A 120,273-nucleotide genomic window follows, 5' to 3' on the forward strand; every position below is an offset into this window, starting at 1 on the left:
ATTTGTTATCGGTTGGCTTAATATTACCCCCCCCCCAATGGGTCGTATTTCTGTGAAAGATTGGTATTTTTGTCCTGATTTGTAGGAATCTGAAAAACGCGTTTCCCAACTTCAAGGTGGCGGTCCATATATATCAGCTGACTGTGTCCTTTCTATATAGAGCTGCAAAACGAATGGTCTGACACAACACGAATATTTTTCCCTACTATGAAGTTATATGCAACAATACAAGGTAGACTAAATTCTATGATCTGGGTTTCATTTATATTGCGAACATTTTCGACACTGGGGGGGGGGAGTAAACAGTGGGAATACTTTTTAGTAATAGGTTTTAATACACTTAAATTGGCAGACTCCACCTAGGGATTGGAAAAAACGTGGAAAGGCATATACAAGTCGAGAAAACACCTTTTCTATTGACGCACAAAACCACATTTGTCGCAAACATACAAAAGCAAATTTGAAACCTCGTCTGAAGTTATAATTATGTCATCCCGAAGAGTCAGCAATTATATAACTTGTTATGAAATGAATATGTAGATTGTAACTTGAATTATTATATATGAAATTAATACGTAACTCGTAACGATTACACTATGAAATAAATACGTATCTAGTTAGGATTACACCATTATAATGCATCCGAACGTTGTAATGATTGCACTATCATGTTAGTAATGAATACGTATATTTCATTATGAAATTAATACGTACCTTGTAAGGATTACACTATTATGAAATAAATAGTATTTTGAAACGATTGCACTATGAAATAAAAACGTACTATGACAGAATAATTATTACATACGGAATGGGTATGCACATTGTAACGATTGCATTATTATGAAATGAATGCTATTTTTACTTACTTCACTTACTTTACTTACTTGAATATATATTTAGTATTGATTACATTATTAAATAAATAATCACTTCACATATGAATGAAGGGGGTTCAATTTATTTTAGTTTTATTTTAGTCCTATTTTTATCTTATTTCTGTTCTTACTTGTATAGTCAGTCAACTAGCTTTTATTATATTTATTTGAGTCCATTACTGTATTGCATTGTTTTGTATTAGATTCGTCTTTTGTTTACTATACACTTTATTACACTTATTTAAGCTAGTTTTATCTATCTTATTTGTATTTATTATAGTCTTTTAGCTATTTTATTATCTTTATTTTAGCTTATTACTGTAATGCATTGTTTTACTTTTTGTATTTGTCTTTTATTTACCACACTGAACCCAAGGATGATTCGGTAGTGTAATAAAGTTACTATTATTATTATTATGAAAACAAATACTGTGAAATCCACAAACGTAGATCGTAACAATAACGATTCGACATACGGGTTGTTTAATATAAGTGATATTGCATAAATGGACTTAGTTTGTATATTATTGATATTATTTATTTTATTATAATCGCAATTTGTAGTTGTATGTACACTCATTCTAATAATGTGGATGAAATAATAGGCATAAAGTGCATGTTTACGATGTTTACGCTTGAGGGCGCACTTCACGTCTTGGGTCGATGTGTTACACCTGTGACGTCCCTGTTGCTTCCAGATATTTTTAATTTCACGTTCCGGTTCTCGTTCCGGTTCCGCGTTTTTTGGATAACCAACTATTCTCAATTCTTAGCAATTATCTTTTCATGTTTAAAATAATACGTGGTCGTTCGTGAGGTGTTCGTGAGGTGTTCGTGGAATCATCAATAAGGAACTAGAAAAAACAACTTTTCACATTTATTCTAGTAAAACAATAGAATAGTTGAATTACAAAAAAAAATGCGACACGTATTATGTACAACGCCAGGCAAAATAATGTCATTCATTTATAATCATTATGTTATTATAAGAAACTAGTAGCTTCGCGGTAAGTGGGTTTCGTATTGGGTGGGTCTCGCGGGGAGTAGAGCTTTGTCACAGTAACTGGTCTTTTCATCGTTGTTTAGAATTAAAGTTTTACGTTTCTTTAAAAACTTGCGCTATTCTGGGAATACCATTCTTAGAAGTTATTAATTTGCCCTTTTGATTTGTGATGTTGCTCTGGCAGGAGTTCCAAAATAAGACCCATGCTCTGATAATGCCCATAGTTTCAAAAATCAAGAAACATTATCATTATGATCTTATTGCAAAGGGTAGTTGAATATTGTTTATTAAAATTAATAATCCCCATAACTGTTTTCCAATATAGATAAATTATAGTACGTAACAGATATATAACTCAGTCTTGTCAAAGAAATGTACATTTATATATTAACATTATTACTAATGCATTTCAATACAACTAATTAAATTGGAAGAAATTGCAATATAAAATATTCCGCCAGTAACACTTCTAAAGGGCGTATTTCACGGTCAGTATTATTTACGAAAATATTTGTTTATAATTTTATAAATTGGCTTGGCAATTTCCACCCCAATTAGATATAATGTGTACATATTTTAATAAATAAAATTAAAGATACACTAACAAAAATGAAATATCCGCTAGGATTGCCCTTATAATCACTTTTGTCGTTTTGCGTGTGTGTGTGTGTGGGTGTGTGTGTGTGTGTGTGTGTGTGTGTGTGTGTGTGTGTGTGTGTGTGTGTGTGTGTGTGATTTCCAGTGTTTTCACGTATTATTTTTCTTAATTTTTTGGCTTGGCTGATTTTGCTCAAACTTGGCAGGTAGGTCACACCTTCACCCTAGTTATTAGGAAAAATCTGCCATAGATTCGTGCCAAATGTATCTCCTCCTACAAATTTGGGATAAAACACCTTAAACATAGCCCATTCTACTCAGCTTGAGTGTGGGCACAAAGTTACTACTTGAATTTTTGATAACTTTTTTCATTACCGAGAAATTTGACCCCAAAGTTGGGGTAACTTTTCACCAGCAACGGCTTTTAACTCCTCTCTGATTTTTTGTATTGGCTGATTGATTGTGTTCATACTTCACAGGTAGGTCGTACCGTCACTAAATGAAAAAAATCCTGGCCGACCACTGCCATTGCAACAGCCAAAAACCGATTTTTGAATACTTTCGCTCCAAATGTATTACCTTCTACCAGTTTTGAAATAGCAGTGTTCAAATAACCATGCTTTTTATTTTGGCTACTTTGCGCACTGGTTAGAGATCACTGGCGCCGACGTTGTTACACTGTATCAACGTAATCCCAACGCAACTTTGAACTTTGAATGAGCTGTAAATGCTGCCTTCATTCTAGAAAACACTATCGCAAAACGGTTGTAAATGTAACAGCAGAATACGTTCTAGTAATAAACTAAGTGACTTCTAAAGACTGAATGGTTTTTGCGAACTTCGTATAACTGACGTTAGCCTACCGGCTTGTATTGACTATGTCCCCGACTGTTTACTAGCACTTTAATATCTACTTGTTAGTTTCTAACTGTTATAAACAGCCCCCAGCACGTCAGAATAGTAAAAAGGTCAGGAAATGTCAGTTGCCCGTGCCTTGAGAGCGGTTGAACCAAAACAATATGTCACCCTTGGCCGCCCACAGCATCGATATGATTTTACATTTGTATATTGCATAGAAAAGAACACTAAATGCAGCTATTCCGGTCACCAATCGAATCATCAATCTTCATGATTTATGCAACTGGTATTTCCATCTATTTGCTTAATAGTCTGAACTGTAAAATTGTCAAGTTCAAAGTGTGTTTTACGTACAGTGACGCGAACATTCAACAACGTGTTGAACAGGACGTCCATCTTGGGCTAGTGCATATCAAAATCCTTTATTGGGACAGAACATGTTATATATTCACCAAAAACAACGTTGCCATGTTTCTAGGCGTACAATGAATTGGAAACAAAAGAAATCGTCCGATCCAAACCACAGGCGCTCGACTGACTTGCAGCCATACCTGTGCGAGCTGTAACTTGAACTCTTTTGGTCTTCCTCAAATTCCTGATTAGTTCAATCACAGTCCCTCTATCATGATAGAGGGAATGTGGTTCAATCAGAGTTTTAGTTTTGCCAGTTCCAGCTTGTCCAATTAATAAAAAACTGTATCCATGTATGGCCATTATGTCTAAACTGAACTGTTGTAGTTTATCCATTGTTGTTTTTGACACTGTGGTCGGCACTCAAAGCTCTACTCCACAACACTGATGAAAAGTTATTTTGAAAATTGTTGAATGCTAATAGCAAACCGTTTAGTTCACAAATGATTAACTTCAATATGGAACAAAATTCAAAAATATGAAATTTGGAAGAAGAAAAAATAGAATGAATATGTGTTGCAGGTGTCAATCAGGCGTCAAAACACTAAAGCAGCTCAGTCAAAAACGGGTTCCTTCAATAATCCTGGACTTTCCCAAAAAACGTTACAGTGCTGTTACAGGATGTTAGTTCACTCATCTTTTTACCTTCCATGCCGGACCATAAGTGAAAATTTGTTAGTACTCTAATTATCCAAATATATTTCAGTATAAGGTAGTAAATAACACATCTAGTGTTTGCATGTTGAACTTCCACGTACACGCGTACGGTCCGTGGCTAATGACGGCCAAGTAAATTTCTAATATTTTCTGGATTCTAACATTTTGGTTTTTGACGTAATTTCAATTGATGAATTGGCGGTAAGTAAAAACAAATTTAGCCATGATTTCCGAAGTTATTCCTGTGGTGGCGACTTTTAGTTTTTAGCTAGGGGGTCTTTTCTGTTATTTGCATATATTTCCAGTCGACGGCGAGCCCAACAACGCGCAAACTACAGTGTTACCAGTCAGTTTTGTTATGACGCCCACGTTTTAATATTTGTATTCGAAAGCTGAAGCCACGCTAACTGATTTGTGTCCATGCCTGAAATGAAGATCGACAAAAATGTTCGAGTATATCAGTGGTCATGTCATACAGGGGACTTTTGACGGCGAGATCAACTGTCTGTTGGCCACTCAAAATCTGAATTTCTGAAAGAAGTGCGCGACGATTCTGTATTCATCGTAGTATACACCCTCTAATAAATTTGAAGTGCATCGCATTGTAAATGGGGCTGTATGTGTCAAGGGACTAAAACACTGCACAGAAAAAACGCCCCAACCTTATTCTGTCTCTAATTTTACAGACGGAAAACTAAACGTTGTTACAAATAATGTAAAATGTTACTGTTCTATGGTCATCAAGTAGACAAGGCGTGGGAAAACAGCTGACTGGATACATTGTTGATTCTACTTGCCTTATTATTAATTGGACCCGTGGCAGTATCCCCTAGCGCATCAATAAAATTAATAGCCTCAAATTGAAAATAGGATTTTGATTTTCGTTGTTCATTTCAAAATCCTATTTTTGAATTGGCGATGTTGCCACCACAAGCATAACTTTGAAACTACAGCTGAACTTTAAATTGTGATTTCTTGCCGCCAATTCATCAGTTGAAAAAACCAAAAACCAAAGTGTTAGATTCCAGAAAATATTAGAAATTCACTTGGCCCTCATTAGCCTTGGATCGTACACTCGTCAGGATACGCACAGAGGTGCTCGTGATATTGCTAGGTTGTTGTATTTTATGCATTTACATGTTGTTATTTACCAATAACTCACACCTTACAAGTACGGCGTATTTACATTCATCTAATAATAACTCGTTCCGTACGTTGCAAGCATGGTGTATTCTTATTATACGTATGAACAACTGATACGATTACAAAATGAAATGTCGATGTGTTATTCAATTATACATACATAACAAATAAAACTATACACTTGTTAATTTACAAAAAAAGAATCAATATCAAACATACAGACTTCAAATTAAACTAGACCAGGAATGGTATATAATTGCCGAAATACAAGATTCGGAGAGAATAAACATTTCTGAACTGATCATCTCGGCAAATTTAATTCAAATACTCTGTACTTCTGACGTACGAGTTATTGGTAATTAACCATAAATACGCCGTACTTGCAATGTGCAAGTTAGTAGTATAAATAATTTACAATTATATAGAACTGCAAGGATTCAATCAACAAGACAAAAAACATGTGTTTGTTCGAAACTTTCGTGGCCGAAACTCCCTAAATTCGAGATATACGTAACAACTTGATCCTCCGCCGTCGATGCACCAACAGCAGAACTTTTATTTTCATTGAACAATGCACATTATTTACTAAACTGCGAAGAAAGTTCTAAAACTTCACTGCGCATGTGCAGCGACTTCGCCCGGAAGTTTTAGCGCACGGAAGTTGTTTCGCATGACACCGGGATTCAAAAGAACAATTACAAGTTCGTAATATTAGGAATTACGACATTTAATGTGGAAAATGCTTTATACACTTACAAAAAATAAGATCTTTGTACGAATTACGGAAGAATAACATAGTTGATTACGTTTTATACCTTGCCCATGTCTACGAAATTACGATTTTTATTTAATTAAATTACATTATTACGAAAATAAAAATAATTGATTACAGCTTTAGTACGAAAATACTCCTTGCCGACCCTCTCACATTAAAGGGCGGCAATCATCGTACCGCGTCCTGTTCGATGTGGGACTCATAGCGACGTATACAACGTGTAAAATACATTGTTTATTTACTAGTACATGAAATTCGAACACGCGCTTCGCGACGACCACTGCTCCATTTTCGACATTGTGAAATTCTTTCGTTTTTATGTAGAGAAAACATTATTTTCATCAAGTAAACTTATATTTATTAAAGTTATTGTTCATAACTGAGTTGTTGAATCCTGAGCTTTTTCAGTCACAATTCAAGACAAATAAAAGGCAAAATTATAGAGAATACTTTCTGTAATATTCTTGTGTAATCGGTAATTATGGGTAATTATGTAAAAATCGTTTTCACAATGTTGCAAAGTCTGTATCGTAGTGATTATTCTGAATATGAGATTCATCTTAGGAGAGATAGAGAAAGTTTTAGAGGTGGTGTTGTTATTGGCTAACGGTAGCTCCTTGAATTCAAAACGGGGAGTAGATTTCGAATTCTCGGCTACAGTGCACAGTGAAGTAATTGTTTGTGAACTTTTGTCAATTAAAGTAGAACAAATTGTATTGATTATATTTTATAGGCCACCAAATGAGTTTAGCGATTAGTGTAAGAATAATCTTTATACCGTTTTCCGTAATTTTACAAATATTCTTATTGGGGATTCTAATCTACCAAGTATTAACTGAACGCAAAGCTTCCTTTCACAGCGAGTACGTTGAAAAATGAATATTTTAACATAGTTAGATACCATTAAAACATGGATAAAATTTATCACAATAAGTCATTTAACATTGTTGTGTGATGGTTCACATATATCCACATCATTTATATTAAGTTTCTCGGAGATAGAAGGATCTGTTTCCAAGAAGACATATGCAAAATAATCTAAAAAGCTGCCACTTTGGAACATTTTCCATAGGAATGCTTGTAAACACATTATTCCATGGATAACTTGTCCTAGTAATAAAAATTCTCCAATTTATCGTCACAGCCATAAGTAGCCCTTTAGCATAGGTCATCGGACAAATTTTTGAGATTTGATGGAATGTTTCTGCCTTAGAAACCAATTGTAAACTACTCAAAACATGCATGTTCGAGGTTTAGTGGAAAACTTAGTTTAGTGACCCTCCATTTTAATTCCAGAGTTTTGAATATTACAGTAAACCAACTCCACTTGCTGGATGTCAAAGATTTCTGAATATGTGTTTAATAGTAGCAGACTACCTGAACAAGTTCTTGGATTTTGGCTTAATGAGTCAAATTAGTGCGTGGAGCCATCTTGGATCCAGTTTTAACAAATTACCCAAAACGTTTCTCAAACATGGATATAAAATATATCGGACAGGTAAATAATCTTCGGTTTGTATACAGTTTCAAGCAGGCAGACCTGGACCGACGGTCTATGAAATGCAATTATTAGTCCCCGTTCGGACGAAGTCCGAAAACGGGGACTTATAATTCCGTCTCCGTCCGCGCGTCTGTGCGTCCGTGCGTCCGTCCGGAGTCATATCTCAGAATCCCTTGGATCAATTCCGTTCATTCTTTGCATGTGCCTAGTACTTTATGTGGGACATATGCACATGCAGTGGTTTAGCGATTTGATTCAAAATGGCCGACTGGCAGCCATCTTGTTTTTTGAAAATGTTGTATTTTGGACATGCTTTGTCAGTTTTCATTCAAACTTGGTACATAAATTATACCTGTCAGGATACATGTCCATGACGATTTATTTCACAATTATATCAAAGAAGGCCGACCGGCAGCCATCTTGTTTTTTGAAAATGTTGTATTTTGAACATGCTTTGTCAGTTTTCATTCAACTTTAGTACATAGATCATACATATTAGGATACATCTCCCCGACCGTCCGTGAGTTCCTGAGTCTGTCCGTCCGACCGTCCGTGTGTCCGTCCGTCCGTCAGTCTGTCCAGAGTCATATTTCAGAATCCTGTGGACCGATTCCGTTCATTCTTTGCATGTGCCTAGTACCTTATGTGGGACATATGCACATGCAGTGGTTCAGTGATTCGATTCAAAATCGCCGACTGGCAGCCATCTTGTTTTTTGAAAATGTTGTATTTTGGACATGCTTTGTCAGTTGTCATTCAAACTTGGTACATAGATTATACATGTTAGGATGCATGTCCATAACGATTTATTTCGCAATTGGATCAAAGATGGTCGACTGACAGGCGTCTTGTTTTTTATGCTGTATCTTGGACGTACTATCAGGGGATAAATCTCTTCTCTCTGGGGGGTTCTCCACACTTGTCAGGTGGGGAACTCGTCTCGTCTCTCTATCTCGTCCCCTTGAGGTACGGGATCGGGAAAGTCACTTATACTTTACAGTCAAATAAGGCACACACAACGAAATACGTTTCAACTCTCGTCTTAGTCGATCTTTTGGAGCACTCTATAAGACACAGCGCCCTGGGGAAAAGTCCCCAAGACTCTCCCAAGGCTGAACCAAGACTCGCCCAAGACTGGACTGCGTCAAGGCTCGCCCCAAGACTCTCTCGGACTGCCCTCTCTCTCTTCTCTACTGCGTCTGTCGTGGAGTATTCTTCAAGACCAACTCTAACTCTCTTTATTCATTTTCAAAACTCTGACCAATTACAATGCATTAAAAGGCTCTAGGGCGTAACCTTCAATCATAAAGCCAATCACACTAAGTACTGAATACGTCATATCTTTTGATTAATCGTTCACTACATTATTAACTATGGATATAAACTGTCAGAATCGCGACGGATATCTGGAAATTAGTTCCAAATCACTGAGCCAAGTTCCGTCCAAAACATCAAATAGGCCTACACGATGACAGACATAACACAGCAATTCGCTAATAATCAGCTAATTAAGTCGGTCAACAGATACGCGAAAACAAATTCATGACAGTACTCTGCCAGTTTTCATTCAAATTTAGCACATACATGTACTTTATACATGTTAGGATGCATGTCCATGACAATTTATTTCAAAATCTGGTCAGGGATGGCTGATTGACAGCCATCTGACTTTTTGGCCTTACTACTATATTTCCACAATTTATGTACCATTTTCATTCGTATTTGGCACATACATCATACATATCAGTGTGTTTAATAATCAGATCAAAGATGGCCGAATAACGGCTGTTTTTATTTTTGGCCATATTACTACTACATGAAACACGTGTTTTGATGTAAATAAACAATCTGTTGTATACGCCACTTGGAACTCGAGTTTCAAGGACACGCTCGCGACAACCCCCCCGCTTTAATATGACGAGCACAAAGAGAACTTTCAAAAATTTAACGGGGAGTGTGTCATTTTCAATGACTTGTTGATATGGATTTATTGGGCAGTATCAGCCATATAGGAACAGACGTTGATAACGTTTTCGATCGTTGAATGCCATATATCTCAACAAATACGTTGGGAAAGTATGATTCAACGCATACTTTCAGTGCTGTAGCAACAATCTGGGACAGATTGTTGACACTGAAGTTGTGCTGCAAGTGCCTCTTCCACCTATACAACTCGTCACACGATCGAACAACTCTGCTGATTGTAAATATCCGGTATATGTTTCAATGATATTTTCGAAAAAAAGTGGCTGTACACTATTATCCAACAACTAATCAATTCCTAAATTTAGGGGTTCGACTAACCACCCAAAAGAAAAAGAAAAAAACCAACACAAACCTGTACAGTGGAGAGGTTTTGTTCATGCTGAAAAAATAAATACCCTATAATAATACCTGAGAAAATTTGAGGGCAGGTGTTCACACTAAAAAAGTGCCCTAGAAAATACCCAGTTAGATGGGGGGGGGGTCATACTAACACAAGTGTCACTCACTTGTTACGTTTCAAATAAAAACTTTACTAATATTTCTTATTTAAATATCTATAGCACGAAATTCTTTGTTTTCAGTGTCCCTTAAACGTTAAACGAACAATTTGGTGTTTCACGCTGTATATGAGTAGCCCGAGGCAATGAAACGAGGATATATCCATCATCGAATAACGCAAACATCGTCTGTAAGAAGGCGACAACTGAAATAATGCGTACTTAGCACTGTTCTGCCCTCCAGGTTGTTAAATGGTCCATCCCTTACCAATTAGATTTGACAAACCATAACTCCTTGTTTAATTCTATACTATTAATCTGCGAAGCGTTTTTTTTTTTAGTGCAGTGGGTTGGACCTAGGCCTCAAAGAATAATAATAACAACGTGGAGAACACCAAAGAAATTTAAAGTAAAAAAAATATATGGGCCAGGAGAAATGACCGCCCCTTGTACTTTTCTATAATAGTATTCATATGTAAATCAGGGAGTTCCCGGGATGCTCACTGCGGATGGCCCCACGTCACGTGACATGCACAGTTTTCTACATTATATCCTTCCGCTTTAAAACAGCGCGAGGTAATGTAATTTGGTTTTGTCGGTTTTGACTAAGACGTATTGTATGCTTCACTCAACTTAAATTTCAACTACTTCGCCTGTCCGGATTTTCAAAAGATAATTTCAGTTAATGCGAAAACTCAAAGTTGGTACGGGACTTGTTGCGGATGAATTTTTGCTCAAAGGTCAACGGTGCTCCAGAAAGACGCCATTAGAGTTTAGAATCGCGGAAAAGGTAGCCGAGGTATAGCCGAGATTTTACCAACATATGATAATGAACGGGTGAATCCGACCAGCGATCGCTATTCACAGAGGACCCACAGTAATTTTTTCCAACATTATATCATCCCTGTTAGTAAGACATTTTGTTGACGTTTACAAAAGGCAAGTATTGAAAACCATTTCCGCTTCTGTTCTACAGTCCGAAAATGGCTTCCAAGATCAAGAATCTCGTCAGCAAGAAGAAGCGACGATATCAAGAAGGTGGCTTTGACCTGGATCTTAGCTGTATCCTTTTATAGTGTATATGACAGTGGTTTCAATCGTTCGTGATGTACATGTGTGCATCATTCCATGCACATGATTCGATCACTGGACCCGCAAACTGGTCGCCGCGCTGAATGGCTTGCAAGTCAGCTGTTGAGTCTCACAGCTCCAAGTTTCAATTGCATTTACCGCCGTTATCACAAATGGTCGGCGACGGTGTGTACCTACACGAATGCGATTATTTTCCGATTCAATATTGATACAATTTGCACGCTGTCTTCAAGAGTCATTATGCAATGTAAATGATTCCACTCCGGAGCACGTTATCGATTCTTAAAATAACACTTTCCTCCCGTGCTTCTGATGACGTGCCGTGTCAAGCTCTGACCAGACATTTATTAACATTTAAATTACGTTTAGGCGATATTGTCAAAGATCTTTGCCAGTTTGTCTCCTTGGTGGATGAACATAATTTTTTTCACTGGCATTGTGTAATAGTGAATGAGAGTTGGTGTATCGGCTCCTGCGCTTGTACTAGCTACACACAACAACGCCGTATTTGTGTTTTGATCTGCTTTGAGGGTTCGCCCACTCACAACGGAAGTTGGCGTGCGTGTGTCCAGCATATTTCCCCTGTTTTCGAGACTGAAATTAACATCGTTGGGATAAGGAATATTTGTTTACATTTTGATTTGTCATTTGCCGACATTGCATTCTTCCTTGCCCTTTTCTATTATGTCAAAATATCCCTTGGTTTGTGTGTTCATAATTGGGAGTCAAGGCTGTGGTGCTTTTTGGGTCATGATCCTATTTGGAGTTGTGCCAATATAATACTAGAAATGGTCACAGTTTTCCACAATGATAGCACTTGCAATTTCAGCTTCTACTGTCATTAATTAAATTACAAATCCGACTAACAGTTTGACAATGATGTTATAATCTGATGTTTAATACTAGACCTTGAAAGGGTATCACTATGGAGGATCTTTTGGCAGTTTCTGGTGTCCAGATTATAGAAGATAAGTTTGTTTATAAACACTAAAGTACAACTGTTCGCAACAACCAAACTATTTCACATTATCTGGTCAATGACTTTTTTTTAATAATCTTGTATTTATTTGGTTTTAGATCCTTATGTCATGTTACTACAGTTTCCATGGGAGCTATTTATGTTTTGTTAGCTGACTTATGCTGTAGTTTAAAGTGCCTGTGAAATGGCTGCTATTTTCACGCCTAAAATTATCCATTGATACATAAATATTTTTATTTTTTCACGTTTCTAAGCATGGATTATTTTTTTAAGTGAAAAAATGTGTTTTAAACTCAATCTACGGCAACTTTATTTTTGTGTTATTTTAAAAGGAGGCTCCTCATTAGCTTCTTATTTGCATACAGAAATTCCCCTTGTGACGTCAGAAGGGGAAGTCGCATGGCAGCTTGCATTGCCGATACGTGTAAATAAGACAAATTTCTTCTGCAGTTTTCTCGTCTTTGACTAAATTTTCACTTATGTACTTGTTCGTCGAGGAGGAATGGACCATAATGAACTCATAGTATCAATTTTTGTTGCATGGGTTTGAGTTAGATGCAAAATATGTTCGTTCTGGTGTAGCTGGTCACCGTGATCGTCAGCGGCGCACGTTTGTACACTGTCGCTGGACAAAATAGAATTTGACGTCGAGATTATCTCGTTATTTAGCAGGTTACTAGGCACGTCACTACACTGTTTTATTTCATCGATCGTCTGAGTAAAACTTTCAAAATTAAAATAAAGGAGAACATAATCTGTATGAAGAAATTAATAAATCAATAATGACATTTTTTTTCTATAACGGCATTTCAAAACTAAAGTCAGCGATTTTTCATTGATCTATCTATTATTTGTGTAACGCTACGATCACCGTAACATTGTCAGCTGACGGCATTGCGTTGAATGGGTATTCACTGCTGCTGTTGCGATCATCCGTCCCTGACTTTTTTGTTTAAAAATACACAAACTTAGAATGTTTGCTTAATTAAAACGATTCATTGATGATTAACTTAGAAATTACATCAAAATCGCCAACGAAATGTTGTTTTTAAACATCGCGGAAAAACATGCACTCTGCGCCGCCATCTTTGCTACCTCAATCAAAATCTCCATTGTAACCCAGCATGCATCGGTTGTGATGTCACTACATGAGTTACGTCGCCTTAGGGTGGCGTTCCTCGGTAATGACGCACTATGAATGAGGTATTTCTAGAGGTCAGGGTTCGTTTTTTCCTCGTCCTTCTCGTCTGCAGTTGAATAATTTTTACTTACTTTTTTTTTCCGATGTGACTTAATTTCACTTGTTTTTTTAATTTTTGTTAAATAGTGTCGCTGGTGATGAAGTAGTAAAAACGCAATTAATCGCAGTGCAGCAACTCGGGATAAACCATCCCGACACAATGGGCAAATTATTACTACCCTAGTATTTTGGGTTTGCCAGCTCCGCACCCTTGATAGACTTTTTATCACTGTTTTTGTAAGGCTAACTATGTACAAAGGCGGGATTACCTTTCGATCAATACATGTTATTGTTTTAAAGATGTGCTAGACGAGGCCGACACTTGTAAACAATACAACGTGAATAAGCATCGCGGGCAGGATTTCAAGGATCGCGGGCGAAACAAAAGCGACGGTGCTGTTTGTCTAAGCGACACGGGCCCGCAGTGCTTGAAAGGCCTGGGGAGAACACTGTTCTAAACATTAGGCCATAGTGATCACTATAAAATAATTTAAAAAACGACAAATCACAGTTACTAAATAAATGACAGCCGAGTGGAAATAAATTGAAATTTTGTTGAAATAGGTGAACGCGTCGGGTCACGACGAGGGCAAGTGCGTTAAAAGCGGCGTTTAATTGGATAACAAAAATAATCGAGATCGACACACATACAGATAAATTCAGAGTGGATTCGAGTTAGCATGACCCATGGCGTGTTTGTCATAATTATAACATCACATTAAAACTTTATTTGGTGGAAACACATTGACCAAGCCCGGATTCTTATTTCAGAAATTATTACGCAGATCAAGCTGCAAGCAAGGAGGTAAAAAAAGAACAGGTGTGAATTCGACATTCAACACAAACCACCAAACAATTCAGAAACTTTTAGCCTTCGAAAATGAAAACAATTAGCAGTGTGTAAGGGCTGTGTATATTCCTGTTTGTCCGACGCTTCGTTTTCGTGTCACTGTCAAAATTGTTGCTACCTTTTACTAAATGGTTTCTATAAAACGATAATCAGGATCGCAAAAAAGTCAACTCATTTGAAACACTTGCCGGACGCCTCTCTCTCTTCTGAAATCCGCCTCGGTGATCATGGTCCGGAATCTATTTCTTTCAAAAGTGTTGCGCCAGGTTTATGTTGTCGGCGTTTCTCTTTAAATCTAGTTGTTTTTTTCATGGACGATGACAGTTTTTCCAAAAAATGAATCTGAGGTTAAGTGGCTTTCGTCCACTGATGTCGCACCTTCGGATCGATTAGAAACGTGTGAATACTTACACTATGACTATACGTTTTACTGCAACTGCCCACAACACAACATCTAAAAACTCTCTCTCAATAAAATAAAATAAAATAGACAAAAAACGCCGACTGAAGAATGTATACCGTTTAAAAGTATACTGAATGACCAGTGTTATTGCGGCTCAGGGGTATGACTTCATCTCACATTTTGGCATTTGGTGGCGCACTTTCGGCGAGAGTCGGAAATCCGGAAACAGTCGACCGTTTCAGGATAGGTGGGCGTGGCAACAACAAGAGAAATATCCCAAATTTACTTGGATACGAGTAATCATTTTCAGCAAAAAAATCAATAACTGCCCATTTCAGTGGGATGCAGATCTAAAATGGGAAACGTGATGGTGGGCATTGCACAGGCACTTTAATCTCTACTTGGGCACACCTATAAACTTTTTACTGATACAGTGTAGTTTCATTACAAAAGTTTCATTCAAAATGTCACTAGTAAAAATATCTAAATTAGTAAGAATTGCATCATCATATAGATGGTAGATTGTTATTTTTAGGTTTTGTTTTTCAACTACATGTATTAAGGTAGAATGCTACACATTCACAAAAGTAAAAATGTTTAATGAGTAAAATAAGTAAAAATCACTTTCTTCATTTTTACAAATTTAATATTTCATGTCACAAGGTGTATAGAAAATGGAATAAAAAATAGGGTCATCTACTCGGTTTGTAGAAAATCAATGCACAAAAAGAGTGAAAATAGCATGTTTTGTCTGTTTTAGGACATTTTACCATTGTTTGCTATGGAATATTTCTCAGTGAATAATGATATATAGTGTCTTGTATGGTACTTTTTGATGTCTAGAATATTTTTTGTAGTTTTTTATCGAGGAAATGGTTTTTCATTGTGGTCTATGCAAAACCGCTGCTGAAAGGACATTTTATGCAAATTATTTACGGTTTTTCTCAAAAAACAGATGACAGTAAACCAAAAAGTTAACATATTGTTTACTTATTACTGAAACAAATAACTGTAGACAGATTCTGACATTTGCTTTATGCGCTAAAATATGCACACATGTAAAAAACATGCAAGTAGCATTCTAACTTTCATTCAATAATAACTCAAGAAAAGCAGGAATTGCATGGTAAGACAGGCCTTGAAATTTTCTATTTGAAAGCACCTGATCTCTTAGACTGAATTAAAATTTTGAGGCAAATATTTGAGGGGTATTAAGGTGGGGCATCTTATTACTCCATGGTTTTGATGTATTTAGAATCTTTGTATAAAACAAACATAATGTGACTGTAATGTCAGCAATAAAAATAGCTTGTGCAGTGCCTCACCCAAATCCCAATATTTGTATTCAGAAGGATTCATCACAGTATGTCATTGTCCTGTTTACTACTGAATCTACTACTTATAATTGAACAGTGTCTGCGAATTTGCCAAAAAAACTCTGAGGTATGGTTAGACCATCTAATTTACCTACTAGATATTTTTTTTCTAGCAATTCCGCTACATTAATTTTTTACACCAACTATTACACCATTTAAAAGTAATTCTGTGTTTCCCATGTTTTATACATTTCTTTTTGAAATTGCTTTCTACAATCATGTTACCTTTGACTGACGCTCTAATCTAATTTTCACTTTATTGTCTTGACAAGTCTGTCATTTCAAAAATGATCATTTCGTCATGGTTGTTTATTTAATAAGATTATGGTAACATTGATTGAAAACAAGTCCATTGTTTCATGTCTTATATATTCCTTTCAGTTCCTGTATTTCATGGTCCCCCATAGTAGAGCAATACCACCGTGAAAAGTATTGAAATTTCAACCACATTTAAATAATTAGTTTTGAATAACTGTCTATTTATCACAAAAAACAATAGATACTATACATAGTGCATCATTTCTTGTTAGAAAAGCAACAAAACACTATCACTTGCCATGTTTTGGCATAAAAACACATGAAAGCTATTAAAACTATTTGTAGTACTTGTTTTACTTTTAAAAAGTACTAAATGTGTAGTGCAGCGAATTCAATGCCAACAAATCATAGTGCAAATTTTATTGAAATTTTACTTCTGCAGTACATTTTGTGATCGCAGATATTCAAAAACTATCGGAGTACAGCACAGTATTCTGATTGGTCAATGGCATTTTTGACCAATCACCATGGTACACTACTGTGGGTTAATTTGTGATCCTGAAAATATGGTGGGTGCGTAATCGATTGAATGAGTGAAAAAAATGTACGTAGTGTTTTGAACTTTCCAAGCAAAAATAAAGTATTCTACAGTACTATTAATTACAGACAGTTTTTGTCACTGTAAAATTTAGCATTCTAACCTTAAACAGATTTGTCCACCTTCATCTGTCTGACTTGTATTCCCATATGCATATTGTAATTCAATTGATATTTGGTTGGTGGCAATTTTCTATTGCAATAGGCATGTGCATTTGAACCATGTCTGATTTCAACTCACTGTACGTCACAGTGTATCTTTTTCAAATCTTGTTCCACCAAGAACAAGTTATGATGAATATTATACATGATTAGTTTTTGGTATATTTTTCTACTTATTAATTAGGTAATTTGCATAATACTGTAAATTATGTTAAAAGAGCCACATCAATTTTTGCTTAATACTTGAATGAACAGAATCTTAGTTTAGACAACAATCTCATTTTGAGAATATACTTTATTTTAAATTGATAACATCATATTGCAGATTAGCTTAATTAGCTAAAATTACTTGCAATCATCTTGTTAATTTATTTTGTTTTAGAATGTTTGTTGAATATGCTTTATTAGCTGTCCTTAAAATATGAAGTAGTACTGTAGAACCAGTAAATATTCTTTTGCTTTCAATTTCATCATTTTTGCCAGCATTCTTGATAAATTAAAATATTTTATCTTCAACTTCTCGTTATGTATTTAAAAGTTAAATGATGGTTTATCAAAATGATAAAATTCACCGTTTTTGTTGTTTGGGAGGGAGTGTCTCAACACAAGACCAGGTTTCAAAATTCATGGTGTAGTTAACCTTAGTGCCTATCAAATAGTTGAATATTCCTTCACAATTTCAGCCAGTGTAAGACATTTTTAGACATTTGGGACTCAAAACTGAGTGTCCTCAGTATGCTGTTCTGATTTTAAGTTGTTTTTTAATATTATTTACTTTGATGGATTATCCTATCTCTTGGCCCACAATGTAGGTCAAACTGTTCTGCATGCCCCAGTTCATCACCATATTGAAATGAATTGCACAATGCATAAAGTGACAGGACTCCTATACATAAAGGTATGCTTTTCTGTTGCCCAGACATGCTTTATTAAAATGCAAGAATAATGCGCTCCCACCTGGAGATCGTCTCTTTCGTACACAAAATAACACATTAGTTAATTTACAAGACAAAGAGTCTGCTCTCTGTTCAACTTTTGACCAGTCAAGAGGACGCTGAATGTCAAATCAAGGTTCATAGAAAAAGTTTAAGCATCGCTAACTGAGTGGAGTTGGACTTTGCTGCTTGTCATATTCAAATTGAACATCCAACTCTATTGTCAAATCTAAAATTACATGTACAAGTGAATCCCTATGATTTAATAATTTTAATTTAAAAAAAACTGAGAAATAATTTAATATGATCCAGTTAAATCAGTGACTTAACATCTCCATGTGATATACTGTGCATCTCTTCTCTATAATTGCGATTGTCAGTCAAAATTGTCAAAAAAATATTCAAATTACTAGATTTTATTGAATTTTGCTGACTGTAAATTTGTGACTTTTAAAATCTGTGTTTCACATGCTATGAATTAATTAGTCCTCAACTGACTTCTTATTTTTTAGGGTACATGCACATGTTCAATAACATTTTTTGGACCAATGTTGTACAAAGTTGGTACAAATACAACTCATAACGAAGTGTATACACACTGATTTGTTTTTTGATTTATCAAATATCAACATGTTTCTCTAGTCAGCCTTGATCAATTTCATTCCAACATGGTATTTACATCACACATGGTAGGTTACTGAAGCGTGTTATTTTGTTTTGACAAACTGTTTTTAACTTTTCTTTCTGTTTCCTAGCAAGACAAAGTGGGTTGCATGTTTTTGGATTTTGATGTGCATTTACTTGATTGGCAGCCAGGGTTCTCACCAGGACATTATAGAGTATAGGTTCCCAACTGTTAAACTGTGGATAAACAATAGAACCAATTTAGCATAACAATGAATACAGTAGAAGTCATTAACATATTATTTTGTTATGCAAATTGGCTGATATTGTACTCATTTTCTGGGGAGAATACTGACAACCTTTTTCCAAAAAACTAAAATCACATATGTCATCAACTGTTTCTCTGGCATGCTTTGGCTATATTGGTGTTTATATGTACTGTTTCAACATGAAATCAAACATATCCCCTTTTATTTGTTATCCATATCAAAGGTAGCGTAATTTATCTTCAAACATGGGGACTGTGACATTTACGTCTTGTTATTTTATCATTTGATGAATGTATTTTTAACGGTCTTTCGAAAAGAACCATTTTTACATAATCAGAATATATAGGTCAGGTTTGTCTCTTCATTTCAATAATGATAGTTCACATACAGTCCAGTCTAGGTATTGATTGCTCCTGCATCAAAGTAGTTGATGACCTAGTTCTACATTCCTACACTGTAAGGGCAAAAAATAATCCTCCTTAGTCTCATTTTTTTCATTGAAATTTCATTCAGTGCTGTCTTTTCGTATGCTTATTTGCTTTCAAGGCAATTTAGAATTGAATCATTTTATCAATGGATTGCTTACTAAAACATGTGTACTTTCTTAATTTGCATGTTACATTATTGTTACATATTGCAACCCCTGGATGCTCAGAACCATCAGGTGGTATGTCCTATAGTTATGCCATCCCTGGATGCTTAGCTGTGTGCCTTCTAACAGCAATGATTATGTAGGGTTTTGTATTCAAAATGCAAAAATGCAAATTATGTCTGCTTGTTGTCAGCTGGGGAAAAAGGTCTGCTTATGTGCTGCCATGGCAGATTCCCAAACAACAATTTTCATGAGGGATAAATGTATCTTGAGTGTATCGACAACCGGTCAGATTAGTGAAACCACTTTTAAATGGAATTTACAGATTTTAATTTAATAAGAGTAAGATTTTTAGCATAAGAATTGCTTGAAATATGAAATTGGTAAATTATTAAATTCTACAGGCATTCTACACTTCAAATCATTGAATTATTGTAATCTGCTTTCAGTTCGCAGTGACATCACAAAATATTGTATTAGTGTAAATTTTTTCTATGACGCAGAATATTAGTGACTTTTGCAAAATTTTGTTTTCAGAATGACATAAAATCCACAAATGTTGCAAAATATTTGGTAGCGAAAATTAAACTGTTTTAATTGATCACAAACATATTTTTTTTAATACAGTGGGACTTTCGATATGCAAATTAGTGTACTTACTTTGTGGCGTTGAAGTCTAGGTCATAGAAAACACTCCTGGCAATGTTCCTAAGAATATTGCAGTGTTGCAAGCAGCAAGATAGAGAAATAACGGGTTATTTTGGCATGCACTTTCCAAAAGTCAAGGCAAATATAAATTTGTGATGTGATTTGTGATTGTTGAGAACACTGAAACGATGCATTTTATCATTTTTATACACCATCATTAATATTGGAGATACAAGTACTTCCTGTTTTACTGAGCTGGAACCATTTATGCTCATCTTGTTGTTGTTTTCCTTAATGTGTTGACCTAGATATCTATCCCAATATTATAGCTATGGGCTTCCCAGCTGAGAAAATTGAGAGCTATTATAGAAATAGTATTGATGATGTTGTCAGGTCAGTGTATATACAAATTACCATCATTACTGAATGATCCATCTCATCTATGCCGATATGTCATGTACGTTCTTTTAATCCTTTGCAAATATCATGATTTTAGAACTAATTTTTGTTATTCTTTTATTACAGATTCTTGGATTTAAAGCATAAGGACCACTATAAAATATATAATTTGTAAGTGATGAATCAATCCTTTTGAAATCGCAAATATTATTTTAACACTAGTGTAATTCTTTCATTACTTCATGACCAAGAACAAATTATTAAATTAAAATTATATTTGCTTGAATTAGTTGAATTATTAGAGTGGCGTTTTTAGTCAGTGGAAACATGATCATTAGAAGTAATCTCAGACAGATAAATCATAAAACATGGAAACAAGCACAGAAGGATGTAACAAGTTTCATTTCGTGTCTATTTTTTAACTGAAATCATCTATTAGAGAGATTCAAGCAGAATCTAAAACAGGTTAAGTTGGTTATATTATTGCAGATATGATGACTGATTCAGAAAGTACAAAGTAAAATGAAATAAGTCATTTGAATGAATACCGCAGGCTTTTTTGCAGATGGTTTGATGCCTGTTTAGATTTACTTGGTTGCTAGGCAACAATGCATCAGCTCTCATTCTGACATTAACAAAATGTCATAGATTTGCAAAAAAAGGCTTTCAGTTCTGTTTCTGTTCTGTTCAGACTTTTAGTCATAGTAGCACTTCTTTTTGAAATAAAACTTCACTCTCAATTTTTAAGTTGCCATAATTCGCATGTTAAAATTCATTGGTTTATCATCATGTGCTGTCATGGTAACATGTTTGTGCATGTTTGGGGATAGATCAGTTATCCAATTATGATAAACAATAGAGCATAATAAGTCTAATACATTAAATTAAATTTAGCTTTTATCATTCTACCAAAATTTATTTTCATTTTAAATACTATTTTTCTATGTAGTGAATAACTAGCACTAAGTTGTATAAGGGAAAAATCTATCATGAAAACTGGCTTACTTTATTGTATGTATACATGTATGTCTGACTTCAGATGTTGCATTATATGTTGGCCATAAATCATATGACAATGTTCATTGGTTTTATTATGATGTAAAATCATGAAGCTGTTGCACCATGACACAATAAAATATTTATTTGTTTTTTGAGAAACTTGTCCTAATAATTTTCAAAAATCGCTATTTTAGCACAATTCCGTAAAACACTTGTTAAAGAAAAACTGCTTATTTTTGCACTTTTTAAAACCTGGATTTTTTAAATAATTAAGGACAAGAAAGAGTATCCCATCATTCCAGGTTTAAGCCCAGGGCCTTCTATATGTAAAATCAGGGAAAGTAAGGGATGGGCATATACCCGAGGACCACGTCAGGAAAGATTTTTTTATGAGGGGTTAACCATGTTACCACCCTCTCATCCAAATTACATCTTTCGTTCACCATGCAGTCTGTTTGTAGGAAAACAAATTGTAAAATGAGTTTCTTCTTTATTGTTGTCCACATGACTTGTACAATAAAGAAACAAACATGTTCACAAATATATGCATGTTTTACTACAAAACGATTTACATACCGTCTGAATTTATGGGGTAAAAATAATTGGAGTCTGTGGAAAAACAATGAAGGCGAAATCTTTATCATTATCTTTTTAGCTCCGCTGTTGACAAAGTCGACACAGCGGAGCTGTTCATATTACTGATTGTCCGTCGTTGTCGTCCGTCATCATCAACTTTACAATTTCAACTTCTTCGAAACCACAAGTTAGAATTTTTTCAAATTTGATATGCAAGTACCTTGGATGTTTTTTTCTCAGATTTGTTCATTTCATGTCAAAATCTCAAATTCTCTAATTTTGATGAATATTTTTGTTATTTTGATATTTTCAACGGCAAGTCCGATTGCTTTGATATTACATATATAGGTACTACATGTAGACCTCTCTCAGATTTGTTCATTTCGTGATGATATCTTTAATTCTCTAATTTTGGTGAATATTTTTGGTAAAAAGTTATATTTTCGACTTCTTGTTAAAAACAGCAAGTCCAATTGCTTTGATATTACATATATAGGTACTACATGTGGACCTCTCTCAGATTTGTCCCATTGCCCTGATACTATACATATTGTTCATTTTCTAATGATATCTTTTGTTCTTTAATTGAAATGTGCATTGCTAACAGCGGAGCTATTTCAGTTGACTGGCTGCTTGTTTGTGGAATGATTTCGATTGTATGTAAACTCTTGATATAAAGCAATTGAAACAATGTCATCTGAATTCTGTCAATCGATCAAAGTTCTGTATCATACTGACGAAATTTTCTGAATATTGATGATGGTATTTTTTTTAACTCAATGTGCAAGTGTATATATATTAGTTAAAAGTGTATGTTATAAAATACAATCAGTTAGCTCTAATTTGGGTGAAGGAGTTCTTTCTAAGCTTTCTTTGATTATTCATTTCTATGGCAATTCCTTACTAATATGTTGCCTGATTCAGTTTGTATACAAGTACTGTACTCGTAGGTACCGTAGAGTGTGATATTTTGTTCAATTGACAGCCATTTTGTTTAAAATCCTAAAATCGCAATCTGTAAATGTGGCTTTTCTCGCAGATAAACAGGGCTGTTGTGTGAGAATCGTCTATAGTGGGTTTTACAGGTGCACATCATTTTAACTACTGTTCATCTTGACTTGCATGATTTTCATACAATGATTCAATATACTGCACTTTTGTTGCTCATTACATTCTCAGTGATTTTAACCAAATATGCTTGGCCAATTACAGTACATTGCTGTGCAATGACTGATTGTATCACAGCATTATTCAGCAAAATGCAGAACGGGGACTGTGCCTTGTTTGAAATTTGATTTCATCTTCATGATTATTCATTACACATTTTCTTGAAGGGGTAATTCATATTAAAAGCAACTTTCAGGGTAGTGTTGCTAAAGATATGACTATTTACAGACTTGACATATGTGTGCATGTATGTGCATGTATGTATATGCAGTGAGATACACTAGTAATATGAATGGCAGTGTAAATAAGTAAATATATTTGCCACACCAATAATTGTGGCATTGATACAAGTTTCAAATTATGTTAATTGTTATGTTTATCATTTGATAAATTCAGTTTTAATATTAACACAAAATCGTTATAACTTTTTCAATACTTTGTTGTTTGTGATTGATCGAATGTCTGTCTTTCATACAGGCCAATCAACAAAGGGTAGTCCTGACGTTCCAGTCAAGTAAAATTACTATTTATTCAACTGAATAGTATCACCTTGCCCTAACAGACTATAGTAATAAATATATAGGCTACATTTTGGACAAGGGAGTATAACCTTAAAAGCTGTAGAGTTTAATACACAGCTTGACATGTGTCTGCCTTGCTTTACATGACCAGATGTACCCGTAAAATTAAGCAAATCTACGCTGATATGTCATGCTTTGTTAGGATATTTAGCACATGACCTCATTTAAATAATGAGAGTTCACTCAGAGTTCAGTTTAAGTAGCAAGCAGTGGAGCAATAAAGTAGGTTGGGACCTAGTTCTAGATAAATCATGCTTTAGTGCTGTTTTTGTCATTTTACTTATTGTCTCACTTTTTTCGTTTTTAACAATGTAGTTTTTAAGGCAGTTTGACTACAATTTAAATTTTGCATTACTAAGCATGTAGCTGCCAATGAATAAAGGAAAAAAAAAATATGACTATTTCATCACTTGTCAATGAGCAAATTTCCATGACTTTTCAAACTTTTGAAAAATTACTCAGCAACCCCAATTTGTTTTGTTTTCAGTATAATGTCACGAACCCGTGATAATGAGAGTATATTAATCGCGACATGTAATCATCAATTCGGCTCAAACCCTTAACATTTAATACCAAAATTATTGAAAATGAAGTACATGTATGTGTATGTGTGTATTCTGCAATTCATGTGTAACACGAGGAGTCTGATTGAATGAGATTTTCATTAAATATAACAAATTTACAAATTGTGAGGGCTAACCGTATATACATACCGTATTTATCCTGGTAAGTGCCCAGGATTCTGAACATGGAAAATTGCATAAAATATGGTGGGGGGTGGCGTTTGCCCGGACATCCCACTGCAAAGAAAAACGAAACTCTGCGAAAATTTACAATACGTAGATCGAACTGCGGCAGGGAATGGAATGTCAAATGAAGACATGCAACGGAAATAAATGAACCATATGCAGCATTAGCAGTGTAGCAAGAAATAATTTATTATTCAGAAAGTAACAAATAAACCAGAAATAATAAAAATCGACAGTTAAAAATCATTTGAATTAGGATTTCCCCACCGACAAACACGCCCATTACGTGTGAACTCTAAATGAATTAACATATCAGGGGTTAAACTGCGTACAATTATTTCCAGTTTTGACAAATACCGGATCAACAACCATACAAGATCAGTAATAATTTATGCAGTAAAATTTCGAAAGTTCATAGTTTGAAAAAAACACATCTCAGATCTCTATTTGTACGTCCATTGCTATTTTCGTAAAAGTCAAAACCTTCAAAGTCCAAGTCGGCGTCACTGTCGTCATCGAACAAAATCCCTACAGCTTCGTTTTGAAGTTCGTCGATGTCGTCCCACACAATTTAGCACATTTAGTCCAAGGATTTCGATGTCTGTCTGCTTGGCACTTTTAATTCACGTCTAATCAGAATAAAGAGACAAAAAAAAAAATGGGGTTGCGTCAATGTGGCAAACGACTTGCATGATGCTTTTATTTACCGTCTGGCAATCATCTTTGACCTTTAAGCATGGACTTTACCAATTGGCTAAGAATGACATCACTACTACATAGAGGTCAAGTCAACATCGTTTTCTTATCAGACTAAATGCTCATCAGCAGTAGTGAAAGTTACCATTCATCGAGTTCTCGCTATGAATATCGCGATGGGTTGAAATAGGAAGATTTTTTTTTCTACAACGACAGAAGAATAATTTCCATGACAGAAATGCATGTGATGAAAGAAGGCAAAAAAGTTGGCAGTCTTCGGCATGACATTGCAAAATTGCCGGCCCCAGTTATGGATTCGCAAGCTGCTAGCAAATATTTTATTAAGCCAGAACAACACCATTTCAACAACTCTCCCAGGTACGGGTTGCTACAATATTGCACCATTGTTTTCATTGTCGATGATGCTAAGGCTGAACGAGTGCAACACTTGCTTCGTGGCATGAATCGTTTCTAAGGAAACACAAACCAAACAGCCTTTTCAGGGACACGGCATACTTCTAAAAGAGAACTATCTTTTTTGCTTTAATATTCATTTTTCTAGATTTGCTGACTGTTATGATTCTGATGAAAAATCTTGTAAAATAAATGTAAACAGCCATGAACACTCTCTCTACCCTCGAGGCAGAATGCGAACAACTTCTTTATTGTATCAAAATGGGGGGTGGGCATTTGCCCGAGCATGGGCGCCTCCCCGGATAAATACGGTATATTTGGTTGTGAACATTGGTCATCCAACATGCGTGACCGCAGATGTCAGACCCAATGTATCAAAATTTCCAATGTCATCATTACATCAACAGATGTCAGATGCAATGGAACAGCAAACTTGTGTCATCATTAGTCATCATTGCAAAATAACATTGTCTTGAATTTCTTATTTACAATTTTAAAATCTTGTGTTTGATGTTTGTGTCTGTCATTTTACAAAGAAGAAACAATTTACCTTGCGTTTTGATCTCTTGCAGGTGTTCAGAAAGATGTTACGATATATCCAAATTCCGAAATAGAGGTATGAATTATCCTGTATTTTGTCTGTTTATATTATCTGAAGTGATTGCCAAAACGTTGATCCAGAGACTCTACAAGGGCTGGCAAATGACCTGTTTTAGGGAAATGTGCTGCATTAGGGAAACTATAGTATAATAGTGTGTTCATTACCAATTTGATTAATTGCTAACTGTATAAGCAGTTATATGTACAATAATGTCTTAAAATTACTTTACTTTGGCTGCAATAAATTTTTGCTGAGAAGGCTTTTGGGGTGTTTCGTATGGATTTTATTTTTACTGCAGCATCCCTTCAGCGAAAATAGCAAAATAAATTCCAAGCGAAAATAAATTATTCTACAATATAAGATTTGATAATGTGCTGCACTATCAAATCCCCTCACCCTTGTTGTGTTTACCCCATTGCCTTTTGCCAGTAAGTGTGATAGTTGGTGAGTCAAACTGATTGTGCTATAGTTTTTTCCAGTTATGGTTGTCAGTTTGAAGTAACACATACCCACCATTTATCCTGTTATTCAAGTTGACACAACACTGGTTTATTTTCTACTTGTAGTTGTACATTATCCTTTCGATGACCATCATCCTCCCAAGTTAGAACTTATAAAAACATTTTGTGAAGATGTTGATGAGTGGTTACGCAAAAATGAGGCTAATGTAGCTGTAATTCATTGTAAAGCAGGCAAGGTAGGTCACATCCAAATATTCACACACTCCTCTTCAGAATGTTTGCAGAGTTCCCTGCTGTACAATTTTATCTTTTTCAAAATGCTTTGCAATATCTGAAATTGTTTCTATGCTGTCTGTTTCAGGATGCCCTGTAATATCTGAAATGGTTTCTAGTTATCTATTTGAAGTGTGCCTTATAAGGCCTGGCTATGATTTCTAGTCATCTGTTTCCAAGTGTAACCTATAGTGGCTGGCTATGATTTCTAGTTCCTTGTTTCAAGATGCCCTGTAATATCTGAAATGGTTTCTAATTATCTGTTTCAAGTGTACCCTGCAGTGCTTACCTGTGATTTCTAGTTACCTGTTCAAGATGCCCTATAATATCTGAATTGGTTTCTAGTTACCTGTTTCAAGTGTGCCCTATATTGCCTTGCTATTATTTCTAGTTACCTGTTTCAAGATGCCCTGTAATATCTGAAATGGTTTCTAATTATCTGTTTCAAGTGTGCCCTATAGTGGCTGGCTATGATTTCTAGTTATCTGTTTCAAGTGTACCCATGTAGTGGCTGACTTGTGGTTTCTGATGGATGCCATAGTTGGTCTCTGTTCAGATTTGTGGATTCATTTGTCAGATATATGTCTAGGCCATTCACAGCAGTAAATCAAAATCTTTCTGGAACTATGTTTCTTGCATGTATTGATTGATTTACTGATCTACTTTAAAATTGCCAACAACCAACATTATTATTTTGGAACATGTTTCAGACATGCCTGGTTATGTTTACATGTGTGTATCATACAATTCCTGGCATAATTCAAGATGCACCAAGACTATTGAATATATAATTCATACTGCAAGCAAATCCCTGGTATAAAATCAGAGGACTACTTTCTTGCAAACTTGGGATGCATATATAATCTTGCAATGTAAACATACAAGTGTTGTGCTCGTAACTGAACCTGTATAATTCTACAACATTCAATCTAACATGCAGTTGATCTGTTCTGTATTTCAGGGTAGGACAGGGGTGATGATTTGTTCCTATTTAATTCATATAGGAAAGTTTCTCAGTGCTCAAAAGGCGTTAGAATATTACGGAAAAACTAGAACCCTAAATGAAAAGGTGAGGTTACGTAAGATTACATTTTCTTGAATGTTAACTGTAGTGTGGATATAGTCATGGATTTGTACGAATCTATTTCAATGTTCACTTCAAGTCATATCATTCATCTTCCACGTTGTGGTTATATATAACCACAGATATTTGGGACACTATTTTAATTGTTTTAACAATGCCTACTTATGAACTTGCATAAACAAAATGGTGCACATGGGTGAAGTACTCAGACAAAAAATTGTATGATAATCACAGCTGCAAATGGTCTATTCTCTTTTCCTTGTCAACATTTTTAATTAAGCTTTGATCCGCATAGTGCAGTTTTAACTTCATTTGTCATTTTCTTACATAGGGAGTTACGATACCAAGTCAAAGGCGTTATGTGGAATACTATGAATTTTTAAGGCTAAAATGTGTAGGTGATTACAAGCAAACAACGTTGTTACTTAAAACAATTCACTTTGATACAGTTCCTATGTTTTCAGGTGGAGTGTGTAGTAAGTAGCCATTCATTATTTATCAATTCTTTGCATATGAATTTAAATATTTGTGTGAATTTCCTTCTGTCCGGAAGAATCATTAAATTGTGAGATTTTTGCATGGGGTGTAATTCACACCAGGCTTATCAAAATCAAAACAACAAATGATGGATCTCAAGACTTCATTCAAGTTTTATTACACAGACCAGGTGTGTGCAGCTTTCATCATTGGCTGTTAACCAAAACACAACTGTCTTTGCATGTTTTTAATTATGCAAGTTTTGTTTGTTTGCGAAAAATGGAATTGAATTCATTTCCCCCTCTTCATTTTTCATATATGCCCGATCTGTCACTGCACTAAAAAACACAAAACTTGTTTTTAGCTATTAGCTCTTTGAGAACTTTTGGCACCATCTGCAAAATTATTTTGTATTGTCTTCTTCTTCCCACATGAAATGTTGATAAAAAAATTTACAAACCTTTTGATCTGATACTGTCTGTATGGTCCAACATGACTATGAAATTTAAAGACAATTTTACAATTTTCACTGAATTATAGATGGGGAAAAATGTCCAACACTAATTCTTATTGATTGTATTTCAGATCCATATTTTGTCGTTAGTCAACAAAAAGTTAAAATTTATTCTTCACCTTCTTATGAAGTAAGTGTATTTATAATTTCTCGTATTCGTATATATTTTTCTCCTATTCATGACAAATTAATAGCAAATAACACAGAATTCACAGTTGTTAACAGCCGCTACCTGGCATAACCTAACACATAATGTTAATTTCAAAACAATTCATTTGTAATGAAACTTGTAAGTTGCTGTCAAATCAAAGAATGGAATAATTTAATATGGAATATCAAATTTGTTAGTCAGAGATCTTGCATCAAGTCGTGCTCACATGCTGTTTATAGTTTGCCGTCTTGATTTCTGCAAATATTGCCCTAATTCATTTCCAATTTAAATGTCTGATGGATTGAATCATTGGTAATGGCCTTTTTAAAAGTATCATTAAAAATTTACAATTTATTGAGTCTTCCAATTACTCAAAGATTTAGCCGTTATCATCACTCACCTAAAAATACAGAGCTACCAAGTCCAATGTCTGGATGTGATAGATGATTGTTGCATACGACTTATTTACCACTTCCGTGTCACTGAGAATGTTCTAGAACCGTACTGTGTCTGGGTGGAATATTCTATATTTTTTAGGAAATGGTTGAATAGGTAATAGAACACTGTAGGAGGCAATAGAAGGTAATGGAACATTCTAGAAATATGTAGTAAGTTCCAGACTCATTATGTATGCTGATGTAATGGTCTATTTATAGACAGTGGGGGTATATATAGGGGAGTTGTTCAGCACTGAGTTCAGATCGGAGATCTCGTTGAATTGTATTGGAGTTTAAGTATCTAGTTATTGGAGTAGTGGAGTTTTACAGCGTTATTGTACTTGATGTTTGCAGAGTATAATAATACCAGTACCAGTTGAAACCTCATCTGTTGGCTTCATGTTTGTATGTTATCATCGCCGCCAGGGAAGTCTTTCTGTTACTGTTGCCATTTTGGTATTTGAACCATCACACCTGTACTATACCAATTACGGTAATATTACGTTGCGTGTGACATCTGGGGGCTCGTCCGGGAACAGTGAAGACATATAGAAGACAACATGGCCAGCGAGATGAAAGATATGACGAAACAAGAGTTGATGGAATGGGCGGATGAACTGGGAATGACTGGAGAAGACAAAAGGAAATTTATTTTGGAGCAACTGAGTTCTCAGCGGGCTGACAGACAAGCGGCGCGGGAAGAGAGGAAAGCAAAAATGGAAATTGAAGCAGAGGTGAGGAAAATGGAGATTGAGGAAAGAAAGGAAAAGTTACGGCTGGAAGCGGAAGCAGGTGAAAGAGAGAAATTGCGAATGGAAGCAGAACAGCGAGAAAAAGAAAGAAAATTTGAGTTGAGAAGATTAGAGCTGCAAGCAGCAATGCCGGGGCTCCAACAGGCTGATTTTGGCGGTCAACGAAATGTGGTCAGTGATGCACAGTCACCAAAGTTGCCTGCATTTGTTGATGGTAAGGACTAACTTGATAGTTATTTATTGCAGTTTGAGAGGTTTGCAACGAATGCGAGTTGGCATAGAAATGGATGAGCCACAAAATTGAGTGCGCTGTTGACTGGTAGAGCACTGGAAGTATATTCTAGAATGTCCGACACTGATGCAGTTGACTATGATCGTGTGAAGGTGGCGCTGTTGACAAGATACGATTTCACAGAGTTATGGGTACAGGAAGCGATTCCGTGAAATTAAACCTGAAAGTTCCGAGAGTCCTGACCAGTTAATTATGCGGCTTAAGAATTATTTTGCTAAATGGGTTGAGTTGTCAGTCACTGCAGCAACATATGATTGTGTTACCGACTTGATGGTGAAGAAGCAGTTTATTGGTGCCTGTACAAAAGAAATAGCAAAGCAGTACCTAGTGGCACATGGTCGACAGTTATCCACGAAGGACCAGGTGAGGCGTAACGATAATAAGACTGCCATTAGAAATACTGATGTGGGACAGGGTAGTAGTGTCTGGTGTTATGTATGTCAGGGTGTTGGTCAACGAGCAGCACAATGTCCATCCCGCGTTACTGATGTCAACCATGACAAAGGTGAACAGTGCCTTCAGTCTGGTGCCGTAGGACATGTGGCTAAGTTCTGCCGTAGTGGACAACACAGGGGTCAAGAAAGAAAGTGTGTCAAACCCAGCACTACTACTGGTGCAGCTGCAGTGGTTAAAGAGGAGTCTAATATCAGTGCTAGCTGTGCTGTTCAAATTAGCAGTGATGTGCCTAGAATGATTGAGAAGGACCATTTGTTGTTGGCATCGGGGGAGCAGTTAAAGGTTGTGAATGGTGCATGTATGGATCGAAGTGGTGTTGTAGAGGACAGGACTTTGCCTGTGGGTCAAGGGAAGGTTGGTGACACAGTTGTGACTATGTTGAGAGACACTGGGTGTAATGGCATTATAGTCAAGAAGAGCTTGGTTCCAGATAACCAGTATACAAAAAAGATGGGTCATATATTGATGGTTGATCGTACTGTAAGAAGGGTTCCAGTCACCATGGTGGAAATTGATACGCCATATTTGAGAGGCACGGTTGAAGCATTATGTGTGCAAGACCCAATCTATGATTTAATTGTTGGGAATGTGCCCGGAGCAAGACCACCAGATGACCCGGATCCAGTGTGGAATGTGAGTGGAGCAGTAACAACCAGAGTGCAAGCGAAGAAATCTGGTAAGGTGAAGCCGCTCAAATTGTGTGATGTAAAGACTGGAGCACATGTAACAAAAGACAAATTAATCAAGATGCAGCAAGCAGACACATCGTTGAAGAGGTATTATAATAAGAGAGAACCAGAAGTGAGAGGGCACCATACAACCGAGTTCCAGGTATATGGAGGCTTGCTATATCGTGTGTATCGGGATCGTTCAGTTCCAGGAGGCAAGACGGTACGTCAAGTGGTTGTGCCGAAACTGTTGAGGACTCGTGTTATGGAGATTGCCCATGATTCAATATTTGGTGGACACATGGGGATAAAGAAGACAGAAGACCGGATTGTGACTAGCTTTTATTGGCCTGGGCTACGTAAAGATGTTACCAGTTTTTGTAGGTCGTGTGATGTGTGCCAGAAGACTGTTTCAAAGGGATCAGTTGTAAAGGCCCCATTAGGTAAGATGCCTTTAATTGATATGCCATTCAAGCGTGTGGCTATAGATTTGGTTGGACCAATTACACCAGCCAGTGACAGGGGTCATCGATACATCTTAACTATGGTGGACTATGCTACACGGTATCCAGAGGCGGTTCCACTTAAAAATATAGATACAGAGACTGTAGCCGAGGCGTTGATTGACTTTTATAGTCGATTGGGGGTTCCAGAAGAAGTACTAAGTGACATGGGGACTCAGTTTGTGTCAGAATGCATGCAAGAAGTATCAAGATTGCTCAGCATTAAGAGACTGACGTCTACGCCCTATCACCCCATTTGTAATGGACTGGTGGAAAAGTTTAATGGTACTTTGAAGAAGATGTTAAAGCAGTTGTGCCATGAACAACCAAGGCAATGGCATCGGTATATTAGTGCTTTACTTTTCGCATATAGAGAGGTACCGCAGGAGTCAACTGGTTTTTCCCCATTTGAGCTGTTATATGGTCGAACGGTTAGAAGCCCAATGAAGATCCTTAAAGAGTTATGGACCAAAGAAAGCGATAATCCTGAGATAGTTAATAGTTACCAGTATGTGTTTGAGTTGAGAGATGGTTAGAACAGACTTTAGAGATTGCTCGAGAGGAATTACAAAAGGCACAGAACCGATACAAGTGTTACTATGATCGTAAAACGAAGAAACGAGTGCTTAAGGAAGGAGATAAGGTGTTAATTTTGCTACCAACTGACAACAACAAGCTGTTGATGTGGAGGGGTCCTTATGTGGTGGAGCAGGTAATAGGTGAAAACGATTATCGAGTGAGGGTAGGTGACAAAGTGAAGACGTATCATGTAAATTTGTTAGTTATATGTTGAGCGGGAGACGTCACCTACCTGACTACTTGAATTTTTGAACAGTATAGTAGAATGTTATTCGTTTATGACTGTATTTCATATTTTATTATATTCTACTGTATGTGAATTTCGAATTAATGTATTCAGAGCTTTGTTCAGGTCGATTTGATATATTGTATTGTTGTTTTATTTGAAATTGTTATCGTATTCGTATTATTGACGTTGTTGCTAGTCATGTAATATTATATGTTATAATATTCTTGAGAGGGGAGGCATGTCACATACGACTTGTTTACCACTTCCGTGTCACTGAGAATGTTCTAGAACCGTACCTTGTCTGGGTGGAATATTCTATATTTTTTAGGAAATGGTTGAATAGGTAATAGAACACTGTAGGAGGCAATAGAAGGTAATGGAACATTCTAGAAATTTGTAGTAAGTTCCAGACTCATTATGTATGCTGATGGAATGGTCTATTTATAGACAGTGTGGGTATATATAGGGGAGTTGTTCAGCACTGAGTTCAGATCGGAGATCTCGTTGAATTGTATTGGAGTTTAAGTATCTAGTTATTGGAGTAGTGAAGTTTTACCGCGTTATTGTACTTGATGTTTGCAGAGTATAATAATAGCAGTACCAGTTGAAACCTCATCTGTTGGCTTCATGTTCGTATGTTATCATCGCCGCCAGGGAAGTCTTTCTGTTACTGTTGCCATTTTGGTATTTGAACCATCACACCTGTACTATACCAATTACGGTAATATTACGTTGCGTGTGACAATGATAAACGAGTTTGGTAGTTGTGTCATAAAACGAGTTCATTATCTGACCGACTTATTACACAGTGTGATTGGTTAAGCATGAAATATTTGCAAAATTTGGTAAAATTAACATCTGTTGCAACTTACTTCACAGCATGTTTGCATTCATGTAATTCTTTTGTTTAAGCAGTGTCTGTTCATGAACATGTCCGAGCATTACTGTGGAGAAGATTTGATCAAAAATGGTCTTGCATTAATTGATTTTGATGAAATATCACTGAAAGGCCTTCAAACATTTGCAAGAAAAATCAAATGATTGATTTTTGATGCCACTGCCAGACGCCAATGTCAGACTCGAAATTGTCCATCCAGATGTGTGTTTTGAATTATGTTTGCAAAACAAACATTAGGGCATTAATTTAAAGCAGAGATATTACAAATCACAGAACCCAGAATGATGTACTTGAGTTAATGGGTGGCTGGACAAAGCTCAACTCAACCATTGCATAAACCCTAACTTGAACCTTTTCTGCTTAGTGTTCTCTGAACTAGGTCTCAACCACCATTTTTTGAAAAACAAACTGAAAAGTGCTGACAACTGAAGGCATGAAAACCGAATTCTACAGGAAGTTTGAGTCAATTTGTTTTGAACTATCCAGAAAAAATTGTTTTGGTGGGAGTAAACTTTTTAGCTCTGCTGTTGAATTTGTCGAGCTGAGCTTTATCATAAGAGTGTCCGGCATCTACCATCTGTGTAAACCTTGTGTAGACTTCTTTTAGATTTGTTCATTTCGTGAGGATATCTTCAATTCTCTAATTTTGCTAAATATTTTTGTCATTTTTAGTAAAAAGTGATACATGTATTTCTGACTTCTAGTCCGATTTCTTTGATACTATACATATAGGTACTTCAGGTAGACCTCTCAGCTTTGTTAATTTTTTTAATGATGTCTTCAGTTCTTTAATTGAAATGTACATTGCTAACAGCAGAGCTATGTTAGCCGAGAGGCTGTTATTTGCCTCTTCAAGAGTAAATTACTGTTTATAATCCACTGCAAATCCTTGATTCTGCTCAACAGGTCTAGTTGTGTGATAAGAATACAGAGATAACATATATCGATACATATTTCAAGATAATTAACAACAATTTCTTTTTTTCAGAGTAAGCGAGGTGATAAATTTATTAAATGTGATGTTACACCGCCACTGCCAATATGTGGAGATATTAAAATAGAATTTTTTCATAAAACAAACATGCTTACAAAAAGGGTGAGTAAATTAGTCTTTTTCAAAGATGTCCAATTTAATTTTCTTTCACTACCAATATTGTTTTATTAGTTTCGGCCAAACATAAATTATTGGTCATTTTAAACACTGGGATGAATTATTAGGGTTCTTTATGTAGTTGTTGATGGTTTATTGAGTGTTAACTTTTATTGATGGTTGTAGGGGTTTAATAAAATGAGGACGAGGGTGTCACTGGCTGGGTGTGGCACTGACACAATGGGTAGGACAATAACCCTGGCTAAGTGTATCAAATGTTGATTCTGTCATTTCTGTGGCAGACTGCACTATGGTTAGTTATACATAAATACTGAGCTACTCGTATAGAATCAAGATTTCACTACTTTCTTGGCAGGTTTGTATGCTTGATTACGTTGTGAAGTTTGCTTACTGAAATGATATCAGCTGGTCATTGTATCCTCAGTCAGCTTATGTTTTACGAGTGAATAAATTCATTTTCACTTGGTGCCATATATGAACTTATTCAGTTTACGTCAAATGAGTTAACTCACACTTTGTTATTTCTCTTTTAGGAAAAAATGTTTCATTTTTGGTTCAACACATTTGTGATATCAGCTGGTGAAAAAGTCTCAAATGGAGCGACGGGAAGTGAGGGCGACGACTGCGACATCTTAACACTAACACTTAGAAAAGATGAAATTGACAAAGCTAACAAAGATAAAACAAATAAAAATTTCTCACCAAATTTCAAGGTAAGATGTCTGATAGCCATCTATTATAATTTTTTTTCCCAAAAGGAAACAAAATATATTTATTGTGATTTATTCATCAGTTTACGTTCACATTTTTGTTGACTCTGCAGTCAGAGCAAAATTGATGTTGCTTGTTTTAAAGTATTCCTACAATGTTACGATAGCATCATAAAGACATGCTTCTTTCAATCGATCTTAGACACTGACTACTGATGATATCTTGTTGAGAATGAGACAACCACGTGGCTTGTTTTTTTCCACACAAAAAGTGTTCCACTGTTCTAGGTATAATGGGAAGATTTAATATATTAAAAAGTCTTGTGGTTAGCTTGCTAAGATCAATGCAAAATTGTATTTGATGCAAACTAATCTATAGAAACGTTGGTGGTCATTCTATCTTATTAGTCCCCGTTTGGATGAAGTCCGAAAACGGGGACTTATAATTCGGTCTCCATCCATCCATCCGTCCGTCCGTTCGTTCGTCTGTCTGTGTATGTGCATCAATCCATAGTCATATTTCAGAATCCTTTGGACCAATTTCGTTCATTCTTTGCATGTGCCTCGTACTTTATGTGAAACATATGCACATGCAGTGGTTTAGCGATTCGATTCGAAACAGTCGACTGGCAGCCATCTTGTTTTTTGAAAATGTTGTATCTTGGACATGCTTTGTCAGTTTTCATTCAAATTTGGCACATACTTTATACATGCAAGGATGGCCGACTGGCAGGCATCTGACCTTCTGGCTTTTCATTCCTATTTGGCACATGCATCGTACATGTTAGTTTGTTTCATAATCAGATTGACATTGATGCTGCTGTTTGATTCACCAATTACATGTCTCATTGCATTTTGTCACAGCGAGCAAGCACCTTTCGCATATATTGTTTTTTGCCTCTCAGATAGGGATATAGGGATATGAACGTTTTACACTACTGAACTGAAGAACTATCCCCCCCTGCGAGGGGAGTTCTTTTAATTATATGATGTAGATGGGCAAGTGTAATTCACAGATAGATCACCATTGTTTGACACCCCCTGCCATGTGAATTTAAATTAGAGGCATGACAAACGTTAAATTGTATTCAACGCATTATTTTGAACTGATATTTATTAAAACTGCAAATTTTAGGACATTGTCTTCACCATATTATTCAACACAAGAGCGCGCTTGTCTTGTACAAAGGGTCTATTCGCCACTTTAGTCCAGAACTAACAATACAATTACAAAGAGTCGCAATTGCTGTATTCCCAATCCCAGAATCTCAAATTCGGTCATTACACATGTTAACAAATAGTCCCATGTAAAGATTTGATTGTAGGGCACCATGGCAACAAGCATTCATGTTCATGAGATGTATGGTAATGTAATTTTAGTGTCTCATTCCCATCCTCAGACTTGCATTTTCTCAAACATACTTTAAACAATTTTAGCAAGTGCAATAACATAGACATGCACCTCAATTTGTTTAGCGGTTATAAACGGCACGTGAGGGTATTTGATAGCGGATTTAAGACCTCTCGGGGAAAATTAGCATAGTTGGCGGGAAATAATCACCGAAGGCAGGGAGGTGATTATTTAACCCAAATATGCTAATTTTCCTCTGAGAGATCTTATATCCGCTACCAAATACCCAAGCGTACCGTTTATAACCTCATTATAATACGATAACATTGAATATTTAATGGAAATACGGCATCTTTCCGAAACAAAGTGTGGGGAGGGATAAATAACCACATTCTGGGGCCTCTTTCAATAGAAATCACTCTGAGACACGTTTGCACAGGCATGAAAAAACGATAAAACAGATTATTATAAAATTGCAAATGTTATAAGTTTATTACCTAAAATAAATAGAAAAGATTTATACAAATATAAAACAGGAAAAATATACACATGAATCGACATTATAAATATCGCAGATTAATATATTAACATTTGTTAAGAGTGGTAAATTTGAACATGGCGGTTTGAAATTTTTCAAGTTGCGTTTTCGAGGATTTTAGTTTAGTTTTGGAGAAATATAACTGTTAGTATACACATATACAGAGCTACCGAAATTGCAGTTTTTGAACAGGTTTTCTGTGGCGACTGAGCTTAAGCTTGTGGAGATGTTTCTCTGACACTGTACTTGAGCCATGCCTGATGTTGATGGCCGAACGACCCTGGAACTGGGGGCCATCGGAAGGTAATTGTTACCACGCTCATCAACGGTAGGAACACAGACTTTTGACATTAAAATGTCACTACACTGACGTTTTTGTTCACTAGAATTGTCGCGACAGTAACTCCTGATACTCCCTTCATTCCGATGGCCACATAAATTCATGATTATCCGTGTTGGTATTCCAGCGTTGTTCAATGATTTTATAGTGGTTGCTCTCACACAGTGGTTAGTGTACAGCATGCTCAACTCTGTGGCCGCTGATATTTTTTTCATCATTTCCCCCAACGTATTGTGACCCAAAGGAGCATTTGTATACCAAGTTGTTTTCCTACCTGTAAAGTTACTAATATGCCGCTGGAAAAAAAGCATTATTGCTTGGGTGAAGCTTAGTTGTATAATTTAGAATGGCCGTAACAGGACAAAGTGGGAAGTCTGTTTTGTACATCTGTTTATCTGATTCAAAGTCATCCTTCAAATCCCTGGGGTGGTTTTTTTGTTGCTTCCAAAAAGGCTAAAGTGATATAATCCCGTCTCCTGTGATCTTTCTTTAAAACAAAACTCTATTTGTGTAAATCCCGAAGACCCTCTCGTCCCCTTCTGCAAAAGAAAAACTCTACATAAAACCACACCAATCGTAAAAGGGACACCGGGTCACAGTCGGACAGTGTCCCGCTGGTAAACATCTTACTCATGTCTCCCGCATTGATAACCGTTTTGTGTTGGATTTTATCTTTCCCCTCCCGCTTCAAACTTTTTACTTTCCCTATAAATACATTATTGGCAGTTTGAAATTCCCGATCTTTGATAATGTTAATGGGGCGATTGAATGGAACATTGGTTATGTGGCGATGGATTGCTGCTCGAATTCCAGCGTAGCTTCTTATGCTGTATTCTTTCCCGTCTCTAGCCCTGACCTCGGCATAAAAATGCTTCAATATTTTTGCCAGCTATTGCACTTCCACCATTTGGAAGGCCGGGTCGATTTTCCATTCAGAACACCACACTATACAAAAAAACCATAATTTCAGTACGGAAATTGGGTCATCATGGGGTCAAACGTTCAACGCATTGTTTACAAACCATAGTTACGATATGTCTTTTTTTTTTTTTTTTTACTTTTATCACACTTACATTTGCGTAATTTCACACCCGGTTTTGCGGAGACGTTAGTATTCACTTCATTTTTCTTTGCTGCCAAGTTGTCGACCATTTCTTCAGAAAATTCTGGCAATCTTTGCCCTTCGGCAGACACCATCTGTTGATCTGGCTCGTTATTACCGCCGGTGTTCTGTTGCTCCCATTTAATTGTAGCTTGAAGAAGTTCTTCATCAGTAGCGTCAATTTCATCCAGCTGGTTCCATTTGAAATTGAGATCAAAATTGATCTGAGGCTCGTCGTCTGACATAATTACTATGTTCTGAAAATGCTGCTAGTGACTTGCAGACAATATTTATCATATTTCAATCCAGTTTATTCCAGTTTTTGTTTTATTAATTATTCATCAAACAGGGCCCGAGTCATATATTGTCAGATATAAACCCTGGCGTCAGCCAATCAGATGGCTAGATTCACACTGGTCATATTATAATTTACTTTCACTTATGATTTCTTTGCTATGTCTTAAACTGGAGGGGTTGTCATGCAACACATGTTCGAATGTGATGTAAATAAACAATCTGTTGTATTTGCCACTTGGGACTCAAGTTTCAAGGACACGCTCGCAACAACCCCTCCACTTTAATATGACTAGCACAAAGAGAACTTTCAAAAATTTAACTGGGACTGTGTCATTTTCAATGACTTGTTCTTAAGAGAAAAAGGGACCTCATCTTTTGCACCTGTACAGGTACTTTGAAAATTGTCGTATTAAGATGGGATGTTTGCCATTGTTCACTTTACTGCTTGACGTTTCAGTAGTTAATGATATCACTGACTGATCTTCATATCTTCATCAGGTGCGATTAATATTCAGCACTGTGGATGAGCAGTCGGAACAATCAGAAGCAACAAAAGCTGTGGATGGTTGTACTAACACTGGAGGACTAGACGGACAAGAACTAAGCAGTGGCAGTGGAGACGATGTTTTACATACGGATGATGAGAACTTATCAGATACAGATGAGGAGGAAGAATGGACAGGTGTAGATTCTTCCTCTAGTGTTTGCTGTTGACTTGGGTAAAACCATGACATCTGAAGGGTGATCTTGGGTGGCAGGGAGAAGTTGTCTTCAATTTTGTAGTTCAGACCTAAGTTAATTCAAATCTCAAGAGGTTGTTGGAGTTGGTTGATACATGGTTTCTTTTTACCAAGATTGAATTTTATTCAAACTAGAATTTGTTTGTCCGATGTAGTGTTTTGCTCTCCCATGGTGCGACTGGTCATGGTGACACATCTCTCCACCAAAGGTGTGATTGTTCAAGGGCGCATGTCTCCATAATGTGACTGTAAATGGTTATGATGGATATTATCTGAAAGCATTATCTGTCCAGTCTTCATTCTAATGAGAAATGTTCCATTCATCAAGTTCTTTGAAATAATGCTTCCAAACAATTTTGTTTATTTCCAACTGGATGTAAAATTGTTGACTGAAATTGCATTATTGCTGTGTTAGTGTTTCCATCTGATATTTTTCAAAATATTCTGCATTTCATCTTCCAAATGTAATGCCTCTTGGGAAAAATTTAACTTCAATTGTTGCTTAAAAATTGATGGTACAACATGAACTACATAATGTTTGCATTTTCTGACCCAGCTAACTGCTTACCATTGCTGCTATTGCAGTGCAAGTGTCCATATCCCAAAATAAATGACCTAAACTGTGTGTGTTTCTGTGGAAAGACCTTCTACCCCTCCTCACCTCTCAGAAATGAATGGTTAAACCCGGTCAACAAAAGCCACTAGTGACATCATGTTGTTGCTGATGAACTGCTCAGATGTATTCTGTATTTAATACCAGATATGTTCATCACACATCTGTACATTGTTGAATGAACATCACTGGTTGTCCTACAAGTGGGTGGGAAGGTACCAAAGTGGGGATAGCAGAACCAGGAGGTGTTAAGTTGAAGAATGCAAGATTATGGCCATCCACAAACTAGCCCCATTAGAATACTTGAGTAATGCAAGTTAATATATTCTACTGTGCCTCCTGGCCAAACTTTAGACATTCCATATTTTAGAGGTATGTTTTCTGTGTTTTTGTAAATGTCTATTTCTTGACAATCTGCGAAATGTCAGTGCACCAGGGATTTTTTTATTCTTCTGTTTTTACTTACTTCCTTCCCTTCCATGACTTTTCTATTCTTCTTCCAGTTCTGTTTAGGTTGTCATGACAACACCTATACAAGTCCAAAACTATGCCTTTCATCGACATCCCCCACCATTTGCCATCTTTTTACATAATAGATTACCATCTCCTCATTACAACTATAAACCACCTCCCACAATCGCTAATTTTGATCAAGTCCTTCAGAAATATACAAATTATATCTCCTTGATCTGAAAATGAAAGTGTTTGAGCAAATGCTACAGTTGTCCAGTATTCACAGATGGATGTGGATTCTGAATTTATAATAGTTGTTTGAATTGTTCTTGTTGATTTATGATAATTACATACACCCTGATGAATTCCCATTCCACAACTGAATTGTCATCTGTCCATGTATAATTCCCAATATTTACTTCCTGTAAATTCATCCAATTGTTCTTTAGAAAATAGGAAATAATGTCTCTGTTCATCTGTAAATTTCCCACAGTGCATCATTTGTCACTGTTTCATCTGTAAATTCCCAATTCCCAAATTGATAGTGTTTGCGCATTTATCGTTTGTGCATATTGCATGATGTGAGGTCAACAAACAGGAAGGTAGGACAGATTTTGAACGTTCCAAATGCGCAGAGTCACAGTGCACCGAACATCAATGTTGCCAACTTGCAACGTAAAAATTCCCCTCAAATAAAACTGCCATCATCTTCCAACTAACTCACACCAGTCTCTGAAAATTTGCACACTATTCTGCCTAAGCAAGCATAATGAGCATGTAAATTATCTTTTGCTGTAGCGTAATATTTTCATATTTTTTGTGGGTATATTGGGAGTTGAAAAACTTACTCAGCAAAACACAAGTACTAACTCTATTTCAATCCATTTTCTCTGAAAAATGGTCTTTTTCAACTGAAATCCACATTTCTCAGCTGTCTTGAATAGCTTTTCTAGCTGCCCTCGTTTGTACCCACCCACACTCACTCCACTATCTGTTTCAAATATGACGCTGACTTCTTCCGGGTTGCATGTCTACTGGTGTTCTTTTGACGTTCTATATTTTTGTCCTACTCTCGCTTGTTGCTATGTTGATAACGCATGTGCAAATAGATTTACATTGAGTCTGACGGGAATCGGGAATTCCAACACTGCATCATTTGGGACAGGAAATGGTGTCACTGGTTCATCTGTAAATTCGCACAGTGCACCATTTGGAACAGGAAATGATGTCACTAGTTCATCTGTAAATTACCATATAGTGTATCATTTGGGACAGGAAATGTCACTGGTTCATCTGTAAATTACCATATAGTGTATCATTTGGGACAGGAAATGGTGTCACTGGTTTATCTGTAAATTCCCACAGTGCATCATTTGGACCAGGAAATGATGTCACTGGTTCATCTGTAAATTACCATATAGTGTATCATTAGTGAAAGAGTAAATGATGTCATATATTCTCATAACTGTAAATTCCCATTTTTGTCCAAACGCACAAACTGTGACTGCAAGTTGCTACCTATTATGCACTTTCTTTGCTTTATGCTGCTTGTTTAACGTGACATGTTCTTCTGGTATTGGTATTATTCACATTATAATTTGATAAATTTCTTTGAAATTTACAAGCTGTATTTAAACCTCCAAGTTCACTATTACAATAAGGACCTCAAGCAAGGGATATAATATGGGAATGGAAGAGGGGTTTCTCATGCTGGTTTCCAAGGGTGATGGTGATGCATCATAGTTTTATTTAGGATTCTTTCCTTCCAAATATATCATTCCTTGATACTCACACATACCTTCTCTTCTGTGAATACTTTTTGAAGTACGAATGACATACTACATTCAATCCTTAGTGTTCTAATGCTCTCCCCAGAGCTGAGATCAGTTACGTTCCATCATTATGATCCCTGTATATTAACCTTTTCACCACCAGTTCCTCTTTTCATCACAATTTTACAAAATAGTCCTGTTTATAGTCTGCACTTTCGTTCAAATAATTGAGACAAAATTAGCAAAATATTTTTTGAGTGAAAATTGACTCAAATTTGTCTGTTGGCTCCAAAATTGGGTTTCATTTTCTGAAATATTGAAGAATAAAATATAAAAGTGCAGAAAAATTTGGGCGAGAGAGTCTGGTAGTGAAAAGGTAAAATCGTTTCACTAAACTTTTCATAGAGATGAAAGTATTATTTCTCCTCAACAATGTTGACAGCAATATCTTGTACACATGCAAATTAGCAGAGCCTGATCATACGATATGCTTAAAATTTGACAAGAAATATTGCATGTTTTTTGCTTACCCATTCCTCCATTACTAACCCAGAACTTTGGTGTCATCTGTTTTACAATGCCACATATCCATGGTATTTTCACAAATATATGTTAATTAGAAATTACAATTTGGGAGTAACATTATTTATATATTGTAATCAGGTTGGGCTCAACAACGTAAAACACCAATGACAACTTGTGCTGACATTTTAGTGAAACTGGTTATGTATTCTGAGCAGTTCATCCTGTATCTTGTTTTTCCATGTTGGCTTTGTACAAATTGATTGTATTTCTAAAAGAAGTAGTTAAACACAAGCATTTTTTGTAACCAGATTGAATATATATTAAGATACAAAAAGAGTGCCTGTTTGTTTTACTATTATTCAAATAATACCAACATCTAATTACATTTGTTTAGATAACCAGTTTCTAAAACTTCATTGTTTAGTCATTGACAACAGAAAATGTTATTGTTTGTGAAAGTTTTCTTATATTTGAAAAAAAAATCATGTTGAACAGAAATTATATAAAAATCCACATCTTGTGAGCCAGTTATTTATAACAGTTTTGTCTTGGACTTGAACAGCCTTATTTTGCACATAAACCAAACCAACCTATCAGAAGTAAGGAAGCTATTGAGAGGTGACTGATGATTGGCTATTAGTAATGTAGACCTTGTTAACTTGACTGTGATTGGCCAAAACTTGAAATGGTGCTACTCTGAAGAATGTTTTTATGGTTTCTGAAGTTCATACTTGTACATAGCCTCACACTTCAGCCAAAAATAAAAACAGACCTTTATTTTATTTATCTTTTATCTTGTTTCTTTATTCCTTGGCTTTGGAGCGGCTGAGACTGCTGGCAATGCATAAAGGATAACTGCTGCAACTTTGTCAGTAATATTTCCTATGAGGGAAACCATTCCAATGATAGCGACACAGAAATGTATAGTACACACCCAGACAAGCACAGCTCTTTGGATTGTGTTAAGTATAAGTAAAATTGAAAGAAAAGAAAAAATGGCAAATATTTCCCATATACTTATTAGGGTGAATTTTTACTAATTCTTCAGATGTTTGGGGAAAAAAAATCTCAATTCCTAATGCTAGAGAGAGCATAACCAAGTGAGTTAGCATTATGTGCTTGCTGTGATTAAGGTAGTAAAAAATGGCCTCAGGAAACACTGAACTTGTCTGATACCAGCTTAGTTGGAAGTTGTATAGCAGTCGTTCATGAAATTCTGCAGCAACTGGCTGTAAATTATAAACGGACTGTAGTTGCACTACAAGATCATAGTTGTGTTTTGAAATTATAAATTGACATATGATGTTATGACAGACGTTCAAGACTTTCAGCCATGAACAAAAAAAATATCATCACAGGGCTCAGCCAATAAGAGTTAATGTAAATAATGTATTGACAGAAATATGTAGGTATTGCCCATAGTCAGCTGGCGTGCATGTGATAATAAAATAAATGCAATTTATCAATATTTACTATATGTGGGCCGCCATCTTTAATACAGTATATAAAACTAAATAAAGAGACAAATTGAGAAATGAGTTTTTCAGATTCCTACAAATCGAGGGAAAAAAACATTCACAGCCAATCCATTGGGGTAACGTTGAGCTAACTGCTAACAAAATTTGGCCGAATTTGTCATTTTTGTGTGGAAGAATCTTTTGCATACAAACACCTAACAACACGTAGAACAATTTCCCATGGTTTTTGAAACTAAAAGTGTGATCCAACTTTAAAGCTGTCACCGATTGGCTCCTGAGTTGGACCACTATTTTATTATGTGAACGCCTGCTGACTGTGGTATTACCAAAAGGTACTTGGATGGAGATATAAATGGTAAGCAGTGTTTATAACTTAAAAGCAATGTAACTTGATAATCTGCGAAAGAGCAGAACAAGGTTTTTAATTTAACACTTGTGGTTGAATGTAATTTTGCATTCTTCAAGGTGGTATTACATCGAGAAATTATTTTTTTTTTTTATATTCACAGACTACCTCCCACACATGCACTCATTTCACACAATGTAAAAAAACTAAGGAACATGCATGGGCAAAAATACATACATCAAAGCTATGTATCAGATTTTATCCAGAGACTCCCACCCACCCTCTTGCTTGGTATATGTGGCAAAAAATTTGAGTTTGTTTTGTTCTCCAGACTGATAAAATATAATGCACCTACAACACTCTTTGGCTGGCTTACTCTGGTGGTGGTGGTGGTGGTGGTGGTGGTGGTAGTAGTAAACTATTACTTTTTTTTTTTCTTCTCACCCTGCACACAAACCAAAGGTGTAAATAAATGAAATAGACATTGGCAAATCACATTAAGAGTGTGAGCACTGAAATTATTAGGTTTGGAGATAGATGCAATAGATGCCCTGTTACCAAAAGTATTAGATATGGAAATTGATGTAATATATACCTTGGTATCAACAGCATTAGGTATTGGTATGGAAATGGATGTAATATATACCTTAGTATCAATAGTTTTGGGTATTGGTATGGAAGTAGATGTAATATATACCTTGGTACCAATAGTATTAGATATGGAAATAGTTGTAATATATACCTTGGTACCAATAGTGTTGGGTATGGAGATAGATGTAATATATACCTTGGTACCAATAGTGTTAGGTATGGAGGGAGATGTAATATATACCTTAGAACCAATAGTATTAGGTATGAAAATAGATGTAGTATATACCTTGGTACCAATAGTGTTAGGTATGGAAATAGCATAATGTACACCCTGTTACCAAAAGTATTTATATAAGTAGTAATATACACCCTTTAACAATAGTATTAGGTATGGAAATGGATGTAACATATACCTTGGTATCAATAGTATGAGGTATGGAAATAGATGTAATATATACCTTAGAACCAATAGCATTGGATATGAAAATAGATGTAATATATACCTTGGTATCAATAGTATTAAAATATGGAAATAGATGTAATATATACCTTAGTATCAATAGTATTAGGTATGGAAATAGATGTAATATATACCTTAGAACCAATAGCATTGGATATGGAAATAGATGTAATATATACCTTGGTATCAATAGTATTAAGATATGGAAATAGATGTAATATATACCTTGGTACCAATAGTATTAGGTATGGAAATAGATGTGATATATACCTTGGTATCAATAGTATTAGGTATGAAAATAGATGTAATATATACCCTGGTACCAATAGTATTAGGTATGGAAATAGATGTAATATATACCTTTAAATCAATAGTATTAAGTATCGGTATGGAAATAGATGTAATATATACCTTTGTATCAATAGTATTAGGTATCGGTATGGAAATAGATGTAATATATACCGTGGTACCAATAGTATTAGGTATGAAAATAGATGTAATATATACCTTGGTACCAATACTATTAGATATGAAAATAGATGTAATATATATCTTGGTATCAAAAGTTTTAGGTATGAAAATAGATGTAATATATACCTTGGTACCAATAGTATTAGGTATGGAAATAGATGTAATATATACCTTTGTATCAATAGTATTAGGTATCGGTATGGAAATAGATGTAATATATACCTTTGTATCAATAGTATTAGGTATCGGTATGGAAATAGATGTAATATATACCGTGGTACCAATAGTATTAGGTATGGAAATAGATGTAATATATACCTTTGTATCAATAGTATTAGGTATCGGTATGGAAATAGATGTACTATATACTGTGGTACCAATAGTATTAGGTATGGAAATAGATGTAATATATACCTTTGTATCAATAGTATTAGGTATGGAAATAGATGTAATATATATCTTGGTATCAAAAGTTTTAGGTATGAAAATAGTTGTAATATATACCTTGGTACCAATAGTATTAGGTATGGAAATAGATGTAATATATACCTTGGTACCAACAGTATTGGTTATTTAAATAGATGCAATATATACCTTGGTACCAATAGTATTAGATTTGGAAATAGATGCAATATATACCTTGGTTCCAATACTATTAGATATGAAAATAGATGTAATATATACCTTAGAACCAATAGTATTAGGTATGAAAATAGATGTAATATATACCTTGGTACCAATACTATTAGATATGAAAATAGATGTAATATATATCTTGGTATCAAAAGTTTTAGGTATGAAAATAGTTGTAATATATACCTTGGTACCAATAGTGTTAGGTATGGAAATAGATGTTATATGTGTCTTGGTATCAAAAGTATTAGGTATGAATATAGATGTCATATATACCTTGGTACCAATAGTATTGGTTATTTAAATAGATGCAATATATACCTTGGTACCAATACTATTAGATATGAAAATAGATGTAATATATACCTTAGAACCAATGGTATTAGGTATGAAAATAGATGTAATATATACCTTGGTACCAATACTATTAGATATGAAAATAGATGTAATATATACCTTAGAACCAGTAGTATTAGGTATGAAAATAGATGTAATATATACCTTGGTACCAAAAGTATTAGGCATGGAGATAGATGTAATATATACCTTGGTACCAATAGTATTAGGTATGAAAATAGATGTAATATACACCCTTTAACAATAGTATTAGGTATGGAAATAGATGTAATATATACCTTAGAACCAGTAGTACTAGGTATGAAAATAGATGTAATATATACCGTGGTACCAATAGTATTAGATAGGTAAATAGATGTAATATATGTAAATAGATGTAATATATACCTTGGTACCAATATTATTAGATATGGAAATAGATGTAATATATACCTTGGTACCAATATTATTAGGTATGAAAATAGATGTAATATATACCTTGGTACCAATATTATTAGATATGTAAATAGATGTAATATATACCTTGGTACCAATATTATTAGAAATGGAAATAGATGTAATATATACCTTGGTACCAATATTATTAGATATGTAAATAGATATAATATATACCTTGGTACCAATATTAGTTATGTAAATAGATGTAATATATACCTTGGTACCAATATTATTAGATATGTAAATAGATGTAATATATACCTTGGTACCAAAATTATTAGATATGTAAATAGATGTAATATATACCTTGGTACCAATATTATTAGATATGGAAATAGATGTAATATATACCTTGGTATCAATATTATTAGATATGGAAATAGATGTAATATATACCTTGGTATCAATATTATTAGATATGTAAATAGATGTAATATATACCTTGGTACCAATATTATTAGATATGGAAATAGATGTAATATATACCTTGGTATGAAAAGTATTAAGTATGAAAATAGATGTAATATATACCTTGGTACCAATAGTTTTAGGTATGGAAATAGATGTAATATATACCTTTGTATCAATAGTATTGGGTATGGAAATATATGTAATATATACCTTGGTATCAATATTATTAGATATGGAAATAGATGTAATATATACCTTGGTATGAAAAGTATTAAGTATGAAAATAGATGTAATATATACCTTGGTACCAATAGTATTAAGTATGAAAATAGATGTAATATACCTTGGTACCAATAGTATTAGGTATGGAAATAGTTGTAATATATACCTTGGTACCAATAGTATTAGGTATGGAAATAGATGTAATATATACCTTGTTACCAATGGTATTGGTTATTTAAATAGATGTAATATATACCTTGATACCAATATTATTAGATATGTAAATAGATGTAACTTATTACAGAAACCACTATTTGGTGTGAACATAAACATAACACATTACAAAAACCAATCATATATATTCGCTGTGGACTTATCTGTAAATTACTATATATTCATTACTTATATTGTGTAAAACTCATATAATGGTTTCTTATTTTCCAGGTACTAGTGTGATTACGTATTTATGATACTAAGCCAAGAAGAAACACCATATACAAGTTGTCTAGTGTGAGGGTGCAATTCATGTAGAGTTTTGCCGTATGCCATGCAAACTGGGATGAAATTCACTGTTGCTTGGTGATAACAGATTTGATTCTAACAAAAAAATCTGCTATATTCTATTCTTTTTCTGCCACACGTTATTTGAAAAAGTCTAATTTTGTAACATTTCATATTAGTCTTGTATATAGTCTACATGTTTAAATAAATGCTCTAAATTCAACATTTTTGATCAATGTATAAGTATTTTATATTTTATCAGGTTAAAAAGTAGTTTTGTGTTTCAAGAAATATCGCCAGCATTTGCAGCTCAGAAAGTGGGCTAATTAATAGTTTATTTATAATCACTGTACTGTAAAATACTTTATTTTCGCTATTTCCACTGAAGGAATGTTTCAGTGAAAATAAAACCCTGGAAAGATAGTATTTTCCCTATATCTTTTTTTCAGCTCATCAAAAATCAGTGAAAATAAATTCCATACAAAACACCCAAAATGTCTTTTTAGTGAAAATTAGTCCCAGCTAAAATAAAGTACAGTGTTAATTTCTAATGTTAGTTCTCTAACAACTCAAGTTTCTTCAGAGCCTATATTTTGTCAGGGGTGAACCATTTTTTTGGAAAGAACTTTTAATATTATTTATTTTCTCTTAAAATGTTACTCCTCTGTCCATCTGTTGAATTCAGACCACCTACTAATGGAGTGATGGAATTTGTTCAGGTTTTCATGAAACCCCCTGCAGAGAGTTGCAGTGAACCCCCAGTGAGTTTGCAGTGAACCCCCAGAACCAGCAGGGAGTTGCAGTGAACCCCCAGTGAGTTTGCAGTGAACCCCCAGAACCAGCAGGGAGTTGCAGTGAACCCCCAGTGAGTTTGCAGTGAACCCCCAGAACCAGCAGAGAGTTGCAGTGAACCAGCAGTGAGTTTGCAGTGAACCCCCAGAACCAGCAGGGAGTTGCAGTGAACCCCCAGTGAGTTTGCAGTGAACCCCCAGAACCAGCAGGGAGTTGCAGTGAACCCCCAGTGAGTTTGCAGTGAACCCCCAGAACCAGCAGGGAGTTGCAGTGAACCCCCAGTGAGTTTGCAGTGAACCCCCAGAACCAGCAGGGAGTTGCAGTGAACCAGCAGTGAGTTTGCAGTGAACCCCCAGAACCAGCAGAGAGTTGCAGTGAACCCCCCAGTGAGTTTGCAGTGAACCCCCAGAACCAGCAGGGAGTTGCAGTGAACCAGCAGTGAGTTTGCAGTGAACCCCCAGAACCAGCCGGGAGTTGCAGTGAACCAGCAGTGAGTTTGCAGTGAACTCCAAGAACCTGCAGGGAGTTGCAGTGAACCCCCAGTTAGGGGGAGGTAACTACCCCTCTTCTTTAATGGTGTTTATTTGGCTCACAAAATTAAGGCGGCTGACAGCATTTAATATAATTTGGACTGCCCAAACTATTTAAATTTGCTTGGTTGAATTAAGCCATCTTACATTCTAAATGCCATTTAGAACTCTCTTGATATTTGAAGAGATTGTTTTCATGCTTACAATTACCAGGTAAAAACTGTCAATGAATATCAAGTTATTTTCTTAATCAGATACACGATTGGATTCATATCAAGCTACATGTATTACCATTCCAACACAGAAGACTTTCATGATTAAGATCATTTACTGTAACATGTAATAATATCAGATAACCATGGCAACAAGACTGGCAACAATTATAACTGCAAGGGCGACATTTTTATTGTAAAACTGAAAATTTGTTCTTTCAAGTTGGCATCATATTCTGATACAACAGGGATTCTGCTTTGTTTCATATCTTGAACTGAGGTACTCAATATTTTGTATTTGTACTTTTGAATAGACACTTCAAATAAAGTATGTACAGTATGTTCTCTTAATAAAACAAATGAAAAAAACATCTACATCTATATGCAGTCCATTCCTTGATGTTCTCCAAGATGATACACATTTATTAATGCAATCTGATTAAAATATGATGTACTGTATGGAGTGTATTTTATTTCATATATTTTTTATTAGCTCCGCTGTAGACTTTGTTGAGCAGAGCTTACAAGTGATTTTTCGACGCAGTCTGTCAACTTTTTATTTTTTCGACTTCTCGAAAACAATTCTTATTGCTTTGATACTTGGTGTACATGTACATTGGGCAGAACTTAGATTTGTTCATTTCGTGACGATATCTTCAACTCTCTAATTTTGATGAATATTTTGGTAATTTTTGGTAAAAAGTGATATTTTCGAATTCTTGTTGAAAAACGCAAGTCGGATTGCTTTGATATCATATATATATATAGGTACTACAGATAGACTTATCTCAGATTTGTTCATTTCGTGATATCTTCAGTTCTTTAATTGAAATGTGCACTGCTAACAGCGGAGCTATCTCAGCCTAGAGGCTGCTTGTTAAATTAGGTTTGTTTTTTGTTATGTACTCTTAAAAAACTGCCAGCAAATAAATAAATTAAAATAAACTGAAAGAAAAGAAAAGAAAAGAAAAGAAAAGAAAAGAAAAGAAAAGAAAAGAAAATGTATAATAAAAATAACAAATTAAACACAAATTTGAAAAAAAAGAAACCCAAACTTGGATTTTATTTTAATTAAACTGTTTTAATGTAGCCTAGGAAATATTGAAGAACTGACCCAAACATTTTTTTTTAAATAAATGCATTTTTGATAACCTTTTATGCATTTTTTTAAAAATGTTTGATAATTTTAGACCAACTTGACACAATTTCCTATTGACAAGTTTCAACCAAAATTTTGAAAAAATACAAAAAATTATATGGGTTTAAATTGTGAATGATGGCAAAAGTTGTTCATGCTACAGACTAGTAATAATAGAGTAGTTCCATGCTACACACTAGTATTAATAGAGTAGTTCCATGCTACACACTAGTATTAATAGAGTAGTTCCATGCTACACACTAGTATTAATAGAGTAGTTCCATGCTACACACTAGTATTAATAGAGTAGTTCCATGCTACACACTAGTATTAATAGAGTAGTTCCATGCTACACACTAGTATTAATAGAGTAGTTCCATGCTACACACTAGTATTAATAGAGTAGTTCCATGCTACAGACTAGTATTAATAGAGTAGTTCCATGCTACACACTAGTATTAATAGAGCAGTTCCATGCTACACACTAGTATTAATAGAGTAGTTCCATGCTACACACTAGTATTAATAGAGTAGTTCCATGCTACAGACTAGTATTAATAGAGTAGTTCCATGCTACACACTAGTATTAATAGAGTAGTTCCATGCTACAGACTAGTATTAATAGAGTAGTTCCATGCTACACACTAGTATTAATAGAGCAGTTCCATGCTACACACTAGTATTAATAGAGTAGTTCCATGCTACACACTAGTATTAATAGAGTAGTTCATGCTACACACTAGTATTAATAGAGTAGTGCATGCTACACACTAGTATTAATAGAGTAGTTCCATGCTACACACTAGTATTAATAGAGTAGTTCCATGCTACACACTAGTATTAATAGAGTAGTTCCATGCTACACACTAGTATTAATAGAGTAGTTCCATGCTACACACTAGTATTAATAGAGTAGTTCCATGCTACACACTAGTATTAATAGAGTAGTTCCATGCTACACACTAGTATTAATAGAGTAGTTCCATGCTACAGACTAGTATTAATAGAGTAGTTCCATGCTACACACTAGTATTAATAGAGCAGTTCCATGCTACACACTAGTATTAATAGAGTAGTTCCATGCTACACACTAGTATTAATAGAGTAGTTCCATGCTACAGACTAGTATTAATAGAGTAGTTCCATGCTACACACTAGTATTAATAGAGTAGTTCCATGCTACAGACTAGTATTAATAGAGTAGTTCCATGCTACACACTAGTATTAATAGAGCAGTTCCATGCTACACACTAGTATTAATAGAGTAGTTCCATGCTACACACTAGTATTAATAGAGTAGTTCATGCTACACACTAGTATTAATAGAGTAGTGCATGCTACACACTAGTATTAATAGAGTAGTTCCATGCTACACACTAGTATTAATAGAGTAGTTCCATGCTACACACTAGTATTAATAGAGTAGTTCCATGCTACACACTAGTATTAATAGAGTAGTTCCATGCTACACACTAGTATTAATAGAGCAGTTCCATGCTACACACTAGTATTAATAGAGTAGTTCCATGCTACACACTAGTATTAATAGAGTAGTTCCATGCTACAGACTAGTAGTAATAGAGTAGTTCCATGCTACACACTAGTATTAATAGAGTAGTTCCATGCTACACACTAGTATTAAGAGTAGTTCCATGCTACACACTAGTATTAATAGAGTAGTTCATGCTACACACTAGTATTAATAGAGCAGTTCCATGCTACACACTAGTATTAATAGAGTAGTTCTATTCTACACACTAGTATTAATAGAATAGTTCCATGCTACACACTAGTATTAATAGAGTAGTTCCATGCTACACACTAGTATTAATAGAGTAGTTCCATGCTACACACTAGTATTAATAGAGTAGTTCCATGCTACACACTAGTATTAATAGAGTAGTTCCATGCTACAGACTAGTATTAATAGAGCAGTTCCATGCTACACACTAGTATTAATAGAGTAGTTCCATGCTACACACTAGTATTAATAGAGTAGTTCCATGCTACACACTAGTATTAATAGAGTAGTTCCATGCTACACACTAGTATTAATAGAGTAGTTCCATGCTACACACTAGTATTAATGGAGTAGTTCATGCTACACACTAGTATTAATAGAGTAGTTCCATGCTACAGACTAGTATTAATAGAGTAGTTCATGCTACACACTAGTATTAATAGAGTAGTTCCATGCTACACACTTGTATTAATAGAGTAGTTCCATGCTACACACTAGTATTAATAGAATAGTTCCATGCTACACACTAGTATTAATAGAGTAGTTCCATGCTACACACTAGTATTATTAGAGTAGTTCCATGCTACAGACTAGTATTAATAGAGTAGTTCCATGCTACACACTAGTATTAATAGAGTAGTTCCATGCTACACACTAGTATTAATAGAGTAGTTCCATGCTACACACTAGTATTAATAGAGTAGTTCCATGCGACACACTAGTATTAATAGAGCAGTTCCATGCTACACACTAGTATTAATAGAGTAGTTCCATGCTACAGACTAGTATTAATAGAGTAGTTCCATGCTACAGACTAGTAGTAATAGAGTAGTTCCATGCTACACACTAGTATTAATAGAGTAGTTCCATGCTACACACTAGTATTAAGAGTAGTTCCATGCTACACACTAGTATTAATAGAGCAGTTCCATGCTACACACTAGTATTAATAGAGTAGTTCCATGCTACACACTAGTATTAATAGAGTAGTTCATGCTACACACTAGTATTAATAGAGTAGTTCATGCTACACACTAGTATTAATAGAATAGTTCCATGCTACACACTAGTATTAATAGAGTAGTTCCATGCTACACACTAGTATTAATAGAGTAGTTCCATGCTACACACTAGTATTAATAGAGTAGTTCCATGCTACACACTAGTATTAATAGAGTAGTTCCATGCTACACACTAGTATTAATAGAGCAGTTCCATGCTACACACTAGTATTAATAGAGTAGTTCCATGCTACACACTAGTATTAATAGAGTAGTTCCATGCTACACACTAGTATTAATAGAGTAGTTCCATGCTACACACTAGTATTAATAGAGTAGTTCCATGCTACACACTAGTATTAATAGAGTAGTTCATGCTACACACTAGTATTAATAGAGTAGTTCCATGCTACAGACTAGTATTAATAGAGTAGTTCATGCTACACACTAGTATTAATAGAGTAGTTCCATGCTACACACTTGTATTAATAGAGTAGTTCCATGCTACACACTAGTATTAATAGAATAGTTCCATGCTACACACTAGTATTAATAGAGTAGTTCCATGCTCCACACTAGTATTAATAGAATAGTTCCATGCTACACATTAGTATTAATAGAGTAGTTCCATGCTACACACTAGTATTAATAGAGTAGTTCCATGCTACACACTAGTATTAATAGAGTAGTTCCATGCTACACACTAGTATTAATAGAGTAGTTCCATGCTACACACTAGTATTAATATAGTAGTTCCATGCTACATACTAGTATTAATAGAGTAGTTCATGCTACACACTAGTATTAATAGAGTAGTTCCATGCTACAGACTAGTATTAATAGAGTAGTTCATGCTACACACTAGTATTAATAGAGTAGTTCCATGCTACACACTAGTATTAATAGAGTAGTTCCATGCTACACACGAGTATTAATAGAGTAGTTCCATGCTACACACTAGTATTAATAGAGTAGTTCCATGCTACACACTAGTATTAATAGAGTAGTTCCATGCTACACACTAGTATTAATGGAGTAGTTCATGCTACACACTAGTATTAATAGAGTAGTTCCATGCTACAGACTAGTATTAATAGAGTAGTTCATGCTACACACTAGTATTAATAGAGTAGTTCCATGCTACACACTTGTATTAATAGAGTAGTTCCATGCTACACACTAGTATTAATAGAATAGTTCCATGCTACACACTAGTATTAATAGAGTAGTTCCATGCTACACGCTAGTATTATTAGAGTAGTTCCATGCTACAGACTAGTATTAATAGAGTAGTTCCATGCTACACACTAGTATTAATAGAGTAGTTCCATGCTACACACTAGTATTAATAGAGTAGTTCCATGCTACACACTAGTATTAATAGAGTAGTTCCATGCGACACACTAGTATTAATAGAGCAGTTCCATGCTACACACTAGTATTAATAGAGTAGTTCCATGCTACAGACTAGTATTAATAGAGTAGTTCCATGCTACAGACTAGTAGTAATAGAGTAGTTCCATGCTACACACTAGTATTAATAGAGTAGTTCCATGCTACACACTAGTATTAAGAGTAGTTCCATGCTACACACTAGTATTAATAGAGCAGTTCCATGCTACACACTAGTATTAATAGAGTAGTTCCATGCTACACACTAGTATTAATAGAGTAGTTCATGCTACACACTAGTATTAATAGAGTAGTTCATGCTACACACTAGTATTAATAGAATAGTTCCATGCTACACACTAGTATTAATAGAGTAGTTCCATGCTACACACTAGTATTAATAGAGTAGTTCCATGCTACACACTAGTATTAATAGAGTAGTTCCATGCTACACACTAGTATTAATAGAGTAGTTCCATGCTACACACTAGTATTAATAGAGCAGTTCCATGCTACACACTAGTATTAATAGAGTAGTTCCATGCTACACACTAGTATTAATAGAGTAGTTCCATGCTACACACTAGTATTAATAGAGTAGTTCCATGCTACACACTAGTATTAATAGAGTAGTTCCATGCTACACACTAGTATTAATAGAGTAGTTCATGCTACACACTAGTATTAATAGAGTAGTTCCATGCTACAGACTAGTATTAATAGAGTAGTTCATGCTACACACTAGTATTAATAGAGTAGTTCCATGCTACACACTTGTATTAATAGAGTAGTTCCATGCTACACACTAGTATTAATAGAATAGTTCCATGCTACACACTAGTATTAATAGAGTAGTTCCATGCTCCACACTAGTATTAATAGAATAGTTCCATGCTACACATTAGTATTAATAGAGTAGTTCCATGCTACACACTAGTATTAATAGAGTAGTTCCATGCTACACACTAGTATTAATAGAGTAGTTCCATGCTACACACTAGTATTAATAGAGTAGTTCCATGCTACACACTAGTATTAATATAGTAGTTCCATGCTACATACTAGTATTAATAGAGTAGTTCATGCTACACACTAGTATTAATAGAGTAGTTCCATGCTACAGACTAGTATTAATAGAGTAGTTCATGCTACACACTAGTATTAATAGAGTAGTTCCATGCTACACACTAGTATTAATAGAGTAGTTCCATGCTACACACGAGTATTAATAGAGTAGTTCCATGCTACACACTAGTATTAATAGAGTAGTTCCATGCTACACACTAGTATTAATAGAGTAGTTCCATGCTACACACTCGTATTAATAGAGTAGTTCATGCTACGCACTAGTATTAATAGAGTAGTTCCATGCTACACACTAGTATTAATATAGTTCCATGCTACACACTAGTATTAATAGAGTAGTTCCATGCTACACACGAGTATTAATAGAGTAGTTCATGCTACACACTAATATTAATAGAGTAGTTCCATGCTACACACTAGTATTAATAGAGTAGTTAATGCTGCACACTAGTATTAATAGAGTAGTTCCATGCTGCACACTAGTATTAATAGAGTAGTTCATGCTACACACTAGTATAAATAGAGTAGTTAATGCTGCACACTCGTATTAATAGAGTAGTTCCATGCTACACACTAGTATTAATAGAGTAGTTCCATGCTACACACTAGTATTAATAGAGTAGTTCCATGCTACACACTCGTATTAATAGAGTAGTTCATGCTACACACTCGTATTAATAGAGTAGTTCATGCTACACTAGTATTAATAGAGTAGTTCCATGCTACACACTAGTATTAATACAGTAGTTCCATGCTACACACGAGTATTAATAGAGTAGTTCCATGCTACACACTAGTATTAATAGAGTAGTTCCATGCTACACACTAGTATTAATAGAGTAGTTCCATGCTACACACTAGTATTAATAGAGTAGTTCATACTACACACTAGTATTAATAGAGTAGTTCCATGCTACACACTAGTATTAATAGAGTAGTTTCATGCTACACACTAGTATTAATAGAGTAGTTCATGCTACACACTAGTATTAATAGAGTAGTTCATGCTACACACGAGTATTAATAGAGTAGTTCCATGCTACACACGAGTATTAATAGAGTAGTTCCATGCTACACACTAGTATTAATATAGTTCCATGCTACACACTAGTATTAATAGAGTAGTTCCATGCTACATACTAGTATTAATAGAGTAGTTCATGCTACACACTAGTATTAATAGAATAGTTCCATGCTACACACTAGTATTAATAGAGTAGTTAATGCTGCACACTAGTATTAATAGAGTAGTTCCATGCTACACACTAGTATTAATAGAGTAGTTCATGCTACACACTAGTATAAATAGAGTAGTTAATGCTGCACACTCGTATTAATAGAGTAGTTCCATGCTACACACTAGTATTAATAGAGCAGTTCCATGCTACACACTAGTATTAATAGAGTAGTTCCATGCTACACACTAGTATTAATAGAGTAGTTCCATGCTACACACTAGTGTTAATAGAGTAGTTCCATGCCACACACTAGTATTAATAGAGTAGTTCCATGCTACACACTAGTATTAATAGAGTAGTTCCATGCTACACACTAGTATTAATAGAGAAGTTCCATGCTACACACTAGTATTAAAAGAATAGTTCCATGCTACACACTAGTATTAATAGAGTAGTGCATGCTACACACTAGTATTAATAAAGTAGTTCCATGCTAGACTAGTATTAATAGAGTAGTTCATGCTACACACTAGTATTAATAGAGTAGTTCCATGCTACAGACTAGTATTAATAGAGTAGTTCCATCCTACAGACTAGTATTAATAGAGTAGTTCATGCTACACACTAGTATTAATAGAGTAGTTCCATGCTACAGATTAGTATTAATAGAGTAGTTCATGCTACGCACTAGTATTAATAGAGTAGTTCCATGCTACACATTAGTATTAATAGAATAGTTCCATGCTACACACTAGTATTAATAGAGTAGTTCCATGCTACACACTAGTATTAATAAAGTAGTTCCATGCTACACACTAGTATTAATAGAGTAGTTCCATGCTACACACGAGTATTAATAGAGTAGTTCCATGCTACACACTCGTATTAAGAGTAGTTCCATGCTACACACTCGTATTAATAGAGTAGTTCCATGCTACACACTAGTATTAATAGAGTAGTTCCATGCTACAGACTAGTATTAATAGAGTAGTTCCATGCTACAGACTAGTATTAATAGAGTAGTTCCATGCTACAGACTAGTATTAATAGAGTAGTTCCATGCTACAGACTAGTATTAATAGAGTAGTTCCATGCTACAGACTAGTATTAATAGAGTAGTTAATGCTGCACACTAGTATTAATAGAGTAGTTCATGCTACACACTAGTATTAATAGAGTAGTTCCATGCTACACACTAGTATTAATAGAGTAGTTCCATGCTACACACTAGTATTAAGAGTAGTTCCATGCTACAGACTAGTATTAATAGAGTAGTTCCATGCTACATACTAGTATTAATAGAGTAGTTCCATGCTACACACTAGTATTAATAGAGTAGTTCCATGCTACACACTAGTATTAATAGAGTAGTTCCATGCTACACACTAGTATTAATAGAGTAGTTCCATGCTACACACTAGTATTAATAGAGTAGTTCCATGCTACACACTAGTATTAATAGAGCAGTTCCATGCTACACACTAGTATTAATAGAGTAGTTCTATTCTACACACTGGTATTAATAGAGTAGTTCCATGCTACACACTAGTATTAATAGAGTAGTTCCATGCTACACACTAGTATTAATAGAGTAGTTCCATGCTCCACACTAGTATTAATAGAGAAGTTCCATGCTACACACTAGTGTTAATAGAGCAGTTCCATGTTACACACTAGTATTAATAGAGCAGTTCCATGCTACACACTAGTATTAATAGAGTAGTTCCATGCTACACACTAGTATTAATAGAGTAGTTCCATGCTACACACTAGTATTAATAGAGTAGTTCCATGCTACACACTAGTATTAATAGAGTAGTTCCATGCTACACACTAGTATTAATAGAGTAGTTCCATGCTACACACTAGTATTAATAGAGTAGTTCCATGCTACACACTAGTATTAATAGAGTAGTTCCATGCTACACACTAGTATTAATAGTGTAGTTCCATGCTACACACTAGTATTAATAGAGTAGTTCCATGCTACACACTAGTATTAATAGAGTAGTTCCATGCTACACACTAGTATTAATAGAGTAGTTCCATGCTACACACTAGTATTAATAGAGTAGTTCATGCTACACACGAGTATTAATAGAGTAGTACCATGCTACACACGAGTATTAATAGAGTAGTTCCATGCTACACACTAGTATTAATAGAGTAGTTCCATGCTACACACTAGTATTAATAGAGTAGTTCCATGCTACACACTAGTATTAATAGAGTAGTTCATGCTACACACTCGTATTAATAGAGTAGTTCATGCTACACACTAGTATTAATAGAGTAGTTCCATGCTACACACGAGTATTAATAGAGTAGTTCATGCTACACACTAGTATTAATAGAGTAGTTCCATGCTACACACTAGTATTAATAGAGTAGTTTCATGCTACACACTAGTATTAATAGAGTAGTTCATGCTACACACTAGTATTAATAGAGTAGTTCATGCTACACACTCGTATTAATAGAGTAGTTCCATGCTACACACTAGTATTAATAGAGTAGTTCCATGCTACACACTAGTATTAATAGAGTAGTTCCATGCTACACACTCGTATTAATAGAGTAGTTCATGCTACACACTCATATTAATAGAGTAGTTCATGCTACACTAGTATTAATAGAGTAGTTCCATGCTACACACTAGTATTAATACAGTAGTTCCATGCTACACACGAGTATTAATAGAGTAGTTCCATGCTAAACACTAGTATTAATAGAGTAGTTCATGCTACACACTAGTATTAATAGAGTAGTTCCATGCTACACACTAGTATTAATAGAGTAGTTTCATGCTACACACTAGTATTAATAGAGTAGTTCATGTTACACACTAGTATTACTAGAGTAGTTCATGCTACACACTCGTATTAATAGAGTAGTTCCATGCTACACACAAGTATTAATAGAGTAGTTCCATGCTACACACTAGTATTAATATAGTTCCATGCTACACACTAGTATTAATAGAGTAGTTCCATGCTACATACTAGTATTAATAGAGTAGTTCATGCTACACACTCGTATTAATAGAGTAGTTCCATGCTACACACGAGTATTAATAGAGTAGTTCCATGCCACTTTAATTGAATACATGGATTTGTTTTTCTTTGAGAATGTGCTTGTATTCTCAGGGGCGAAACTATAGAGCTTTTTCATTGCCTGGCAACCGCAACCACAACCACACCTCAAAAAAACGGTACTCTGGGTTAAGGACTTTCAAGATGTTTTCCCCAGCTCTGGCCTTCCATCAGAGCCCATAAAAAATATATGGTACAGTTGTGCAGGTCTTCGGATAGAACTTGGAAAATAGACGTAAACGGTGCATACATGTGGGAAAACTGATTATTCCAGATTCGTACTGGCTTATATTCAATTGCATACATCTGGAGGAACAGATTATTCAAGCTGAGTTAAATGTACCTATTTCCAATAGCAGTTTATTCCAAAGGTCAAACATTTTTTACATTCCAATATCAATAAGATACAACATTCATGATTACACTAAGTAAATACAGTGACCTTGGGACTTGAGTGTTTAGAAAGAAAATGCGGGTACAATACCGTACAAAACTTCTGCAATGCAAGTATTATGTGGACCATATGAACCACACGGTAAGTGTGGTTGTTACTAGGTTCACATCTTACCTGGTAACCAGATAAACAATCAAACTACAGTTTTTATTACGCCTTTAGTAGAAATGTTTTTTGCTGAACAAAAAGAAGATAATAATAATTGACAAAAATATTAGAAGAAATATTGAAGTTTATCACCAGAGGGCGCTGTATACAATTGTTGGTAAACCATGTTGAAGTGACTGAATGCTGCAAGTGATGGTACAATGAGGGGGTAGAATAGAGAGTTTAATTAAATTCTAAGATTATGAAATTTGTGCAAGGAACAAGAATTTTTTCGATTTGAACTTTTTCATTTTTTTTTTATTTTTACGGTTGCAGTAGTACTTAGCTTTGGAAACATTGTAAACGTTCATATTCTACTGAGACGTCAACACAAAAATGAATTACTTTTCTCTAACGAAATAATATGTACAATTTGTTTTGTCTTGATAGAATGTTTTATAACACTTGATCGATTGATCAACACTTTTTGACATTTAAATATTGACAATCTCAAACAGAATTTTCCTAAGTAAATTTCACAATTACCAAAGTTGCAGTACTTGACTATAAGTCAGTCATATTCATAATAAATTTTTTTTGAGGAAGCGAGGGAAGGAGGATAAAACGTACATGATTGTGTTGTGACAAAAATACTGCATTCTGACAATAAATGAAGCACTGTTCAATCATCTAGTATTTGTGTAATCACTGATTTTTACTCAAAATTTCAACAAAAATTACTATTCTAAAAAGTAAACCACTTTCCATACTAATTATTTCAAAGTGGTTAACATTTTGGAGTTTTTATGGTATTAGCGCAACTGTAGATTCTTCACAGAATAGATGGCATGAAAACAGAGGTTTCAGTTGTTTTTCAGTTACAACATAATAAAATACAACAGATACTAAATAAGTATGTAACACTTTGACGCTGTCCACATGTTAAAATAAGTATGTAACACTTTGACGCTGTCCGCATGTTACCATAAGTATGTAACACTTTGACGCTGTCCACATGTTACCAACATGAATATTCACCTAATCACTATCAAATTTAATAGAATTTACAGTCTGGCTGATGGAACCACCACGATAACTACCACGCTTCTTTTTAGTCTTCTCATGTCTAAATGACTTTCCTCTTGTGTTCTTCAAATCTTTGTTAGCTTTCTCTCCCCATGAACCAAATGCTCCTTTCTGCAGACAAAGAAATGCAACAATTGAAAATTTGTGTTTTTGTGAGTGAAAGAATCATACAGAAAATTGTAATACTAGTCCGCAACCAAACCAGGTTCTTTGAATTCACACAACCAGTCTGTGACAGAATTCACATATCTAGTGCTTGGAATTCCATGTATGTAAATGTGTTGAGATGGGCGTAGTGCGAGTGGTTAGTGCTAGTAGCACTAATCCGAAAAAGTACTAGATCTAGTGGTAAAAATGGCACTAGATCTAGTGGTAAAAATGGCACTAGATCTAGCGCAAAAATGGCACTAGATCTAGTGCTAAAATGTGCACAGTGCGAGTGGCATTGTTATCGCATTGTCAACGACGTCGAATAATAGGAGGGGCATCAACAACCACTTCATATGCAAACTACAAAAAGGTATAAAACATCGGCAATATCTGTGAGATGTCCATAATAATACTTTCATTATATAATACCGGATTCTGCTGTAAATTCGCTCATCAGAAAAATCGTCCTGGGGATTTCACGGCTGGTGGGCGCTTATTTGGGGTTCAAAATTTCAAAAAATAATCATCAAATATTTTTGGGGGACTTATTTTCATTGAAGTATCCAACTACGCAGACTTTCAACGTCGTTAGTTGGGCCACCCAAGACGAAAGAAACTATTGCAGAATTAACAATAATTAATAATTCTTGCTGAATTAAAAAATAGACTGCCTGAAATGTCATTACAGTGTCGCCCAGTGTCATTTTTCAAATACATTTGTTTTTATTTTATTGGTAACGAAAGAATATTGTAAACGAAGTTTCATATAAAAACAAACACAACTGCATTGTGTAGTAGCAAACGATCACAGTTGCGTAATCCGATCATGCTGCATTTGACAATTGTTGAATATTACTCAGTAGTGATTATAATAACGCACAAAAAATAAATTCGTTGAATTGTTATGAAATTCAAATAAAATTCAACTTAGTTTCATCGTAAGCAAATGATTCCGATCGCATATAAACGCTCGATGCTGTATGGTATCCGCCATGTTTCTCTTGCATGAGTTGAGGTCAAATCGCTAATTAACCAATCAAAATGCTGAATGATGCCAACGTGTTCAAATCACCATAGCTCATTTAAATATGTTAATGTTATTGAACGCAACGCGGAAGAGATTTACCGATGTTGTAGTACGATCTTTTGGCTTGGATTTTGATAGGGAAATGGCATGATTTTTTTTTCAAATCTAAAAATAGTTGTTTTCAAAAGATGAACTGAGCATTAGAAGAATAATTTAACATTGTTTACAGTGATAACAGCTCTTTGTCCAAACGAAGCTTACCCATTCACACTAGTCACAATAAACACGCTCTTGAATAAAGCTGTGAAGGGTTAAAATACGCATTTCACAAACGGAAATTCAACAGACGAACTTGTTACTTCACAGATTTTACATGTTTTAATTATTAGCAACTGTAACAAGAACAAGATTTTGAGAGTCTACAGCAAAAAATCCTAAGGACTCCTAACAAATATCATTGCAGAGAAAGTGTCTAGACATATATTATATGGTCACGTTAAAAAATCGGCGAGGTTATATCATATTCCGCTAACTGGTTACTTGTGTAAGCAATCGCAAACTATCATCGACATCAAAGATGAGCTAGACAATGTCCATATCAGGATTAACTTGGGTTGAAACAAAAGGAAATAAGCCAGGCTTAAATGGTCACTTGAGATGCGTTGTGGATCCTTCCGTTAGTACCTCCATGCTCCGAATGCTTGAGATTAGCGTAATCCATTGTAAAAAGGGGCTAAGAGCTAACGAGACCAATGTTTGTGAACGAATATTGACAAACGATCACAGAGTAAAGCTAAAACAATAGCGTTGTGGCTTTTTCCTGTTAGTACCGCCGTGGTACAATGTAACAACAGAATTGCGTGAATCCACTTTTACCATTGGTTGATTATGTCCGCAAAGGTCAATGTCATGACAACCAGACAACGGTTCATTTTCTGTCTAGTTCCCAGCGGTACTGAGCAACATGTCCATTCACAGGTCGCCGTACACACAAAACCCACCGAGCTTTACAGGGACCCGGGACTTAGACTAGCAGTATACACATTTTTTATTTAGTTCATATATGCCATCATAATTTCATTTACGAAGATCTATTTTCATTGAGTGTGGCGCCGACCAGAAATAAAACGGCACGTCAGCGATTTAAAAAAAAATCAACGCTGAATTCCACCATTTACATACAAGTTACAAGTTTACATACGCCGAAGTTGAAAACACAAACTTCCACACAATACCATTTCATACAGTGTATCTATTCACAATTTGTAAAAATTGCGAAGTTCGACCTGCAGTTTCACTGACCATGGAGCTACAGTACAGTTCTCGCGGAGTACAGTTCTCGCGGAAGCTTTGGCTTTTGTGGCATCATTGTCGCCTACGCATGGCTTCATTGTCGCCTCAGCATCGCATCATTGTGGCATCAGCTTCGCGTCATTGAAAATTGAAGCTGTGTTCGCCTCGCTATTTTGTGGCATCATCGTGGCCTCAGCTTCGCAGTCTCATGGCATCAACATGGCATCAGCTTCAACTTATTGTGACATGAGTATGACCTCATTATTTGCACACAGAAGGGCAGTAGACAAAAACATGTACAGAAGTTCGATATGTAATCGATTTGAAATTCAAGGCGAATAAAATAATATGATCAAGAGTAAAATGACATTTTAAAAAGATATCTTGTTTAATTATTTTAGTGTTGCGAGTATTGGGCACCAAAAACTTTGCGAAGTACATTACAATCGGCAAGGTGACGAGTTTCATATTGACTGGAAGAAAAATCGTGATAAATTCAAATCACACGATGCAATCGTCGTTCTGATACAACACAATTTGCTGTATACGAAGTGAAACTGTTCTTGTTATAAAATTTACCTTTTTTCGCTCATTTTATTTGCTGCTAGAAGAGCAGATTCAGATTCCTCATTTCGGTGGTATTTTTCTATGTTTCGTTTAGTTTTAGCCGAGTCCGACCCCATGCCCGGACTACTAAAACATGCAACACACACGTACGCCGCCGGGTGCGTCGGCGTCGTCGCCAGTCATCTTGATACAAAGTTCCAAAACAAGTGCGTACATTTCCAACATATGATTGGATGGTTGTGGTGGCGTCGGTCTGGTAAAATTTGACAACCAATTCTCAAAATTAAGTCACGATCAGTGATCTGAGCTCGATCTATACGTACTTTAAAAGTATTCTCACAAACATATTTTCGAATGAAAACGAGCCATGCCCTGTAAAAAATCGAATAGCACTTTGACATGCAGAAATAATTTATTGGGCTTCAGAAAAAAAAAACGTGTCCATTTAGTGTGGCCGTAAATATTTGGTCACCAGCCGATGAACAATTTGAAAATCATGATTCACACGGAAGTCCTTCGATACTGAAAATCATCGACCCCAGTCTGGTTTACCTTATTTCCCAACTTGCAAAACTGATTTGTATCTCAGCCCTGTTTTTTTTTCTTTTTTTTGAACTGAGGTAAAATCCTATCCGTTTGTCAAAATATACCGATGTTTTCCAGTGAATAATTGCGAAGCCTGTCACAGCACAAAAAAAAAAACTTTGTGAATCGACGATGGAGATTGGATGGTACGACGACCCTTCAATTTGTGTTAAATATGTTTTGTTACAACATCATTGATTGGCTGAGAGTCACCTGATCGGAGCACGACCTGGGTCACAGAACCATATTAGTCCGTATTATCAACAGGACTTTGCGAGAAAACCACACCCACATTTTCAACCATTTTAGCGCGGAAGTTGCCAACAAATGTCGAAAACTCGTGAATTTTATAAATTCGAATAAAATAAAGCTAGCGATTCGTAAGACTGGTTAATAATATATCCCCCGATGCTCTTCGATTTTTTTATTTCAAGGTGAGAAATGGATACTAGTAGTTGAAGTTCCATCGATTTCAAGGCGACTATTTAACCGCGACAACTCTACGCTCTGTTGTAGTTTCGCGAGGTAAAACAAAAATACAATAAATAGTACTTGTTTAATTATTTGGTTTTACAGCCCGCAAATTACGGGACATGATCCCCATGAATTGTGATAAATAAATGCTGATTGTGTTGAATGACGGACGTCGGGACCGTTTGGAGAAACAAATTACGGTCGGTAGACATTTCAAACAAATGAAACTATTAAAGAAAGACGAGATTTTTCTAGGTATTTACGATCATTCGGTCATACCAAATATATACAAAATTGACAAATACACAAAGATGTGTAATAGTAGGTCATTTTTATTTTAGCCTTAGAAATATTTTCTTTCACTCAGTCCACGTCCATGCGTGGGAATTCTATTTAGCTTCATGGTCCTTCGGCTTGTCTTCTGCTTGGGGGGAGGGACAACAATAATTATATAAATCGTAAACTCAACACAATCAGGAAAAGAAACCCAGACAACCATGTTGTACTTCTGTTGAATACATTTTGTAGCAGTGAGTCACGTCGGAATATTGTCTAAAATAAAATATTCAATCCCAGCCAAATCTAGGTCAAAGGGTCAGATTGCGTGCATATAATTATAGATAGTTAAAACAAAAAGTATTTGAACTTTTGACGGTTGTTCAACATCTATGCACGGTTACTAAACTAGTTACTAAACTAGTAACCGTGATCTATGAAAACCAGAAAATTTTTAGTAGTCCGAATTGTTGCACGGTCGAAAATAAAACGGAAATTGACCGGTCAAAAGCGGAAGCGGTCAAGAGGTTTGGGGGAAATGAGTACAGTACTTCTTTGTTTGATGAAGCGATGCTGATGCCACATTGTCGCCATAATGAGGCCACAATGAAGCGAAGCGATAATCGCCTAACTTTTTAATGTCGCGACATTGAAGCGATGCTGAAGCCATAACAATGCCATAATGATGCAATGCTGAAGCGAAGGTGAAGCTGAAGTGAAGCCAAAGCTTCCGCGAGAACTGTACTGTAGTTTCCCGGCCGATCGCGTTGTTTCAAAGGTCTATTAGTTACGATACACGTGGACAATGACATTCATGTACATACTCAGTTTTCCCACTGTAGCACATTTCCAATAAATGAAAGATACAACAACTTTACGTAAATAGTAATTTATTTTCAGACAATTACGGGATGTCTCGACGTCGTTGACAACGCGATATCAATGCCACTCGCACTATGTACATTTTAGTACTAGATCTAGTGCCATTTTAGCACTAGATCTAGTGCCATTTTAGTACTAGATCTAGTGCCATTTTAGCACTAGATCTAGTACTTTTTCGGATTAGTGCTACTAGCACTAACCACTCGCACTATGTCCATTTCGACACATTTACATACCTCGGAATTCATATAACTGGTCTATGAAAGAACCAGGTGTTTGGAATTCATATAACTTGTGGGTGACAGAACCAGGTGTTTGGAATTCATATAACTGGTGGGAGACAGAACCAGGTGTTTGGAATTCATATAACTGGTGGGAGACAGAACCAGGTGTTTGGAATTCATATAACTTGTGGGTGACAGAACCAGGTGTTTGGAATTCATATAACTGGTGGGAGACAGAACCAGGTGTTCAAGAAGCTACTCTGTAACCGGAGGGGCAGGCTTGTCGTTTCCATGGTGTTTATGTTAATTACCTTAGCTTCAAATGAGTTGTCTGCCAATCTATAATCCACCTCCACATTATTCTCATCAACACGTTTGAATGGAGTTGTACTTTTTTCCTACAGAAACATTTAAAAAAATAAAATACAAGAAATTAAGTGATGTTACAACATTGTGTTTCTGTGTATTTCCCTGAAGGCTGATAAAAACAGTTTAACAAACATTGGCGGCTTGAATGTGAACGCACGAGAGTTTTCACACAAGAACATGTTCTATCACATGTGTACATGCATAGGAGAAAATTACTGACCCTAACACACATTTATGTTTAGCTATTTCAAATGATAACACCGATTACCAAATCAGGGTTCTCCCCAGGGCTTTTTAGCGCCGAGGTCCGCGGCGCTATACCTGTGAATCTCGGCGCTTCACTTGGGACCTCGGCGCTATGTGTTCCCACCTCGGCGCTTGATTTCATATTTGACATGCCAATATCAGATGTGAAAAATCTCTGTTCGCCACGTCGGTCGGCCCCGACCGTCACTCGAAATTAGTGACCACCACGGACATGCTTCCGACGAGGACTATTGTCTGATTGTTAGTATAATTACGTACCGACCGACACGCATCCTGTCAGTCGTGGATTATAATTTATAAACAATAGACCTAGTCGTACGATACGTAGCGGCTAGTCAAATTTGTGGAATTAGCACCTCTTTGTTTGTAAGTAAATACTTTCTGCGATAGACACAGTCTTTAGATTGAAAGCTAAAATTATTTCAAAATCAATTCCACCTCGATATAACATGGTCAAATCGGAGTTCACGATCAGTTCACGCTACTCAAGAAAAAAACAACGTGTTTATTGCGTGATTTGGTAAAATACATTTGAACTGTTATCATTGCGAATCATGTAAAAACTCTTCTTTCAAGACCTAATTTACCTTTTAAAAATTGCAAATCACCTATTTCGAAAGCTATCATGCAGTTGTCAATTGAAATCGATGCCAACACATCGTGCTCCGACATCGCTTTACTTCCGCAATGTAATCTTTATGATCACTACCATTCGGAAAACTTCGGGTTCTACCGGCATTACCATGCGGCATTTTGATTGGTTAATGGCATTCTTGACCCATCGGGTCAAAGGACACATGCTAATGTTTCACAAACATCATGGCGGGTCTGTTTTTTTTTTACCGAAGCGATCAAGTGATCAAAAATAATCGCTCCCGATAAAAATAAGTCGGATTTTACTTACATTTCATATAAAAAAAAAAAGAAGTAAAATTTGTTGAGGAATTATTGCTATAACTGGTGTATAACATGGCCAAGTAAGTTATGTCACGTCGTAACTTTGATGATCGTTTTGAAGCTTTATTTGTTCGCTCATTACTGTAATTGTAAACGTTTTAGAAGTTGATGGTACGAATAATGAATTACAACAATACGTCAATTAATTACGTGATCGATTTTTTGAAGGAGAATGTTTTTGGAGTGAATAAAATTATGAGATTCGTGAACATAAATCTGGCTTAACGTTTTGAATGCGTTTCCTTCAACGTTTTACAAAACAATTAAATTGCAACAATAATTTATTTATGTTTTTAGTCTGCAGCATTTGTATTTCGAGAATGTTTCAAACTCTTCTAAATTGTGAAATATAATGTGTTGATTCCATTAAAAAAAATATTTGCCCTGTGACTGAGCTCACTAATATTCATAATTGTAAATAAGTTCCGTTAATCAATGAAGGAATTGCATGATATGTAAATGATATGCAAATTATTATGCAAATTAGCCCCGGCGCTATGCTTTTTTTCTGGGGAGAACCCTGCAAATATCGTCTACTAAATATATAATTACAAATAGGTTCATTACACCCCCCCCCCCTGTTCCTAACATTGTTTTACAAAAAAAAAATCCTGTTGAATGACTTAAGTCTCCATTGAGTCGTGTGTGGTAACTCCATAATCAGCATTAGGATATATCAGGTTTATTTCTTTTTTTTTTTACCAAAAATGACAAAAATATTCACCCAAAATAGAGAATTTAAAATTTTGTCACCCAATTAACAAAACTAATAAAGGTAAACCCATATGCATGTGCACTATCAATATCAGCCATGGAGACCAATTAGTATCATAGTTTTTGGTAGCTAATTTGTATAATTTTTGGCAAATCGACTTCTCATGACCAGGTTTCCATCAACATCCATCAAAGCACCACAAAAATCCAATCCAATGATTGTTTTTTTGAAATCCATTGATTGTTTTTGAGATATTAGTAGAACAGCCATGTACACATTCAGGTAATTGTTAAATTAAAAAAAGAACCCTTACCTTTTGTTTTTTCTTAGTCTGAGGCACTGTGGATGGGGTCTTTGTTACAATTTTGTCACTTTTTGCTGGGGGAGTTTTCATGTCTTTCTTAGATTTCTGTTGTGAAGAAATGCACACAATGGGGAACTTAGATGATATACAAACAAGTTTTTAAACATCAGTATATTATGTGCTCTAACAATTGGAATGTCTAAGTGAAATGAGAAAAGATGCATGATAATAAAAATACCCAGCTTGAATGAAATCAACCCATGCATACAAAAAAAACTTGATAACATGTTGAAATCTATTTTTTAACTTTTTGAAAATTAGGTCAACTAAATCTCAGAGAAATCACAAAAAAAAAATGAAGTACATCAAAAAGAAATTTGCCATCTATGTACAAAATCTGTCAAGGCAAGTATAAGAAACTCATTGTGATCTTGATGTATACATCTACCTATCTGAAATTTGAATGGCAGTATCTGATTTCATTAAATAGTGATCTCACCTTTTTCCCGTTCACGACAGGAGTCTTGAGTTCTTCCTCTTCATCTGACTGAGAGCTACTACTGTCAGACTCACTAGATGATGAACTTTTTTCTTTTTTTCTTTTAGCTGGTGATGGTTTTGTTTTGTCTTTCTTTATAAGATGATTGCTAACAATATTATTCTTATTTACAATTTTCATTTTAGGGGTTGATTTGACTTGATTGTCCTCTTCAGAACTACTGTCACTACTAGAATCAGAGCTGCTACTGTCACTTGACTCCATCGGTTTTCCATTGACTTTCATCGGCTGTGAAATTTTCTTGGGTATCTGTTTCTCTTCTTCAGATTCTGAAGAACTTGATTCTTCCGAACTACTTTGATCTTTCTTCAATGTAGAACTTTTTTGGGGCAGCTTTTTTTCAGTTGCAGTTACTGGCAGTTTAACTTCTTTCTTTTCATCCTCAGAACTACTTTCCGACTCGGATGAAGATGAGGATGACGATTCTTTGGCTGCTTTCTTAGCAACCAGATTTGTACCAGGACTTTTTGTGCCAGCTTTCACAATAGGTTGTTTATTAGGAGTCTTTACAGGAGCCTTAATTGGTGGCTTTTTTTCAACTTTTTCATCCTCAGAACAGCTGTCCGACTCAGATGACGATGAAGATGATTCTTTGACTGGTTTCTTAACTAGATTTGTAGCAGGACTTGTAACAGTTTTCTTACAGGGTTGTTTATTAGGGGCCTTACTAGGTGTCTTTTTAACTTTTTCATCATCATAACTACTGTCAGACTCTGATGATGATGATGATGATGAAGATTCATTGGCTGGTTTCTTAGCAACTATATTTGTAGCAGGACTCTGTGCATCAGGTTTCTTACTAGATTGTTTATTGGGGGCCTTACTGGGTGTCTTTTTAACTTCTTTTTCATCTTCAGAACTACTGTCAGACTCGGATGATGATGATGAAGATGATTCCTTGGCTGGTTTCTTAGCAACCAGATTTGTAGCAGGACTCTTTGCATCAGGTTTCTTACTAGATTGTTTATTAGGTGCCTTACTGGGTGTCTTTTTAACTTTTTCATCTTCAGAACTACTGTCAGACTCGGATGATGATGATGAAGATGATTCCTTGGCTGGTTTCTTAGCAACCAGATTTGTAGCAGGACTTTTTGCATCAGGTTTCTTACTAGAATGTTTATTAGGTGCCTTACTGGGTGTCTTTTTAACTTCTTCTTCATCTTCAGAACTACTGTCAGACTCTGACTCTGATGATGAAGATGATTCCTTGGCTAGTTTCTTAGCAACCAGATTTGTAGCAGGACTCTTTGCATCAGGTTTCTTACTAGATTGTTTATTAGGTGCCTTACTTGGCGTCTTTTTAACTTCTTTTTCATCTTCAGAACTACTGTCAGACTCGGATGATGATGATGATGAAGATGATTCCTCGGCTCGTTTCTTAGTAACCAGATTTGTAGCAGGACTCTTTGCATCAGGTTTCTTACTAGATTGTTTATTGGGGGCCTTACTGGGTGTCTTTTTAACTTCTTTTTCATCTTCAGAACTACTGTCAGACTCGGATGATGATGATGATGAAGATGATTCCTCGGCTGGTTTCTTAGTAACCAGATTTGTAGCAGGACTCTTTGCATCAGGTTTCTTACTAGATTGTTTATTGGGGGCCTTACTGGGTGTCTTTTTAACTTCTTTTTCATCTTCAGAACTACTGTCAGACTCGGATGATGATGATGATGAAGATGATTCCTCGGCTGGTTTCTTAGTAACCAGATTTGTAGCAGGACTCTTTGCATCAGGTTTCTTACTAGATTGTTTATTGGGGGCCTTACTGGGTGTCTTTTTAACTTCTTTTTCATCTTCAGAACTACTGTCAGACTCGGATGATGATGATCCCTCGGCTGGTTTCTTAGTAACCAGATTTGTAGCAGGACTCTTTGCATCAGGTTTCTTACTAGATTGTTTATTGGGGGCCTTACTGGGTGTCTTTTTAACTTCTTTTTCATCTTCAGAACTACTGTCAGACTCTGATGATGATGAAGATGATTCCTTGGCTGGTTTCTTAGCAATCATATTTGTAGCAGGACTCTTTGTATCAGGTTTCTTACTAGGTGTTTTTTTATCTTTTTTTTCATCTTCAGAACTACTGTCTGAACTTGATGACGAAGATGATGTAGCACTTGGTTTCTTTGTTGCTGGTGTTCCAGTTGTTTTTGTTTCTGATTTTACTGTGATCTTCTTTGAAGATAAACTTGTTTTTTTCACTCTTTTCTTATTATTGGTTTCCTCTTCATCGGAACTAGAATCATCAGAAGTTGGCTTTTTTTTCAAAACAGCTTTTTTAGTCAACACTTTCTTCTTTCCAGCAGGCTTTTTAGTGACTGGTGGTTTTGCGTCTTCCTCACTGGAGCTGGTATCACTACTTGAGCTAGAACTTTCTTTTTTTCTCTTTTTTTTTGCACTACTATCCTTGACTTTATTCTTGTTCTCATTTTCTGAGTTTGATGAACTATCTTCACTGCTTGAACTACTCTCAGTATCTTTTTTTCCAGATTTCAGTTTTTTCACTTTTTCTTTTTCAATTCCAGGTTTGGCTTTTTTAACACTAATGCTTTTTGACTTTTTGAATTTCTTACCACTTTGCGGAGATAATTCAACTAGCTTTCGCTTTCGCATTGGCGACGTCTCCCAAGCTTGATAAAAATCCATCATGGAAGGCTGGTCTGGATCTGGTAAATGCTGCAAAACAAAACAAAACAAAAGCAACTTCATTAGTGACACAAGTCTATTTTTTTCATTACATGAATGCTGTAACTTCGGAGACACATTTTTTTTAATTTCTTGAGTAGGAGAATATCGCAAAATTCTGCTGAAAAAAATGAGTGTAATTGAGATCTACAAAGCATGGCTCCAGTGCATCATGGGAAGTATATATAGAATAGTTGTCAGAAATTTTATTTTAATTGAGTTGTCTACCTTGAAAGGACTTTCAGGGTTCTGCCCAGCATGATTTGAGTGTCGGTCGCTAGTTCGATTTAACTACTTTAAACTTTTATTTTAAATATTTCAATGTAAAATTAATCTGCTTTGATAAAAGTGAAAAAAATATATACACTTTATTTTTGCAATCATATCTAAAATATGTATTTTTGTACAATTTTTTCAAAGCATGTCATCTGTTTGTTACGGTCAAAGTGGAAACATGAATTTAATCTGTTTTTCTTTATAATGGAATGCTGGTAAATAAGTATTCCTTGTATCGCTGACTAAATATAGGTTATGAATTCAATTTTATGAACGAGTCATGAAGCCAAAAACATCAACGAAGGTTACTATATTCATGTGCAAGTGTAGATTAAACAAACAACAGTTTGACACAACCCTGCCAGTGAAGTGAGCAAGTTATTGTTCAACTCTACAAATCCTACACAGAATTAAACTGCAATGGTAACTCTTCCTTCTGTTTATTTATCACTGTCTTCTCTTCCATTATCTTGATGTATGACTTACTCCGATCTAGTTGGGTTGTTAAAAGTAACAGAATGTCAATGGGGGAGGTTAAAACAAAAACACACTAGACCGATGTCACGCGTACATGTATGTTGATTTTGAACATGCAGTCGTGTCATGTGTTGTTCTTATGTTCTGTATTAATTTTTGCATTATGTTGTTGTGTTAAAACTAACAAGGACATTAAAATGATGGTCCAGTGGCGGACAACCTGTGTGTATCATAAACAAATAGAATAGTGCCGGACCCCAACTTTTGTCCTGACCGAACAGCGTGGGCAGATCCCTGCCATTGAGAATGGTGGCACACAGGTGAAAGTAACTCCCACTTTGAGATCATATTTTTCAGTAATGAAAAAAGACATCCAAAAAAAATGGTTGTGATCACACAAGCTGAGTAGAACGAGCTATGTCAGTGCTTTCTAATTAATCCTATAATTCTTTAGTGAAACACATTGACGCAAAGATATTCTAAAAATCATTTTTCTGGCTGTTGCCATGGCAATTGTGGGCCAGGAATTTTATCAGATTTTACCGCCTAATTAGAGTGAAAGTGTGACCTGCTTGCAAAGTTTGAACCAAATCAAATCCTACCCCCCCAAAAAAAATCACTGAAGAATTAATACGTGAAGACACTGGAAATCATACACACACACATATACATGTATACACAAAAGTGATTTTAAGGGCAATTCTAGTGGAGCGAATCACCAATAAGAACATGTATGCATGTGCATTTATTAAGCAATTTGAATGTACACCTTTCACTTATGTTCAGTGAAATAGAGCCTGTTAGTAAGCCTATAAATAATTTCATAATTTCAATCCAAATTAGGTCATAATTAAGCAAACTACAAACAAAATTGATGCCCATATGTATATATGCAACTTGTCTTTGTACAGAGATTGAAAGAAATCGGCCAATGTACAGATTACTGTCAAATATTTTAGCTGAAATTAATTTTCATTGCAAACACTTTTTAGGTGGGTTGTATAGAGTTAAGTTTCACTGAATTTTGATGAGTTGAATGTAAAATATAGGGCAAAGTGTATATCTGGCGGATTCTTTTTTAAAATCACCCCTTCAGCGTGAAATATATTCAGACCAAAAATAAATTAGCTGGCCATGATGTTTTCTTTGACACCTAAGATTTGCTTCCAAAGTGTGTTTGTAATTTGCTGTATGAATTTCTCAAATGAAAACATTCAATTCACTACATTTGAATAAAATAACACTGAGTTCCCAAATATGTCCAATTTATGAGGATTTATTTTATGACCATTTTATGTTGATCATGTAAAAACATTAACATGATCACATGCAAGATATTGAAATTACAAAGACTGTTAAAATTAAAAATGAATGAAACCAAAGTTGTACGATATTTCAAAATCAACAATTAAGTGACTGGGAATCAACCAGCAGATCAATTAACTGTCTTTTGTTTCAACAGCTACATGTACTGAGCAAGTAAAAAAGGTAATAAATCAGATAATTATCATTACCTATGTGTAAGTAGAACTATGACTAGTGTATGAAAAATTCATATTTCTTCACAGGAAGAAACTTTCACGTTTCAATAGCTACAACTAGGTGTCGGGGACAAGCAAAAACAAAACGTTTTTATTTATTTTTATTTTTCATTTTTGGATTTGCAGGGCCAAAATCAAGTTACTGGAATAACAGAAATCAGTAAACTATCATTTGAATAAAATCAACCAACTTTTGTTGAATTTTGATTTGCAATTTTTCTCCCAAATTATACTTCTACATTCTAAACTGTCCAGCAATAAACTACCCACTTCTATTATGGAAGACAGAACAAGAAAACAAACATCCACTTTTGGAATGAATCAAGTGCAAAGTCATCTTGGGGGGGGGGGGGGGCATGTCAGTGAAATTGACAAATGTGCAGATTACAGTGTGTAATTAAATCGACAACCCAGTAATCAGAAGCTCGTATGTTAGGGGCCGAGATGTCCTTTTGTCTTGCATGCATGCGCCCCCCAATCGTTGAATGGTGAAATCCTGCCAAGAAACTATGTTCACAGCTGCACAACATGTGCATGGATGGGCCATGCCAACTGATAAACAGTATGGCTGTTAACCATAGTATTGGCCACATATCGCTTTACTACGGCATACAAAGAAGTATTTTGGTCGTCTTAGACTACAGTCCCTTACAGTCTCCGACAATATCAACATACTGGTAGTACGATCGGTTATGGAATTTGGGAAGTCTGCACATGTGATCTGAATCCCGGCAGAGATCTTTGCCGAGAGAAAATTGTTTTTCCTGCCATTAAAAATATCAGCACATGGCAAAATATTTTTGTTCTCGTGACATTGCAGTCAACTGGAAATTACTCTGTAATTCGCACTGATTCCAAAAAAGGCTCTCTTGATCGTGAGTGAAGTCGTCCAGTTCGCGACAACGAAGGCCAACGCCGCAACGCCATGTTGGATTGCTATTTCGCAACACACGATCCGAGATGGTAAAATGTAACACTTACTGTCCCAGTCTCTTGTTGGAACCATTTTGCAGCCTTGTCAAGTTTCTGTTCAACAAGATAACCATATATATAGGGGTATATCGTGCTGGGTGCATTCGATTCCATGACTGACTATTTCTCAAACTTAAAAGCAAAAAAACAGCAACGCACATGTACTGAAACGTAGCACGCATGCGTAAGACAACCTTTAAAATGGGCTCCTCAGGTGTTTATTAATCATTTTCAAATGCAGTACTAATAAATTGAAGCAATAAGAATACTCAAACGTGAGTAAATAAATACTGCTATTATTACTGACAACTAGATATAGTGTATTTCTGAATACAACGAGCCACCCTTATGATTTGAAATATTTTATGTAGACACTAAGTTAGGGAGTTGACCGGAAGTAGAATATAAGGTCATTAAAAAAAGCGGACGCACCGGTGTACTGTGTTTAGTAGTTATCAAGGCCTGCCTATTTTCTAACGTTGTACGAGCTTTCGCGCAGTCACGTAAGTAATATTTTTTGGTGTTTATTTAACGTCGATCATATGTTGCTTGCTTGTATTCATTTTATCCTTTCTAGTGAGCTTCTGAGTCATGCACATGCTACATGCATGGAGGTAAATAGAGATGTCAGCTATGGTTGATAGACCAATGTCTGGCCGTACCCGACAAGAGAAAACGTAGTTTGTAATTTGAATAGTTGAATACGACTTCATGCAACATTGTGCATGTGCCAGTTTAATTATCCAGTGTTTTATTGATATCGCTATGCAGTAAAACAAGTTCTACCAATACCATGACAAAAATATATATAAAAATGATGTCATTGTCTATTCATTTCATAACTAACAGCATGAAGGTAGAAAAGAGAAGGAGTGAGGACGCTATTGTTTCCGCTGGTTTCATGATGCTTTGGATTTGTTTACTCAGTACACATTGTAGTTAGTTTGCAAACACGCTGTACAATGTCACAGTTAATCGGCTTGCGTGTTTCGGCTGTATTCGGAAGTTTCACGAAGAATCTCAATGCACTGCGCATGCCCAAACAAATAACAATAATACAAAATGCAGCAAAAAACGTACGCTGAGTGTACTCAACGCTCGAAATCTATTACAAAAAAAGGCGCAATTTTCTTTAAATTTCACTGCGGAAATTTGCAGGATTTTTTTAATTAATGTCCAAAGTTGGACAACTATTGTGATGAAAAATATCAGAAAAGAAGTAAGCACACATCTTGGTAGCATTCGTATGCAGAATTTCCGGTACCTACAAGTGTGAAATGACCTTTGTGGTCTGATAAAGGTCATTGCGCATGCACAATTCTTGTATTTATGGTTTGCGCATTCAATTTTATAGACGATGTTTAAACAGAATTTATTTTTTTCAGTTCTACTCTTGTTTTCTTGTGTAAATAAGCGGCTATCATCATGTAGATAAAACGACTTCTAAACAAAAACAATAAGTGGCTTAACCAGACCGAAGACAAAGGATGTTTATTAGATTAACATGGGCTTAAATAGCGTTCTCAATCCTTCTCTTTTCTACCTCCATGCTATCAGCTATTTACCCACGTATGATGTAAGTGAGGTATATTCACCTCTCGACTGTGTGAGTATATTTTGACTATTCACCCTGCAACTTGATTAATAACAGGTCTATTTCGGCTATTCACCCTGCAACTGGGTGAATAACAGGTCTATTTCGACTATTCACCCTGCAACTGAATGAATAACAGATCTATTTCGACTGTTCATGCTGTAACTGGATGAATAACGGGTCTATTTTGACTATTCACCCTGCAACTGGGTGAATAACAGGTTTATTTTGACTACTAGTATTCACCCTGCAACTGGGTTAATAACAGGTCTGTTTCTACTATTCACACTGTAACTGGATGAATAACAGGTCTATTTCGACTATTTACCCTGCAACTTGATTAATAACAGGTCTATTTCGACTATTCACCCTGCAACTTGATTAATAACAGGTCTGTTTCGACTATTCACCCTGCAACTTGATTAATAACAGGTCTATTTCGACTATTCACCCTGCAACTTGATTAATAACAGGTCTATTTCGACTATTCACCCTGAAACTGGGTGAATAACAGATCTTTTTCGGCTATTCACCCCGCAATTGCGTGAATAACAGGTCTCTTTCGGCTATTCACCCTGCAACTGGGTGAATAACAGGTCTTTTTTGGCTATTCACCCCGCAACTGAGTGAATAACAGGTCTATTTCGGCTATTCACCTTGCAACTGGATGAATAACAGGTCTATTTCGGCTATTCACCCTGCAACTTGATTAATAACAGGTCTATTTCGGCTATTCACCCCGCAACTGAGTGAATAACAGGTCTATTTCGGCTATTCACCTTGCAACTGGATGAATAACGGGTCTATTTTGACTATTCACCCTGCAACTTGATTAATAACAGGTCTATTTTGACTATTCACCCTGCAACTTGGTTAATAACAGGTCTATTTCGACTATTCACCCTGCAACTGGATGAATAACAGGTTTATTTCGACTATTCATGCTGTAACTGGATGAATAACGGGTCTATTTTGACTATTCACCCTGCAACTGGGTTAATAACAGGTTTATTTTGACTATTCACCCTGCAACTGAGTGAATAACAGGTCTATTTCGGCTATTCACCCTACAACTGGGTGAATAACAGGTTTATTTTGACTACTAGTATTCACCCTGCAACTGGGTTAATAACAGGTCTATTTTGACTATTCGCCCTTGCAACTGGATGAATAACAGGTTTATTTTGACTACTAATATTCACCCTGCAACCGAGTGAATAACAGGTTTATTTTGACTACTAGTATTCACCCTGCAACTGGATGAATAACAGGTCTATTTCGGCTATTCACCCTGCAACTTGATTAATAACAGGTCTATTTCGACTATTCACCCTGCAAGTTGATTAATAACAGGTCTATTTCGACTATTTACCCTGCAACTTGATTAATAACAGGTCTATTTCGACTATTCACCCTGCAACTGGATGAATAACAGGTCTATTTTGACTATTCACCTTGCAACTTGATTAATAACAGGTCTGTTTCGACTATTCACCCTGCAACTTGATTAATAACAGGTCTATTTCGACTATTCACCCTGCAACTTGATTAATAACAGGTCTATTTCGACTATTCACCCTGAAACTGGGTGAATAACAGATCTTTTTCGGCTATTCACCCCGCAATTGCATGAATAACAGGTCTCTTTCGGCTATTCACCCTGCAACTGGGTGAATAACAGGTCTTTTTCGGCTATTCACCCCGCAACTGAGAGAATAACAGGTCTATTTCGGCTATTCACCTTGCAACTGGATGAATAACAGGTCTATTTCGGCTATTCACCCCGCAACTGAGTGAATAACAGGTCTATTTCGGCTATTCACCTTGCAACTGGATGAATAACGGGTCTATTTTGACTATTCACCCTGCAACTTGATTAATAACAGGTCTATTTTGACTATTCACCCTGCAACTTGGTTAATAACAGGTCTATTTCGGCTATTCACCCTGCAACTTGATTAATAACAGGTCTATTTTGACTATTCACCCCGCAACTTGATGAATAACAGGTCTATTTTGACTATTCACCCTGCAACTTGATTAATAACAGGTCTATTTTGACTATTCACCCTGCAACTTGGTTAATAACAGGTCTATTTTGACTATTCACCCTGCAACTTGATTAATAACAGGTCTATTTCGACTATTCACCCTGCAACTTGATTAATAACAGGTCTATTTCGACTATTCACCCTGCAACTGGATGAATAACAGGTCTATTTCGGCTATTCACCTTGCAACTGGATGAATAACGGGTCTATTTTGACTATTCACCCTGCAACTTGATTAATAACAGGTCTATTTTGACTATTCACCCTGCAACTTGGTTAATAACAGGTCTATTTTGACTATTCACCCTGCAACTTGATTAATAACAGGTCTATTTCGACTATTCACCCTGCAACTTGATAAATAACAGGTCTATTTCGACTATTCACCCTGCAACTTGATTAATAACAGGTCTATTTCGGCTATTCACCCTGCAACTTGATTAATAACAGGTCTATTTTGACTATTCACCCTGCAACTGGGTGAATAACAGGTCTATTTTGACTATTCACCCTGCAACTGGATAAATAACAGGTTTATTTCGACTATTCATGCTGTAACTGGATGAATAACGGGTCTATTTTGACTATTCACCCTGCAACTGGGTTAATAACAGGTTTATTTTGACTATTCACCCTACAAATTGATTAATAACAGGTCTATTTTGACTATTCACCCTGCAACTTGATTAATAACAGGTCTATTTCGGCTATTCACCCTGCAACTGGGTGAATAACAGGTCTGTTTCGACTATTCACCCTGCAACTGGATGAATAACAGGTCTATTTCGGCTATTCACCCTGCAACATGGTTAATAACAGGTCTATTTCGACTATTCACCCTACAACTGGGTGAATAACAGGTTTATTTTGACTACTAGTATTCACCCTGCAACTGGGTTAATAACAGGTCTATTTTGACTATTCGCCCTTGCAACTGGATGAATAACAGGTTTATTTTGACTACTAATATTCACCCTGCAACCGAGTGAATAACAGGTTTATTTTGACTACTAGTATTCACCCTGCAACTGGATGAATAACAGGTCTATTTCGGCTATTCACCCTGCAACTTGATTAATAACAGGTCTATTTCGGCTATTCACCCTGCAACTTGATTAATAACAGGTCTATTTCGACTATTCACCCTGCAACTTGATTAATAACAGGTCTATTTCGACTATTCACCCTGCAACTTGATTAATAACAGGGGTGTTTTGACTATTCACCCTGCAACTTGATTAATAACAGGTCTATTTTGACTTTTCACCCTGCAACTGGATTAATAACAGGTCTATTTCGGCTATTCACCCTGCAACTTGATTAAGGATGTAGTAGACTTTCGTGGTGATTTTTTTCTTCATTTTTTTTTCTTTTATTAAATGGTGACTTATATCTATAGGCAGCCATACAACCTTGTTTTTTTTATTAAATCACGTTTTTATTTCAAGAAAAAACGGCTTTTTAAAAAATAAAAAATAATTTACAATTAACGGAAATCCCGCGGAATGTGCACTTCGGCTAAGCCCCTCTGAGCCAAAACAATAACATTTGTAATTAGCCTAATCCCGCAAATAAACATCGCGTGTACGCGTCCGGTCAAATGACCGGATACACTCACTCGTTGCTGATAGTTCATCGCATCGCTTTTCTCTACTATATATTATTGTTCATTTATTTTGTTTTGACCAAGTTTATTTTGAAAAATGGCGCAGGGAAAAAATTGGAAAAAGAGTGTTCCAATGACAGGCGAAACCTGCAAGTTTCTGAATAGAGAAACCGTATTTTTTACTACGAAACACAGTCCCTCTACGAAACAAAGTCGGACGAGTCGACAACAGACAAGTCGAGTGAAAACCAAAGTGGCATCTGCTCTACCGCACTGGAGACTGAAGACACCACCGTAACTACCTCGAATGCTGACGATGAGGACACCACTAAACTGTCACTGGAGGCTGACGACACAACATCAACATACAGGATGAGCATGATGTCGAAACGAAAAATATCGCCAGCGAAGTCTGCAGTATCTGGTAACGCTTGCGGTGAAGCGAATAACACGAGGCTCGCCGGCCTGGGTATATTGATTTCGAATCTGGCTGACCACTGTAAATGTTCTCGGTGTAAAAAGGGAAAAATAAATATCAATGAAGAATCTCGTTATGGCTGGGAATCTCACTTTAGTTTCCGGCGCACATGCGGCCTTTCGAACATAGCACATACACGCGGATTGGCTAAGAATACGAGGTAGTCAAAAATCGACTAATCAGGTCCATTGTGTCATGTGGGACAGCAGACTGACTTGCAAATTTTAGTGACGCATCGGTGGTTCGTAGACAAAGCAGTTACGCGTACATTCTTAGCACTTTGAAATGAAAACTGTTTTGTGCTGGTAATAATTTTATAACAATCGTACTGCAAGTCGACAAAACTAAACTAAATGAAACTCCGATTGTAACGAGTTATAGAGCAAAAACGACGACCTGTAATTCACGGCAGTACTGTCGGCAAGCTTGACTGACTTGCTTCCAAGCGGATTCAGTCAGCAAACAGTAGGCCCTTTTTTACTTCAAATACGATTTTTAATTGATATTCAACAACAAAAGTGTCATCGCCGATATTTAGTAAAAATAAAAAGCGTAGCTTTTTCGAGTACTCACATCTCATTATGTAGTTCTGCTCTGATGACACTTTCGCTCGGTTCAGGTGCGGTGGCTTACGAGAAAGTTGCAAGAAAGGGAGCGTAGACACGACAGTGTTCAAGTTTAACGGTCACATATCACGTTTTGTACATAAACATTTGCCAAGTTTGTTGTGATATGGGATAACACTCAAAACTAAGCTTGTCAAGCAAATAAATTTAAATTGATAACGGCCATACTTCGTTTTCACGTTGCTTTTTTCAAATTATCGATTTTTTCATACTTTATCGGTCCTGTACCAAACGGGTTGTTTTGATTTTTATAAAACCAACACAGTAGCTATCCTAAACATCAAAAATTAACTGAACACGATGCGCTGAACAGAAAATATCCTCTCGACTGTGCTACTTTTGGTTTTTGAGTCTTTTCAGCCACTTGAAACGTAACGTGTCTAAAACCACAAAAATCACGATTACGCGAACAGTTCTAATCAGGGTTCTCCCCAGGGCTTTTTAGCGCCGAGGTCCGCGGCGCTATACCTGTGAATCTCGGCGCTTCACTTGGGTCCTCGGCGCTATGTGTTCCCACCTCGGCGCTTGATTTCATATTTGACATGCCAATATCAGATGTGAAAAAGCTTTATTCGCCACGCCGGTCGGCCCCGACCATCACTCAAAATTAGTGACCACCACGGAAATGCTTCCGACGAGGACTATTGTCTGATTGTTGGTATAATTAAGTACCGACCGACACGCATCCTGCCAGTCGTGGATTATAATTTATAAACAATAGACCTAGTCGCACGATACGTAGCGGCTAGTCAAATTTGTGGAATTAGCACCTCTTTGTTTGTAAGTAAATACTTTCTGCGATAGACACAGTCTTTAGATTTAAAGCTAAAATTATTTCAAAATCAATTCCACCTCGATATAACATGGTCAAATCGGAGTTCACGATCAGTTCACGCTACTCAAGCAAAAAAACAACGTGTTTATTGCGTGATTTGGTAAAATACATTTGAACTGTTATCATTGCGAATCATGTAAAAACTATTCTTTCAAGACCTAATTTACCTTTTAAAAATTGCAAATCACCTCTTTCGAAAGCTGTCATGCAGTTTTCAATTGAAATCGATGCCAACACATCGTGCTACGACATCGCTTTACTTCCGCAATGTAATTTTTATGCTCACTACCATTCGGAAAACTTCGGGTTCTACCGGCATTACCATGCGGCATTTTGATTGATTAATGGAATTCTTGACCCATCGGGTCAAAGGACACATGCTAATGTTTCACAAACATCATGGCGGGTCTGTTTTTTTTTACCGAAGCGATCAAGTGATCAAAAATAATCGCTCCCGATAAAAATAAGTCTGATTTTACTTACATTTCATATCAAAATAAAAAAGAAGTAAAATTTGTTGAGGAATTATTGCTATAACTGGTGTATAACATGGCCAAGTAAGTTATGTCACGTCGTAACTTTGATGATCGTTTTGAAGCTTTATTTGTTCGCTCATTACTGTAATTGTAAACGTTTTAGAAGTTGATGGTACGAATAATAAATTACAACAATACGTCAATTAATTACGTGATCGATTTTTTGAAGGAGAATGTTTTTGGAGTGAATAAAATTATGAGATTCGTGAACATAAATCTGGCTTAACGTTTTGAATGCGTTTCCTTCAACGTTTTACAAAACAATTAAATTGCAACAATAATGTATTTGTGTTTGTTTTTAGTCTGCAGCATTTGTATTTCGAGAATGTTTCAAACTCTTCTAAATTGTGAAACATAATGTGTTGATTCCATTAAAAAAAATATTTGCCCTGTGACTGAGCTCACTAATATTCATAATTGTAAATAAGTTCTGTTAATGAAGGAAAGATATGTAAATGATATGCAAATTATTATGCAAATTTGCCCCGGCGCTATGCATTTTTTCTGGGGAGAACCCTGTTCTTGCCCGATTTCATTGATTTTTTCAGAGATTGAACTCAAGATCAATTGAAAACAAAATGTAAAATATTTTTCAAGTATCAGTAATATTTCATTACTAATTGACCTGTGAAAAAAGAGCACTCTAATTTATTACAGAATTCTTCTCCACCACTTTGTAAAAGAACCAAACAATTCAGAAACTATCTCTTTTACATTATTGTTAAGAACATTGTAGTCTTCCTTTTCTCATAAAAATATGTTGGCTAACTGTTTTCGTTTTCTAGTAGCAGTAAAAATAGCAGAACAATCGATTTTGTTTATTTAGCAGTCACGTGACGTAATTAATGTTGACATTAGCGTTATCATAATTTTTGGATAGAGTGTTGCAAGGGCTACAATAACATGTAAAAATTGTTAGTCATTAATCATTATTATTATTTTTATCAAGCTTTTTCTGTTTTGCCCAACGAAAGTCTACTACATCCTTAATAACAGGTCTATTTTGACTATTCACCCTGCAACTTGATTAATAACAGGTCTATTTCGACTATTCACCCTGAAACTGGGTGAATAACAGGTCTATTTCGGCTATTCACCCTGCAACTTGATTAATAACAGGTCTATTTCGACTATTCACCCTGCAACTTGATTAATAACAGGTCTATTTCGGCTATTCACCCTGCAACTTGATTAATAACAGGTCTATTTCGGCTATTCACCCTGCAACTTGATTAATAACAGGTCTATTTCGACTATTCACCCTGAAACTGGGTGAATAACAGGTCTATTTCGGCTATTCACCCTGCAACTTGATTAATAACAGGTCTATTTCGACTATTCACCCTGCAACTTGATTAATAACAGGTCTATTTCGGCTATTCACCCTGCAACTTGATTAATAACAGGTCTATTTCGGCTATTCACCCTGCAACTTGATTAATAACAGGTCTATTTCGACTATTCACCCTGAAACTGGGTGAATAACAGGTCTATTTCGGCTATTCACCCTGCAACTTGATTAATAACAGGTCTATTTCGACTATTCACCCTGCAACTTGATTAATAACAGGTCTATTTCGGCTATTCACCCTGCAACTTGATTAATAACAGGTCTATTTCGGCTATTCACCCTGCAACTTGATTAATAACAGGTCTATTTCGACTATTCACCCTGAAACTGGGTGAATAACAGGTCTATTTCGGCTATTCACCCTGCAACTTGATTAATAACAGGTCTATTTCGACTATTCACCCTGCAACTTGATTAATAACAGGTCTATTTCGGCTATTCACCCTGCAACTTGATTAATAACAGGTCTATTTCGGCTATTCACCCTGCAACTTGATTAATAACAGGTCTATTTCGACTATTCACCCTGAAACTGGGTGAATAACAGGTCTATTTCGGCTATTCACCCTGCAACTTGATTAATAACAGGTCTATTTCGACTATTCACCCTGCAACTTGATTAATAACAGGTCTATTTCGGCTATTCACCCTGCAACTTGATTAATAACAGGTCTATTTCGACTATTCACCCTGCAACTGGATGAATAACAGGTCTATTTCGGCTATTCACCTTGCAACTGGATGAATAACAGGTCTATTTCGGCTATTCACCCTGCAACTGGTTGAATAACAGGTCTATTTCGACTATTCACCCTGCAACTGGATGAATAACAGGTCTATTTCGACTATTCACCCTGAAACTGGGTGAATAACAGGTTTATTTTGACTACTAGTATTCACCCTGCAACTGGGTGAATAACAGGTCTATTTCAACTATTCACCCTGCAACTGGATGAATAACAGGTCTATTTCGACTATTCACCCTGCAACTGGATGAATAACAGGTCTATTTCGACTATTCACCCTGCAACTGGGTGAATAACAGGTTTATTTTGACTACTAGTATTCACCCTGCAACTGGGTGAATAACAGGTCTATTTTGACTATTCACCCTGCAACTTGATTAATAACAGGTCTATTTTGACTATTCACCCTGCAACTTGATTAATAACAGGTCTGTTTCGACTATTCACCCTGCAACTTGATTAATAACAGGTCTATTTTGACTATTCACCCTGCAACTTGATTAATAACAGGTCTATTTTGACTATTCACCCTGCAACTTGATTAATAACAGGTCTATTTCGACTATTCACCCTGCAACTTGATTAATAACAGGTCTATTTTGGCTATTCACCCTGCAACTTGATTAATAACAGGTCTATTTTGACTATTCACCCTGCAACTGGGTGAATAACAGGTTTATTTTGACTACTAGTATTCACCCTGCAACTGGGTGAATAACAGGTCTATTTTGACTATTCACCCTGCAACTTGATTAATAACAGGTCTATTTTGACTATTCACCCTGCAACTTGATTAATAACAGGTCTATTTCGACTATTCACCCTGCAACTTGATTAATAACAGGTCTATTTCGACTATTCACCCTGCAACTTGATTAATAACAGGTCTATTTCGGCTATTCACCCTGCAACTGGATTAATAACAGGTCTATTTCGACTATTCACCCTGAAACTGGGTGAATAACAGGTCTATTTCGGCTATTCACCTTGCAACTTGATTAATAACAGGTCTATTTCGGCTATTCACCCTGCAACTTGATTAATAACAGGTCTATTTCGACTATTCACCCTGCAACTGGATGAATAACAGGTCTATTTCGGCTATTCACCTTGCAACTGGATGAATAACAGGTCTATTTCGACTATTCACCCTGCAACTGGGTGAATAACAGGTCTATTTCGACTATTCACCCTGCAACTGGATGAATAACAGGTCTATTTCGACTATTCACCCTGCAACTGGGTGAATAACAGGTTTATTTTGACTACTAGTATTCACCCTGCAACTGGGTGAATAACAGGTCTATTTCAACTATTCACCCTGCAACTGGGTGAATAACAGGTCTATTTCGACTATTCACCTTGCAACTGGATGAATAACAGGTCTATTTCGACTATTCACCCTGCAACTGGGTGAATAACAGGTTTATTTTGACTACTAGTATTCACCCTGCAACTGGGTGAATAACAGGTCTATTTTGACTATTCACCCTGCAACTTGATTAATAACAGGTCTGTTTCGACTATTCACCCTGCAACTTGATTAATAACAGGTCTGTTTCGACTATTCACCCTGCAACTTGATTAATAACAGGTCTATTTCGGCTATTCACCCTGCAACTTGATTAATAACAGGTCTATTTCGGCTATTCACCCTGCAACTTGATTAATAACAGGTCTATTTCGACTATTCACCCTGCAACTGGATGAATAACTGGTCTATTTCGACTATTCACCCTGCAACTGGGTGAATAACAGGTTTATTTTGACTACTAGTATTCACCCTGCAACTGGGTGAATAACAGGTCTATTTTGACTATTCACCCTGCAACTTGATTAATAACAGGTCTGTTTCGACTATTCACCCTGCAACTTGATTAATAACAGGTCTGTTTCGACTATTCACCCTGCAACTTGGTTAATAACAGGTCTATTTCGACTATTCACCCTGCAACTTGATTAATAACAGGTCTATTTCGACTATTCACCCTGCAACTGGACGAATAACAGGTCTATTTCGACTATTCACCCTGCAACTGGGTGAATAACAGGTTTATTTTGACTACTAGTATTCACCCTGCAACTGGGTGAATAACAGGTCTATTTTGACTATTCACCCTGCAACTTGATTAATAACAGGTCTGTTTCGACTATTCACCCTGCAACTTGATTAATAACAGGTCTGTTTCGACTATTCACCCTGCAACTTGATTAATAACAGGTCTATTTCGACTATTCACCCTGAAACTTGGTGAATAACAGATCTTTTTCGGCTATTCACCCCGCAATTGCGTGAATAACAGGTCTATTTCGTCTATTCACCCTGCAACTGGGTGAATAACAGGTCTTTTTCGGCTATTCACCCCGCAACTGAGTGAATAACAGGTCTATTTCGGCTATTCACCTTGCAACTGGATGAATAACAGGTCTATTTCGGCTATTCACCCTGCAACTTGATTAATAACAGGTCTATTTCGGCTATTCACCCCGCAACTGAGTGAATAACAGGTCTATTTCGGCTATTCACCTTGCAACTGGATGAATAACAGGTCTATTTCGACTATTCACCCTGCAACTTGATTAATAACAGGTCTATTTCGACTATTCACCCTGCAACTTGATTAATAACAGGTCTATTTCGACTATTCACCCCATAACTGGGTGACTAACAGGTCTTTTTCGACTATTCACCCTGCAACTGGGTGAATAACAGGTCTATTTTGACTATTCACCCTGCAACTTGATTAATAACAGGTCTATTTCGGCTATTCACCCCGCAACTGAGTGAATAACAGGTCTATTTCGGCTATTCACCTTGCAACTGGATGAATAACAGGTCTATTTCGACTATTCACCCTGCAACTTGATTAATAACAGGTCTATTTCGACTATTCACCCTGCAACTTGATTAATAACAGGTCTATTTCGACTATTCACCCCATAACTGGGTGACTAACAGGTCTTTTTCGGCTATTCACCCCGCAATTGGGTGAATAACAGGTCTACATGTATTTCGGCTATTCACCCTGCAACTGGGTGAATAACAGGTCTATTTCGGCTATTCACCCTGCAACTGAGTGAATAACAGGTCTATTTCGGCTATTCACCTCGCAACTGGGTGAATAACTGTTCTATTTTGACTATTCATCCTGCAACTTGATTAATAACAGGCCTATTTCGACTATTCACGCTCTAACTGGATGAATAACAGGTCTGTTTCGACTATTCACGCTGTAACTGGATGAATAACAGGTCAATTTTGACTATTCACCCTGTAACTGGATGAATAACAGGTCTATTTTGACTATTCACCCTGCAACTTGGTTAATAACAGGTCTATTTCGATTATTTACCCTGAAACTTGGTTAATAACAGGTCTATTTCGACTATTCACCCTGCAACTTGGTTAATAACAGGTTTATTTTGACTATTCACCCTGCAACTTGGTTAATAACAGGTCTATTTCGATTATTCACCCTGCAACTTGGTTAATAACAGGTCTATTTCGACTATTCACCCTGCAACTTGGTTAATAACAGGTCTATTTTGACTATTCACCCTGCAACTTGGTTAATAACAGGTCTATTTTGACTATTCACCCTGCAACTTGGTTAATAACAGGTCTGTTTCGACTATTCACCCTGCAACTGGGTGAATAACAAGTCTATTTAGACTATTTGTTCTGCAGCTAAATGTCATTGGTTATCCCCAAAAATAAACCTTGTTCAAGATTTCAGAAACATTCAATAAAAAAACAAGGCAGTATCAATCAGAAATTAAAAAAAAAAACAATTAGAAAAAATTTGAGGTTCATGGATCAAAAACATTGGAGTATGAGGTCCATGTACAAGCAGCTATTTGACATTGTATTGAATGTTTTGCTACTTGTAAGCTAATGAAAGTCTAATCTATGGGTGATAATTGGATACATGTACACTTGTATGTATATCATTTTTTTTACATCTGATGTTATTGACTGTGGTGTGAAAAGTGCATGGCGACAGATAAATGTATGAGGGGTAAACAAAATATACTTGAAAGGTTATCATCTGTAATCAACATCCATATTAGCGTAGTGGCAATAATGTACATAGCATTGTTGACTCCTGTGTAGTGCAACAAAATGTATCAAATATATAAAGTCAATTAAAAAAATAGTGTTTTATTGCTGATGTAAAGAAAAAGTTACATTTCAGTTTAGTATGTACTAAACTAGTTTTTCTTAAACCAAATTTAACTAAACATCGAAAACAAGGAACAAAAATTTTTTCAGCTGACATCAGCTGGGAATAACCAATCTTAAAATCAAAATATAGTCAATGTAGAAGTCAGATTCTAACTGTTTTACTGTGAAATACTTTATTTTTGGATGGAATTAATTTTCACTGGATTTTATTTTCACTGATTCATCCATTCAGTGAAAATAGTGAAAATAAATTCCAAGTGAAGATAAAGTACTTTACATACAGTATACAGTGTATGTTTTTACACATATTGTTAAATCTCTGTTAGAAGCCGCATCTCTGATAGAAATTGCACCTATTCTTTTTGAATAATTAAGAACCAAAAATCCACCATTTCTCATACACTGTATGTGCAGATGCTCTATAAATAGAAACCTCATACCAGTACCCTTAGTTGCGAATTCATTTGCGTAGCTTCAAATTCTTGATCATCGAAGCTTGTACTTGATGTTGCAGTATTAACAGTGTAAACCTGAGTGCACTAATTAAACTTAAAAACAAATGTTCCTTTTTTTCTCTAGTATTGTTGCTATATATATATATAGTAGCACTCAACATGCCTAGTGCAGGGGGTATGGCCTTGACAAAGAATGAACTCATTGGAATCATGTTAAGACTAGCTATATTTGGGGTATGTAGTTACTATGGTATTAAATGGGTTGTTGACCAAATGGACCCCACAAGAAAACAGAAGATTCAAGCACAGAAACAGGTACTTTTATTAATTGATAATATCATGCTTTTGCATTCTTATCTGCAAAAAAAGCATTTGACAACCTCAAATCTATGCGGTTTTCTCTTTGTTTCTTTATGTTCAGCATGCAAACGATCAATACATCTCTGCCCTTCCTTCATTACATGCTACATGTCATTTTTATTTCTAGGCACAGAAATTGATGAGCAGAATTGGCGTAAAAGGAGTGAAACTAAGTGAATATGAGATGTCAATAGCAGCATTACTAATAGACCCTTTAGGAATATCTGTAGCCTGGCGAGATATTGGGGGATTAAAGGATATTATAGAAGAAATTCAAGAAACTGTGATTTTACCCATGAAGAAAAGGCATTTATTTAGAAGCTCTAGTTTATTACAGCCTCCTAAAGGTACCATTACTTGTACTTAAAGGTAGAAGTCTACTCATAATTTTTGAGAAAGTAGGTTATAAATCCCCCGACATTGTTCATTGGTTTATTATGTAAAATCGTGGAGCTAGTGTACCACGCACAACAAAATAATATTATTCTGTGTGTTAACAATGATGTTTTTTGAACAATTGCTATTTCTAGAACAATTCCATAGAACACAGAATTGCATTTTTTAAAACCCAGATTTTTTAAATAACAAAAAAACAAAAAGTAACCCATCATTCAGAATATATGATTTTTGTTCAGCCTGTGTCATCAGGCTAAAATTTAAGATGAGGCATAATATGGCCACTATCCACAAAAGTACAAAAATTATTTTCTCAAAAATTGGGCCCAACATTTTTTAACTCAATCCGAGCTTTTCCTGTATTTCACATTAAACATCCATTACAGCTTTGTGATACATTTTGGAGTCATCTGGGTTTCCTTCTTGATTCCTGTAATTTTTAGTTTTTGGCATTTCTCGTACGGTAATACGCATAATAATAAAATAGATGTTATTCGCAAGATGTCTGGCCCAGAATTTTCATTCCAATAGCTGAAAATTACTGAGCATTGGTTTGGGTTTTCAATGTCTTAGGGATTTTCTGTTCAATTCCTGAATTAATAGCGTTTGTGTGTTTATCATTTGTGTGCTTGCATTGCATGACCTGAGGTCAATTAAGGACAGATTTAAACATTCCAAATGTGCAGAGTCACAGTACACCGAACATCATTGTCAAGTTAATTTTACAGATTTTTGATAGTTGAATGTAAAATGTTATTTTCACTGATTCATACTTCCAGTGAAAATAAAGTACCTTACTTCACAGTAGTGTGTCAGTATTATAAAACTATGCATGTTCTTTTGATGCCAAAGAACACAATCATTTCATTGAAATTATGTATTTACCTTATTTGTAGGTATACTTTTACACGGGCCGCCTGGTTGTGGTAAAACAATGATAGCCAAGGCCATGGCTAAAGAAGCCGGATTCCGTTTTATCAATTTACAAGCTTCAACACTAACTGATAAATGGTATGGTGAATCACAAAAACTTGCTGCAGCTGTGTTTTCTCTGGTATGTATGTATTTACTGGTTGTCAGTTTTGTGTACCATATTATAAGCACTTTCTCTTACGTAAATGTGCTGTCAAAGTTGTCTGCCTCGTTGTGTGCCATGTTACAAGGATGAAAAAAATTAATTACAGGGTTACCAGACTCAGTTCAGAGAAAAATCAATCAATAAATGTATCGAAAATAGTTTTGTCTGTTAAAGAGCATTGATTGTTTTCTATGGCAATGATGCATCTCTATGGCAACGATGTATCTCAACATCTTAAAATTTTGCTTGGTGATATAGTAAAAAAGATATATTATGTCTTACAAGGTAATTTTTTATGTATACCGTACTTATCCGGGTAAGAGCCCATGCCTGGACAAACGCCCACCCCCCCACTTTTGACACAATAAAGAAGTTGAGGTCATATCCGGGCACACGCCCAGGGGGTCTTTTTCTACTCAAACCCATGGAAGGTAAAAAGAGCAAAAAACAAAAAAAAACTATTTTCTATTCGTTGACTGTGGTTGTATTAACAGCTGACTTTCTTGAAGTCTGTCGTGATACTTATAAAAATTGTTAATTGCGTAAAACAAGGGGTGAACGCAAAATAGCTGTGACAGCTTTCTGCCTTAAGGGCAGCGCGTTCACCGCTGATTTTTTTCAGAATCATAACAGTCAGCAAGTCTATAAAAATAAATATTAAAGCAGAAACGGTATTTCTCTTTTTGAAATATGTCGTGGCCCTAAAAAAGGGCCGGCCGTTTGGTTTGTGCTTCCTTAGAAACGATTCAAGCAAATCGTATAAGGAGAGCCGCTAAGCAAGTGTCGCACTCGTTGGGCTTTAGCGTCGTCGACAGTGAAAACAATGTTGCAATATTGTAGCAACCCGTATACCTGGGAGAATGGTTGAAATCACGTTAATTTGGCTTTATAAATATTTTGTAGCAGCTTGCGAATCCATAACCGAGGCCAGCAATTTTGCAATGTCACGCCTAAGACTGCCAACTTTTTTACCATCTTTTATCACCGCTATTGCATTTCTGTCATGAAAACTATTCTTCTGTTGTTGGATAAAAAAAAAAAACTTCCTATTTCAAGTCCACCGCGATATCCATATACTGTAAAAGGGTTAATTATTCACTGGGTTTTAATTTTGCTTATTTCGCTGACTGGAAAATGCGCTAAATTAAAACCCAGTGAAGATGTAAAATTGAGCACAGAACACATTATCTAAATGATAAAACCGTGAAATTAAAACCCAATGAATGTCACACGCAACGTAACATAAAGACTTCCCTGGCGGCGATGATAACATACGAACACGGAGCCAACAGATGAGGTTTCAACTGGTACTGGTATTATTATACTCTGCAAACATCAAGTACAATAACGCGGTAAAACTCCACTACTCCAATAACTAGATACTTAAACTCCAACACAATTCAACGAGATCTCCGATCTGATCTCAGTGCTGAACAACTCCCCTATATATACTCACACTGTCTATAAATAGACCATTACATCAGCATACATAATGAGTCTGGAACTTACTACAAATTTCTAGAATGTTCCATTACCTATTCAACCAGTTTCTAAAAATTCCACCCAGACACAGTACGGTTCTAGAACATTCTCAGTCACACGGAAGTGGTAAACAAGTCGTATGCGACAATGAATATGCCTGAAATGTTAAATCAGTGAAATTTAAACCCAGTGAAAATTAGTCATTTTACAGTAGTGAAACATTCCAACCGCCGGAACTTGCTGAATGATAACTTTCACTGATTAATAAGCGTCGAGTCTGATAAGAAAGCAATGTCACGATTTGACCTTCATGATGAAATACTAGTAGTGATGTCATTCTTAGCCAATCAGTAAAGCAGATGCATAAAGGTCAAAGATGATTGCTAGACTGTAAACAAAAGCATCGTGTGCCATCGAAGCAGAGCGACCTCATTTTTCTTGTCTCTTTATTATGATTAGACATGAATGAAAAGTGCCAAGCTGACAAACTGCGCAATCTGTGGATTAAAAGTGCTAAGTCCATATTGTGTGGGACGATATCGACGAACTTCTGGAATAAGTTGTAGGGATTTTGTTCGACGGCTACAGTGACGCCGACTTGGACATTTGAGGGTTTTGAGTTTGACGAAGATGGCAATGAACGTACAAATAAAGATCTGAGAAGTTTTTTCAAACAGCTATGAATTTTTATAATTTTTACTGTGTAAATTTGTAAATTATTATTGATCTTGTATGACGGTTGATTCATAATTTGTCGAACCCGGAAATCATTTTACACAGTTTAACCCCTGACATTTTAATTCATTTTGAGTTCACGCGTATTGGGCGTGTTTGTCGGCGGGAAAATCCTAATTCAAATGATTCTTCACTGTCGATTTTTATTATTTCTGGTTTATTTGTCACATTATAGGCAATACATTATTTTCGTTTTACTTCTAGTGTTGCATATTGTTTCATTTATTTCCGTTGCATGTTTTCATTTGCCATTCTATTCCCTGCCGCAGTTCGATCTACGTGTTTTTCAGTTTTTTTGCCGGGGATCTCCTGGCAAACGCCCACCCCTTCTTTTTGGCAATTTTCCATGTTCAAGACCCTGGGCTTATACCCGGATAAATACGGTAGAAGTATTAAAAACAAATGGCAATAATTTCAGTGGGTTTTTATTGATAATGTCACTGCTATGCACACAAGTAAAAAATCTTATTGAGTAGAGAATATCCTGATCACAAATTATATATTGTAGTTTTCTACAGACATTGGTCGTAGATATGGACACAGTAAAACAATATGGAAATTTGAAAGCACTACAAATGGTAGTGAAAGTTCCTGCCAAATACAAATCTTTGGACCTAAACTTGTTTCAATGGAAACAATGATGTCCATTCTTCTCCAGCCATATTTCACACATGCTTGAACCAATCAAATTCACTATAATCAAAACAATCAAGACATCATATTGGACATGTGTGCCTGCATTTGTTACAGGATTCAAGATGGCAGCCATTTAATGTCAAAAATGTATCAAAATCACACATTTTCACAATTGCAGAATTGGAGCTCAGCTGTGTGAGAACTGATTTGGATAAAACTTAGTATATACACTGTACATATAACTTATGAATGCCGAAACTTTGATTTTTGACCAAAATAAAATTATATTACTGAATATATTGTTAATAACTTCCAGTTAGTAATTTAATAATTATTCCATTTTAGGCAATCAAAATTCAACCAACAATCATATTTATTGATGAAGTGGATTCATTTCTTCGATCAAGAGCATCATATGACCATGAAGCAACTGCCATGATGAAAGCTCAGTTTATGAGTTTATGGGATGGATTAATAACTGACCCAACTTGTCAGGTATGTACAGTGTGACATAGCGCCCTCAATGATGTCTCATGGAAATCTTATGTTTATGTTTGCTGGATTTGTTCAGTAAACAATGTGGTTTACAATATTTGCTCTATTTGAAGCACTTACATAAATTGCAGTGGTGTATATCTGTTTAAAATATGACATGCTTCAATGATCCAACATACAATAAATCCTGTTTTTTATTTATGTCCAATTCTGTACAAAAGATAAAAAGTAAATGCCAAAAACTGTATACCAGCAAATTTCATGTCATATTAGAAATGCAGAAAAATACCCTGAGACAGGAAAACGCTGATGAGAAAACTCACTAACATAAAGAAGCTACTGGTTGAGCCAGATTACAGTCTTATAATAAAATGTCTACTTAAATAATTAATAACTAATGAGCAAGGAATCAGAAACACAGATCTAAGAGAAATGTAAAATCTGTTAAAAGACCAATACAAGCAAGGGCAAAAAAGTTTTTATCAACCAGGATTTTAGCAAGCCTGCTTTCACTAATGTGAGTTTTTCAACTCATGATATTGAAATAGCATTCAGTAGCATAGCATTCTGCCTCTCATGAAAACCAAATGGAACTCTTGTGATACATGCAAACCATGCCCACAATACTGTTCACAATTTAGGGCTACTTTGAAGAAAGAGAAAATCCAGAAACATATTCGAGAAAAGGCGCAACATTTTATTCATCACGGAACTATCACACACTTTGCTGTATATGTACTAAGCATTGCATATGAGATAAAATAATTCACACTTCAAACATTTGTCATTACAAGACAAGTCTCTATAAGACCTGTGGTATGAATCATTGTTTTTTTTGTTTTACTTGTAGGTGATTGTGATGGGTGCTAGTAATAGACCACAAGATGTGGATGCTGCTATACTAAGAAGAATGCCTAGTATGTTTCATATAGGAATGCCAGTAAGTTATTATATTTTTGGCAGCAAACATCAGGGCATTTTTACCACCTTGCAACCACAAAGAAAATAATGATTAAAAACTCCCAAAAAAATTGTATTTCTGGCTAGTCTTTAGACACCCCTGAACAGTATAACAAGATATATATTTGGTTGTTCAGAATTGTCTCATTGTTGCGTTTCCTTAACTTGATCTGTTTTCACTGACTCTTCAACTGGTGTTCTACAGTGCCCATAGAAATACATAGTGCAGTGCTGAGTGTCTTAGCAACATAATGAACGACGCTTTGATTTCGTGTCACTATCAAAATTATTGCTACATTTTACATAACACGGACTAAATGGTCTCTATAAAACGATAATCAGGGTCGCAAAAATTATTTGAAACACCTGACGTCTCTCTCTCTACTAAAATCCGCCTAGGTGATCATGAGCTGGTTCGGAATTTTTTTCTTTCAAAAGTGTTGCGACAGTTTGAAGTTGTCGGCGTTTCTCTTTAAAACCTAGTTGTTTTTTAATAAAGAATCTGAGGTGAAGTGGACACTATATATGACACTGTAAGGAGAAGGTCCACCCCAACCTTTTCTTGTTATTTTCACGGCATTCGTCCACTGATGTCGCACCTTTGGGTCAATTGGAAACGTCTGAATACTTACAGTATGACTATACGTATTACTGCAACCGCCCACAACACAACGTTTAACTATCTTAAACAACTTCTAAAAACTCTCTCTCTCAAAAAAAAAGAAAATAGACAAAACAAAAAAAAAAGAAACGCTGACCGAAAAATGTATATTGTTTAAAAGTATATTGAATGACCAGTGTTATGACGGCTCAGGGCCATTTTTGTGCTAACAAGTCATGAAAAATCAAGCATTTGTGGCATTTATGGATTGATTTTGTTCAAACTTGTACATACATTAGACATTATGGGTTCCTGATGCACGTCATTTTATTTTTCAGATCGGATTCAAAATGTGGCCGACTGGCAGCCATTTTGTTTTAATAAATGCACTTCTAGAGCCAAAACTCTAAAATTTCTTCTATGTTACTATGACACTAAGTGGTTTACAGTGCTGATATTGATCGTGCATGTGCCTTGGGTTGTCCTCTATCAGTTTTGTTAATTTGGTAAGGAAATTTTCAATTTCCTAATTTTGGGTAATATTTTAAAATGGTCATTTTTGGTCAAAAATGCTATTTTCGACTTCTTCTCCGAAACTGGTAGTCCAGTTGCTCTCAAACCAGCGTGGTATATACGTTGGGTGTACCTCTATCAGATTTGTTCATTTTGTGTTGACATCTTCAATTCTCTAATTTTTAGCAAATATTTTGTCATTTTTCATCAAAAATAGTTCTTTTGACTTGTTCTTCAAAACTCATAGTCCAAATTCTTTGATACTTGGTACACATGTAGCTTGGATGACACTTCACCCAGTCAATAAAGGTGGCCAAATTTATCAAAAATTTCAGAAATTCATGATTTTTTTTTTATTACCTTCTCTTTAATGCACTACAGTTGTCGGGAAAATGGATAAAACTTGGGAAGATTATACAATGATGCCATATTGAAATTATATGCTCACAGGGAGTGATGTAATGTTTCCCATTTGTTCTGTCAACTGTTTCTCATTCTCACATAGCACGTGGGAGTTCTAAGTTTTCTTTGATTGGTCTATTGTGATTGTAATGAAAACATACTTAACATATTAGTACTAACATTTAGGCTATTTTGGTGATATCTTGAGAACCATTTAAAACTTGGTGCATAGATGTGTTGGGACAGTTTTCAGATATATTTAGTTTTTGGCGGAAATTTATGCAAATTAGATAATTTGCATATCAGCTAGTGAAATTCAAGCTATTTGGGTGCTATTTCAAGAACCATTCAACATATTTCAACAAAACTTGGTATATACATGTATTACGAATTCAGATAATTGCAAATATCATGTTATGTTATTCTCTCAACACCCTGGAGTTCTTTTTAAGCTCTCTTTGATTCTAATTTTATTGAATATTTCTGTTATTTTTGTAAAAAATTCCACTTTTAGCATTATGTCAAAATAGCAAAATTATAGCAAAATGGCCAAATGGTGGCTATTTTTGTGCTAAAAAATCAAGCATTTGTGGCATTTATGGATTGATTTTATTCAAACTTGTAATTTTTATTTTTCCGATCTGATTCAAAATCCGCTTCTAGAGCCATATCTCTGATATGCCTTGACTGATTATGTTCAAATTTTATATATTCATTATACATGTATTCAAAATGGCCGACTTTGTTTAATTAATGCTCTTCCAGAGCAATATCTCTCAATATGGACAAGTACTCGTTTGACGATCAGATACAAGATGTGAATCATTTTAATGTTAAAAAATCATATCATATCATATTATATCATATCATATTCCTGACATATTTATATTCCAATTATATTACTATAAACAAAACTATAAATTCAATAACTAATGTGGTCTGTGCCATGCATGGCTTGTTTTACAAAATGTCACAATAACATTTTCATTGAAATATTTGCACAATAAATAACAACATTGTTACATAAAATATAGCATTTATTTTGTATTGGTAACTTTTTAAAAAGTGGACAAGCATTTTTCAGCAAATTTTTTTTTAATTTTCAGCCCTGAAATATGGACTGTGTATATATTTGTTGCTTTTTCTAATACATACAGTTTGTATACTGGTACTTTTATTTGCTTCTTTTCATGTTCATGTCTTAAGGATATAGTAGGTTTTTTGGCACATTTTAATCAAAACTTTTAATATTTTATAGAATCTCTAAATATACATGTATCTAGTTATTCAATGAAAATTCCAACATGCTTAAAAGAGTGGTCAAAATTAACAACCCACATTGTTTTGATGACTATTGGAAATTTGCATATTTCCATGCCTTGTAAATAATTAATAAATCACACTGTCAAGTATGAAATATCATATACAATTTACTGGGCATCAAAACATTAGTCACAAACAATTTCATGACTATTTGAAAAATAATGCAGCAACCCCACTATTCATCTAAATTAGTGAATATCTTAGTTTTAATTCTGACATCAAAATGATCAATCAAATGAGCCATTCATCAGATCTTTCCAAGTTTTTTCAGAGATTGTAGATGTAATATACATGTTCTGTTGTTATTGCCAGTGTTGTATTTTCTCATAATACTAGTAATGATATTATTTTTATTCATTTTCAGGACAAAGACCAAAGACTATGCATCTTAGATTTAATCCTAGAAAAAGAATATGTGAGTATCTATACAATGTACTATAACATAATTGAACTCCTCATAGCTTCACATTGGATATACAATGTACTATAACATAATTGAACTCCTCATAGCTTCACATTGGATATACAATGTACTATAACACAATTGAACTCCTCATAGCTTCACATTGGATATACAATGTACTATAACATAATTGAACTCCTCGTAGCTTCACATTGGATATACAATGTACTATAACATAATTGAACTCCTCATAGCTTCACATTGGATATACAATGTACTATAACATAATTGAACTCCTCATAGCTTCACATTGGATATACAATGTACTATAACACAATTGAACTCCTCATAGCTTCACATTGGATATACAATGTACTATAACATAATTGAACTCCTCGTAGCTTCACATTGGATATACAATGTACTATAACATAATTGAACTCCTCATAGCTTCACATTGGATATACAATGTACTATAACATAATTGAACTCCTCATAGCTTCACATTGGATATACAATGTACTATAACATAATTGAACTCCTCATAGCTTCACATTGGATATACAATGTACTATAACATAATTGAACTCCTCATAGCTTCACATTGGATATACAATGTACTATAACATAATTGAACTCCTCATAGCTTCACATTGGATATACAATGTACTATAACATAATTGAACTCCTCATAGCTTCACATTGGATATACAATGTACTATAACATAATTGAACTCCTCATAGCTTCACATTGGATATACTGTAAACTACTTTATTTTAGCTGGAATAAATTTTCGCTGAAAAGGCTTTTCGGTATTTTGTGTAAAATTTATTTTCACTGATTTTTGATTAGTTGAATATGAAATATAGGTAAAAAAGTATATTCGCTGGATTTTATTTTCACTGAAGCATCCAGTCAGCGAGAATAGCGAAAATAAAGTATTCTACAGTAAGGAGATTGTATTGAAGATGGTGTGGCCCTGACATCATCATGCATGTGTTCATATACTTTGATCTGACAAGTGTTCATGTACATACACCTGGCAACATCTGTATAAGTCATCAACCATTAACTTGATTTGAATTATATTAGTTAGGTTTCTTATTTTTTACTTTTGCTTCTTTCAATAGCTTTCTGATGATATAGATTTAACAATGATTGCTGAGGAGACTAGCAATTATTCTGGGAGTGACTTGCGTGAATTGTGTCGTAATGCATCTGTGTACAGAGTCAAGGATTATATTAAATTCAACAATCCAGACACAGAACAGTAAGTATGCATTTGTTAATTGCCAGTCTCTTTTTTTGTTTATGTTATTCCTATATTTACTGAGAAAATGCATCTTACTTCCTATCTTGATATTAATAAGTTTTACTCCCAATATCAGTACATGTATTCAAATGTGTTACTCCCTATTTCAGTATTAAAAAGTCTTACTTCCTATCTCAGTTTTGAAAAGTCTTATTCCATAATTCAGTATTAAAAAGTCTCTCTATCTCAGTATTAAAAAGTCTTATTCCATATTTCAGTATTAAAAAGTCTCTCTATCTCAGTATTAAAAAGTCTCTCTATCTCGGTATTAAAAAGTCTTATTCCATAATTCAGTATTAAAAAATCACTCTATCTCAGTATTAAAAAAGTCTCTCTATCTCAGTATTAAAAAGTCTTATTCCATATTTCAGTATTAAAAAGTCTCTCTATCTCAGTATTAAAAAGTCTCTCTATCTCGGTATTAAAAAGTCTTATTCCATAATTCAGTATTAAAAAATCACTATCTCAGTATTAAAAAAGTCTCTCTATCTCAGTATTAAAAAGTCTTATTCCATATTTCAGTATTAAAAAGTCTCTCTATCTCAGTATTAAAAAAGTCTCTCTATCTCAGTATTAAAAAGTCTTATTCCCTATTTAAGTATTAAAATCTTACTCCCTATCTCAGTTTTGAAAAGTCTTATTCCATAATTCAGTATTAAAAAGTCTCTCTATCTCAGTATTAAAAAGTCTTATTCTATATTTCAGTATTAAAAAGTCTCTCTATCTCAGTATTAAAAAATCTTATTCTATATTTCAGTATTAAAAAGTCTCTCTATCTCAGTATTAAAAAGTCTCTCTATCTCAGTATTAAAAAGTCTTTTTCCCTATTTAAGTATTAAAATCTTACTCCCTATCTCAGTTTTGAAAAGTCTTTTTCCTTAATTCAGTATTAAAAAGTCTCTCTATCTCAGTATTAAAAAGTCTTATTCCATAATTCAGTATTAAAAAATCACTCTATCTCAGTATTAAAAAGTCTTTTTCCTTAATTCAGTATTAAAAAGTCTCTTTATCTCAGTATTAAAAAGTCTTATTCCTTAATTCATATATGGTAAACGCGTCTATTTCCTGGAACTACTTTCTGTTTACAAACAACGCGCGTAATTTGAGTCTGCGCTTCGATAATGGTTGACGATATTATTCTGTTGAAGGAAAATATACCGAAAACACCAGTTGGACTCATTATTACCCTGACGAAAGCCGGCATTCCACCACAACAAATCATCAATATAACTGGTCACAAAAACGTGTCAAGTTTACAGAACTACGATACTCACATTCAGCTGGCATCGGTATCGCGGGATACACCCAGCGACACCGATGCCAGCTGACTGTCTGAAGATGCTGCCTCTCAACGGAAGATCGTCGGCGCATTTCAGATATTCTTAGTTACGCCAGAATCTGGAACTGTAAACCAAACTGCTTCTTGTCAAGCAATTGTTTCTCGTTCACCAACTACAGTTTTTAACAACTGTGAAATCAACGTGTCTCTACCTGTGGCTATAACATCAGCTCCATGAAATCGTCCCGTTGTCGGACGGTCAGTAAATGACCAACTTAGCTGGACTGTAGTGTCCATTCTTAAGAAAGAAAGTTTATAATGAGTTCGTATTTATTACCGTTAAATATTGTTATAAATTTATGTTCATTTGCTATTTCATTAAAACGTAATTTGTGGATATATTTGTCGACATTCGTTTGTGTATTGTGTGAGAGATGTTGACGCGTTTGCGTCATTTAGAATTCTCCGTATAAATCCGCACCATTAATCAGGCCCGTATCGAAAACCGGATGAAATTGAATAGGTTTTCTTTTGGGCCAGACGAGCGAAAAATAACATCACGAAAGACTTTTTTTTCATATAAGGTATATGATAAAACCTTTATTGACTGGATACGGCTTTTGCTGGCCTACCGCCGCTTCCGCTGCACGACCTCGGGCCGCAAAAGCCGTATCCAGTCCATAAAGAATATTATTCCACAATTCAGTATTAAAAAGTCTCTCTATCTCAGTATTAAAGATTTTTTTTTCACTTTTAAGAAAATTAAAATGTTGTAGATCATTCATTCCTTTGCTTCTCAATAGCAATTGTTTGTTTCAACCTGCCATAGTAATATGAGGTGGTAATATACCGGTACATAATTATTCATATTTTTCCCAACATGGATTATAAAGTTTACCATTTTAATTTGATATTGCAGCTCAATGCAGGAGTTTGATATGTTACGTCCATTGATGTTGGCAGATTTACAGCAGGCTAAGATAAAGATGGAGGAAAGTAAACAGAAAAGAGATGGTGTTCCACAAACAAGTATTGGATTAGATTAGCCAAGCAATCAAGTTTTTATTCCCTGTTTGTGCAGCCTGTCTATGTTTTGTAGTTTGTGTGGTTGATGATTTAACTTGTATGTGTAAGAAATTTAATGTTTTCTCAAAACTTTACTTACCGGTACATACTACTGCTTGATCAATGATTCTGAGAAATTATTTTAAAATAATTTACGTGCTTCCTCAATTTGATGGGAAGAAAAGTTTTTAATTTGTGTGTAGATCGCTAAACTTTAAGGGAGAATGCTACTCACAAGTTTTTCACTTGTGTACAGAATTTGAGTGCATTCATGTATGGCATTGGTAATATTCTGTATCAAAATCTGTCTACAATTATTCATTTTAGTATTAGTCATTAGGATGTAAACTTTTTTTGTTTCACTGTCAATCTGTTTTTTGAGAAAAGCAATAAACTAATATACATCAAATGTCATTTTAGCAGCGGTTTCATAGATTATAATAAAAATACATTTCCTCTTTAAAACCCACCAAAAATATTGTCATTTTTAATATATTGTACATTGTATGACACAATATATCTTATTTCACAATATGTCACCAATCAAAATTATGAGATACTGGATAGATATAGAGATATATATAGCCTGTTTACTCCCATGATGCACCACTTATCTCACAATGCAAGTTGTCTTGCCTCTCAGAAAGACTATAGCCTGTTTACTCCCATGATGCATCACTCATCTCACAATGCAAGGTGTCTTGCCTCTCAGAAAGACTATAGCCTGTTTACTCCCATGATGCATTACTCATATTACAATGCAAGTTGTCTTGCCTCTCAGAAAGACTATAGCCTGTTTACTCCCATGATGCATCACTCATCTCACAATGCAAGGTGTCTTGCCTCTCAGAAAGACTATAGCCTGTTTACTCCCATGATGCATCACTCATCTCACAATGAATGCTGCAGTGTGATAGCTGGACATTATTGAGGGTAATGCCACAGTGTGATGCTTGGACATTATTTAAGGGAGTGTGAATGCTGTAGTGTGATAGCTGGACTTTATTGAGGGAAATGTCACAGTGTGATGCTTGGACATTATTTAAGGGAGTGTGAATGCTGTAGTGTGATAGCTGGACTTTATTGAAGGGAATGTCACAGTGTGATGCTTGGACATTATTTAAGGGAGTGTGAATGCTGTAGTGTGATAGCTGGACTTTATTGAAGGGAATGTCACAGTGTGATGCTTGGACATTATTTAAGGGAGTGTGAATGCTGTAGTGTGATAGCTGGACATTATTGAGGGGAATGTCACAGTATGATGCTTGGACATTATTTAAGGGAGTGTGAATGCTGTAGTGTGATAGCTGGACATTTTTGAGGGGAATGCCACAGTGTGATGCATGGACATTATTTAAGGGAGTGTGAATGCTGTAGTGTGATAGCTGGACATTATTGAGGGGAATGTCACAGTATGATGCTTGGACATTATTTAAGGGAGTGTGAATGCTGTAGTGTGATAGCTGGACATTTTTGAGGGGAATGCCACAGTGTGATGCATGGACATTATTTAAGGGAGTGTGAATGCTGTAGTGTGATAGCTGGACATTATTGAGGGGAATGTCACAGTGTGATGCTTGGACATTATTTAAGGGAGTGTGAATGCTGTAGTGTGATAGCTGGACTTTATTGAGGGGAATGTCACAGTGTGATGCTTGGACATTATTTAAGGGAGTGTGAATGCTGTAGTGTGATAGCTGGACATTTTTGAGGGGAATGCCACAGTGTGATGCTTGGACATTATTGAAGGGAGTGTGAATGCTGTAGTGTGCGTATCGTAGCAACATAGAACGTTCTGTGACATATCCCCTGAGAATTGAACGTTTATGAGCACATGGAAGGTGTATACTGTCAAACGATTTATTTTCACTGTCATTTAATTTCATTATTCTGATGTTTTGGGCAATTTCACTGTTTTTTTATGCATTTGGCAGGAAACAATGAGTTCTATTGTTTTCCATTTCATGTGGATTTTATTTTAAATTAGCAGATTATAATTATTAGAATATATAGCGAAATTAAAACCCAACTTATGATTAATGCATTTACAGTGTATAAGAAAGCCAATGCAACACTACAGTTGATGGCAAGAAGGCACTCTCAAAGCCAATGCAACACTACAGTTGATGGAAATAAGGAACTCTCAAAGCCAATGCAAGTTGATGGCAAGAAGGCAAGTTGTTGCCAATGCAACACTACAGTTGATGGCAAGAAGGCACTCTCAAAGCCAATGCAACACCACAGTTGATGGCAAGAAGGCACTCTCAAAGCCAATGCAACACTACAGTTGATGGCAAGAAGGCACTCTCAAAGCCAATGCAACACTACAGTTGATGGCAAGAAGGTACTCTCAAAACCAATGCAACACTACAGTTGATGGCAAGAAGGCACTCTCAAAGCCAATGCAACACTACAGTTGATGGCAAGAAGGCACTCTCAAAGCCAATGCAACACTACAGTTGATGGCAAGAAGGCACTCTCAAAGCCAATGCAACACCACAGTTGATGGCAAGAAGGCACTCTCAAAGCCAATGCAACACTACAGTTGATGGCAAAAAGGCACTCTCAAAGCCGATGCAACACTACAGTTGATGGCAAGAAGGTACTCTCAAAACCAATGCAACACTACAGTTGATGGCAAGAAGGCACTCTCAAAGCCAATGCAACACTACAGTTGATGGCAAGAAGGCACTCTCAAAGCCAATGCAACACTACAGTTGATGGCAATAAGGCACTCTCAAAGCCAATGCAACACCACAGTTGATGGCAAAAAGGCACTCTCAAAGCCAATGCAACACTACAGTTGATGGCAAGAAGGCACTCTCAAAGCCAATGCAACACTACAGTTGATGGCAAGAAGGTACTCTCAAAACCAATGCAACACTACAGTTGATGGCAAGAAGGCACTCTCAAAGCCAATGCAACACTACAGTTGATGGCAAGAAGGCACTCTCAAAGCCAATGCAACACTACAGTTGATGGCAAGAAGGCACTCTCAAAGCCAATGCAACACTACAGTTGATGGAAATAAGGAACTCTCAAAGCCAATGCAAGTTGATGGCAAGAAGGCAAGTTGTTGCCAATGCAAGACTACAGTTGATGGCAAGAAGGTACCCTCAAAGCCAATGCAACACTACAGTTGATGGCAATAAGGCACTCTAAAAGCCAATGCAACACTACAGTTGATGGCAAGAAGCCACTCTCAAAGCCAAGCAACATACCCTAATTCAACCCATACAGCGTTTGAAATAAGTTAATATCTTAAGTTCTTTATTTTCTATATCGTAGTGTGCACCTTACTTAATCGGAACCAAAAACGGCTATCCAGTTTTACTTCAGCATTTTCAATGCGTTGTAAATAAGTATAACATTGCTAAAAGCTATATGTTTTCAGTACAATACGACTATTAATATTATATTATTCCTTTCTTTATATGTCTTAACTAAAATGGTATCAGGTAACCCTAACGTGAAACGCCAGGAATGGTCCATCGACGTACTGCGAGGCCCCGATTTGAGGTCACCTAAGTAGTTTGTCATACAGATGATCCTATAATTTCAGAGATCTGATTGGGCAGATAAAGCAAGTAACATAATATTAAATTCGGAAGTTTGCATTTAATTTATATGCAAATCATTCATACTATTATATCATGCGTATTATTTTCATAGATTTGTTTTTCTGACAATGTAGTGGTCTTATTTGTATACGCATTTATTCAAAACACTGTTCAGTGTACAATAATTAAATAAATATTGTTGCAAGATGGGTTGATAAGGCGTACTGTTGATTGACTGACTGGTGATTTTCAAAACACCGTTTTTATGATCATGACTGTGTGCCCTGTGTGTTGTGAATAGCGATGAACTGCCCGTAATAAACATTAACTTACAAACATCGTTTTCTTGTACATGTGCGTATGCTTGCATTATCCGTTTAATTTCCTCGTTTGTTGTAATTTTGACTATGATTTTGTAACCCCCCTCCCCAACCCTTTTAGAACAGTTTGCAGGGAACGAACATCGTCCGGCTGTAGAGGGCGCGCTTAGTTCTGAAAACGTGCCCTCTGTGGTTCTTGATGTTCTGATCCAGAATGATATGTACACTGCATGCAGCATAACTTTACTCGTTACGAGCAACTATCTTAAAACAACAAAAAGTGTGTAACATACAACGAATACAGTCGAAATGATGGTAAGATTCACATATAGTACACTTCGAAGTATGTAATAAAACAGTCAGCGCAAGAATTTCCTCCTCTAGCTTGATTGCACAACGTGTGCCAGTTCAATGTCCTTCAGAAACATTCCAACGCCGTTTTTATTTTCAATGAAACCATGGACTACGAGACGTAAATATTTCTGATTACTTTTCACAGATTGTTTACAGTCACCGCAAAGGAACTTGTAGTTTACCCGGGGTTAAGTTAGATATTAGTAATGGTTAGTAACCGGGATATCGCCATCCGTTATTAAACATACAATGTATATTGACTGCGTGATTTATTAATTAATAATAATACATGCGATTATACAAAAATAATCATAATTACTGTGCAGGTTGTTAATTTCGACTACTGTTTTAAGGTAGCGTGAAGGGAAATTTTAACCTTTTTTTTGATTTTTCAAATATTGATAAAACGGTCACTTTAGACCTTGATACATCATCCCAGGTTTACAAAAGATCGAAATCGCGAAATAACGTTGTTTAAATTAGTGTTTTTTAAACGCTAGCAGAAAAGACTACAATTACCGTTTCGTGGATATTTACATAACGTTTATCTTTGGAAGGGTTTAAATGATACTTAACATCTTATCTGTATACTCTGTTGACGATTTTGATATAATGCGTGTTTATCTAACGTCCATTGTCAGCATTATTGTCAGTCGTGACTTCGTCGGAGCATGGACGTACTAGAGTGGTCGGAGAAACATGGTCATACAGTACTCATTTCGCCCAACCTTCCGCTTTTACATCGACCGCTTATCGCTTAATTTCCGACCATGCGGTCTCGTCCGACCGGTAACCGACCGCATTTTAATCGCGTTGTTTGTTCGCTCGCTCGCTCATTGAAACACCGACCGCTCGCCCAAACACTGAAAACTGGCACATGAGTGGTCAAAATGGTGGTTTTGATAGTAAAGTGTGAACATACAACTAGTATTAACTATTATTAAATTCTAATAGTTGTATGTATGTCGATGCCAGTTGGTTTCTCCATGGAGCTAAAAAAGCTCCATGGTTTCTCCATACTGAGTTTAGGAAGGGCGTCGATCAACACAATTGACCGTAATTCATGGGGGTCATGTCCGTAATTTGTGGGCTGAAACCCCAAATAATTAAACAAGTATTATTATTATAATCGAAATTATCAACGAAAGACGAGATTTTTTAAAGATATTTACAGACATACTGTCATGAAAAACATATGTAAAATTAACAAATACACAAAGGGGTGTAATATTAGGTTTTATTTTAGGCTTATAAATATTTCCTTTCACTCAGCTCATGCATGGAACTGCCGTTTAGCTTCATGGTCCTTCAGCTTGTCTTCGCCTCGGAGGAAAACAACAATAATAATACAAAACACATTGCGAAGACTCAACAATCAGGAAAGAAAACCCAGACAATCATGTCGTACTTGTGTCGAAATACAATCTGTATTTCACGTCTGAATACTGTTTTAAAAAAAAATATTCAGTCCAAGCCAAATCGAGGTCAAGGGGTCAGATTGCGTGCATATAATTATAGATAGTTAAAGCAAAAAGTATTTGAACTTTTGTGAGCTGTTCAACATTCATAAAAATCGGAAATTTTTCTATAAGTCCGAATTTTAAATGCGCGCGAGCGAGTGGGCGGTGATATTTCGGGGTTTGCGCGGTCGAAAATAAAGCGGAAATTGTCCGGTCGAATTCAACAAGCGGTCGCAAAAGCGAGAAAAAAATGTAATTGGAAAGCGGAAGCGGGCGGGAGGTTGTGCGAAATAAGTACTGTAACTTTGCGCAACTTTCTTTTAAATCGTTTTATTTTCCAAGTATTTTCAGTAATGTTTGTCAGAGGATTATCCCTCGTTGCTCGTTTGCATAACAATAGAAACCCAAACGTTTCTGGAGTACGGACTCAAATGCCAGCAGTTTTCTTCATTTTTCACGCTCGAGCTTGAAATTATTCATTATCTGACACTCTTTATGAGTTCTATGATATCAGTGGTTAATATGTTCGGCCATTTTTTAGTGTATATTTATAATAAAGCAGCAAATCTACAGTGTTTTTTTTTTAACCAAAACGTTTTTCTCGAGTTGAAGTTTTGACTGAGTACGACTCATTGGGACCGCCGCCAAATCAAGTGCGTTCGGACTAGGACATTCAAACTCGCAGTTATCGTTCAAAAGATAATGATGGTGCGAAATATGTCTGGGTTTTTAAAGAAAGTGCTTTGTCACAGAATGTGCCAAGGTATGAAATAATTTGGGGACAAAAAACAAACCTGCATAGAAATCGGAATAATAGGTCTTTTGATTACCGGGGACACATTTCAATGGACTTGATTACGGACAATGCATGACGTAAATTTCACTAGGCAGTGTGTTCTCGCAATCGCGGACTTAGTAATTTTTACAAGGTTCGCCATTTTTTGATATCACGTGACAATTAGGTAAACAATGACTGTCCAGTTTGTGCGAACTTGTACCTCTATACTTCGTCTTTTGAAATATATAAGCTAAATTACTGTTCTGAACGAGACAACAGACAGAAAATGTTTTATTCGAAAACGTCACAAAACCCTTCTCGCTACCTTGAGTATATTACATTCAAAATAGCGCCCTGAGATTGTGTTTGAGTGATCAGATATACCTATGGATTATATAAAGCTTATGTCTTCAAATTAAAGGTGAATAAATCAATACTTCCCACTTTAAAACAGTTTATCATTACATGTATTGGCTTAGCAGTAGATGTAGCTCTACCTTTTGATCGACTAATTATGCAACTTTTGTCTGTGGGGATTGGTTTATGCAATTTGTGCTTAAAATGTCATGGAAAATATTAGTGCATACGTTATCTACTAGATTTCTTATTGGTTAATCAAATCGACCAGCTAAATGATGGGATTACTGGTGAACATGGCATATGCTAATTTAACTCGTTGTTATTAAATGCACACCGGATATGGAGTGTGGTACAGGCCACGATAATATCACTGCATAATGTACAAAATGAGCTGTTTGCAAGAACAATATTATTCCGGGGGTGTTAGGGTTGTGCCTCCCACCCCCAGACTTCTACCCCTTTCTAGGCTACCACTATACGAAAAAGGTGCCTGCCTTTACAGACAATTGGCTACAAATGTATACCCCTTCTCAGACTATGTTTTTTTTTTGTCTCTTTTTGTCTTTGTCTTTTGTCCAGTGGTGGTTGGGGCAAAGCTAATTGCAACTAAATTTAATGATTATAAAGATAAAGAAGAAATAAGGAAAAACGCATACAAACTGAAAGGGTCTGATATTTTTATTCAAGAAGACTTTTCAAAACGAATTCGCATGAAAAGAAAGAAACTATTTGCATATCGCGACTCGTTGCTACAAGATGACCGGAGTAATAAAGTTACCGTACGCTATGATCAGCTAATTGTATACAAACCATCCGGTGTTCGATTGGTTTACATCTATGACGAAGCTAGCCAAGCTGTTAAACAACTACGCCAACACAATAGCTAAGAATGTGGCCAAGGCTCAAACTTACGAGGTGCACATGCAGCAATATCTTTTATGTCATGGAATGTGCATGGTCTATTATGTAAACAAGATGACACAGATTTTCATTGTTTTTGTAATAATTTTGATGTATTTAGTTTACTTGAAACATGGTGTATTGATATAGATGATGTAAATTTGTTTTCTGGTTATGTAGCATTTAATTGCCCCGCTGTGAAGTTTAAGAACCGGGGAAGAGCAAGTGGCGGTGTCGTCACTTATGTTAAAAAAAGTTATTTAAAAGGGGTTAAACGAATGCTTCCTGAAATCACGGGGGCGGTGATTTTGTTATTAGATAGTCTATTTTTTGGTTTTGAAAATGACATTTTGCTTGTTTCTGCATATGTCCCTCCAGAAGGCTCAAAGTGGTATTTACGGAATGATGACGTAATGGATGGTATAATTAAACTTGAAAATGACGTGGTAAATTCTTTGTCACAATGTAATGCTGGTGATATTAGCATAATAATGGCTGGGGATTTCAATGCTAGAACCGCATCTGACCCTGATTACATGTTACATGATGATGCTCGTTATAGCATTGGAATCGATCCTAATTATATGCAGTGTGATTTTGATATTCCACGCCATTCTAGGGACCTTACCCGTAATAATTTTGGCATTTCACTTCTGTCTATGTGCAAACACCTGTCTGTATGTATGTTAAACGGCAGAAAAGAGCCTGGAGAATTCACGTGTATTGCAAATGATGGTAGAAGTGTAGTCGACTACGCCCCGGTATCCCTGGATTTGTATGGCTATGTGACATCCTTCACAATACCAGTCAGGAGTGAGTCTGACCATTTTCCACTTTGTTATAAACTTAGAATTTCTGGTGTACTTAATTCAGACGAAAATTCGATCGGAAATAATTCCATTGTGAAATTTCGTTGGAACAACGAACTATTGCAATATTATAAAACACGTGTTCTGGAGAAAACTGCTGAAATTAATTTATTGACTAATCAACTCGGGGCTCATAATTTAAACGAAACAGTTACCCAATTTACAGATATTTTAAAAGAATCGGGAGAAATTATGCAAGTACAGATCCCTAACAAAAGATTATCTTCACACAGACAAAATAAACAACCATGGTATGATGAGGAATGTCGCATGGCAAAATTATATAAACTTTCCCGTTTACGTCGATATCGTGATACTGGTCGTGAGATTGATTTAAATAACTACAGAAGTGCCCGTAATTCATTTCGCTCACTGGTGAGAAAAAAGAAACATACATATAACGAAAAATTGCAGGATACAATTAGAGAAAACATAACAAGTGAAAAATGTATCTGGGAAACTATTAGAAAGAATAAGAGTAAAAATCAAACATCTATAATCCCATTACAAGATTGGGCCATGTACTTCGAAAAACTGTACAAGCAGGATTCATGTAACAATAACATACATAGATCGAGAGCAACTTACTGAAGTTAAAAACTTTCTGTATAGTTTTGATCCGCATTCTACAGAATTTGGGGAAACTGACACATCATTGAATGTGCCAATAACGAATGAAGAAATTATTCAGTCAATACATAAACTTAGAAATGGCAAATCTGCAGGTCCTGACCTTTTAATCGCTGAATTTTTTAAATTTTCATGTGATGTGTCGATAACATTTTTGAATGCCCTTTTTAACTTAATTTTTAATACCGGTATCTTTCCGGAAGGTTGGTCAAAAGGTATTATTATTCCTATCCACAAGAAAAACAGTCGAAATGATCCCGGTAACTATAGAGCTATATCACTCATGAGTATATTTGGAAAAATCTTCACCAGTATCATTGAAGCACGACTATCAAAATGGGCAAGGGTTTTTGATATAATCCCAGAGACACAGGCTGGATTTAGGGAAGGCTATTCAACTATTGATCAAATATTCACATTATATGCCATAATTCAGAAACAGTTAGCCAGGAAAGGAGGGAAATTGTATTGCCTCTATATAGATTTCCAGAAGGCATTCGACTCTGTTAACAGGGATTTTTTATTGTTTAGACTGGCCAATAATGGTATCAACGGGAAAATGTATGTAATTTTACAAAGTATTTATAAAGACGTCAAATCATGTGTTCGTGAAGGAGGAGTCACTTCGAGATTCTTTGAATTGAAGAATGGGGTTCGACAAGGGTGCATGATCAGCCCTATTTTATTCTCATTTTACATTAATGAGCTACAATGCATGTTGGATGACTCTGGGTATAGAGGAATACAATTGATCCCGAACGACATGTTAGAGTTGTTTTCATTATTGTATGCTGACGACATTGCTTTATTTTCAAATTCTGTTTTGGGCTTGAAAAGACTAATTAGTATATTGTATGAGTTTACAAACAAGTGGGATCTAAATATCAACTTAAATAAAACTAAAATTGTAGTATACAGAAATGGGGGATATCTCAGTAAATATGAAAAGTGGTACTTCGGGAACAAGCAACTTAGTACTGTTAGTTCATATGAATACTTGGGATTGGTAATGTCATGTAAATGCTCTTTTAATATTACCACAGAAAATTTAGCTATAAAAGACAAAAGGAAATTGATTGCAATCAAAAGATACTTAGGAAATATGCAATGTTTTAAAGCAGACTTGTATTTTAAGATTTTTGACACCTTAATTCAACCTGTACTTACATATGGGTCTGAAATTTGGGGATATGGTCAATATCAACATTTAGAAAGTGTACATACATCTTATTGTAGGCAATACCTCGGTGTAGGTAAAAATGCTCCAACTTGTACAGTATTAGGAGATTGTGGGAGGCTACCCTTATTTTGTTACCATGTTAAACGATGTGTGAAATATTGGTTAAAAATTACTAGCATGGATGAAAACAGATTACCCCAGAAAGCTTACCGGATGCTACTTTCACTGGACGAAAAAGGACAAAGGTCATGGGCCACAGAAATTAAATAACTGCTATTTAAATATGGATTTGGTTATGTCTGTTTAATCAAGGGGTGGGGGACTCTGATATGTTCTTGTATAAAGTTTGTGAAAGGGTCAAAGATACTGGAATTACAGATTGGTATATAGACGTTTGTTCTGGCGAAAAAACGCAGTATTATAGACAATACAAAACAAATTTTGGGATTGAAAACTATGTGACATTGCCACAATTAAAATTGCGCAGAGCAATAGCAAGATTAAGATGTGCGTGCCACCCCTTAGAAATAGAAAGAGGCAGACATAATAATATCCCTAGGGAGAGCCGTATTTGTCATTTGTGCCTGCAAGAAATTGATGATGAATATCATTTTTTACTAAAATGGGACACAATCAGGAAAAAGTATCTTCCAAATGAGACACAACCCCCAAATTTGAATACTCTAGTACAACTATTAAGTTCCTCTAAAAGCCAAATCATTAACTCTTTGGCTCTATTTATTTAAAAGTGTTTTTTAATCAAAGATCAAATGAGAATAACCTAATAAGCTTGTATGTATATATATATTAATATCCCCATCACATTATTATATAGGGCTTATATTATCTATTGACACACTCTTCATCTATATTTTCATACATATTTTGTAATGTAAATTTATTTCTTGTCAATAATTAATTTGCATGATTGTAATGGGCCGGAGGCCATTATACAATTAATAAATTAATATTATATTATTTCACTAGGCAGTGTGCTCTCGCAATCGCGGACTTAGTAATTTTTACAAGGTTCGCCATTTTTGATATCACGTGACAATTAGGTAAACAATGACTGTCCAGTTTGTGCGAACTTGTACCTCTATACTTAGTCTTTTGAAATATATAAGCTAAATTACTGTTCTGAACGAGACAACAGACAGAAAATGTTTTATTCGAAAACGTCACAAAACCCTTCTCGCTACCTTGAGTATATTACATTCAAAATAGCGCCCTGAGATTGTGTTTGAGTGATCAGATATACCTATGGATTATATAAAGCTTATGTCTTCAAATTAAAGGTGAATAAATCAATACTTCCCACTTTAAAACAGTTTATCATTACATGTATTGGCTTAGCAGTAGATGTAGCTCTACCTTTTGATCGACTAATTATGCAACTTTTGTCTGTGGGGATTGGTTTATGCAATTTGTGCTTAAAATGTCATGGAAAATATTAGTGCATACGTTATCTACTAGATTTCTTATTGGTTAATCAAATCGACCAGCTAAATGATGGGATTACTGGTGAACATGGCATATGCTAATTTAACTCGTTGTTATTAAATGCACACCGGATATGGAGTGTGGTACAGGCCACGATAATATCACTGCATAATGTACAAAATGAGCTGTTTGCAAGAACAATATTATTCCGGGGGTGTTAGGGTTGTGCCTCCCACCCCCAGACTTCTACCCCTTTCTAGGCTACCACTATACGAAAAAGGTGCCTGCCTTTACAGACAATTGGCTACAAATGTATACCCCTTCTCAGACTATGTTTTTTTTTTGTCTCTTTTTGTCTTTGTCTTTTGTCCAGTGGTGGTTGGGGCAAAGCTAATTGCAACTAAATTTAATGATTATAAAGATAAAGAAGAAATAAGGAAAAACGCATACAAACTGAAAGGGTCTGATATTTTTATTCAAGAAGACTTTTCAAAACGAATTCGCATGAAAAGAAAGAAACTATTTGCATATCGCGACTCGTTGCTACAAGATGACCGGAGTAATAAAGTTACCGTACGCTATGATCAGCTAATTGTATACAAACCATCCGGTGTTCGATTGGTTTACATCTATGACGAAGCTAGCCAAGCTGTTAAACAACTACGCCAACACAATAGCTAAGAATGTGGCCAAGGCTCAAACTTACGAGGTGCACATGCAGCAATATCTTTTATGTCATGGAATGTGCATGGTCTATTATGTAAACAAGATGACACAGATTTTCATTGTTTTTGTAATAATTTTGATGTATTTAGTTTACTTGAAACATGGTGTATTGATATAGATGATGTAAATTTGTTTTCTGGTTATGTAGCATTTAATTGCCCCGCTGTGAAGTTTAAGAACCGGGGAAGAGCAAGTGGCGGTGTCGTCACTTATGTTAAAAAAAGTTATTTAAAAGGGGTTAAACGAATGCTTCCTGAAATCACGGGGGCGGTGATTTTGTTATTAGATAGTCTATTTTTTGGTTTTGAAAATGACATTTTGCTTGTTTCTGCATATGTCCCTCCAGAAGGCTCAAAGTGGTATTTACGGAATGATGACGTAATGGATGGTATAATTAAACTTGAAAATGACGTGGTAAATTCTTTGTCACAATGTAATGCTGGTGATATTAGCATAATAATGGCTGGGGATTTCAATGCTAGAACCGCATCTGACCCTGATTACATGTTACATGATGATGCTCGTTATAGCATTGGAATCGATCCTAATTATATGCAGTGTGATTTTGATATTCCACGCCATTCTAGGGACCTTACCCGTAATAATTTTGGCATTTCACTTCTGTCTATGTGCAAACACCTGTCTGTATGTATGTTAAACGGCAGAAAAGAGCCTGGAGAATTCACGTGTATTGCAAATGATGGTAGAAGTGTAGTCGACTACGCCCCGGTATCCCTGGATTTGTATGGCTATGTGACATCCTTCACAATACCAGTCAGGAGTGAGTCTGACCATTTTCCACTTTGTTATAAACTTAGAATTTCTGGTGTACTTAATTCAGACGAAAATTCGATCGGAAATAATTCCATTGTGAAATTTCGTTGGAACAACGAACTATTGCAATATTATAAAACACGTGTTCTGGAGAAAACTGCTGAAATTAATTTATTGACTAATCAACTCGGGGCTCATAATTTAAACGAAACAGTTACCCAATTTACAGATATTTTAAAAGAATCGGGAGAAATTATGCAAGTACAGATCCCTAACAAAAGATTATCTTCACACAGACAAAATAAACAACCATGGTATGATGAGGAATGTCGCATGGCAAAATTATATAAACTTTCCCGTTTACGTCGATATCGTGATACTGGTCGTGAGATTGATTTAAATAACTACAGAAGTGCCCGTAATTCATTTCGCTCACTGGTGAGAAAAAAGAAACATACATATAACGAAAAATTGCAGGATACAATTAGAGAAAACATAACAAGTGAAAAATGTATCTGGGAAACTATTAGAAAGAATAAGAGTAAAAATCAAACATCTATAATCCCATTACAAGATTGGGCCATGTACTTCGAAAAACTGTACAAGCAGGATTCATGTAACAATAACATACATAGATCGAGAGCAACTTACTGAAGTTAAAAACTTTCTGTATAGTTTTGATCCGCATTCTACAGAATTTGGGGAAACTGACACATCATTGAATGTGCCAATAACGAATGAAGAAATTATTCAGTCAATACATAAACTTAGAAATGGCAAATCTGCAGGTCCTGACCTTTTAATCGCTGAATTTTTTAAATTTTCATGTGATGTGTCGATAACATTTTTGAATGCCCTTTTTAACTTAATTTTTAATACCGGTATCTTTCCGGAAGGTTGGTCAAAAGGTATTATTATTCCTATCCACAAGAAAAACAGTCGAAATGATCCCGGTAACTATAGAGCTATATCACTCATGAGTATATTTGGAAAAATCTTCACCAGTATCATTGAAGCACGACTATCAAAATGGGCAAGGGTTTTTGATATAATCCCAGAGACACAGGCTGGATTTAGGGAAGGCTATTCAACTATTGATCAAATATTCACATTATATGCCATAATTCAGAAACAGTTAGCCAGGAAAGGAGGGAAATTGTATTGCCTCTATATAGATTTCCAGAAGGCATTCGACTCTGTTAACAGGGATTTTTTATTGTTTAGACTGGCCAATAATGGTATCAACGGGAAAATGTATGTAATTTTACAAAGTATTTATAA

The 120,273-nt window shown here is 35.6% G+C and overlaps 3 protein-coding genes across 5 annotated transcripts; 2 read left to right on the forward strand and 1 right to left on the reverse strand.

Moving 5' to 3' along the window:
- Positions 1–11,061: 11,061 nt before the first annotated feature.
- Pten (phosphatase and tensin homolog) lies at positions 11,062–49,970 on the forward strand. Of its 3 annotated transcripts, none has more exons than XM_085493486.1 (12): positions 11,062–11,368; positions 20,640–20,724; positions 20,857–20,901; positions 26,485–26,528; positions 27,080–27,210; positions 28,209–28,316; positions 28,663–28,807; positions 29,394–29,452; positions 35,276–35,383; positions 35,932–36,111; positions 40,235–40,418; positions 49,691–49,970. In XM_085493486.1, exons 1-12 carry the CDS (start codon positions 11,290–11,292, stop codon positions 49,714–49,716), a joined length of 1,194 nt encoding a protein of 397 aa, XP_085349612.1. In that variant the 5' UTR covers positions 11,062–11,289; the 3' UTR covers positions 49,717–49,970.
- Positions 49,971–62,242: 12,272 nt separating this feature from the next.
- On the reverse strand, positions 62,243–78,350 carry LOC102805325 (uncharacterized). The gene is made up of 5 exons (XM_085493905.1): positions 78,143–78,350; positions 72,126–74,858; positions 71,636–71,731; positions 69,326–69,412; positions 62,243–63,647 (listed from the first exon to the last, which is right to left on the reverse strand). The coding sequence occupies exons 1-5, from the start codon at positions 78,245–78,247 to the stop codon at positions 63,489–63,491; spliced, it is 3,180 nt and encodes a 1,059-aa protein (XP_085350031.1). The 5' UTR covers positions 78,248–78,350; the 3' UTR covers positions 62,243–63,488.
- A 190-nt stretch (positions 78,351–78,540) lies between these two features.
- On the forward strand, positions 78,541–106,114 carry LOC102805207 (outer mitochondrial transmembrane helix translocase-like). Its single transcript, XM_085493994.1, has 9 exons — positions 78,541–78,636; positions 92,722–92,912; positions 93,085–93,304; positions 94,250–94,407; positions 97,630–97,779; positions 98,630–98,719; positions 101,943–101,993; positions 103,113–103,252; positions 105,493–106,114. The coding sequence occupies exons 2-9, from the start codon at positions 92,757–92,759 to the stop codon at positions 105,617–105,619; spliced, it is 1,092 nt and encodes a 363-aa protein (XP_085350120.1). The 5' UTR covers positions 78,541–78,636; positions 92,722–92,756; the 3' UTR covers positions 105,620–106,114.
- The last annotated feature ends 14,159 nt before the right edge of the window (positions 106,115–120,273 follow it).

This window comes from Saccoglossus kowalevskii, chromosome 19 (genome assembly GCF_978046115.1).
Source record: "Saccoglossus kowalevskii chromosome 19, keSacKowa6.1, whole genome shotgun sequence".
Classification (NCBI taxonomy): domain Eukaryota; kingdom Metazoa; phylum Hemichordata; class Enteropneusta; family Harrimaniidae; genus Saccoglossus; species Saccoglossus kowalevskii.

What these genes read in the sequence shown, in the direction of transcription:
- Pten (XM_085493485.1), top strand. Translation starts at nt 11,290, where the DNA reads ATGGCTTCCAAGATCAAGAATCTCGTCAGCAAGAAGAAGCGACGATAT. An exon ending in ATTCTTCACCTTCTTATGAA is followed by an intron (nt 29,453 to 35,275) that starts GTAAGTGTATTT and finishes TCTTTTTTTCAG; the next exon opens with AGTAAGCGAGGTGATAAATT. An exon ending in CAAACATGCTTACAAAAAGG is followed by an intron (nt 35,384 to 35,931) that starts GTGAGTAAATTA and finishes TTTCTCTTTTAG; the next exon opens with GAAAAAATGTTTCATTTTTG.
- LOC102805325 (XM_085493905.1), bottom strand. Translation starts at nt 78,247, where the DNA reads ATGGAATCGAATGCACCCAGCACGATATACCCCTATATATATGGTTAT. An exon ending in CTGTCGTGAACGGGAAAAAG is followed by an intron (nt 71,732 to 72,125) that starts GTGAGATCACTA and finishes TCTTCACAACAG; the next exon opens with AAATCTAAGAAAGACATGAA. An exon ending in ACAACTCATTTGAAGCTAAG is followed by an intron (nt 63,648 to 69,325) that starts GTAATTAACATA and finishes CTTTGTCTGCAG; the next exon opens with AAAGGAGCATTTGGTTCATG.
- LOC102805207 (XM_085493994.1), top strand. Translation starts at nt 92,757, where the DNA reads ATGCCTAGTGCAGGGGGTATGGCCTTGACAAAGAATGAACTCATTGGA. An exon ending in TAACTGACCCAACTTGTCAG is followed by an intron (nt 97,780 to 98,629) that starts GTATGTACAGTG and finishes TTTTACTTGTAG; the next exon opens with GTGATTGTGATGGGTGCTAG. An exon ending in TAATCCTAGAAAAAGAATAT is followed by an intron (nt 101,994 to 103,112) that starts GTGAGTATCTAT and finishes TTCTTTCAATAG; the next exon opens with CTTTCTGATGATATAGATTT.